The sequence below is a fragment of the Trematomus bernacchii genome, unplaced genomic scaffold, assembly GCF_902827165.1.
Source record: "Trematomus bernacchii unplaced genomic scaffold, fTreBer1.1, whole genome shotgun sequence".
Taxonomy (NCBI): Eukaryota; Metazoa; Chordata; class Actinopteri; order Perciformes; family Nototheniidae; genus Trematomus; species Trematomus bernacchii.
This window is the reverse complement of record NW_022987714.1, coordinates 11042930-11144242: the sequence shown is the minus strand read 5'-3', so window position 1 is coordinate 11144242 and position 101313 is coordinate 11042930. Positions and strand designations below refer to the sequence as shown.

Below are 101313 nucleotides of genomic sequence, written 5' to 3'. Positions count from 1 at the left end.
ACATGAAAGTTTCCATTTTTTATGTTTTTATTTCCAAAATGAAACCATAAAAAAACTAGGGTTGTGAATGCTAGGTTAGTATCATCATAGGGCAAAATAAAGACTGATGCACCAAATGAAACTAGGGGTAGATGGTGACTTAGTTTGAATACAGTCACGTCACGTTCAAAATGGCCCATGTAAAAAGTAAAGTGCTCAAAAGCAGCTAGTTTACTATGAATTCAAGTTTACATTAAAAAGCAGAACAATTATCAATACATTTCTGAAGTGATTTACCGATTTCTACATTCCCCTCGTCTCCGTTTTCAAGATTTGTTGACAGCAGAGCCGTATAATAGAAGAGTTACGACATAAAAATTGTTCTATTTCATGTTATGTCTTGAGAGTGCAATAAAGAAAACCGACATGGCGATTAAACAGATCCTTATTTTATATTGTTATTACTGTTATTATATAGTACAACTGACACTTTATTTGATATTGACAATGTTTAGTGACATGTACAACTGACACTTTAGTTACTAACATGTATGTTAGTTTTGGCTACTATTACACTATTGTAATGTTGCCTGTCTTGACTGCAAAATGAAAGAGAGAAACAAAAGCACTGTAGAAATGATCAGCTTTATTGTCAATGTTTACATTTATTGTTTAGAATGTACAATTTACACGCTGTTCAGATGCCTCATAAGGGCTGTGCGTGTGTCTTGCCCCCCAGCCTTGGCAATGGCTGGCGCTGGCCCATCAAGCTGGGTCGCCGGTAAGGCAGTCCATTCGTCCCTGTACTCATCATCATTACTTTCACAAAGGTTATGTAACACGCAACATGCTGCCACCTGGATTTTTATCTTGTCCATCTTGCGGTCGTTTCTTTTCATCAAGCACCGCCACCTGCCCTTCAATCTGCCAAAAGCGTTCTCCACCACCACTCGTGCTCGGCTTGTTTTGTGATTGTACACAAGTTGCTCGGGTGTGAGCCTTCCTTGGAAAGGTTTCATCAGCCATCTTTGCAGGGTGTAGGCTGAGTCACCAAGGATATAGTAACCCACATCATGTCCACCAATATTCTTTGTTACATGAGGAAGTAGACCACCCTTATCCGCAAAACTACACAGTGATGACATGCCAAACACTCTGCTATCATGCATGCTACCTGGTAAGCCAACAAAAACATTCCAAAAGAGGCCTCTACCATCCACAACACCCTGCAGGACGAGCGAGTGCCAGCCTTTGCGGTTGAAATACTCGTTGTGGTATTCCTCTGGTCTCAGAATGGGGATGTGTGATCCATCTACTGCACCTACACACTGTGGCACACCCCATCTGCGCTCAAAAAATAACGCCATCTCCTCTAACTTCTCAGCGTTCGGCCATGGCATGAACTCACAAAGGAGTATGCTCACAACAGAGGAGCAGAACTCGTGCACACAGTAACACACTGTAGATCTGCCGACTCCAAACAAATGAGAGATGGTCCTGTACTCAGAGTTGGTCGCAAGTTTCCACAGTGCTATGGCGATTCTTTTAGCCACAGGGACACACTCCTGGAAGTTGGTGTCGCTTCTCCCCAACGTTGCTTCCAGGCGACTACAGAGGTATTGGAAAGAGTGCTTGGACATTCTGAAATCTTGGATCCACTGCACATCGGTGTACGTCGGCACCACGTTCTCCCACCAGGCAGAGGTTCTATTGTTCACCCAGAGAGAGCGCGGGACACGACGCGTCCCGTAGTATTTGCATATCTGGAACACATACAAAGGCGCAAATTAGCTCTACATAACTCCACAAATCCTACTTTAGATAGTATTAATAATTTACTGAACTTACCATTGCTGTTCTTAGGGCGTGAAAACGCTCATCGTCATCAGCCATCCTACGGTGAAACATGGCAGTCATGTGTGCTTTCCGTCGGCCAATCCTTTTCCTAAGGCTTTTAAACTGCCTTTGATGCTGAAGAAACTTTGCCATTATAGCATTCGACGTGTGGCGGCTCCGGATCCGAATAGGCTCAGGCCGCATTAACGAAGTTACAAAGATGTATAACATGAGCACAAACAGCACAACTTCAGTCGACTCCATCTCCATCATGTCTGAGGTCGGAAGGTAAACAACAGACAGTATACGCGGGAAGTTTTTCTTCTTCTTCTTGTCTTGTTTTGTAGCGGATTGCAAACAACTTTAAGGTGCTTACCGCCACCTACTGTACTCGCCGTGAAGTGGTTTGTGGCCTGCCAGTAAAGCCAACGCAGAAGAAGAAGAAGTGACGTCAGCGGCTCATTTGCGTAATCTTCCCTCAGGGAAAAGTACTCCGGTGTGAACGCGATCTGTACTAAGTGCCCTGGGGTTAAAAGCGCCGGGGCTCTTAGTGCCGGAACTAAGTACAGGAAAGTACTTGGTGTGAACGCGGCTAATGGAACATCGGCTGTACTGGGAAAAGTACCTTATTGACTCCAGTCGGCACGCGGGCTGTAGGGTCATCTTGACTAGTTTTATGGATGTGGTCTCCATTTGACCATACTCATACTGTAGAAACAAACTTGGCATTCCTGAGGCAATTCTCATTTTTCATGGCTCCACTTAAAATAAAAACAACAATAAGACATACGTGCTACTCTTGGCCCACAGAGGGACATGTCTTTCCCGCTCGAGTCTGTATCAGTGCGCTCATGGAGCCTCCTGCAACTTTTCCCCCTTTCTTCTTCACCCTCTTCTATCCCAGGTGTGAAAGCCTCATCTCTCTCATCATCTGAATCTCCCTTAACTATCTGGTACAGAAAATGTCTGCTTCAGTTCCGTCTCCTGCAACAATATTGAGTCATTAAGTCCATGAAGATGGTCCATTTATAAAAGAGCTGTTATTTCAAAACTTGAATTATTGAATTGCTTTCAGAACTAATTATATAGTTCCTCACATGTTAATAAACAAGAACATAATGATTTTCATGTTAAAAATAACTATTATTAAACAATATTTGACTTCTCCTGCTTCTATAAAATGTTGTTTTTGGCATGCCAGCCATTTTGGATGAAAAGAAAGAGGAACTTCCCAGCATGCAATTGTAACCAATGACATATCACTGGAAAGCCCAGGGTGTCCTCTGTACAGTACAGCAGAGATTGATAGAGTACCTCAAAAGAGTAAAAGGAGATGCATGTTAACAAAATGTCCACTACAGTGGACATTTGTCAATGGGCTGGGTCCCAGGAGGGTATGATACAGCACTCACAATGGCCATATGTCTGTATCATCAAGGCTACTTAATATTAAGTAGTATTATATGTTATTTAGTTGTGATAATCATCCTCTTTTACTGATTTGAATGTCACACACACACGCGCGCACACACACACACACACCACAGTTAAATCAGGAGACTGGTGCCGTGACTTAACAGTTTAATGTAAATCCAAGACAAAGTGTGATTACATTTCTACACATATACAATATGCATATGTGAGCATACAAATTCTCATTAATAACTCGATTCACCTCGGAGACCGAAAAAATGATCAAAAGTAACAGTGAATAACAAGCTATAACATAGTTCACCACAACGCGAGCCCCTTCTCACCCTACAGTTAGTAAAGAGGACAATTAAAATAACTATATTCTTCTATTTGACGAAGCGGTTTGTCTGTTAAAATCCTCCCGTAAAATGTACAATGCTATCATTAGTTTTTTCGAAGCCTAATATAAATTCACTCCATTTTTCTACAACGAAAATGATTAAGAGAAGCACACAACATCATAATGGTAACACAAGCGCTTAGTAGCAAGTACTCAACTTGTTAGGAGGTTTAATTAATCCTTCTTCTTATTGTCATTGTTATATTTATTTAAACATTCTATAAAGCCAGTAAAATATCCATTCTCATAACATACTTAATAATATTAGGCTAAGGAACAGGGTATACATAGAACGCTACATCAACAGATTGAAATAATCAGACATCACACCCCAATAAACAAAAGTAAATAAGCAAAGACAATTAACAGAGAAGTATACTAGGAAATACTGCAGCACACATTAGCTTTATCGACAAATAATGAGATTTTACACAATTGAGAAACCATACAGCAATGGACACAAAGGGGGTCAGGGTTTGATGCACTCTTAGGTCTTTAGAAAATGGAAATAACCAGTGTATGAGAAATGTAACTTATCTAATTTAGAGTTTTAAGAATGTATCAAAAGGGATTGTGACTTTGAAAAGCTAGGCTAGCTTCAGAATAATATTTTTATAGTGTAAACAGGCAAATCTGGCTTTGAATGTAGCTTTGGTCTACTGCTTCTAGATCCCATTTATTAACACCACAAAATAAATATCTTCAGCAAGAAATCCCTCTTAAAGGTAGGGTAGGTAAGTTTGAGAAACCGGCTCGAGATCGCTAGAATTTGAAAATACACAACCGGAGAAAATCTGCCACTTCCTTATAGAGCCCCTCCTCCAACACACACGAACGTGCACATGACCAATGAGGGCACGAGATAAGTTTGTGCACAGATGGAAGGCTGACAGGCAGGTAGGCCATCCAGTTATTTTAACCCGGGCCGGCTAAAATGATTGGTCGTACTTTTTACAGTACTACGGCTTCCACAGATGAAATTTTGTTATGGATTTTTTGTCAAAGCACTTAAGATATTCATTGCTATCGGGATGTTAAGAGCATTCCATGGAATATAACAAAAAGTGTATCTCGAGCCGGTTTCTCAAACTTACCTACCCCACCTTTAAAGTCATATGTGAAAAGCTACATTTTTCAGTTATTACAAGAAATACCAAAGATCTTAAAGGGCAGCACTTAAAGAGGATTTAAAGTGGGGCTTTACACAAATTAGAGTAGGAAAACAATCGCATTTTAATCAGATTTGGTTCTTAAATCCTTACATTGTAATCGCCTGACTCCCTCTATCAGTGATGGCATCAAACCTTGACCACCTCACCCTGAATTCCCCCAAAGGAATAGCCAGCAAAAGGAGCAGATCTCCTCAAATAAGAGAAAAAAAAACATACACTCTCATCCGAAAGGGCTTTAAGAATGCTTGTGTGGCTAGATTATGAATTTTCTGGTGACAGAGAGAACATCAGATCATGGTTAATCCCCCTGATCCTCACCACTTTGTACTTTGGGAGGCAGCTGCAACTATGCCAACGGTTTATATTAAACGAGAGCGTTGTCTGTTCAGTTCTTGTCACCTTAGAGGAGTTTGTGTGAAGAATATTGTAGCACTGTGAGCCATCATGCTCTCAGGAATGTTTCACCGTGAGCAAAGCTGGAAGTTTGAGTGTATTTTGTCAGAGAATGCCAGGCTTCATCCAGAGTGAGACACTGCCTTGTTTCTAATTGTATTGTCACCTTTGGAGGTATTGTTGGTTATTTGGAAGGCAGTACTCTAACAGTAAAGTCGCTAGCTGGGAAGGCTATGTTCACCTCAACAACACAAAAAACATTTTTTACACTCTACTTAAGCACATTTTGGTAATTGTAAGGTCACTCGATCTAAGTTATAGCTCACATTTCTGATTCCCCTTTTTTATAAAACACAAAACATTGGTTATGTGAAACAGAGTAATAGACAAACGTATCATACACATCAAGTCATTTTTCCACAACGTCGCGCATATAGGGACTCCTTTAAATTGGGTTTCATTTGAGAAAATAGCGATTATTTGATATCCCCCCCCAATAATGAGGATCGTGGTAATTTTACATTATTTCTCTCACATGGGATTTTGCTGGATGTATAATTATTGCATCATGCATGGCCACTAACGGTGTAGAAATGAAATGAATGGCCACCCACTGAGAAAGATCTAAAGCCATTTCAGATGCCGCAGGTCACATATTACATTCATTTTGTGCGGGTGACCATGGTTTTAAAGGTATAGTTGGTACATTTTTGATTAATTCATTTTCTTTTTTTACAGGTCATTCTATTCCATGGCACGCTAATTTAAAAACAAACCTTTTAGATTACAAATTCATTTTCATACAACACCAATAAAGCTACAACATCGACAATGCAAAAGAACAAAAACTGGCTTAACATTTTGGAGAGGTTAGATAATTATTAACAGGGCCAAGTGCGAGGAGAAATGAAGGTAGATTATAAAGAAATTCACTGTGCTGTATTAAGTATGTTAAATCCTCCTGTTGGGGGTAAAACGACATGCTGTCCAAATCATTTGTAAAAAAAAATTAGACCAGGAGTTATTGCCTGTCTGCTCTAGCAACGCTGTGGAGGATTGCTTGTACTCTACTGTGCTGCACATGATCGATCTGTAGAATTCTTTGGTGGGAAGAGCGAAAAATAAAAAAACAAAGTCCTAGGGTGACAATGCTATCCCTCTGCTGACAGGAGAGGGGACCGGACACAGCAGTGTAGCATGAGTAACGCCAAATTCCCTCAAACGTGGAATGTTTCAGTAGTCTGTTTCATAATAACAGAAAATATTTCAATGGAAAATCATCTCCCTTATGCGTGTGTGCTTGAGCTTGAGGAAATAAAGTAGATCAAATCAAAAGAAAAACAACAGAACAGAAAATAATGAAGTAACCAGCAACGTACTTAAATCACATCTTTGACAACACGGAAGTGAAGGGGAGTGTGGGGGTAAAAAGTACCAGGATGACACTCTGGGGCCCGTCAAAAGATTTGTTTGAAAGAGATTTAAGTATTTCGAACCTAGTTGTGGTAGTGTGGCAATCTATCTACAGTATAAGGGCCCCATTGGATTATCATCAACTCCACACTTACTATCACTAGCAGTGTTGCAACACTTTAACACAGGTGCACCCACCTCCACTTAATACTACATTTCACTGTACATCAACCCCCAGGTTACAAAATAGAAATGACATATAATAAAAACACACACACTCTTGATAAAACATCCACAAGAATTATTGCAACAATCTCTAAAAAATAAACACAACATGTACTACAGCCATGTCAAAAAAAGAGTTCAAGATAATGTTAAGTTAAAAAACAACAACAACAACAAAATAATCACTTCAAATGCAAGTACTATGGCATACCATGGAGGAAGGGGGAGGGGAAGGCTTTCACTAACCCACCAGCGGTACTGATGTGCCTATACGAGGACAAATGAACAAGGAGATTTTTGTATCATTGGCTACATGGGGGAACAAAATGAAATGAAGCAGCGAACACACAAAGCCCTATTGGTTCTCTAAGTGTTCCGGTATCCCGTTTCGGCTGGCGTGGTGATGTCTGCGGTGTACCTGGTTCGAAGACAAATGGACAGTGGCGACAAAATCGTCCACAAGGTGCCCTTCCAGGTGTATGCTGTGGCATTTCCCTTCTGTTCTGTTCCTGCATTTTTTTTTGTAGATGCTACCCAAACCTCAAGCGCGACAAATAACTTCCAATTATCTTTGAAGGATTCACGTCAGAAAGTGTGCATTCAGGTAAAGTAGTGCCCTCCCTTTTGGGCTCCTACCGACGACCCGGACTCAGTGTTTCTATCAACCTGCTCAGTGCCAACTTGCTACCATTTTAGTCCCATTTAAGATAGAGAGTTTCGCCCTGCCCTCCACAGTCCCTACCTAAACTGACCCTATGCTTTCAAACAGCCGCCTCACTCGTGCCTACACAGTATCTCTCTCGAACAACCCTCGATACTCTGCCTCTTCTCTGCAGACCCATCCCTTCCGCCTCACAGAACCCCCCTTCATGGCAACAATCACTTCCTGTCAGGCCCTTCTCTCGGACTAGCTTTTATCCTTAAAAAAAGCAACCTCTACTGTGTCTCAAACATTGTACTGTAACTCAATCCCTGTTCTTGAAAACTGAGCTAATAACTCACGCTGCATGAATTCCCTTAAAAAACAACAAATATATTCCAAACTAAAGCCACTTTTTGGGTGATAGAGGTTTACATCTACAGCTATACTGTACATTTTCATATTTACACTAATATCCAGAGCACAATGTAACAAGAATTTATCTATGACTTTGGTAAGTACCCCAGGCAAGTTATCTCATGCACACATAATAAAAATGTCAGCGTGATATCTGACGTTAATCTTCATCATCTAACAGTATGCTGTCATTTTAGGACGAGAAACAGCAAGGGCTAAGCCTACACCTGGAAGAGAGCTACAACTGCCCCGACTAGCATGTCAAACCAGGGAAACATGTCGTTCTAAGTATAGCTAGAGTCTCTTGTGGCTTTCAGGATCCAAGCCAAGTAAACTGTGTCGGTATATCTGTAAGGCACTACGAGGGAACAATGGTCAAAAACCTAAAGACTGAAGAGAGTTTTAAGGAGGTGGATTTACACACGCATGGCTGACAGTAGCACACACAGACAATCACGTTGTACATGCCTATGTTATTATAACCACTTTGTGCAATCACATTGAAAAAAGAGGAACAAATAAATCTATTGGTATCTGGAAAAAAAAGTCAACTGGTGCAGACTGCTACATTCTAAGAACGGGGCCCAGCTAAGACACCTAGCAAAAAAAACTAAGTATCGTCATAAAGGTGAAACATAAACGAAAGAAATATCTATAAATACACTAAAAAGTTTGTTGTCTTCTGTTGGTTATATTTCCAGAAACCTCCTCGGCTGGAGAAGGTGGTGGTGAAGGGGGGGGGGAGTTGCCTCTCTTTTCTCCCCACACCATGAATGATTTGGAAATATAAAGACAGTTCAAGGCCATCAATCTTGTTTTCTTTGTAGAGCAGCAGGTTTCCGTATTTCACCTTCTCCCAATTTTTCTTGGGATTCCGAACTTCCAGTCAGTAACCCCTGTTCAACAGTCACTCCCCGAATTAATGAGGGGGGGGGGGAAATAAAAAAACAGAAAACCTCCACTGTCCCAAAAGGCCTGTTTCTAAATTCCCTGTAAAACTAAAGAAACATTACTAGTAAAGTAAAAAGCGAATAATTGAAAAATAAATGCAAAAACTGGCCCTTTCAGGAGAACAAAAATTGATGAATGACCCCTCTGAAATTCATCCCCATCTTTCCCTTCTAGAGAGGCTGTGAATCTTTTTCTCTCTGTCGTTATATCTTCAAGTTATATGTGACAGTTTCATGAGGATTGCATGTTCCTCTGTCTCTGTTTTATGTCTGAGGTCGAGGAGAGGATGGGGCTCAGGGCGGGTGGGTTTCGTGGGGGGGGGGGGGGGCAGCAGCAGCAGCAGTGCTGGGTCAGGCTCTCCAGTGTCGGTCAGTGTGTTCTCTAGAGGTAAGGGTACTGGTTGACCTTGGTGGGGCTCAGCGGGTATCCAGTGTAGACAGTGGAGGCGGGCGAAGCGCTGATGTAGGCCTGGTGGGCGAACTGGGCCTGGTACTGGCTGTGGTGCAGGGTGGGGGAGGGCAGCACCCGGTGGCCCATGCTGACCGGGACCTGGTGGATGATGCTGGGGGGGTAGCTTCCGTGCTGGACCGCGTGGCGCACCGAGCCCTGCGACGCCACCAGGTGGGCCACGGTGCCGGTGGAGCCCAGAGTGGCGGGGGTGGTGTAGGCATAGAGGTGGGGCTGGTTGGGCAGGTGGGTGGCAGCCAGGTGCGGGTGGACATTGGCCACGTGGGAGGGGCTGTTGTGATGGAAGTACTGGGCCTGGGTGGAGATGGTGGGGGTGATGTAGGCCTGCTGCCGCCGATGGCCGTTTCGCTCGGCTACCATATGCTGCTGCGCCTGGAAGTGGGGGGACAGAAAGGCTGAATGTCAGTTTTATTGCTCCTGGAGTTTTTGTTATTCTCATAGTCCAAATGTGATTTCTTAAATGTTCCCTATTATACTGTTTTTCATTAATATATTATAGGTCTCAGATATATACAAAACATGTCTCCGAAGTGTTTGGCTCAAAATACCAAACAGATCATGCATTGTAGCATCCCATAATCCCCTCTGTTTCAGCCCTGTTTCAAAAATGCTGATTCTCTGTCTGTTACTTTAGATGAAAATAAGGAGCCACTCCCCACGCCCCTCTGCGAGATATTTGGTTAAAAATTGTGCTCTAGGAGGAGATTCAGGTGATAAGGTGGGCGGGGGTTACCTTAGTTGGTTATTGGCTAATGGTTAATGGCTAATGGTTAAGCCAAAAAATCGGTATGAAATCATAAAGTGGCCAAAATCTGATCAGCTCATTTTCAGACAGGTTTTTCATATAAAAGGATCAGGACAAAAAGAGAGATAATATTTTTTCCTGAAACTTTCAGAATATTTTTACACAGAGGGGACACATGGTTATGTATAACAGACATGAAAAAGTGGATTTTGCATAATAGGTCCCCTTTAAAGGAATAGTTGGGATGTGTTGAAGAGAGGTTGTATGAGGTACACCACCTGTTTGGAGTAAAAGATAACCCCTCATCATAACATCCAAACTTTGCCTTAAAACACTTCAAAAAATCGATTGGATAATGTCACAAATGACTTATGAACCTCAAGGAATATTTTGACATATTGATCAATTATCAATTTCATCTCTTTTTCTTGTTATCTATGGACAGAGCCAGGCTACCTGATTGCCCCAGTTTCCAGTCTTAATGCTAAGCTAAGCTATCTTTTGGTAGCCTAACGTACAGACATGAGGTTGGTATCGTTCTTTTCATCTAACAGAACATGAAATCACTAAGTAAGCTACATATTTTAACAATAAATGTTATTCTTCTAAAACATGATCCTAAAATATTTAAGGTTTTGTCCACACATATCAAAATGCAGACACTGATATGACATGTGTCACCATACCTGACTGAGATTGAGAGGCTGCTGCTGGAGGGGGTGTGGCCCTGAGCGTTGCTGCCGATAGGCCACGCCCCCTGGTATGCCCCCTGGTAGGTGATGATTGCCAGACAGCACTCCATTGGAGGATTTGAATTTATAAGCTGTATTCTGATGGTTCATTAAATCTGCAAGGGAGAGGATATGGTTATTTGGGAAGAAGTAACAATGTAATAATGTAATGTATTAAGCTGTATTTTAGGTCAGGAAGGAACCTGTCGTCACAGTCCTCTACCTGGCATCAGGCGCTCACACTCATTGGGGACCTCGCTGTTCTGCGTCTTGAGAGGAGGAATGATGATGGTGCGGGGGTTCCCGTTGTTGTAGTTGTCCAGGATGGTGCTCTTTGTGTCGTAGCTGTTGTTGTTGGGGTGTCTGGACTCCACAGTGTACGGGCTGTTGCTGGAACAGTCAGAGTCGGGCGAATCGTGGACCGTCACGCAACTGATGACATTCTTTCGCTGCTTTGTAGATGAACTGGAGGAAACACAAGTGGAAAGTTATTAAGACATTTCTTTCAGGGAATCAGATAAACTCAAGGGACATCAATATGATGATATCATATGTCCTGATCAGATTTGACATCCCCTCTGCAGTGCTGTGTACATACCCTGAACTACACAATTTGTGTCAAAACTTGTTTTTTATCTCCCTTTTGCTAGCTGGTTTTCTTGTACTTCCCTCTCTTTGCATTCTTATTTTGTGTTTCTCATTGCAGCGTATCACGGCATAAAGGAGTTGTCCTTTGCACATCTCTTCTTTCCTGTTATCAGATGACTGGATGGTTATAAAATTGATTTGACCATCGCTCGCAAAGTACCGCTGCCACAGAAATTACAACTGGCCTTGGATGGCCCTGTTAACATTTTACGACTCCAGATTAAATTACTTTTATAGGCGCACAGTGATCTGATACTAGAAACCAGAGATGTGTCATTGAAAATGTTTTATATCATACACAGCCTTAGAAATCATATATGACCCCCGGAACGATACAAGAAAAGAGGATAGAAAGTGGGCTTCTCAGTTTCACTGGTAATTGTGAAAGCAAAGTAAGTCAAAGCAGACACATTTTAAAAGGTCTCGTTTATCTATTTCTTGGCTGACAAACCTGTTCAATGGCATTTCACAGTAACCAGCATTAGTATTCCGAATGATATACGAACTCCTTCACATTTTCCAATAAGCAAAGACCAAGAACTGACCTTTTCTTTTGTTTGTGGTCATCTTCCTCATCTGTGTCGCTGCTGATGGTGATGATGCTGACTGCAGGGCTGGGCGTGTCGGGGATGATGATGGTCTGTCTGGGGACATGGTGCTGGTGCTGATGGTCGCGGGTGGTGCTGGAAGCCTGCTCTGCTTCGTTGGACCCCCACCCACCGCCCTGCGGGGGCGGGCAGTTGGAGGCCGAGCCGTTCTGTAGCACAGCGCAGCGTGGAGGGCGTGTTCTCCTTCACCCGCTTGGAGCGCTGCGGGGACAGCACCGCCTGAGAGGACGACACCTCGTAGGCCGACATGTTCCTACAAAAAGACAGATAATAGTGTTAATGTAAGAAATCAAAAGGTGTCAGACATTGTGTTGTGTTGCATGTTAATGGGGAACTAGCTGGGTGTACAGTGCACAGGGCCCAAAGTGTCAGGGGCCTCCACCCACATAATGATCCTCAAAGAGACAAGTACCAACCAGGAAGCAATAAAGAAACAGTACATGACTACAAAAAGACACAAATAGACTGCAAAATGACCAAAACAACAAAAAATAAGATGCAAAACGGGACTAAAAGCAACTAGAAACAACTTTTAAACAACTAGGAAAGACCCCATGCAACTACAAAGAGACTCAAAATAGCTTCATAGAATTTCAAAGCAACTACAAAGAGACTGAAACTGACTACAAAAGACCCAATGCCACTTGAATCACTTTAAAGAGACAAACTGCAACAACATAGAGTTTCAAAATAACTACAAATAGACTACAAAGATACACAGAGCAACAACAAAGATAACATAACTGCAAAGAAACAAACAATGACCAAAATGACCAAAAAAAGAGACTAAACAGCTATGAATTCTGTGTGTCCTGCTCTTATGTACAGTAGTAAAGGTGGAGGGGCCTTCTGTTTATCTAAGCCCAGAGGCCCATTGTCTCATAATCTGATCTGTGTATGATGGTTTACTATAACTCATCTGAGTGTGAGAGTACCTGGCAGACATCTGGTGCTGTTTGTTCTTTTTGGAAGAGGAGTTGTTATTGGTTGAGGGCTGCCTCATAACGTGTGCCACTCCCACATTGAGCGTCTGGTTGGATGGGAGCGTGACGTGGCCGGCCAACAACGCTGGCTGCTGCATGATGGGATTATAATGGCCGCCATGAGGATGGGGATTCCTGTAACATAACACAGTTTAATGTTAGCACAACAGTAGGACCTGCAAGTGCAGCAACACAGGATGAAATGCTGCAAAACACATTCATGTATGTAAAGGATAGCCAAACCCAACAGTGGTGAGGTAAAATGAATGAAGACATGGGAGAGTATTTCCCAGAGAAGCCAGCGGGTGGCAGCATCTAACTCTTCTAAGGAGGACTCAAAGGAAGAGAGGGAAGAAGTGAGGGAGAGAGGGAGGGCAGAGGAGCTGACACCAGCAGCTGTGGAGCGATAGCTCTGCAGAGGAAGTGCGACACTTTCCCGATCGTCTCTCTGAGGACAACAGAGCTGCCACTGGACAGGGAGGAGACGGGGGGAGACGGGGAGGTGGGTGTCTGGTCACAGATGGACAGCTCCCGAATGAATCTGTGCATACATGGCCCCAGCTGTCCTCCGCATACACATTATATACCTGCAGCCACCTTATCTCCCGGCAGATCGCCATCTATCCATCCATTTATCGAGTCATCGCAGTGACAGGCTCTCCTAGACATGATGTCTCGTGTACACATATCCCGTCTCCCTGAGGTAAATCTGCTCTTATGAAAGCGCCAGTATACGCGAAGGGGAATGTGATTCATAGAAGATAAAGGACAAGCTGTCAGGGAGTTACAGGCTCCTCGGTCAATCAGTCTTACGCCATACCATCTTCCTATAGCACATCCTGGCCTATAAAAGCCATAAAACTACTGCTGGCCTTTGAAATCAATTTATCTGAACTGACCTACAGACTTGCCCCTGATGTTATGTGTATAAACTTGATTTGGCAAAGTGCTTTCATTTTGAAGCTTTAGAGTGATACATGTCAACCTATTAGATTTATTTATCCATCTCAAGAGGAAAGGTGGATTTGGAAACTGTAGGCCACAATATTCAGACATCAATAGAGGCTGGCTGGGAGCGGTGGAAAGAAAGAAAGAAAAGACGTGAAATGAGTGCTGTTCACCTCCAGTTGGCGAGAGGCTGTGCGCTGCCCATGGAGTCGGGGATGACAGTGGCATGCTGGACTGAGGTGTGGGTGAGCTGCTGCCAGGCTGGGGGGAGCAGGATCTGCTGGGTGCCGCTGGGCCAGGCCTGCTTAGTGGGGAGGACACAGAGAGGGGGGGGGAGAAAAGAAATTCAAGTCAGAGAGGAAAAAAAAAACTGTCAACTGCTACAAAACAAAGCATCCAAAATATGAATTTGTTTTATGAAGTCTGTGAATGAAAATGGCTGAACAATTAATAATGGAAGGATTATAAGTGGACTGTGTGACACCCCAAAATAATATAATATGGCTTCTTTAAAATTAGGAAATGTTCTGGTATATGGATATTTTTCCTCAGTATATTGGACTATATTATTGTAATGTGTAGGATGACCTTATATATAACCCGTCTTTTATTTGATTTTTGTTATACCTGTGTTATTTACGTTCTCAGTGTTATTATTGATTTGATTTCTATACATTTTGAATTTTCGGGATTTGAGAGGTTATACATGTTGTGACCCCTTGTTAAAGAAACTGCTCGTCTAAATTGGAGTACTAATGGATGTAAAGGGGTATGTGAGAAAATAATTAATAAAGAATAAGTAAAAAATAAGTAAAAAATGGCTGAACAAAGGGACGTCTTTTCAGATTAGTTTGACGGTGTTGTGATACATAACAGTATCTTTTATCAAAGTGCATAACAGCTGGTCCTAACCGGCTACCTGGCATACAAAATGAACTCGGCCGGCTTCAAGGAGACATCCATTGACAAAAGAGATAAGACCAGGACTTAATAACGATGTGCTCCTTTCACTGTCTGCATGCATATGAGTGAGTGTACAGTATGTGTGTGTGTTAGCGTGATTATGTGTTTGACTTGAGTCAAATCAGCCTTTGTTCTAATTAAATTCCTGGGCCCATTCAAGCTGCTGTGAAAGAGGCTACTTTGTATTTCTGATGCAGAACAGGAGCAGAATAATATGGCCAGAGATGTGCCAAGACGAGTGTGTGTGCATGCATGCCCAAGCATGTTGGTGCGTCAATGTGTGTGTGTGTGTGTAACCCTAATAGTTTAATGCAGTTCTATTGATTAGCACTTTAATGTCAGGGCTAATGAATTGTTCCTTTAATACCGTTTGCACATCTATTAACAACGGCATCAGTATGTACTGCGGCACACACGTTTAAATAGAGGGAGAGGGAAACGAATAATCTGTGCATACGCTACGCTGACTTTGTATTTACCTTTATCTTTTAACTTTATCTTAACCTTCATCTCTGTATTCACATATTTGCTTTGCCCTGTCTGTTTTTATTATATTCAGACACAACGTAGCTGCTCTGTTCTGTATTCTGGCTGCAGGCTTGTGGAAGTTGGATTGTTTTTTGTTTGCGTGAGGCAGGTTGCAGAGCCCAAAGCAACCGTCCTGTGGTTAGAGTGCTTCAGGGGGCATCTGCCGGCCAGCAGCACCGCCTTGTCTTTGGGCTGATGACTGACATCTCTAATGGAACATTCTGGAGCTGGAGACGTTCTTTACATCTAAGACCACATCCAAGGCCTTTTATCAACATGCCATTAAGAGAGTGTAATACATCCATCCATCTCTCGCGTCTCCTCCTCCCGCCCGCTCTATCTCCATTCCCGGCACTCTACATGCCTCTCTCTCTCTGGGCGTCTGCGTTGTGTAACCAGCCTGTCTGCCCTGAAATGGTAACCCAGTTATGAGGCCGTTTTTCTTTCTTCTCAGAGTACACCATCACTATCAGCCGGCCCACCACCTCCCACCTCGACCTACACTCCCCGGGTGAAAAACCCTTTGTCACCTCGGGGTTTTGAAAGCCCCAGCTCTCACTCCCCAATTGTTTCCACATTTTCTGCATTCCTGTTCTAGATAAAGGTCCTGCTGGTCTCCCTGCCTGCATGCTTCACTTTGCCCCCTCTCTTTACACCCAGGAAGCTCGGGGGCTAACCATGCATGGGTCCGAGATGTGTGAAGGGTGTATGTGCGGCAGCCGGTGAGGAGAATAAACCCAAGACGAGTATTTGAGACCTCCCACCGTAAAGGAAAAAACACACACGGTGTTATTAGGTGTGCTGCTCGTTGGCCCATATAAACCATCTGCTTTTGTTCACTATTGCCTGTCTTTGTACTGAGGTGAAATCCTGCAGCAACGTGTGATCTGATGGATCCATCCCATCCATGGATCTGGTGGTGTTGTTGTTAATTATCTGGTCATGCAGAGCGTCATCCTGACCTCCCAGAATCCTCTGAGGCCTGTAATTTGGAGCGCCTGACTTGGAAGCAGCCCTGGAGCTAATCACCATTTGGTATCTGACAGATTAACCCACCATAGAAACACAGGCGTGCAACACACACACACACACGCACGCACGCACACACACCCACACCCACACGCACCCACCCACACACACACACACACACACACACACACACACACACACACACACACACACACACACACACACACACACACACACACACACACACACACACACACACACACACACACACACACACACACACACACACACACACACACACACAGAGATCTGTGCTGCCTGTCTGCCTGCCTACTGCATGATTAACTGGAGATAAGGGAGTGCTTGAAACTCCCTGGATTCACAGGGATATTTAAAGCCTTCATGGAAATTTCCATAGGGAGAGAGGTGCCGTGGTGATGGAAGTGGTCCTCAGTGTGTGTGTGTGTGTGTGCGTGTGTGTGTGTGTGTGTGTGTGTGTGTGTGTGTGTGTGTGTGTGTGCGTGTGTGCGTGCGTGCGTGCGTGCGTGCGTGCGTGCGTGCGTGCGTGCGTGCGTGCGTGCGTGCGTGCGTGCGTGCGTGCGTGCGTGTGCAGGGAGAGTGATGCACAGTCACTCTCTGTTACTTCCAACAACTGTACATTAGCAGCTAAAGCTCGGGCCCCACTGTGCAGGCTCCAGTGAAGGCCTTCTCTGTGTGAAATGCTCCTGCCTTTGTGTGCATCAGACCGTGGCAGCCTCAGCCTCAAGGAGAGCGGGACAGCAGAGAGAGAGAGAGAGAGAGAGAGAGAGAGAGAGAGAGAGAGAGAGAGAGAGAGAGAGAGAGAGAGAGAGAGAGAGAGAGAGAGGTAGGGAGCAATGCACAGGAGAGCTTGGCCTGAATGAGCTCAGGAAAAAAAAAACTGCTGCCAGCAAGTGCAGGGTCACGAACATTGAGTGATTTCCAGCCTCCATCGATATAACTATTCTTAGTGAGGGTTATGAAAAAAAGAAAAAAGGATGCAGGGAGCTTTGTTTGAATGTGGGCTCCAAATGGGACAGGCACTGTTATTGTTCAGCCAAAAAACTCTATTATTTCTCCCCTGTGATACTTTTCCTACCTGTGTCAGCAGGCCAGGTTGGATCTGCAGAGGCTGGGCACCAGGGGCCTGCGTCACTATGGGAACAGCATTCTCCATCCGCACAGAGTAACTGGTGTGCTTGGAAGGGGACGCCTGCAGCCCTGTGCGCAAATAAAGCACATGTACAGAGGATGTCAACAAATAGGTGCAGCACTGATAAACAACACTGCAAAATGAAGAGCGAGAGATCACTGTTTTATATGCACACGGATTTATGTGGATTCAACAGATGTCAAAACCCTCTACTGTGTACTTCGGATATAGCAACAGTACTTGGGGAAAATAAAAAACAGTAGTCATGGCAATAGGCAATAGTACAACAACAGTTCTAATAATGGATATTTTATAACCCATTCCACAAAAAGAATGAATAAACAAACAGAATAATGCCTCGGAGCTTTCCCGCCCTCCCAGTGCAAACACAGAGGAGACAAAAGCGTGGTGAGTAAGCCTTGCACAAAGATATTACATTTCCTTTCAAATGATTAATTGCCTCATCAAGTTATCATTGAATCATTGTTTGTATGCCACGATTGACTACCTGTGGGCTAAAGCTGCAAAACAAAACAGCAAAAATGCAAGAACAGGAGAACTGTCTGTGCATGGAGAATTTAAAAAGACTCCAGTGATGTAAATCTGGTACATTATTATAAAAAAAAATGCTGAATAGGTGAGTTCCATCTCTTATTAATCAATTTATTGAACATGTTAAAAACAAAACAAACGATAATAATAATTATAATTATAACAAAGAGAAGCAAAATAAAAAAACGTTCAAGGTATACAAATGTAAAAAATAAATTCTCAAATAGTTTCCGTCATGTTCAAAAGGGGCAAGAAGAAGCTTAAAAATGTTTCTGGTCCTACCCCCGTCTAGCGTACATTGTTCATGAAAATAAAAGTTTAGGTCATCGTCATCAGCAACCGTGATATTTGATTCATTGTTTTAAACAAATCATTTCTTTGTACAAAACAACCAAAAACAAATAACTTTTACAACGACAAGAAATAGCAAGCAGGAGTTCACAGGTCCTGCTCATAACCATTCAGGATTTGGTTTCTAAATAGTTGTTTTAGTTTAGATAAAGTTGCACAGTATTTCAGCTCATCATTACAGTTATTCCACAGATGAACACCTTTTGTTGTGATGCAATGAATTATCATGGTCTGTTCTATTACAACACACTTGCTGGTATCTTATATTTTGCACAGATGACCATTAATCCCACTCTTCACACTAATGCAGGGGTGTCCAAACTTTTTTCACCGAGGGCCACATACAGAAAAACATACGAAGGGCTGGGCCACTCACTCGAGGTATATTGCCACATAAGTGAAGTTATAAGTTAGGAAAATCAATCAAATGTAGGAAAATGATGCTTGTGAGTGTTATCCCTTAAAACAGAAGCCTCAGATTGATTATAATAAGGAGAAATAGGAAGGGTGTATTTCAAGCTTGCTATGTAAACAAGGGCTTTTTTCTTATCAACAAGATATGTTAGAAAATGTTTCCAACTTTAATTGACTGAATTTATTTGTAAAGTGGGCTTATTAACACATGAATACTACTGTGTAATATATGTTTACATTTATATTTAAGAAGTACAATATAAGACAAGCACAAGTTTCATTTGTGGGCCATATTCCATTATACCTTTTGAATTTGTTGAGGCCCGCGGGCCACATTTGGCCCCCGGGCCGTAGTTTGGACACCCCTGCTTTACACTAATGCGTACTGATTGGTCAGATCCTCTTACCTTGGAAGCCAGGTGGGCAGACGATGAGCGCCTGCTGGAAGGGGTCGGGCCGGGCGGTGCAGAGCTGAGGCCCCCCCGGCTGCAGGGGCATGCTCCTCTGGGCCACGGCCGCCATGGAGGCAGCGGAGGGCTGGTAGAGTGCAGATTGGTAGTTTAGTATGGAGACATCAGGACTTGCAAAGGAAAGGGTGGCATTGTTGGTGGAGGAGGGAACCAGGTTGGTGGCCTAAAGGAATGATGGGATCAAAATAAAAATCATGAGAGTGGAGGTACTGATGGGAAATACCAGGGAAGTGGGGGTTCGCCGGGGGGGGTGTTGAACAGCAGGCATGGTAAAGAACAGAAAGATAACAGTATTCTGAGAAAATAATGCAAATAAAGCATAAAGGTATCTGGGTGGGTTTTTGTTTGCATGTATGTATGTATGTATGAGTGGGGATGCAATATTATTTATTCTGTGTGGTTCTTTAATTATTGTATTTATATTTCATATATATACATTTGATGTATTTTCATTTTTTATTTGTATTAAAAAATAAAAAGTGGAGCAAGTGGAATGTTGTGTCATGTAGAAAATGTGTTTTCAAACCCCAACTCAAAATACAATTATACAATTATGCAAAAAACCCATAAAGACGCAATATTATTTGATGACAACCATTTTCTTCAACTTTGTAGTTCTTTAATTATTGTAATTATTATTAGCGTTTCATATATATAAATTTGATGTAAGTTAATATATTTTATAAACATTTTTTTGGAGCAAGTTAAATGTTGTGTCATGTAGAAAATGTGAATTGAAACCCCCACTCAAAATACAAATATACAAAAAAAGATAACACACATATAAAGATGCAGAACAAGCCTCGGATCAAGATCAGATGGGTGGAGGGGCATCCATCATTAATGGGAGCTAATGGAGGAATAAGGAAATTGGACTACTGATTTGAAAGCATCTTAAAATATGCACACTGTTGATTTGATTGATTAGAGGGAGGCAGAGAATGTGAGGAGAGATGCAATCAATGCTTAGAATAATCAACCGTCAATGAGGGAAATGCCAACGGAGCACATTTAGACTTAGATTCTGATCATCTTGTATCATTTATCAGCGTTTTTACTGGCAAACAAAACTTCTTATTTAGACTATAATGATGACACTATACTGAGTATTACTCAAAGGCACATCATTCATTCAACCACACAGCAGCAATCAGTGTGTAAAGTCATAAAGAGATCATATTATAAGACCATTTAAATGTTACAGATTCATAATGAACCAAGATAACGAGCTGCAGCGAAACTTGACATTTAATGCCACGGCTTCACTATCTAGCCTCCAAATCAATACGTCTGACTGAAGTTATATTTCCCCTTAACTGTCACTCTCTAATTATGTAAGCTTAGGTAACTGCCGCATGTCTTGACCAGTAATAAGACATACTCAGACAGCCTGGGAACATCCTGGAAACAAACAAATGCTTTTAAGAGAGACACCGTTTGCTCGTAAGTAGTATTTGCTCTACAAGACGCTGTCTAATTTTAGCCCTTTCATTAAGCGTACACAGGGGCGGAGGGAAACACAGAGACAGCGCTTCCATTTTTCATTTGCTCTCTTTAGCGTGTTCGATGAACACCAGGGGAGGGAACATAATCAATATGCCACTGTGGCATTCATCATAAACAAGCACGGAAGCAGCAAAACACACGGCAGAGATGCATTCCAGCCTTGCAAATGAATCGCGCTGAATAAATCACTAACTTAAGTCTGTCTATATGCCCTGAGAGCCGGGCGCGGAAAAATACAAGCAGAGGGAATGTTAATCCATTTAAATCACAGCAAGATGGGGGTTTTTGTCGCATGCTACACAGTGTGAGCCGGCTCGATATAGTTGGTGATAAAGAACTCTGTTTACTGAATAAGAGGGGCGGGAGGAGGGGAAGAGAGCGGGATTTGTAACTAAGCACAATCTGGAAAACCTTGCAACACGACGCTCCGTGATTCCGGCGTAAGCCAGCAGTCAGCAATTTCGATTCACAAGACCGTACGGGAAAGAAAACGGTAAAGCACCACAGGCTCAACCCGAGGAAACGGGAGGAAAGAGGAGAAGACAGAGGAGGACAGGAGTGAGAGGAGGGGAAAAGAGAGGAAGCCTGGAGAAGGGATTCTTAAGGCCTGAAAGCCCCAGAATGCAAGGCAAGCAGGAAGTGGGGCTTGTCATGTGTGTAATCAGCACTTTGTGACAATCCCACAGGACCTGGGGCACAGACAGAAATGCAGGCAGACAGATATCCATGCACCTAGGCAGAAAGGCAGGCGAGTAAGAATGGAAACGTGCAGACAGACAGGAAAAAACATCCACTAAAGAAAAAGAACAAAGAAACAAGCAGGCGCTCATGGGCTGCTGAGCTGGTAAACTACTGACAGTTGGGCGTTTAAAATACGATTATTTGGTTAAGACAGCATTTGACTGGGCGTGTAAGCAAGACGCATCTTTCCTATTGTTGCTCGAGGCTTTCAGCTTTAATTATCCATTGTGATACATATACACGATAAATATTCCACTTCTCATGTCTTTTTTTTCAATGGAAACGCCGTAAACCATAGTTAAATTAATTAGCATCTCGCAGCATAAAAGTTCTCCATCAGCATACTGATGAAGGAGGCGTTACCTGGCTGTGCACAGTGTTCAGCTGGTTGTTGAAGGTCATGGTGAGGTTGGTGGAGGTGCTGGGGGCCAGGTGGGTGATAAAGGGCGTCTTGCTCTGGTTGACCGGGTCGTACATGTTGACGCGACGCTTACAGATCTCCATGTTTTGGAAGCACGACTTCACACTGTACAGGGAGGGAGACAGAATGAGTGCTGCGACAGTGTCATAATCAGAGGTGGGAAGTAGTGGAGTACAAATACTTCGTTACTGTACTTAAGTACATTTTTCTGGTATCAGTACTTTACTCCACTACTTATTTTTCTGACGACTTTTTACTTTTACTTCTTACATTTTTAACACAAATACCTGTACTTTCTACTTCTTACATTTTCAAAACAGGTTTGTTAGTTTAGTTTTAATCAGTTTGGTGGCGTGATCATTATTATTTAGAGTCATTGCGTGCCTATTGATTTTAACACGATCCATCATTTCCTGGTCTACTCTAAAGAAGAGGGACCAATGAGAACTCGGCTTGAGTCTATTCCCATCATCCTCTGAACCAGAAGCAAAGTAGCCCACTTAGTTTGTCTTTGCTTGTGTTCTAAATGGTTGTTGTTCAGTGTTGAAACATTCATTAGCTAACAATGACATAATTACAATTTGAAATAGAAGATCTTTATTGTTCTATTAATATAAAGTGAGGTCAGTTACTCTATAAAACAGTAGGTAGTTATGGGTACTTTTTACTTAAGTACATTTCGAAGCCCATACTTCTTTACTTTTACTTTTATTTTTAAACACGAGTATCTGTACTTCTGGATGTGTGTACTTTTGCCATCTCTGGTCAAAATTCACTGTTCAAATGATTAATAAAGAAACAAGAGGCACGTACTGTGTGCTGTGGGGGAAATCGAGGAGGTGCGTCATGGTGACAAAGGGGTGGTTGAGCGTTTCGATAGGAGTGATCCTCTTGTCCGCGTCGATGGTCAGCATCTTGGTTAACAAGTCGATGAACTCCCTCCTGTCGGCCTTCTCCGCCAGCATTTCGCTCCCCTCAAGGTCCGACGTCATGTTCACCTGAAACAGACACAAGCATCTTAGCATAATGACCCATTCAAGGTCTCTAATAAATCTCATGTATAAATGTATTTGCCGGCTTAATGACTCTGATAATGAAATCCTCTTGGCCTTATCAAACATAAGGTACACGCTACCAATCACAGCTGTGGAGACATTGGTATAGTTGTCTCTTTGTAGGACACTGATTTAAATTATTCTTAAACTATGAATTGTTTTTATGCTGTGTATGTAATTTATTATATGTAATGCCTTGTCTTTTATCTGGACCCTGAGTCTGTAATAAAGTTTTCATTCATTCTAATGTTTTGAGAAAAAATTCCCCCACAGCTCATTCCCATAGAGAGGCATATTAATACTTCATCAGTTAGGGTGCCAGTGTGAGTGTCACAGTGATAACCTTGCACCTTAGTGACATTTTAAACATTTGCACTGGTATTTATAGAGCCACTTGAAATATCTCCTGGCGCCTTCGTCGAGATTTTAATCTATTCCTGAGATGCGAAAACAAACAAAAAACATGGACGCAATAAATGCTGCACTTGGCTAAGTTCACAAAGGACCATTTTGTGAGAGCCTCAGAGAAAAACTGACATGAGGCAACCTTAATATATTTTGAAGTAACATGTAACATGTAACATGTAATGAAGAGGTTCTGGGAAGCTGCCTTGGAACACATCTGTATTAGACATTGCCGCTAAGGATGTGGATAAATACTGGGCACAGCAGCAGATTTCTCTTATGAAAAGCTACAAAACTGTTGATTTTTTTATTTGAGCAGGGTTTACTTATACATGTGGAGTAAAGAATGAAGGGAGTGAGACAAGGTCGTGATATAGCTAGTATGAGTTTGAGCAAACAAGTAGATTGTCAGGCAGAGCCAGGGCAGAGACAGGGACAGTTGCAACAGAAAGGCAGCCTTGTTTATTGTGACTGCCATGCAGCGGGAGCAGGCCTGTTTTTAATAAAGACGCAGCGCTTATCTGTAGGCCTGCTCCAGGGGCTATCAGATGTGCTGCCAGTCAACACCGCACATCTGATTCAATTATCTTCCTCTATGCAGGTTATTCAGGCTCTGTAGCCATTCCTCTCTGCTTGCCACCTCCACTGGCTGTGATAAAGGAATAATGTGCCGAGTGAGGTGAGAAATAATCACATCGTCCTCTGCTAGTGGAAGAGATGACTTTGGGAAATGTACACAGTTTGGTTGGCACATGCATAGCATTTGGGAGGCGTGCCACAATAACCCAGGCTGAATAAGAAGTAGCCCCATCATTTTCCTATCATCCATTTAATTAAGATATGTGAATATACTAGATAGGAAATGCATGTCCCGTGCTTCATTTTCTCTCAATAACAGCAACATTTGACATTTTCTAATCTTGGCTTGAAATTAAAACGGTCACTAAGACAAGAGGCTTCGAATAACATGGTCAGCCTTGCGTGCTTTGCATGTCAACGGCTGTTTATGGAGCCACATCTGTGCCGTGGGGAGCGCTGACATGCCACTCTGGAGTAAGGGCAGGCATGGCAGATGTCGAGCAGTGAGACAGATCGGGCTACGCCTCGGGAGATGAGGGCTATGCAGGCAGGATGCAGGCCTGTCTCCTGCACAACAATATGACGTGTGCAATAAACTCGACTTTTCAGCAGGAAGAGAAGTAGAAGAGAGGAAAAGTGCATTTTTAAGTGCATGTAATAAAAGAAAGATAAGGTGCTGCTCCTCCTGCCGTGCCTTCACTCCTATCAACAGAGATATTGAAGGATTGCAGATCAAAGTGAATCCATTTTCCAAGTCGGCCGTCTACACCAGGCCTGCAGCGGGGTCCTGCATTTGCTCTAAGTTGGTCTCTGATTTACTCAAATTAGATATACTTGTGACTAAAGCCTCCCCACATTGCCTACGACTGAGAGGAGATTCATTATCTCTTCCTGGCACCCAGCCTCTGTGTCTTTTAGGGCCTTCAGCTACATCATCCATTATACACGCGGAGACAGATGTCCACAATGCTGACTTGTTTATATACGGTCGGGATGGTGAGATAGGGCAAAATAGGCAGTTTTCTCCCACATTCTTACAGCTCTGCTATGTGTTTTCGTATGGAGTCTGGATGCAGCAGCGAGAGGAAGATGGGACTCGGTGCTTGAAGCGTAGGAGACAGAGATGACCCAGGGGATATTATACCGGTGCAGGTTGGTTTCATTAAAGTCTGTGCTGCCTGTGTGTGTGTGCTAACTGTAAACGCAACAAGCCCAGGCAGCGATGCTATCTTGTCCCAGCCGACAGCATGTTATTCCAGACAGGCCTGACAACGGCCCTGGGCGCTACTGGACAACCATAATTGTCTCTGTCACTTAAGTCTCTCCGTCCACTGTGTATCCACATGGACAGGCCTGGTTGCATATGACCATATTCCAAAAGAAGTAATTAACCTGCTTAGCTCTGATCTCTTGGTGCGTCATTATCAGAGGTATGATCGAGGTGCACGATGACAAGAGAGTACTGTCACAGATTTCGAAAAAGGCCCTGGGAAAAAAACATTGTAATTTTCCATCACTGCCGCCATATCTGCCAGCAGGACCAGTATTTGGCTGAGTGAGGGTGGACAAAACAAGACTCGCTATCATCTCCCCTGTCAGCCGCGTCCTATCAAAATGTCATGGCTACCTGTGAACTTTCCCACCGTTGTGGAGGGATGAATTCAAACGGAGTCATAGAGGAAAGTGACATTACATGTAGCCGTGTTCGTGAGATATTTTCCATATAAAAGTGTGCTATATAGGGCACTCTGAGTGGTTCTCAAAGTGGGGTCAGGGGCACTCTGCCATGGACAAAATTCAGAAAAGGCTTCATTGCACAACTTTTTTTTTGTAAAGGTTTGAGTCTAAAAAACTTAACAGATCACATCCTTATCCTATAAATTGTATATTATTTCAAATACTTTAATGAGAAACTGTGTTAATGTATGCACTAAGACAAAAACACTTATTTTGACATTATTATAAATACATTTTAAATTAGTCTATATTTGTCTATTAAATGTTCTTTTGGTAAAGTGTTACTTGCAGCTATATTAATTAATGTAAGTGCATTGTTTTATGGGTATTCTGTGTTGAAATAGTTCACATATATTGACTACATCAGATCTAATATCTTTCTCTCACATTTCAATTGTGTTGTTCTTTCACATAAACAAGAATGTGCAAGAGTAAGGGGCCTTTGGCAATTAAAAAAACCCACTTCTAAACAAACAGATTCCCAGAGGTGACATGCAGGGCTGTAGGGAGAGAGTAGCTAAACAGCTGAGTCATGAAGACACAATATGGTGCTGGTCCCACTGAGCTGATCTAAGAAACTGGGGATGTGTGTGTTTCTGTTTTAAGAAAGGGTGGGGGGTAAATCATTTTGTACAGTTGCCCTCTTCATGTACTATAAACGTACAAACTGAAGACCTAGCCACAACACTCACTCCAGCATGAAAAAGAAAAGCAAACTTTACATCGACGTTAACCACCCTCACCACATGTTCGGCTCAAATGTCTGTCTGTAACTTATTAGACAGCAGTGGAGCAAAATGAAGAGAAGCCAGAGGCAGAGTTGAGGAGGAGTTTCAGTGAACAGCTGTTTTCATTTCACCCTGTAAAGTTCCATATAGGAGCCGAGCTACGACGCATCTGGAGATCAGGCCTTGGCAGGATAAATAGTTTAAAGAGTTTCAAATATTTGATAGATAATTCTCGGGATGTGATGGATCAAACCAGCCCTGAGAAGACCCAGCAGTGGAGCTTCAATTGCCAGAACAGGTGTATTTGATTCAAGCAAAAGACAAATATTGTACAAATGGTAGGGAAAAGAGAGTAATGCTCTCTGAATTAGCATACCTGCGCCATATCATCCAAGCAGTTGAAGATGTACTTGCGAGCCTCCTTGGACTTGATCCCCGTTTCACCCTCGTGGTCCTCTTGAATCTGCGGGAGACAAGAAGCAGATGTTCCTCTCAGATCCCATCACACTTCCCCTCTGGAAACACACTATTTACATTTGGCTCATTACAGCCTCTTGTTGGTGATATGCAGCAGGACTCCGCTTGCCCTCTGAGCAACCCTGGGGTAGCACACAAACACTCATCTAGCAGCCGGGGGGACGGCATGCAGAGGCACACACTACATCACTGAGACAATATACAACATATAAACTTCACTCCACACGCGTGTTTCAAACACCTGGACACGCGTTAAAGTAAACTGTGTGAAAGTGCACGGACCAGTATAAACACATGCGATCATTCTTTTTCAAAGGATTTTCAAATGTAAACAAAACTAATCTGTGTTGACTATAGAAACCTCCTGACTGAACACATGATATTTTTTAATTATAGTCAGCAAAGACATGCAGCTGCCATTACGTGGAAACATATGGCAAGGTCGAATTAAAGCTGAGCAATCACTCTTCAGAGTGGAAAAGAGTGGTCAGGATGGCTTCATGTTTAATTTTCCACATGCCAAAGACAGAGACGTTACAGCAGCGGTGTCAAGAAGAGCTAATAATCTGTCCCTGTGTCAGTTCTGCTGTCAGCTCATATCTTCTGTAACTCAGAAACCCCCTTATTAAAGAACAATGTGTTTTAAAAAGGACTTTCTATCCATAAGGTCATACTTTTTTCACAGAGAAATTCTTAAAGGGACAGTTCAATCAAAAATCAAAAATACATATTTTCCTTTTTACCTGTAGGGCTATATATCAATCATAATAGTTGTATTACCTTTTTGTAAGCAGTTTCACGTAGGGAATATTTTCCCTCTACTTAACTAAACCTGTATCAGCGCACATCAAGCTAGCTAGCTAAATAACTGTACAGCTCTGCCAAGGAGGATTGCATTCATATTTGAACCTCACGCTTTCATTAGCACAAGCCTCTAGGCATTGAGTTAATGTACGCTTCCTTCTTAATAGGTGATCAGTTGGCAGGTGTTGTAAGGCAGAAAGAAAATAGTTCCTACATGTAACTGCGCACAACAACGTCTGTGTTTTATCTTGAGTAACCGGGTCATGATTTCTGTAAAGAGATATTGCTTTTGCGTTTTTCAAATGTATTTTTTGAGCACCACAAGCTGAATGCCATCTAGTCTAATTATATTCTAAAGAAAGCAGACTTTTCATATATCCCCAGCACTCACACAAAACAAACTAGATTAGTAAGTAGCACTAAAATTAGGAGAAAGAAATGTATTTCGGATTAGGTGTGAACTGTCCCTTTAAATTTGCATGCAAAGGCTTCACAACATTTACTTGACAACTGCTAAAAGCCTATGTGCAGCTGACTTAAGGGCATGTACACTATGTACTCTATGTTGCTTTATGTCTTCATTTCAAGGCCCTTATCATCATCAGTGTTGTCAGTTTGGTATGTCACTGGGATTCATGAAAAAACTAAGGCACTCGTCTCTTCTCCTAGACACGATATAACATCACTCTAGAGCTGGATTAGTATTTTTGTGTAATTCAATCCAAAACTTAGTGAGTAACAAAAGTTGAACTTGAGTTAATGAGGGTAAAAAAAGTAAAAAAAGTGGACCTGCTTACCGAGTGGCCTACATGGAGGGACATTGGGAAGAGTTAGAGCAGACACACTGGGAGCTGGATTCATCCGGCAGGGCTTCCATTTGCCAAATCCTCAGATAAATGTTTCCTTCATTACCCTCTGACTTTGCTTATAACCAGGGTCATCACATCTCCTGCTCTTTAAAGGATGCTGTTGATGCTACCTGGAAGTAATTGCTTTGTTAGTGTCTATCATTCAAGCCGTACCTTAAGTCTCCAGAGAGGATAGGTGGAGTCGGGGTCTCTGTTGAAGAACCTGGTGGTCTTTGTCCCCGCACTCAACAGATACTCCGCAGGCAGACCCTGTGTCTGTGAGATGTATCGGATCTGCAAAACAGTAGATGAAACAATGTAATTTGGGACTTTTCCCCTCATATGCATGATTGAACCATCAGGAGCATTACATTAAGGAGCATAGTTATTCTTCCCAGTGACAAAAAGAGATACACTTTAGGATGGAGCTTTTTCTGGCAGATTGAAAATCCAGGCTGACATTAACTACTCCAGACTTATCCGGCTGCAATATGCGCAGCACCCAAACATGACCTCAGCTGAAGAGTTTAAGATTGATTTGAGACTTGTAAATGAGACACTTTTTGGGAAAAAATCAGGCGAGCTTGTTCAGTGATGGAGCACAACTTGCTCAAGGTTTTCCCACGGAGCCTCATCTGACTGATAGAGAAGGGGGAACGCGGCGATGTCTTGCTCTGGAGCACAGGGGCTGCGCTAATTGGACAAGTGGCTCTGTGGCATCTGTTCAGATAAATATGGAGGCTGCGCAAGAATCATCAGGGCCTGTCAGGGGGATTCAGAGAAGCATCCCACCCTCCCAAACACACTTGTGAGTGCACACTTGCGAGGAGAGAACACACACATGAACACAAGTGACCGTGAAGGAAGCGGTTTGGAGGAACAAGCTGCAATCGTATGTTACCTGATCGTACTCTGAGGCTCCGGGGTAGAGGGGCCATCCCAGGAAGAGCTCCGCTATCACACAGCCCAGGGACCACATGTCTATGGCCTCAAAGAACGGCAGGCCCAGGATGATCTCTGGAGCCCTGAGGATACACAAAACGCACAAAATGGTTAGAAATCTCACATAAACTGATGTGGCGGTGGAATGTAACAAAGTGCATTTACTCAAGAATTGTACTTTCAATATATTTGTACTTAATTTTTTATTTATTCTCCTACGTTTAAAAAGGGGAATAATGTACTTTTCACGACATCTATTTGACACTTCTCATACAAACAACACTTAACGAACAACGATATATATTAACCAGGTGTTTTGGCTCACATTTTTACCTGTTCAAATAAAAATAAACATTTCCAAAATTCTCAAAACTTGTATTCACAAATGTGTTTAATTATTTGCTTAGTGTGTCAAATGTGACTGACAAAGACATACAAAAATGAGACATACTTTTATAACTGCCATAACATTTCCAATTTCAATATAAGTCCCATGCTCAAAGGCCTGGAGCTTTTTTTCATACTTTCTATAAGATCAAAAGCCCAAATAATCTTGTTGTATATGTAGGAGTGAGCTGGAAAATGTAGACAAGTTTTAAGCAACATTCCTGAACCCAAAGCGATACAATTAGACAACATACACAAGAAAGTACACATAGTGCTTTAACACACTTTTCTAGTTTCACTCCAAGACAGACAATCACTCAATCCATTCATCTCCAATGTCTGAAGGCTGTTGTGTTATCTTAACATTGATCTCTCAGGGTAGCCTTGTGGGTTCTTCCATTTTCACATCACTTGTTCAGGCAGTTTTCAAGGTGTCACACTGCAGATGAGTGATTGATAAGCACGCAGGAGCACCAATCAGTGAGACCCATCTCTGGTATTTAGACAAGGGGACTGTGGGGAGGCAGAGGGGTATGTTTACCGAGTTTCACGACCCAGGGCCACAAAGCAATGTGGGAGCAATTAAGCCATGAAAATAAAACCAACGTAAATATTCTGTAGAGCATGCAATGAGCTCCATCCTGCCTTTGAGTTCATAATATCTTTGCCTAATTCCCAGGCTTTTCCCAGTCAAACACACACATACTGTACGTGCAGGGCAGTGAGACATGGAGAGACCATTTCAATGGAAAATGACATAAATATCTATAATTTGAGAAAAAAAAGATGAAATATTGCTTCAGTTATTTGAGCAGCACTGCAGTCCAAGACAATTGCAGACACTCATTCAACATGTTTTATATCCTGTCAGAAAGACTAATACGCTTCTGGTGAGCTCACATCTCTGATGGGGCTTAAAATAAACGAGAACACAGTGACTTTGCTCTCCAACGATGCAAAGCACTTTCAAGAGGTTTTCTGGCTGTCGTCACAATTTGGTTGGCGTTAATTTGAAATGTACCTATAGCTGCAAATAATTGGTATATCCCTCTATCTATAACTTTCATCTAGATTGAACCATTGCAACTGAGGTCATTCTCTTTCTGTTAATAACACGTCTACAGCACACAGGATCTTAAAGCTGATCTTGGGAAAGTTTCTCATTCATGGCCGAGTTCACTATGATTGGCGTGACCATGGTAACGAGGCTAGCGCTCCCCCTTAAGCCTGGACGGGCTCTGGCAGGGTTTCGGGTCACAGCGAGAGAAACGAAGGGGCCTGGCGTGGATCCCGCTGGAACTGTAGGTACCAGGGAAACAGAGAATGTGGAAAACAGCATGAGGGGACGCTATAGGACTTTATATGCCTGTAGGGGGGGCCATGGGTGAGCGCTCTGAGGGCTTGGAGGAGAATGAATGAACATACTTCGCATACTTAAAAGCTAATTTCCAACTGTAGCTCCCTGCCCTCTATTCACTGCTCCCTGACAAAAAAAGAAAAGCGAAAGAGGGCACATTCACCGTACACCGAGTATTATAGAAAAGCAGAAAACGATAGAGGATGATATTCTGCGTAAAAAAGTGGAAGAGAGTTCAAGAGCTCAGTGAAGAGCTCCTGTCACAGAAGGTGGTTATTGGGGTCTCGAGGGCAGCAGGGAACAGACACCAAGACAACACCCTAGCAACAGTATCGTAGGGCACCATTACACACCGATACAAAGACACCTTCACACACAATGAGCCGAGACGTCTATCAAGAGCCTGCCAAAGAGGGATAAAGGAGTCTGCTAGGAGGTGATAACAGCGGGAACAGTGAGGTCTGATGAAGGTAGGAGAGACAAGAGATGGACACCAAGACTGAGGTCAGCATGATCCCCTCTAACAGCCTGTTAGAATGGCTGGAGATTCACTGCAGATGTCACATGTGACACAGTGAGGCAAGAACACTGGGAATATTTTAAGTTAAAACTTCCAGAAGGTTGTGTGCCCCTTTTAATTTCAGCAAGAGACTCGCTCAATCAAACTTTTGGTAGCCAGCACATGTTCATTAACACACTTAGCTTTCCTGTAATCCAGCATTGCTTATTAGACAAAAGTCAATTTAAATGGGCCCTATTATGCGTTTCACTTTCCTGTATTGTGTTATATAGGATTCTGTGCATGTTAATTGGTCTGCAAAGGCTACAATTCCAAAGTTCCCTCCAGAGGGAATTTCTCTCCCACTGCCTGAAACACTTCGATTAGACTCCTTTGTTTACTTCTGTAACATAGTGACATGACCACATCACCCTCAAGCTTCTATTGGCTAGAAAAGAGGTGCTGCAGAACAGGCAGTATGAGAAAAATAAAGAGCTTTTTGAACATTAAAGCATGTAAAAATGTCACAGTACAGGAACAAAATACATTTACTAAACCTGAACATTTGCGTAATAGGGCCCCTTTAAAGTTCTTAGCAACTGGAGTCAAATCACTCTAACACAACAAAAGAAAAAATCATATTGACAAAATCTCCTTTATATCGACTGAACGATAGACAGAGGTTTGTGTTCTATTTATATATTCAAATATCAGTGTTTGTACTTTCAACTCTTTGCATTTGCCGTCTGTGCTTACGTTGAAAATAGAAACAAGCAGCACTCAATCACCCTGTAACAGATATTGTGTTTTCTACCTCTGCAATTCTTTTTAAAGTATAATGAAACCAATACAGTGCGGCAGCGCAGCAGTTCTGTGTTCCATTTGTCAACTAAATAGGATTCATTCCGACACAAAACACTTAACATATACAGTATATCCCCTTTTTTTTGTGAGGGTGAGTTCTCCAAAAACATCCTTTGACTTTGAGAAAGGCACATTATATATAAGGGAATTGCAAGTTGCAAAAAGCGAAGGGTGTTCTAACAACATGAGGTTTTTTCTTTTTGATTGGGTTGCATGGAAATTCCTCCCATCAGAACGCATTGTGGAGATGAAAGCCACAGGAAACCCTTTCATGAGATGTTCCTCCAGATCACTGTGACTCCAACGAACACATGCGGACCCAAAGACCTTCAACCTTCCCTCTTTCCTTTTTTCCTTTTACCAAGACACTGAACTAAGTCACTTCAAACATCAGTCCCCATCATGGCATGTACTGTAACTCATACTCACCGACAGGCAACAAACTGAATAACTGTGCCTCATTTGATGCCAAAGAAAGGTGGCTTTCATAACAGCCAACTTCAACAAAATGTGCCTTCATTCGAGACAAATGAGTGCATGGCCTTCAGCTTTAGAGCCATATTTCTATGCATGTGTATAGCTCTGTGCCACTTTGCCCTTGAGTGTGATGGAGAGATTTGCTCGTGTTGATGTTATGCTTGGATCCGTTTCAGCCTGAACTTTCCTGGGTTATGCTCCAGTGCTCTACTTAGGCTGTCCTCATGGCTCCTCTGCCTCTCACAGAAAGATCCTCCCGTTCAGCGAAAGACAGAGAGAGAGCAAGAGAAAAGGGAAGGTAAGGGAGGAAGAAAGGGAGAGGTGGTGCTCATGATATGAAACCACAAATGCAAATCTGGCCCTACCAACGCACCGCTGCCATCGCATGCAAAGCACCTCACAGCTGCTGCTGATGCAGACCTTTCACTGGCAGTGATAAACAGCACACACATCTGCGCAGCTCACAGACCTCGCTCCTTTTCCCGCCCTTTTCCCTCTCTAAAGTAGCAGATGATATGAGATTGGCAATTTATGCAGATCGGACCATTTCAATTTTGTATATGCTAAACTGGATGCAACAGTTTGTTTCTATGAAAGGTTAAGGACTGTGAATGAGCAGCCAGGTGTTTAGTGGTTGGCTTTTTGGTTAACAGATTTCTGGGGTGTTTATAAAGCACTTCGAAACAAAAAAGGATACCAGAAAAATATTGTCTTACTCTAAGCCAATAGGAAATTGTGTTTTTAACATGTCTAAGAATCTTGCCAGTGGCTTTGGCACAGCGGTTCTTTTGGGTTCTTTTAACTTTCAATAAATGATTGTCCGTACCAAATTTCATGGTTATCCAACTGATTGTTTACACAGCACACAGGTAGATTCCCATCATATCAAAATATAAAGAGCAAAACACGCACTGAAGGATTTTCTCTATGGAAAATGTGTTTTTTACACTTTTGTCCTGACTGGCTTAGGCAATAGTTCAAAGTGGTTCATCCAATTACCTGCCAAGCATTTTTTGAAAGTGCTTGCCCTTCAACCAACAGTCTCCAATGGCAGCTTCTTAGATGGCTCTGTGTAACAAACCATCCGGCAGTGTCAGGTAATCAAATATCAACAGTTACCATAAATATGAACCACATGGTGGAGCTGGAGGAAAGATCATGAGCAATCCACACTTCTAAACTACTTTTCGGCCACCTGGTAATCTCTACAATTTGAGGTGCATGGACACACCATCTGAGAGTGCTGCATTCAGCGGAGAGTGCCAATGTATTACCCTTTAAGCTGCACCCCCCACCTAGCTCATCTCCAGTTGGCATGGCTACCACATGAGTACCTCTCGGAGGGTGGTGGTGAGCTTCTCGCTGCAGACCACCGATGTCAAATACAGTACAGACGGTGTGCAAACCACTGGCTAGCCAGAGGCTCAATGGGGACCCAACTGCATGAGAGGCCTCAGTGTTCGGGCTAGTGGCTCTGACAGCACTGGCCCTTGACAAAAGAAAGAGGGAGGGTGAGATGGGGAGAGAGATGAGGGAGAGAGGGAGGGAGGGAGAGTCTGCATGCTGACATCCTCCCAGCTGGCCTGGTCATTGATGAGCCCCAGTCCCATTGGGAGCCAGAGATGGCACGACTCATGAATGGAGCCTTTCTTCTGCCACCCTAGCCCACCCCATCACCTCAGCCCCTTCACCCCGCTGCCAGCGCGGCCAACCCCAACACCTCACCCAGCCTCGCCATCCACCCCCTCTGCCAGTAAAACCTCCTTCATACCCTTCAAACTGGGGCGCCGAGTCCAGGCTAGCGCTCCCTCCTCGCCCTCTGCTCTGTTGAACCGTGCCGTGCCACACACACACACACACACACACACACACACACACACACACACACACACACACACACACACACACACACACACACACACACACACACACACACACCACACACACACACACACACACACACACACACACACACACACACACACACACACACACACACACACACACACACACACACACACACAGCTGACATCACAGGCTGTGTGTGTGTCAGGATGTATCCATCAGGCTGACCTTCCCTTAGCTTGGCTCCAGACGGGAGACTGATAGATCCCTGGAACCCTGCAGCATTTACACAGATATAAATACACAACACACACACACACACACACACACACACACACAACACACACACACACACACACACACACACACACACACACACACACACACACACACACACACACACACACACACACACACACACACACACACACACACACACACACACACACACACACACACACACACACACACACGGGTCGGCCAATCAATAGCAACGGGTCACTTTTTCTGTGTCTTCATCATTAGCCATATGCAACTATCTTTTATTCAATAACCAGGCAGGCTTTTAAACAAAGACCAGCATGTATACTGGAGGTAAGTACAATCCTGTTGAGGGCCCTGTTATGACAGCTAGTTGGTTGGGGAGTGAGATAACTGTACAGTGCTAAAAGGAAAAAGCACTTCATGAGAAAAAGAGCCCACCATTAACATTTCTCCACTCTATCTCCTTCCATCTTCCATTCCTTTCCTCACTTTTCTTTGCCTCTTCCCCTCTCTCCATACCAGTCTTTGCCCCTGCCTAATGTAAAAGGCTCTGGCTGGTGCTGGTGAATGACTCCCGTCCTCCCCGGGGAAAGTCATCTACATATTCATGCCCTCAAAAGTTCCTCCGCAGCCTCTTTGAAGACGAACCATAAAGAAACACTTTTCGAGATATATTGCATGGTGGTCGCTGACTGTGAAATCAATGTGCATAGCTTCATCCCCTACCGCGCACCTGTGGCTCTCAGGAGCCCGCCCCAGCCCAAAACACACTCACACACACACATACATGTACAGTTTACCTTTCCACAGCTCCACCCTCATTATATCCAAAATTGACGCACAGCGCACAAGGCAGGCATGGCAGTTCTCATGTAAATGCATATTTATGTAGGCTGTAGATGCATTTACATTTAGAGACTGGGAGTTTCAGGTGGTTGAGGGCCGGAAAGGAGGAGGGAGATATCTGGACAAGGTACACTTTTTCACAGAGTCCTTGAGAAATGTTGTCTCACTCCCTTAGGGGCAACATTCCTGGAGTTCATGGTCGTGAAAACAGTCCTCCCTCTCTCTCTTTTTCCTTCGCTCTCAGAGAAAGGCACATTGAAAGCGCTGACGGGGCTGTCACTGTTTTACCTGTTAAAGTATTAGCATTCCCTGTGGTTCCAGTAATGCATTAAAACAAGGCAAGTGAAAGCCTATGGAAAGAAAGGAGGGAGAATGTTTTATGCAGAGGAAGAAATAATTGGTCACTGGGACTCTTAGAATAATGCACAAAGCAACTGGGAAACTTGCAGACACTTTATTAGCAACTCATCCTCAACAAAATGCAGCAGCTGATATGCATCACGTCCAATGTGGGTGACAGCTGCTTGTGCTGATTCAACACAACAGGAAGTACAGTTCAGTTCAGGAGAGGGAATAAAACTGTAACTGAGAGCTAACAAAGATGGAATGTGAACACTTAAGGATGTCCTTGTTCCCTCTCCCAGTCTCACCATATCACATTTAGTTCCTCCCTTGTCAGTGGGCAAAGGGCCTCTCCTATCAGCGCTGCACACATGGCACATGGAGCCCTGTCATCGAAGCGTGGCACGGTTAATATTAGCACATGGGATATGCCCCGTTCTCTCACATGGCATTGCCCTATGTCGTTACACATAAGCTGTTTTTCAAATGGGGCTGTGTTCATAGCAGCGTTAGATAACATATCAGATTCACTGTTAGATAACATCAAACATACTTTTTATTGGCCTGGCTATTCATTCGCATCTATGGGAATTTATCTAAGAGAAGCACCCTTCTCCACCCGCCCTCTTTCTCTCGTCTCACTCTGCTCGCAAAAGCTCCCATTAGCAATGCTAACAACTACAAAATCCAAACAAAGAGCCGAGATACAGCGCAGCTCAGTTGTTCCTTTAGACATCTGTGCGGCGCTTCATCGTTCCCACTCGGTAATTACCTCTTTCCTGTGGTTATTATTATTCTCCAGCATGCGGCTGATCCTATAAGTAATACATCTCATTTTCCACCTGCAGCCAGCCAGCACCCTCTTTACCCCCATTCCCCCCCCCATCGCCTTGTGCGAGGGTCAAACTGACAAACCTCTGTAAATGGGTGGAGGTGGAGGAAGTGGGAGGGAGGAGATGAGGCAGGAAAAGACAGAGGGGATGGGGTGGGCACAACAATGGAAGATGGATGCCCTCTCGATCCACACCCCCACACACACACACATTCCATCCCTTCTGCCTCTCTTGTCGGAGCGAGTGCCGGTAAGGATTTGCGATGGGTAATTGATGGGTATCTGTCATACAGTGATGCTCTCTGTGCAGGCAGTCTGGGGAGAAGATGTAGGGGACGCATAGAGGGAGCCTCAAATCTCTCAAGCCCTATTAGGGTGGTAGAAAGACAGTATTAGGCCAGTCTACCAGCCACTGGCCAGACACTGACCCAACCCTCAGGCACGTGCAGATCTGCTCCATACAAATCTAACTTTAGTGGAATATCTAACACTTCAAAATGGGTTCATACTTGCAAGACTGCATAACAAAAGAAACAAAGGACAAGATTCTTGTACATTTCCGGTGCTGATCCTTCAGAATGATGTCATTGCACCTTCATTCCTTCTCCCCACTGTAAACAAGCCCAGAGGAAATATTTGGGTCACACAGAGAGCTGAAGCCACACTAAAGGCACACATGTAGACAGACGATAACACTTTCTAACATGCAGACGCTCAGTCAACCAGCTTAACCAGCTGGCAAGCCCATCACCGCGGCTGAGACGTTCACCAAAACAGACAGGGGAGCATCATAGCGGGCGGCGAGCGCAGGCGGTCAGTCAGGCAGATGAGATTGTGTCCGCTCGTGGCAGAGGGACGCTTAAACCAAAAGCCTTGATCACTTCAGCAGATTAGAGTCTGCGAGGGATTCTGTGAGATAGACTTAAACCTTTTTTCGCTCGGCTCCAATCCGTCCAGCACAGTGCAGCCCACAGCAGGGCCCAGGCCTCAACTGCAAAACAGACTGAATATCTATGGTAATATTCCACCGCAGCCTCTCAGTCTAAAAGCCCAGCATGACAGTTATGTATACGACTGGCCAAACCAATCACAATCTCATCTCCTTGCCTGACGGTCTGTCTGTCCGTCCCCGTCTCTCGCAGTTTGTCTGTGTTTCCTGCTGTCTGGTTGATGGGCATTATTGTCGTTTTATTGACTAGTTTCCTCCAGCGGTTTGCTTTAGTCCAATAAAGTCCAGAGCAAGACATCGCAAGGCTCTGCATTGATATGCCCCCCTCTGGTGATTTAGGGTGACTGAGACATAGATCAAGTGATAGGGGGGGAGACAGGGAGGGGGCACAATCAATGTGGCGGGCTGGCGGAGCCGAACGTACTGGATATGTGGTAAAACTACAGACGCCGAAAATCCATTTGAAATGTGGCGCCCGAAAACATATAGCTAGGAGCCACGGTGGCGCCGTCCTATACCGTTGTAATGAGTACATCTCCCGGCCATCCGATACACACACACACACACACACACACACACACACACACACACACACACACACACACACACACACACACACACACACACACACACACACACACACACACACACACACACACACACACACACACACACACACACACACGCACATACACAGTTTCAATCATAAATGCTGCTGTGGTTGACTAGTTCCTTATTTCTGGGGCAACGGAAAGAGCACATGGGGGAGACATTTGCGAGGCACAATTCTACCTCACCCCCACCCCGGTACACAGTACAGCGCTTACATTTCTCTACCTCCAACCATCCCCCCCTACCCTCCCCTCTTTCTATCACTGTCCCTTGTTTGACTACCGTCTTCCTTCCTCCCACCCAGGCGGGCAGTAATACCATCTCCTGCCTAATCAAATTCTGCTGTGTGTGACATGAATCCTCGGTGCCCAAGGCTGCGCTGCCTCACAGCGAGCTACAGGGCCGAGGAGAGCAGTAACTAAACCTCACACAGGTCCTATAGAGCAGATCCCCCTCCTACTCTACATTGAAATCGGGGAGAGTCTTCCTGTATGCCATACTCCTTTCTATCTGCATGTTTCTGTCCTATGTGTACATTACTGCCCAGTGAGTCCCTGGAGAGCAGCAGCCTCATGGTTAATTACAGTGTTGATAGGACAGAGGTGGATCCAGATTGTCACCCAGATGTGGTGAGATCGTAATGACTGACCCTCACGTCCTTTTGATGCAATTAACGTCAAACAAGCATGGCAGCGATGAAATAAAGAATATACAAAGATCACTAAACACCCTCCAGAGCGTCCTTTCAAGAAGGGGATGCCTCTACTAACCCCCCCCCCCCCCCCCCTCAGACTCATGTCCCTCTCTCTGCCCCAGCATGCCGCCTGCCCGCTGTGCCTTCAGACACTCTTAACGCCGTTTGTCACGCTGCATTCTTCGCTGACAAGAATTAGAAATGTCGTCACGTAGAGAAACAACAGCAGGATTAATAAAGCTTCAGGCAGGAATTTGGACGAATAGGCCATTCCCTCATAGCCTCATCAGGAGACAGTCTGCTTTATAAGACAAACAAAAAGGTCTTAAAGGGGACAGGTGTGTTCCTTTTCGTGTTTGTGCTTCAGAACCCCAGAAACGTCTACTAATGTAAGGTTTCTACCCCCATTTAAGGATATACATCGATTAGTCATATGAGGTTTCTTATGTGTATTACAAATGATGTGCAATATATATATATATGCCGTTTATATCTGTGCAAGATACCTGGCTGCTATATCTTCAAAACTGTTACAGATGTGTATTTTGTAAATTGGGTAATTACATTTTCTTTTCATATCTTTAATTGTTTGTATATGCATGGTTCTAGTTAATATTAAGCTGTATTTGGCTCTTTTCCTGCTGTAACAAATGTCCCCTCTGTGGGACGAATAAAGGTATTCTGATTTAATATACTTTACTTTCTTTAAGAAAAAGGCAATGCAGGATTGAAAATACCTCTCTATATGAGCCACATATGAATCAGACGCAGGCGCACAATATGTTATTTACAGTGTGAAAGCAGGCAATAATAATAAGAGATGTCTTCAAAAACAATCAGTCACAATGACAGGTAATTAATTTGGCCAAGCAACAGTGGCCTGCAGTCATTTGTAAGTTTAGTCACACTTAATCACCTCTCAATGACAATACTGCTGTATTGTTTTTCCTTCCCTCTGTCATATATAGTCATCATTTTCTCCCATCCCCTATACAGTCTACCATGACAAACAATGAAGGTATGCTCTGCATTTAATATGCCATACATTGTTTATTGAGAGAAAACAATTACTGTACAGCGACAATCAATACGGCATTATCCTTTCATGTAGCCATACTTGAAGATTCAATTATTATGGACAAAATGACATTGTTATTGCCCTGGCCTCACTCAAGTAGAAAGCACACCGCTTTGATTCCATCCACAAAGTAATTTTCTCAGATTCTATTCTGGCTATCACATTGCCATGTGACCATCATGTAGGCACAGAAGGGTGTCTGATTAAGGAAGCTAGTGACATAAATGTATTATCTTAATTAGGTTTTGCCTTGTGAGAATCAATGTGGTGGACCCACCGAGAGGGGAAATCAATGTGCGATGGTAAAGAGGACAGTGAGGTTTAATAAGCCAGTGGATATAAATATTACATCCGGTTTCTTGCTGGTCATGGGTAAAGATGGCTCTTAATTTGAGTTAAAATAACAATGTGTTGATTATTTGTCAAATGTAAATCATCAGGTGTTGAGTTTATAATATTCCAAGATAAAAACATGACGAAAAAAATCAAGGGACAACCTCAGGGCCTGAAAAGGGAAGTCAATACACAAGTGCCATACACATGCATTCTGTCTAATGGCCAGCAGGGGGCCACTCTTCTGGTGTTGAAAAACAAGTCAGATTGTATATAGACTATATGGAAATTACCCTACTTCTCACTTGATGTATGATCTTTGTAGTAAGTAAATATTTGTTTAAAGAGTAAGTGGTCTCAATCATGTATGTCAAGTATCTTTCAATAAATAAATATTGTCTCGTTTGTGGTAACAAAGATGATAAAGAAGGGAATGTTTTAGAGTGTGACTACCTTGTGACTGGGAGGGAGCTATCATAGTGTTGCCGGTTAATAAAAATGCTGCGCGTGAGACATAATGAACGGAGAGCACCTTGTGTTTTTCTAGAGGCTAGGAAAGTCAAATTGCCCTTAAACATGACAGCCTGCTGCTTCTATTTTTCCCTCAAGTTAAAAACCTATAAACAATGGACGTGGGGAAAGGTCATGTTTACGAGCCAAACAATAAAGTGTAATGAGAAGTGAAGTGATAGCACCCCCTGAGATTGGAGACTGTTGATCTTGGAGGACTAATGACAGACAAGATTGTTCAGCTCTTTCATAGACCCAGAGACATTAATCCTTTACAAGACATACCAGTGTGGAAAGGATGACAAATATGCTTTCATTGTGTTCAATGAGGATATGCATGTCCTGTGACAGCTCTAACTGATGGTTGTCTTCCTTAACCAGGTGTTTTTCCAGTCTTAGCTTACCTTGCCCAGAGGGAAGACTGTCCACACACACACACACACACACACACACACACACACACACACACACACACACACACACACACACACACACACACACACACACACACACACACACACACACACACACACACACACACACACACACACACACACACACACACACACACACACACACACACACACACACACACACACACACACACACACACACACACACACACTCTCTGGCTCTGAACATTTCTTTTTGTTGTCGAGTCGCTGGCAAAAGACCGTTTCTCAGTGTGAGCAAAGACTGTGGAGTAGCAGCATTGAAGGTGCCTGCTGGAGTCTATGTGAATTTTAACCAGTGCTAAACATGACACATTTACGATTTCTCGGGCAAGAAATCATATCGCACTGAAGGCTGTGTACAGAGGAATTCTCTCCCTCTTTTCTCTTTTTCCCTTCCCTCGCTCCACTTTTCTTCTTCTGCTGTCTGTGCGAGCGCTCTAAGGGTGCTGCTGGAGGGAGTCCAAAAGGACACAGTGTGAAATGAACACAGCTCTGACCTCCCAGACACCCCCGACACAGCCAATCAGATCACTTCTCCCAGACACAGAGGGCACTATAATTGGTCGGTGGGTGGGAAATATGACCGGTGGGGATTCAAGTGGCGGGAAAAAAGGGAGGAGAGAGGGGGGGGAGCAAGGGGAGTGGTGCTACGTCTCCTCACTGCACTTTAACCGACCCATTGCCCAGGACAGGACAGGAAATCTCCGGAACAAAAGCTAGCTGTCATCTCCGCCTGACGGGCCCGCTCTGAACAAAGCTGCACTCAGCTGACTAGCAAACCGACCAATCCTTTAGGGAGGTAGCTTGTTGTAATCTGGGTCTGTCTCACATTCCAGACGTCTCCGCTGAGCGAGGACGAAAGAGCGTGCCCTGAACCCTCAAACAGGAAATGAGTGTGAATGCTGTTCCTCTCCCTGAGTCGGGGGGGCCTCAGCTGTGGTCAATAATGGGTTGAAAACAACATCGCACGTATGAATACAAACATCACATAAAGGCAACAACACATAAAAGCACCCATAAATTGTCTCTGTGTTTCGTCTTTAACTCGTAGGTATGGATGTGCGCACGTCCTTCTCCCAGACATCACTGCTCACAGCTGCATGCCTCGGGCCTTTGCTATCTTCAGACCAAACCCAGACTCACATCAGCCACATTCCACAACCTCCCAAAGCCCCAGGGGCAGCTTCACAGCTGGGCACCGAGCTGGGCCGTTCCCTGCCTCCCTGGCTCCACTTTCACCATCACAATCACCCTCGCCCCCCCCCTTTGCTCAGCATCTTACACACCCTTAAACAGAAAGATGGCTCCTTCTTTCAACCCTACAACAGTGTTTGTTCTCCATCGGCTCATACCAAGTTTACACGATGAGGTGAGACCAAAAGTGCCACAAAAACATAGGATGACAACGAGCAGCCGGAATGTTAACAAGGACTTTGGAATTCCGCTGCTATTGAAGATCATTTCAATCTCTTGTAGCAGAGGCTTCTTTTTAAGGTGTGTCATGTTGACGGTGTAAAAAGACATGTCAGCAAACAGACTACATAATCTAATAGCTTCATCTTTGACTGTGAGGCTATCTTGTTGCCAGAGAACATCAGTCGATATGTGAAACTGACCTCGTAATGCAATAAATAAGGGTAGGAGACAAGATGCGACGCCCCGCAGAAACGGGAACCTGGTGAGAAAGGACACTTCTCTCTCTATCAGTACCTCCTCAGACCTGCTCAGCAGTGGGGGGGTGCTATCCTTTACCAAACTATCAATTAAACGCGTGTTGACAGCCAGGTCTGCTGACATATCAGTATATACTTTGATACTCCGAAAGTTTCCACAGCAACGTTAAGATCCAGTTGTACAGGGAATAAAAAAGCACCTTTCCAACTGCTTTAAAAAAAGGAATGTGCAGAAATTCATATCAGTAAAAAAGCTCATGAAAAAGCCTCAGTGTCCATGAGGTTCTCATCGGCTACGAAAATAATAGACAAAAATCCTATGCAGCAGGCCTATTGGACAAAAAAAGGCTGAATCCACACACCTGACAATCATAGCGCAGTACATTTACATGTTTCTGAAGGTGGGTTTGGAAATATGGATGTATCAATGTGCATGGATGTGTGTGTGTGTGTGTGTGTGTGTGTGTGTGTGTGTGTGTGTGTGTGTGTGTGTGTGTGTGTGTGTGTGTGTGTGTGTGTGTGTGTGTGTGTGTGTGTGTGTGTGTGTGTGTGTCTGTAAATAGTTAAGGGCCGGGGTCTGTTTCATCATTTCAGTAAATGCCACGCAGTAAATCAGTCTAACTGCATCTCGGGCCATTTCCATATCTGTAATAGAGAAAGCCCATCTCCCATCTGATGAGCTGACACAGAAAGCTAGATTTATAAAGGGGAGGGAAAGAAGGAGAGATGGGGAATGTGTGTGTGGGTGTGATTTCAGCGATAGACACAGGTTGTTGTATACAAAAAACACACACAAAAAAACACACCCCCCCTCAAAACAATCATAAAGTGCACCACTCCCCTCCAAGAGACCTGTTCATTTCAGACCTGTGACACAAAAGCCAGAGCGGCATGCAGGCTTATCTCTCTGCATCCCTTGAAACGCGGCGCAGCCCCCAAAGAGCTCCCCTGCGCTACACATGCCACTTTCAATTAGTTCCACAAAGAGAGTCTTCCTCCACCAAAAGGAAGATGGGAGCTCATTACTGAATTCCTCTCTACTCTTGGCTTTGAAACATAGATCAGGAGGCTGTGTCTGACTGCCGGGGCCCACAATGAGCCACAATCGCCGACCATGCCACACCAGTCCAGAGCAGACGAGCACAGAGTCCCGTCTCATGGATTAGCCACTACAGCTTACTCCCCTATCTCGCCATTAGCTCTCTGCCTACCCCTATTTTTCTCATTTCCTTTCTACCTCTTTATATATCTCTCCCCCCCTCCCACCAAACAGGCTCCCTGAAGCCACAGCTCTCAGCACTAAAATCCACAAATGGGAATATACCAGTTCGAGCAATCAGATGAGTGTGAGAGAGAAGCAGCGGAGCAAATGTGGATATCATATCGCACAGTGGTACTATTATAGTTAGCATAGACACAGAGACATGTGCTGATAAGGCGATGCAAATTCATTCAGGAATTCCAATGAAGCTAAATTGTAAAAAAATATGCAAAGGTGGACTGTGTGCTGGAGTTCATTAGGGTGAGGTTTGACACATTAAAAGCCACCGAGTCAAAAGTACTCAGTGATAATAAATATGAAAGGACTGCTAATAAAATAAAGTACGCACATGGGTAGATATTTGAAATGGTGACAAATGGTTTCAATGCTGTAATAAAAACATTCACCCTGAGATTAAACAGTCTGCGGGTATATATTTCTTATCCGGCCAGAGCAGAGAACACACAAAAGCTGCAGTGATAATTGTTGTCCCTCAGGATCCAAAACACCAACATCTAGCTGTTTACTTTTCTGACTGATGATCTCATTAACTTCACATGCTGCTGCGCCACATTCAAAACACTGCATGCACGTGTGTGTCCAGAAGCCGGCGTGTCATCTTTATTTCCACGCAGTATGTTTATACCTTCAATTAACAACTTCCATTAGCAGCATCCTCGGTAGAGGGCCAGCAGCAAGTTTTACGAACGGGCGGTTAATGAGAAGCTGTCGACCGAAAACAGACAATGACCATTAGGGACGAGACGCGTGATCCTCTGACACTCTCGTCTTGGAAGAAAAATATATAATTCATTGTGTTGTGCCCTCCAGTTAGTCATTTTCCCTCTTGTCAATCTGCCACGATGTACGGAGGTATCACACACAGGGGTTGAAGTTTCGGTTGCTAGGCCACTGATGAAGATTCAGTCTAGCAAAGGGGGGGAACGAGGAGGTGAAAGAGGTAGGAAAGGAGGAGTGGGCGGGTGTAATGGCAGCGAGAGAAGAAGAGGTATAGGGTCTTGATACTCTCTCTGATTCGCTCTCTATGCAAATCACAACAATCACAGGAAATGCCTGGGCCTTGGCTGCAGCTAATTGCCACGGCAATAACAAAGGAGGGCTTCCTTTGAGCGGAGAGGCAAATTAAACATTAGTTTAGAGTTTTCTAGGAGACCGAGGGATGTTATAATTACCCAGAAACCAAAACATCAGCACTTTGCACGTCACGCGTCCCACTCTCGTAGCCAGGCGGAGGAAAACAAATGCATCTCATATTCTGGGAGAGAGGTGTTTGGGGTAGGGGAGGAGTACCAGGAGGGAGATGGAGCCGGGGTGGGGGGGGGAATGGTGAAGAGAGAAGATAGTGAAGGGCATGGAGAGAGATGAGAGCAGAAAGCAGGGGATGGGGGAGGACAGAGATGGAGAGAGATGCGGGGGGATAATGAGGGTAAAGGAGGTGGAGAATGATAGCCTGTCTCTCCATAGCACACCATGCTGCTAGTGAGGCATCAAAATGTACACCCACTCTTAGCATATTGACCCCACCCCTCTCTTCTGGCCTTCTCCCCCCCCCCCCCCCCCCCCTCATTATCATCAGACACGGTGCATGGGACACAGGAAACACAAACCCAAGCTCATTTCCCATCACATGCTAGCCTAAATGTCACGGCAGCGATGAAACGAGAACAATTGGAGCGTGTGCCGTGCAAATGTGTGCTAGTTTCGGCCGGCCACCCTAGGGTTAAGTCTGCGAGCACTTCATTAATGTGGGTCGGTGCAGCAGAGCATGTTGAAACAAACAAGACTGGATCGGGCCGAGATATGCAACCATGGAAACTTCAGGAGACGTCCTTGGATCTCCTTCCCTGGAGGGGCGGGAGGCAGAGTCCCTGCCCCAGTGAGGAGGGCCGACACTGGGCCTTGAGCGGTGCGATGTGTCCTGGATGGCTGGTTCCATGTTTGATCTATGTCTGAGGGCAGCAGCAGAGCCTGACACATTCACCCTGTCTGTCTAACCTAAATGTTCATTCAGAGGGTCTCTCCCCGCAGCCAGACCCTGCCCTCTATCTGTCTGTAGCTCTGTTTCTTACAAATCCGTTAGATTTCCAGCCTGTCTCTCTGTATGTCTGTGTTTCTATCTGCCTGTGTAGCATCTGTCTATATGTCTGTGTGACTGTTTGTAGGTCAGGTCTGAACGTCTGCCTTCCCTCGCAGACTGTATAGATGAGCTCATACGAGCCACTGACCATGCCCTGGAAATCTAATCACCCAGCACAGTTGGATGTTTGTTTGTGCTTGTACACACAGATGTGCATACAGGAGTGCAAACAGCAAGCCATGTACACACAAAAAAAAGGTCACACCCAGCTATCATAGGTGTTTTTTTTGTAAAGCAGACAGCCTGGCTGTTATGTGCTCTTGTTAGTATTTGTGTTCTAAAAGCACATGTTGTGTGTTGTATTAGTCACACAACGCTAACCCTCCCACACAGACACACAAACACAAATCCCGCTACGTCAGCAAGCCAAACTCATAAAACACTCTAATTGGCATGCAGTCATTTCGCTAGTTCTTACAATGAAAGAAACTTTTTTCCTCCCCAATTACTTCTCCTGTTTATGTAATGGGGCTTGTTATTTTCTTCCTTTTAATATCCCCTCGTAAGCTATGTGAATAACAGCATTAATAGACCACAGGCCCCTTAAGGATTTAATACTTTTAGGGAAATCGGGGCTGCAGTGATACTGTGTTTGCAAGCAATCCAGAGCAGTGACATCAGTTAATTACATAAATTGTAGCAGGCCAGGCATGAGAGATATTATGACACAAGGGCAGACTAAATGGCTAGAGGGACACAGCGCAGTGTGTCTGACACCAGCATTCAGGGGGAGAAGAAATTACATCACTGTGCTTGGGTTATGTAAAACACTAGACATGCTGTAACACTAAAAGAAGGAAATAACCCCTTAAGCGAGACGGAGCGACTGTTTAGCTTCACCAGAATGTTCCTCTTTGTGTTCATATCCATGGAACAACAATCGCAGAGGGAGTGAACTTTTGACAATTGCAAAGTACTTCCCGGAAAGTATATCACACTGACAACCTAAAGAGATGCTCCGTGTGGTGAAAAGGAAAAAGAGATCTGCTGGCGAGTCGGCACTAGAGGGGGTGTGAGATCTCCACCTCCTCATCAGCACACTCTAAAAAGTCATTCAGGGGACCTTTCACCACCACTTAATGAAATGCATGGTTGCAAGATACAGTACACATTTGAATTAATTGATTTAGATAAACATTTGAAGTTGCAAACATTAATTTATAAGTTGTGTTGACGTAATAATGTTGGTAATTACATCAATTTAATATTGTGTGTAATTTTTTTGTTTTTACTGCGTTAAATTTGTTCATACTGTTTAAAATAATGACTGTCGGCAGTGTAAACATCTTTGTTACATCTTTTGTAAAATTGATGTGTGTGATCTGCAGATTGGTGGCCATTGAAAGTTTGTTACTGTAGTTTTACAAAAACGTTACAGATTTTACATATTTGGCACTGGTTTTAAATATGCAAAGGCCTCTAACTTCGATGTGATGGCAGCATTTATTTGCTGTGTCCCCATTTCTCATGGTAATATGGCTAATGTGTTTATTTATTATTTGTGGGGCAATTTAAATTTGTGTTATTTATCTTTTTTTTCTCAAGATTTAAATGAAGCTCAGCGCAAGTTCTTTCAGGAAGACTGGTATACATTCACTCCGCAGCTGCATATAATCAGCTCATCACAGGCGTTCTCTTTAACCTATTACATTTCACCTCATTCTCCAGCAGCCAATCACTGTGCTGCAGCCAAACTTTAAAATGGTTATCCTCTCTCCTGCAGTCAGCTGTGATTTGAGGTTTTCATGCTGCCGCCCGCCTCCTCCCCATCCACCTCCTTTCATCATATCCAGTGCCAGGAGAGCTAATCCAGTTAAGACCTCATCACACCTCCTCTTTATCCCATCTCCTCATCAAATCCAGATCTTCAGCATCATCACCAGTGTCTAGACCCTGGGGGGGTTCCCTATATGCTCACGGCTGCATTTCCCCGTTTAGATATACGATTTCAGGGTCGGGGTCTAATCGCCAAAGACTTAACATTTATCTTATGACATGTGTCTATAAATGTTCAGACAAAATGAAGTCTCTCCAGATTGAAATATCATGTGTTGAAATAAACAACTGCAGTTCAAAATAAAAAAGTGAATTGCCTAACATTTTTGTTGTGGAATTAATTAATTTCTTTCTTTAAAGGTAGGGTAGGTAAGTTTGAGAAACCGGCTCGAGATCGCTAGAATTTGAAAATACACAACCGGAGAAAATCTGCCACTTCCTTATAGAGCCCCTCCTCCAACACACACGAACGCGCACATGACCAATGAGGGCACGAGATAAGTTTGTGCACACGATGGAAGGCTGACAGGCAGGTAGGCCATCCAGTTATTTTAGCCGGGCCGGCTAAAATGATTGGTCGTGCTTTTTACAGTACCACGGCTTCCACAGATGATATTTTTGTATGGATTTTTTGTCAAAGCACTTAAGATATTTATTGCTATCGGGATGTTAAGAACATTCCATGGAATATAACAAAAAGTGTATCTCGAGCCGGTTTCTCAAACTTACCTACCCTACCTTTAAAGGCAAAAACATGAAAAAGCTAAAAAAACAACAACTATTGAATACAATATATTTGGAGCAACTTAATTTATAAATGGTTGTCAACTTAAAAACGTGTGTTCACAATGATGGTAATTAAGTACATACAACTTAAAATTCCCTTTAAATAATGTGGTAAAACTAGTTGGAACAACTTGATCTTTGGAGTAGTCAACTTAAAAACTTGTGTTTATGCTACCAATTATTAAGTAAGTGGTAATTAAAAACACATCTGATTGTAGAAGAAAAGCCTTCTCCCCTAACTCAAATAAGTTTGTTGGTTTAACACAATTTCATTAGAAGTTGTCATAACTCAATAAACATTGATGCAAACTGTTGCGTTGATTTTCTTTGTTGAGCCAAAGCATTTGTTTTTAGAGTGCAGGCCTAAAGTCTATCAAGGAGACGCTAAGGAACCCAGAGGGGAGATCAAAGCCTGAGTGATCTCCCCCTCCCCCCCCCCACCCTGCTCTTCCACTGCGGGGCCTCCTCAGGAATACTGATCTCATCCCGACTATGCATGCAACCTTCCAGGATCTTTAGCAAGGATTAAATCTGCAAATCGGTCCCTTGTTTTTGCTAACATGAATAGTCATGAGGCACCCAAAACAAAAAGACATGCAGCCTCGAGAACAAAATATATTTTCTCATTGTTAACACTTGGGATACATTATTTTTAACCCTGATTGAATTTTCTATTTAAATTCAACATTTATTCGTCAATTCAAATTCAAAAGATTCAAGATTCAAAGGTTTTATTGTAATATGCACATAAGCTACAGTGTAGAAATGGCAATGAAATTCTTCTGACCCGAGCTCGTCCAACAATGCAACATAAATAATAGAATACAAAAATACTTTTATACAATTATGAGAAAAATGGCGTCCTGCTGTCCCCACTCCCTTGTTCACCTTGTTACAAACTCTGATTTGAAATCCCTCCGCCCCTTCCTCCAACTTTCCTTCCACTTCAGGACGAAGCGAGGAGACAGGCATGATTGGACGCTGTTCTCTTCCCTCAGTGGAAAGGCATCTCAACAGGCCTGCTATTGACCACATCCACCAGGGGAGGGAGTGGGTCAATGTAACAGAGAGCAGGGGACCATTCTGGACCACTTAACTATAATCAGTAAATGCACCCCAGTTGCAATTAGCGCAGGGCCACCCTGAGAGCGTTCGTTTTGCTCACAGCTCTGTCTGTGTTTCATTCTGCTCCACAGGAACCTTGTAATGCAAATAACACTCCTCACTCCTGGGTTAACAACAGGAAAGGAGGCGGGAGGAGCATCGGAGCATACTTGGAGGGTGTTTCTACCAGAACAGTTGCTTTACTATAAATCCTCATATATTCGTTGTTTATAATAAAGCTTTCAAAAACTGGGCTCATGTGGTGAGAGCATACTGCGGGTCATCATCTGTTGGAGGCTCAACATTCAGGAGTGATGATTTGCTCTGGTCTGGAGTCTGCCCTGCTTCAGCTGTCTGCAGTATATCTAAATATGCCGTTATGATCTCAGACACTTCAGCAGCGGGCTTTGTGCAATTAGCCCGACAAAATGGCTTCTTTTCATAAATCAAGACTCGGTAGAGCCTGAGGATTTTAAAGAAAGTGGAGACAGAAATGTGACAGGTAGCTGGTGGTATCACACTGAGCCTCTCCACTGCACCGCAACACTCTCCTTGCTTTTATGATTCACTGCACTTAGTCATCCATTCTCCTCCCCCCCCCCCCCCCCTGCTCCCGTGAAGAAAAGGCAAACAAAAAGCCGGCCCAATAAACAAACATGGGGCCTATTTTTTTTAACTGATGATGGCATCTCTGTAGAACAGACGCTGTAGTTATGATTAATTTAAGCTGCAGTGTGCACTGAAAGAGAGCAGAGCGATGAGTTCAAGGAGTCTGTTAAACTCGCTCCTCCTAACGCTCGCCTTCGACTGATTCAAGAGCGGCAGAGTAAACTCCGTCACAGCACGGGTGCCTGTGATGCTTGCGGGTACAGATATTCCACTGTCCACCTGTTAGCACTCACACACTCGCACGAAGGAAGGCACATTAAAGTACCTGACCTCCTTTTCCCTCAAACACCTGTTTACAGTGCTAAGAGGAAAGAGCAGAACTCATTTACAATTCTCCGCAATTCCTCTGTGCCACAAAACAGGCACATATTCTGAACATGAGTGCGTGAAAGGAAACGTTTATTTTTCTGTCCTGTATTTCCAACATATCTCACCAGGATCTGTTGAATGTTCTGAAACAGTCCTGTGCATAGTTCAAGCTCCGAAATCAATCAATAAATCCAATCGACAGAAAATAAATCACTCGCTATTTCGAAAGTAGTACATTTTGGTGCAGAAAATGCTGCACTGAAATGGATTTTTTCCCCCATTATGTATGATATCAAACTGAACTGAATAAAAGAATACCTTGGACTTTGAGAGACTTGGGTGGATGTTTTCTAAAACACCAGAATGTTTAATCTAATGAAATTGGCAGCGTAATCAATAATTAAAATAATGGTTAGTGTCAGTCTTACATTACAGGCACATACATTTAAAGCCTTCTGCCCTTATGACCAGCTCAGAGGGATGAGCCTCTGTGATCCTATATGTCCTCTGGATGCGATGATTGAAATGCCAGGCAGATTTGCGTGAGGAACAGAGGTCAGGATAAAGGAAATGGAGAGAGGAAGAAAGGGATGGACAGTCACAGGAGGGTATCAGGGGAAAGGGAGGGAGAGGGAGAGGGATGACGACGCACGCAAAGATGTAAAGAAAGGAGTGATGAGGGGAAAGAGGGACAAGGAGCAGGGATCACTAATGAAAGTTCCCCGCTGTTTTCTCAGCTGTTCTTCTGGGTGCCCTGAACAGAGTGAGCTGTGTTCAAGACCAGGAACTCCAGGAAGGCCTGCTAAAAGAGCCATCTCTACTCCTGACCCTCAAACATACACTCAGGAAGAATGGTGAATAAACAGACTCAAAAACCTGAATGACATTAGCCATATTGGTACCATAGTCAACAACAGACCTGGTAATGTAATTCAGCTTTTAAAACCAGGAAAAGACAACACTAATACCATATTATGCCATATTCAAAATCTAAGACGATATCTACTGTAGTCTCATATCAGAATATTTGTGTCAAATGATTGCCCAGCACTACTTGGCTGATACATTGACTGGGATAGAAGTGGAGGATGGGCTTCTGGGGGCCTCCAAACATCCTCCTTGCTGTTCATTTACAACCTGTTTCACAACCAGAGAGCATATTTAACAGCACTGCTAACGGCAAAGTCACGGCAAAGACTTCTTTAACAAGAAATGATATCTTCTCTGGAGTTGTGAAGAGAAGAAAGTCTTTCTGCAAGGAGAGCTACGAGTCAAAGCCAATAATAATAATAACATTGTCATGGGTAAAATCTATACTTTTTTTCTGCGCCGAGCGGGAGCACAAACGCACAATGCACACAGCTGGTAACAGGCTGCAGATGAAAGCCAATTTGGTTTTCTTTGTGTAACCGAGAGCTTCAGTTGGACCACAGGTCCCTGCGGAACAAAGACAGAGAGAAGCGAGGGAGAAATAAGAAGAGATCGAGAGCGAGAGAGGGGATGAGATAGTGAAAGGAGACGAAGGAGAGCCGGGGGGGGGGGGCAGTGGGGGAAGACGGGGCGTCCTGGCCCACCTGGGCAAACAATAGCAGCGAGATGAGAGTGTGGCTCAAGGGCCCTGCCTGTCCCTAAAGCACACAGCTGTTGGTCGGGCAGGCAGGCACATCAAAAACAGCCCCAGTCTAATTCAGGTGTTGCACCTTCAGAAGCACATGGGCAATTTTGGAACAAGAGCCTGGGTTGCTATGGCGAAGGCTGCAACAGAGAAACTATTTTTAAAGAACCCATGTGAAATGATGCGCGTTAATGTTGTTTATTTTATACCGACAAAAACATAAAGAGCAGATTTGTACACACTTTTAAAAGGCGCAAGGACGTTTTACTCAAGAGTCATTGATGTTAAATACATCTCCTGCTTAAAAAGAAAAGAAAGACAGTACTATGCTGCAGTTTATTCACACGCTGAAAGCAGCTTGAGCAGGATCCAGGCGCTGCGTGTAAATGGATTTGTCTTTACTGAGCCTTGATTTCTGCTTACGGTATTCAAGACTTCAATTGAATACATACAGGGAACATACTGTATGCACTTTGAATGTGAGCCTCCTGATTAGTGTCAGAGAGTAGTGATGGTGGAAACCTGTGTGTAATCCTGCATCCAAGATGATCTGTATGTTAATGGGAAATTAAGTGTGCTTGAAGCTAGTGTGTATATGTAAATGCTATCATAAAAAGAGCCACAGAGGGAGGGGACTGCATATAACTCATATCTGCTGGGTACAAAGACAACACTGTTGCAGGCTGGGAAAGAGGAGACTTGTAGTAAGGCTGGGTGATATGAAGTATATCAAATATCACAATATTATTGACCAAATACCTTGGTTACAGTATTGTGACAGTATTGCGATAACTGTTGGTGCCTTATGTTATATTTGCAAAATGCGATTTTTGATAAATAATCATCAGTAATGTGGGTATAAGACAAAGACAAATAATACTAATTTAAAGAGGCCCTTTTATGCTTTTTGGGGTTTTCCCTTTCCTGTAGTGTGCTATATGATTTTTGTGTGCATGTTAAGGGTCTGCAAAGGCTTCAATCCCAAAGAAAAGAGGTGCTGCAGCACATTTAAATTTAAAGCATGGAAACAGTTGAGGCACCAAAAAATATGAACCTAAACAGGAGCATAATAGGGCCCCTTTAAAAACGACATCACTGTACTGTAATGCAAGATTTAAAACCAGGAAAAGACTTATGCCATATTAAAATATCCAAAATTTGATATCTATTTAACGACCAGCCCTACTTGGCTAGAACGAAACCTAGTGTCACCTCACACAGCTTATTATTAATAATATGATAGATGAATAATTGTATATTGCCCAGCCACAATAACTTTTAATAAGATAAACATCTTTCCTGATCCTGCATCAGTTCTCCTGTTACAAGGCATTGGTGTGAGCTTGAGCTGATGAGCTTCAGATAACAACACTGTCCTTGTTTAAAGAGAAGCCATCTGTTTGATGATATATAGATTCGGGATGTAATGAAAGAGTGCGTGGCGATGTTGCTGCCTCCCTGACATCGCTGCTGTGTTTAAAGGGGTGATGTGAGCTATGTCCAGATCTTGTTGATAACAAGCCGTGTTCTCTCAGCTCAGTGATAGACGGTCGGGGGAAAAGCTGGTGCTTATGTTGACTGTGTACCAAAAATCTTCCATGCTGTGAATGACTCAATCTTGCGGGAGGATGTGAACAGGTTGTGTGTAGCAGGACAGGACATAACCTTCTTGTTTAATCAGACAGTCACACACACACACCTCAAATTGCCTGGCGCGGTTGAACAGCTACTGTTCACATTTAGAGTGATTAATTTGCCTATTGTTCTTTTGTTTCCCTTTCTCTTTTTTTCGTTCCATTGTAGCTTTTTCTTCTTCTTTTGTTATCTGCAATCTCACTGGAGCTTGTTTTTTTTTGGGTTTCCTCTGTGGGCTGATATATAGCGTCTTAATGCTCTTTGGTGCCTCCCAGCTTGTGCACTCAATAACCAGCTGAACCCAACAGACAATCCGACGCTCCACGCTCATAAAACACTGGGATTAGTCTTCAAAGCTCGGTGGCAAAGCACACAGGAGAAGTTCATTAGTTTGCCTTGCTCTTTCTCCGTGAAATTTAGAAATGTAGCGGTTTGAATATTAAAACAAATATAGCAGTTGTTCCTCCCTTTGAGGCAGCTTGTCTGCAGCAGTGATGTCTAGAGCAACGGGTTTGCACAGAAGTAGATTAAAACACCCTTGGATCCTGCCCCATTCCTAATGCTAACCCTTTAAATATTTAACCAGGATCCAATACAGGAGTAATTATTTTTCCAAACAAATTACGCCTAGGGCCCAAACCGCCGCAATCTGATACACCACAGCGATACATTCTCTGTCACAAGGCGCTATTAGTCATTTTAAATTATTTATCAAGCTTGGGTGAAATAGGATTTGCTTCAGAACTGTTTTATGACTAGCATGCTGCTCGAACAGAATCTTGAGTGGCCTTTATATCCCCCCCAAAAAAAAGCCATTTCTGTGAAAAGCTCCTCTGCCTCATTCTCAGAAAACCCTGGAGACGTTCATATGTGAGGAGTTCAGTGAGACACAAGGTCAATAAAAGAATGACAATGCTGACGTGGGATCTGTGGAAACAGCTTTTTCTTAAGACATTGGAACAAGAATGCTATGATAGACTTCACCCCAGACAACTGTGCAATGATGACAGACAGCCACATCAGATCCTTTGTCATTAACTTCTCTAATCTTTTGTGACCCAAACAATTCTTAAATCTTCAGAAAAACTGTTAGTTAGAAATGTATCATATATTCAAACATGAGATTTTATTTAGCCGTTTCAAAGCCTTTCACTTTAGTTTCATTTTATTCCTCTTTTTGTCATATTCCCCTCTTAACTAAAGAGAAATATCTTTAATAAAACATTCATGATCCTATCTGAAATTGACTACCATGAATGCGAACAAAGTGAGGCGTTAATAATTGGAATCTAAAAGTCACATGGCGTCGTCTCTTTACGACGTTATGAGCGCTGCTGAAAATAGCCTGTGTGGTAAGAACAGAGCCTCGTTTAATTCTGCCATCTGCAATGAAAAATAGCAACATTTTTATAGAGCGACAACTGTCACCATGAATATGAGCTATGTTTAACCGGGCTGTCGAACATCTTCTATCCAACACAATGAACACATTTTTCAAAAAGAGTGAGCAACATAAAAGCACGCGGTTAAAACCGTTAAAAATGGCAGTTAGAGGAAAATCAAGTTAGTGTGTTGAGCCAGGGATGATACTAAATGAAGAGAGAGATGAGAGGAGAGGGGGGGTCATCAAAGCCTCTTTTTCTCTCTACACGGGGGCCCCAGCTGGCTGGATGAGCGACGCGGAGCTCTGCCCACTTGCCTGCCTCAAATTAGCCAAACTATTTACCCTTGTATATGCACATTAGCAAATTCCTCCAATTGAGAAAACAAATGCATCTGTTTTGTTCTGTTGAAAACTTCATGGGAGCCTGCATGGGCCTCTGCACACCAGGCATCCTCTGTTAAAGTGGCAGTCTGTCCGAACACACACACACACACACACACACACACACACACACACACACACACACACACACACACACACACACACACACACACACACACACACACACACACACACACACACACACACACACACACACACACACACACACACACACACACACACACACACACACACACACACACACACACACACACACACACAGCCAGCATGGAGCGCCAAATGCAGGTCCCTGCCGGGCCTCCCCAATCCCCCCCGGACCTCTCCCCAGCTGGACAGCTATAGCTTGGATCAGCGTCTCTCAGCCCGGTCTGTCCCTCTCTGCATTTCTGTTTTAATCTGTCTTTATAAATCTCTCCCTCTGTAATTGGACTACTCATCGATACCCCTAAAAAAAGACATTCAGAGTCCCGAAATGAACATTTCTCTTTTTCCTCTTTCCCAAGTCTCCATTGCCCTTGCTGCATATTTTCCATCCTGGTGCTAGCTTTTAAATATTCATGCAAGTGGATGGAAGAGGTGAGGGGGGCTGAAGGGAAGGTGAGAAAGGGAAGGCGGGCGGGAAGGAGCCGAGGCAGCGCGCAGAGGTGGGGGCTGCCCCCCTTTCTGGAGCTCCCTGCGGAGGGATGGCGGGCATACAGGAATGGTGGAAGGGGGGGATCAGCAGGAGGCCTCATGATTTATTTAGACCCGGGGACACCTGTGCCAGTCAGACGCTGATGGCAGTCATCACCCTGCCGACCCACATGTGCTTGACTCTCAGAAAAGAAAGACCAATCTGTGGCAAGTGGGAAAATTAATATGCGACCACTGCTGAGACAAACTTTACCTGTCCAGTTAATGATCAACCTTAAGCCAGAGGAAAAAAAACTCCATTGTTTCGTGGTGGTAACCCTTATAGTTGAGTCTGGACATTTTAATGACCTTGCACTTTATTATTTTCCCCGTTAGCCTGCGGTGTTATGCAGCAAACACCTGTAAGGCTGAACAGGTTTCTGCTTGTGAGCTGCCAACATTTGCTAACGACCCCAAAAGCTTAGGTGAGGAAAGAATCCTATGTTTTAAATAAGCCAATCAATATAGAGCAGACAGATTGCAGCCTCAGTGAGCTTAAGTGGGCGTCTCGCTGCGTTTTATCAAGGCAGCTTAATTTCCGTCAGCTTAATATCCTGGGAAATGCATGGAAATTGGACTGCGAGGGAGAACAAAGACAAGTATGTGGGGTAACTCAGAGAGCTCCTTCTCGTCGTACAGCACACACTCCAGCCCTAGCAGTGTCGCACAAACACACGTGTCACACACACACCAGGGGCAGCCTGTCAGAGTGTATAGATATGTGTATCCGTCAGCTAGGTGGCCAGGTTCACATTATCCCTAAGAGTTAAATAATTCTCATTCATTATTTACCCAATGACTTAGAGCGGTTGACTCCGTTGAATATGTTACGATGCATATGCTCGACTACCTGTGGTTAATTAGCTTAGCTGCTACATGTCTCCTGCTCTGCGGAGACACATGCAAAAGCTGCCCAGAGGCAAATTATAAATGAGAAACAGGTTATTAGGATCCTGTCATGCATACTAAGATGTTATGACTGTCATAAAAAGCACAGTAGCGAATACAGGGAGCGGTAATTATCATTTTAGGGGGCTCTCTTTTACTACCGGCTCCTGATAATAGCATCTACTGTCAACAACAAGAGGAGTGGTCACAAGCTGGAGAATAAATAATGAAAGCAACCAGAAAGTCTCATTGTGTCACAGCACACACCCAGTCAGGTAGAACCTAATGAAATCTCATCTGCATTAGTAATAATCTGTCAGGGCTTGGCGGAAAAAGAGCGCTGTTCCAGGTGCTGGTTAGGAATGCAAAACAAGGGCCTTCTTCACAAATCCCCCACCTCCTCCCTACCTCCCAATCTCTTTCCTGATACTTTTTCGAGGATCTTCACATAAACAACACCTGCACTATTAACACCGCCGCTGCCACAAAGCGAACCTGCCTTTCTGTCCTGTTCTAATCCATCTTTCCTCTGTGGCAACCTGATCCTGCCGTTTACCCACCTTTCTCTTCCTCTGTAGCACGCACACACTCACTGTTTAACACACGCTTCACAGAACAGTAACTAATAGCAACCTCATTCATTAAAACACCCCTTGATGTTTCGCACGGAGGCAGGGTAAATGTGCTGGAACGCCTGCCCTGTCTGTATGCTTGTGCAACGCTAACAACAGATAGAGAGACAGATAGACAGGTGGGGTGGGGGGGGGGGGGTTCGTCTTACACTCAGCCCGAGCTGTGACTGCACCACCCCTGATGGAGGCAGATACATATTTCATCAGTTATTACTTTCGACATACAGGCTGGCAGTGCTAGAGATCCTACCGCAGCATTGGCTGCACCCATCTTCACCCATCTTCACTGCTAACATGTATCAAAAGGTACTAAAAGTAGAAAGTGCAGTGAGTTCCATAATGTGAGCCTTTTTTTAAGTTTCCATCCGGATGCATTAAGATCTGTTCTGCCAGAGGCCTTTTGCTTCACACTGATAAGCACTGCGAGTACTGGCCACTTCAGATCACTGGTGACATCAACAAGCCCTTTCCCTCCCTCTCAGACACTCATTTTCCTTTCAACCACAATGACTAGTAGGCTATATTCTCCTGCTCTACAACTGTATGTAACATGAAGGTTTCTCCAGCAGTATGAAGTCTGTGATGTGTGCAGGTACAAGCTGGCAGGCGCTGACATGTGAGCAATACAGCTTCAGGCTTCTGAGTTGTTAATATTAAGATGTTTAATTACTAGAGGAAATTGCTCTGTCTCTATCTCTTTCCCTCTGTCTTGTGGCCATTAAGCAAGCCTCTGTAAAACTGCCACGACGAGGAAGCCTTTCTGATGGGTACGGAAAAGAAAAAGCAAGAAAAGAACCATGGAAATAGAGGCTAAAACAGTTTACAGCCGTTTGGACGGACAAACTCAAAGGTGGGGTACAAAGAGAGGGGCTAGACGCAAACGATATTTGCTCTAAATACTGGGATAAAGGCTTTCAGATAGTCACTCCAGAAAGCTGTTCATAGTGTTGCACTTATTCGTGCACACAAAAAGTAAGAATGAAAAGAGAGCTTGAGAACGAAACACTGCATTCATTCTCACCTTCGTCAGTCGCTGCACGTAGTGGGTGTGATTGGCAGATTTACGGTTTCCTAAAGTTACAGAAACCAGATGTAAAACCCCTACATTTCAAGATTTTAAGTTGAGGAATACTGACCCCTTAAATGTAATTTGAGTGTCTGTTATGAAGAGTTTGAGTTATTTTCATTGAGTATACCGGCTTGGGTTTGAAATGTGGGAATCCCAGTTGGCATTTGTGCTTAAGAAGCAGCAATGAACCAGCTTCAGATCCATGCAAACCTCCACTGGATATACTTGAAGGCATGAAAACAGAGCAGCCTTTGGCAACACCACAATCTCAACACCTAAATAACAAGGCCTTTGGACAATCAAACAAACTATCACTTAGGGGGGAAAAGTGTCTTCCTCTTAACATCCTTCCACCACAAGGCCAGCTCCTGCCAGCTGCATTGCCTCAGGAAAATCTAGACAAACTTAAAAATTATTGCTGCATTCCCCCCATCCCATGGTCTTTCGATGATGAGATAAATAGGACAAACACGCCCAATTGGGACAAGACAATAATCCCTTTATCTGGCAAAGGGTAAGCTTGACTAGCTGGCTTACCTGTTACGTCAGAGGCTAAAGGCTAGAGGGAGGAAGGGTAGTAGGAGAGGAAAGGAGGATACATGCAGGAGGACCAGGTGAAGGTCACAATTGACTGAGATGAGGAAGTACAATCTACACAATAATTAAGAACACAGAGTTTATGGTTATAATATATGTTAACGATAGTAGACTGTATTGAAGTACAGTGGCACTGAGTGAATAAGTGCCACAGACAGGCCTGTTTGACAATGATAGATGAGCTCAGATACATGAGCCTGTATTCACTAAGCACTGAAGCGAACAAAGTTGAAACTCTAAGCACCCTGAGAGCTGTTCTTGCAAATTGCACATCACTTGTTTACCTTGAACACTAGTGTTTTATTTGCATGAGTCAACCTTGTGGAAAATCCATAAGTCATTTACAAGGCTCTTACAGCACATGCAATGCTTTCTTTGGCATATAAAAGCCAAACAGCCATGTGTGAGGCAAACGCAAGCGTTAATGGCTCTGTTTGTATAATGTCTGAAATGGACTCGAAATACTCTTCACTCATATATTTGAAAAAAGTGGGACAGATTTCTCTGAGGATTCCTCCTTATATCTTATCTTATTTCTTCCTCATCAACAAAAAAAAACGGTATATCAAAGAAGACGACAGGGGGATGTTTTTGCTTTTGTAAAGGATATAGAGTAACACAGAGCCAGCAAGTTGGAGCTGGCAAATCCCACCTGTATGTAATCTCTACCCTATACAGGTAATGTCTGCACAACAGAAAGAGAAACTATCACGCAATCATCTCCTCTGAAGTCATCAAAGATGGTTTGATGTTCTCCTCTAAGCCTTTGAACTCACCATGAACTCTGCCAGCAGTTGGAGTTTGTTTGCTGCCCAAACGGCATGCAATGCTAGGACACCCGTAGTGCTCATCTCCCATGAGCTAACTCTTTAAATTGTAAGACTTGCCTCATTCCTTACAATGAGACAACACACACTACAAACCATGTGACACACAAACACCACTCCCATTGCCTCAAACTAGGTTCACCAAGGCGCTGGTTTTGGTTTTGGTAGCTGATGGGTAATTTTTCTGGTCAATCTCAGCCTTCTTTCCCCTCTTCTGCTGCCAAGAGGAAATGAAGGGATGATCTCTCCACTCTCCTCCACTCGTCACTCCCCGAGAAAACAAACAGGAACATTTTATGGCCTGCTTGTTGACCCAAAGCCCACGGGCACCAACAACCGGCTACTAGAGGTGTTTACTTCAGGATGAGCTACTTAAACTGATATAACAGCAGTGCCCTGTTGACGATCAAATTCCCATACAGGGATCCTAATATATTGTGGATTTAAGAGACAGTCTGGGAGAAGTGTTTATAAAGTCCAGTTCAATAAACACTATAGCTCATATAAAGTAATACACCTGTCAGATATGATAAAAGTCTATCCACAAAGATAACAAACTCTGAATCCACTGTGTGGTACCACGGCTCACACACACCTGTTCTTCTCTTTGCCTCGACCCCCAGCACCGGGCCTGAGCCCCAAACAAAGCTCCTCTCTGTACGGATATGGACACTGTTTGATTCCTCGCACAGTTCCCCTGACGCTGCCTCCGCTGAAACCTAAACACACTGTTTGCTATGGGCGAAAAAATACTGTTTAAGAAGTACTGTGAAGAAGAAAGGAAAGGGCCTACCCAGGAAGACTCATCTGGTTCTAATGCAGGGCCCGCTGGTGTGGATTACAGGCACATATTACCGGAGAACTCAGGCTGACCCCTCATCTCTATCCCTGGGGAAATGGGAGCCCGCAATGGTGATGGGGGGCTGAGGGTACGGGGGCCTGGGGAGCAGAGGGGTGAATAGATGCCTGTGGGCAGGCTGCCACCCCACGATTGGTACCGTTCTTCAATGAGGGAGTTTCTCTGAAATCTTTTCAAACACCTTCCAAAAATAGAGAAAACTTTTTCCCATGAACCTCTCAAAGAGACAAAAAAAGTAATTTCTTCAAATATTTCTAACGGTCTGTCTCGTCTTGACCAGTTTCACCAAGTTTTGGAAGAACTTAAGAGGTTTTTAACTTTTTGTAACACTGCAATATGTTTTCACATTAAACGCAAAAAGCAGCTGTTTACTCAGCAAGCCTCTGAGTTTTACTATGTTATCCCACACTGGAAGGGGAGTTAACAACGAGAGTAACAAGCAAAGAGTGAGAGAGAACTTCAGCGGCAGCTCATAAGGTTGGCAAAATATCACATGGGTGTTTGGCCAAATAATCATCTCAGCTAGGAAAACATTCCTATTAAAGCTGGGATAAATCAAACAAGATGCAGAAAGCACAATAATTATCCAAAAAGAACGGACAGGAACAGGAACAAACAACAGGACATGTCTTTCTTCAAGCCATTTCCTCTTTGCATCTGCAATGTTACATAAATGCCTAATTTCTTTCAAATCCATTTCATAACAAAAATAATTAAAATGCCAAAGTTCTAGCTCTTACCTGTAGTATCTGGACTGTAGATAAGTGGAGCAGACTGCTTTTGACACATGGCTGGCGGAGCCAAAGTCAATGACTTTGACCCGATAGGGCTGTCGAGACGGGTCCACCAGCATGATGTTCTCTGGCTTCAGGTCAGCGTGGATCAGGCCCAGGCTCTTTAGTTTCATTAGCGCTGTGGCCACCTGCTGTAGCACGGGTCTGATGTATTTGAGCGGCAGAGGGCTGAACTTGTTCTGCTTGAGGAAGTCGTACAGGTTCTGCTCCAGCATCTCGAATACCAGGCACGTGTGGTTCTTGTGCTGGAAGCACTCGTAGGCCCTAACAAAGTTGTAGTCATCCGCATTCTCCGTGCTGAGACGCGCCAGGATGCTGACCTCGATCTGACCCTGCCGTGCATACGACGGGTGATTTTTCAAGATCTTGATCGCCACAATCTCGTTGGTGCCCCTCTTCCAGCACTTAACCACCTGTCCAAAGGTTCCTCGCCCCAAGAACTCCAGCACTTCGTAGGTGTTGGTCATGGAGCAGAGAACCTCATGCTGCACCAGCTGGTAGTCCCCCTCGCTGTTGGAGCCGCTGTTCTTGGACGTTGCAGTGGAGGTGGCGGTGGCCACTGTGGCCACCGTGGCTCCACTGGCTGCTCCGTTCTGGATCATCGATGGGCCGTGCTCCTCAATGATCTGCACACTGCTGTTGTTGTCAAGCTCCTCACTTTTGCGTTTAAGCCCGCATCGCTGGTAGGTGTCAAGAAGGGTGACCGTGCTCCGGCGCGTCAGGTTGTGAAAAGCAACCCCGCCACCAACGCCACTGCCGGCGCCGCCACCTCCACCACCACTGCTGCTGCTGTTGCTACCTCCACCCCCGCTGCTCAGCAGAGACCCCAAGGCCCCCGAAGTGCTGCTTGCTGAGGCGACCACAATGTGGCCCACGCTGGCTGGGAAGATGAGTGCCTGCTCGTAGGGCAGGGTGGAGCTGGCGACCTGCAGGGAGCTGTTGATGCCAAGGGGGCCACTGGCTGCCGACAAGTTCTTGCTGCTGTTGTGGCTGTAGACTTTGCTGTGTGTGCCGTACCCTGTCATATCCCAGTTACAACTCTGCTCCACCTTCAGTTTCTTCACGCTAAAGAAGGCACTTGATTGGAGAGTGTGAGGGGAGAACACTTGCACTTGCGAGGCCATACCTGTAACAAGAGGGGGGCAGAGGGGAGGGGCAGAGAGGGGAGGGGGGGATGAAAGGGAGAGGTTAGGAAATTGAGAGTGTCTGAAACACGAGTGGTAGCCAGGAGCTTTAAATAAAGACAGCTTGGGTCAGAGCAGGTTATTAAAACACCAAGCATAAACGCTGAATCTGATGCGTCAGCATATTAACCTTTTGAGCTCTTTACCATCACAGTAAAGTAATAAGCATTAAATAACCTCCAAAATATCCCAAAGCATTCATTGCTTTGGCATTAAATTGTTTTATGTTTCATGAAGCATTTTTTTAATCAGATACTGCGTCATCAAAACTCTTGGTAAATTGATTTGTTTTTAAATAAACTGACAAACATAAATAAAAGCTAGAATGCTTAGCAGAAAGATAAGCTGGTTTAGATGTGCTTATGCAAACCACTGGTTCATGTTGAGGAAATGCCATCTCCCCACTGTTCCCATCTGCAGGAAAGCAAATAGGCTGAGGGAATACTAAAAGAATACCCTTTCATGGGACACTCCAGAGAGGGCAGAGCAACCAAAAACCGTACACAAAAACAGTCCCACAAAATAGTCTCAAGGAATGATTGCAATTTCCTTTCCCACTACTCTACCCAGCCGTTGCATTTATTACTACACAATTACTCACTTTAGAAAAGGTGGAGGAAGAAATGTGGTTAAAGAAACTATGAGAACAGGAGAGGGGCACGGGACTCCCTCTCAGCTACAGATGCAGAAGACAAAACAAAACTGTAGCGAGGCTGTGCTCTGAACTCCTGGGAACAAGCTGCCTCAGAATAAGCAAACGCTTCTCCAAGCAAACAACTGGCCAAAAATAGTCAATTTCTTTATCTCTTGCTTTGCAAACAGGCTTGTTTGTATCATTGAAATGATTATTACAGCACAAGGAAGATTATAAGAGACTTCTAGCAATGCTATGTTTAAACAGTTTCCAGTAAACCCAAAATGAGTTCAATGCTAACAAACTAAGAGCTTCCACCTGTCTTAGCCAACGCCGATGCAATTAGAACTCGCTGTTGATCAACTGATGCAGGAATCAAAGAACGCTTCAGTCGCAGCTCGCACACAAACGTATAAAACACATAAACTTTGTTTGCTGCTTTTGTGTGTTTAATAGACGTCTTGAGAACTGGAAAAGTTTTGTTCTGCTCAAAGATAATTGGAGGAGCGTTCACCTCCAAGATGGAAGGACTTCCAAAATGGTAGGCTCTCTACTGCGGACAGAAAGCGAAGAGGAGGGGACATGCCTGGTCACTTTGTCATCATTAGCCCTTTGAGTAGTGATGATGATTAATTCAGTAGGAAGTTGGCAGCCCTCCACTTTACTTTGCCTCATTTGTTTTTTTGAATCTCTCCTAACCTCTTTTCCTCTTCCTTTTTTAAGAATTTTTTTTGGCCCTCTGTAGCCTAACTTGGACTTATTAGTTATTGGCGCGGTCATCAGGTCTTAACCCTAATGAAGCAGGATTGAAGCTGCACATAAGAGAGCCAACTGTAAGCTTGGTAGGGTGTTGTACATTAGCTATAGCAGCTCCTCCATGCTTACAAATGTTTTTAAGCCTCAACTATGATAATTGCACATATGTAAACAATTAACTTAAAAAAAAAATAGTTTTGAGTGCCTACGGCCTTTGAGTGCCTACATGATGACCAGTCGTGTAGTCCAGGGAGGTAAGGAAGATCGTCCACTAGGCTATTAGGGGCAAGGCTCTCTGCTAATCACATAAACCCTGGAGGCCAGATGTCACTCCTTGGATTACCAATTCCTGTGCCTGGACTTTACGCTAAAAATAATTTGAATGATCGGATGGCGTCACAGAGCAGCGTCAGCAGTGTGTGACTGAGAGTCTGACAGGATAATCACAGACTGATGGACACAAAGATGGATGGACAGACACAGAGCTGGCTTGTTCCTCTTATGGAAAATCCCGGCATTACATATCTGCCAACATTATTATGGATAGCTCAGGTTTTACAAGGCCAGATCGAGGCTAGCTGCTCTTTGCATTAGCATCACATGAATTCCTCTTCAACCCTGATCTTAGTCATTCATTGACTCTGTCAGTTTTAACACTGTGGTCAAAGAGTTCATTTGACATTGACAACATGGTGCAATGAACTGAAGGCCACACATGTTTCCCTAAAATGGGAAAGCTGACAAAAATATTTAGAAATGAAGAGGACATTCTTGAAATTCTGCACAGCTGGTTTTTGCCACAAAACTGAAATGTGTACAAACAGCACCTCAGTTTAAAGCCCTGTGCGGAACACAGATAAGACATGAAATGGACCAAAAGTAAGAGGTCAAAAGCCTGGAATGTTATCTCATGACAACATACACAGGCAACAATGTGACCAATTATACTTGATTGGGAAAGCAGCTCCAGTCTGCATTAATCATTCTTCATACACACTGAAGTTCAAACACATTTATGATCTAGAATCTGCCAAACCCACTATACTGTTGTCAGAAACAACACAAACCTTCCCATGGAAATGTCCTGTTGAAGTTTATTTGAATTTCTGAAGCCAATGCCAAGCGCAAAACTGTTAAGGTCCATTGTTGTGCATTTACAATGTTGGAATGCCTTCAGTAGCCAAGGCTTTCCATTTAGCATACCTAAAGGAACACTGTGTGTCCCACATACTGCAATTAAGCATACCAGAGCGGCATTTTCCACTGTTTAGAGGCAGCATGTTGAAATGGTAGGAGTCAATGTTTTCAGAGAGATTATTTCTCTGTCAGGGCTTTGTTAATCTTCTTTTTGGGAGGATCAGGGACGTTTTGCATGCCATGCGAGGGCGAGAGATGTACTGAAAGGGAGGGAAGGGGAGCGGGGCTGCGAGTGGCCCTCACACTCGCCTGTGACCTGCTTCTGTTTACTCTCTTTTATTAAACCCGCCATTTATACTGACAACATGACAGAGAGTATTGATGAGGACGCCTTTAGAAACCACCAAAACCTGCCAAGTAGTCCTTTGTAATTACAAATAGTATTTTAATATAAAACCTGCTTATCGTTCATCTCATCCATGCCTCTGCTCAAAGCTCTGGGCTTTATACAAATCATAATTTAAAATGATTTAAGTCTGAGATAAAGATAAATGTATTAAAATCCAGGGCAACTAATGATTATATTCATTATCTGTTAATCTGTTGATTTACTTTCGATTAATCCTTTGGTCTATAAAATGTCAGAAAATAGAGAAGAAGATTCACCCAAACCATGGTGATGTTTTGTCAGCGGTATATTTAATAAAATATCATATAAACTGAAAAAATAAGGAAATATTCATATTTATCTTCCTTTTTACATGGAAAATTACTTTATTTTCTTCTTGAAAAATATAAGTTTAAATAGATACCTCAGCAATTATCTGGGATACTTTTCAGAGACATCAGTCAGGTCTGTGTGGTCGGTGTTCCCTGGTCTAGATATATTTGGACTTTTTCCTTAGGACTAATGGCTACCGACAGCGACTGAGACGCTCTGATGACCCTGTCTCTTTACTGGACATCCCAGTGTCTTCAGGACTGAAGGGTGGGGAGGGGGTTGAATCACAGGCTAATGAAATGAATTCTGACTGTCTAGACAAAGCATTTTAACACCCTTCGCCGTAGTTTGCATGTACTTGTCAGAGCACTTCTCACTGCACCTCCATTCCTTTTTGAAACCCCTGACACAAACAGAGACAAACTAGAGGGAAAAATACTTAATGTCTCTTAATAAAATATAAGCAGAAGAGCTTCAGTTCACCATGTTATAAATTCTCCAAGGAGAAACTCTGGAGGAACATGATTGTTCCAAAAGACATTCCTTTATTTGGAACATGGGCGTAATTTCCACTGGGGACAGGGGGGACATGTCCCCCCCACTTTTCAAAATCCCATTTGTGTCCCCCCCCACTTTTTAAATGTGTAAGCGGTCATCGTCACGGAGGAGCGTCTGTGTGGCACGAGCGCATCTTGTGAGAGAGAGATAGAAAGAGAGAGAGACAGAGAGAGAGAGACATAGAGAGTTACGGGGGTTGTTGTTAGCATTGGTGCTAGCTCGGAGCTAACGGAGATTAGTAGCTGTTTCAACAATAAGGAGAGGGAGAGCTCTTTCCTGTCGGACTTTGAGAGACTGAGAGAGAGAGAAAGAGAGAGAGAGAAAGAGAGAGAGAGAGACTGAGAGAGAGACTGAGAGAGTTACAGGGGTTGTTGTTGTTAGCATCTGGTGCTAGCTCGGAGCTAACGGAGATTAGTTATCTCAGTGGGTCTCAAACGGTTTGGTCATCTATGTAAACAAATATTTCCATCTATGTAATATTGGTTGTATATAAAATAAGTTAAGAAATCCTTCCAATGTGTACTATAGGTCAGTACAAAAATAAAAAAACACAGTTTGAAAGGGGAGTGATTAGTAAAATATGCATAAACAAAAAGAAAGAATGCAGACTAGGCAAGATAAAGATAGGAGAGAGGAGTTTATCAATGATTTGTTATTGCTTGTGAGAATATTCTAATGGTTTTTTGATTATTGAAATATATACAGTTCTGTTTCATGAGTGTTGAGAACTGTATCCATAAATCTCTTAATGTTGCCCTCAAAGTGCACCAGATTGATGCATTCAACTTCAATTTAAAGAAACAAATCTTCCCGGGGTGCATGCCCCTGGACCCCCCGGCTAGAGGATGTGAGGTCATCACAAATAAAACGGGTTCACATGGATAGGATACTAGATAAGTGTGCACACTCATTATATACACTACACATTTTTCTTGGATTTGTTAACACTATAGTCCCTAATATATTTGTAGAAAGGCAGGAAATGAATTAAATTGAGAACATTTTTCATTGTGGAGGACCCCCTGTTTTGTGTCCCCCCCACTTCTCAAACCAAAGTTACACCCTTGATTTGGAGTGATAGTGTCTTACAGTCAGTCCAAACTTTCCCAAAGCGGTTCCATTGGGTTGACTTAAGGGATGAGACTATAAAAAGCACTCATATCATGGAGAATTTCCATTATTGTTTATTATTATAGTAGTGAATATCCTCATGAAAAAGCTGTCTAGCTCGCTATCCTGGTAGAGATAAAAAAAAATACATAAATTATCATAAAACAAAAAGATAAGACTCACAATGATGCCATTTTGTTTAGTTTTTTATCTAAGTCAGGTGACCTCATGAAATATAATGACCGTATATAAAATTGTTTTCCATTTTAAGATTTTGAAGCATATTTTGGTGGGACAATACGTTCATCAACATTTCTTTGGCATGTATAATCATGGCAATCCCATTCCTACCACTCAGTTATCAGTTTCAGTATAGAAGCATCTGCAATTGCTTAATTCATTCAAGTTTTCTTTTCATTTATCATCCATCTGCATTTAAATGTACATGGGCATGGGCATAATACCCAACAAAACCACTGGTGGAAAACCTGTAGCAGGGACAGTGACTTTCGGGTTAAACACAACAGTGAACGCACCACTGAAGAGGAACATATTGTCCACACAGAGCAGTCTATCCTGGAGTTCTGCCCTCAGTAGGGGAGCTGGAGCTTGACACGGCATGGTCTCTCTCTCTCCATCTCTCTGTCTCTCTTTCCCCCATCCACTATTGACCACCCTGTCTGCCTTTTTAGCTTTCTCATCTCTGCTTATTTATAGAATAATGCATCAGACAAGCTCATGGGGAGATACTGCCATGCAGGCTGCTGCTCCATCAGCCTGCATGCTCAACTGCCCACAGTATTTGACCAGTTGGAATTGGCTCGCCATGTCTCTAGCTGCTCTCTTACAAACGCACAAAAGAGGGGCAAATATCCATCGAGCATATTGACAGCGTAAAAGGAAAATGTAAATGTTGTTTGACAGACGCCACAGGACTCGTAAATCAGCAACATGCCGGCAGTAAATGTGACACTCCCTCAACTCTCCCTTTCCTGGAAGCAAACAGCCAAAGATACAACATGTTGTGTTAGCTGCAAGATAACAGGATGGGTCAGCACTCGTGCAAATGCTATGCATAGATACACAAGCAAGATCAGAACAATACTAACAAGCATTTCTCTCATAAACTAAGCAATAATTACTTGTCTAGTTAAAGTAAAAAAAAATTACACTTCTAACCTAAAGTAAAGCAGCTAAACCTGGCCCCTCTGGGTAACTGACACTAGATAAGGAGGGTGCCATTAATGCTGTAAGTATGGTCGTAAAATGGCTGGTGTGAGAAAAAAAACATTTGCCTTGTTTATACTGCCAGGTCAGCCTAACCAGGCGCTGAACCAAGGCACAGGGTGGAGGAGAGGAGCGGGAGGTGAGGAGGAGCGCGAGGGGGGAGGAGAACCGGGTCGGCAGAGAGGCTCTGCTTCAGCTGGATTTCTTATTAATCAAATCACGAGTGTAGCAAGTGTACAAAGCACAGCAACCAACTTCCTCCCCACCGCGAGAGAGAAAGAAAGAAAGAAAAAAAGGCCTTGTAGAAAAGGCCCTTGCTGCAGCAGAAGTAAAACGCTGAATGTAGAACAGAAAAACAGTTTGTTCTGTGTGTGCGAGGCCTCCTGTGTGGCAGCTTATAATGAGAGGAAAACGTGAGCAACCACAAACCGATGGCACCTGTTAACTCACGGCTCCACTGCACTACCATTGACATCCACTGCATGCATCACGCTGTGCTGACTACACTTGCAAACACAGTGCTGGGCCACGCAGGGACACACACCTGATAAGCAGCAGTTATCATGTACACACAGCGAGAAACGCCCCACTACACCGCACTTCCTCTTATGCCATTAGGATTAACAATGACAGCTGGACACAATGTTCAATAATGAGATCAACATATGAGAAGTGCAAGCAAGAAACACTAACCCAACACAGACAACAATGGGGGAGGACACACTGATGAGTACAATGTGGGAAGGAAACATTGTCCAACGGCAAATTGATTTGAGAGGAGGCCAGAGCGGTATGGATTTTGCAGCGTGCCGGCTGTGTTGCGCTGTAATCTACAGTGAACGGCGGCCTTGTTTTGCTGCCCTTGCAACGCAAAGCAACCTGAGGTTTTTTAAAGGATGGTGCTTCAGTAAGTGAAGGATAAAAGCCAGTGATATGCAAACACAAAATGAAACACAAAGAGGCACACACATGCATACATACACAAACACAAGGAGCCAGGCTCCTGTTGGCTACAGGAGGAGAATTAGGTTTGTAAAGGAAGAACCTTTAGAGACAGAGACCTTAATTGTATTAATTAAGGGACTAACCTCTTCCTGGACACGCAAATATAATTATATTCTCAGAGAAAAGTGACAGCAGAAAAACAATATCCATGTGATCCCTTTTATTTATGAGTGGGCTGCCTTATGTATTTCAAACAGGTATTCACGAGGTGAGGTTCAGATTTGTATTAACCCCACTAACATGATTATCAAATCCGAAGAATTTGATTAATAGTTGTTTTTTACAACAATTTTGGAGCACTGTTTGCAGTATGTAAACTATTGATTTAAAGTGCAAATTAAAATAAAATCGAACTGCTGCAGAGTAAAAACTGAAAGCAATCAATATAGAAAGTCGCATTGGAGGTATCACTACACAGCATCATCACCCCCACCCTGCCACCCTGCCCTGTCCCACGGAACAGACTACTAAGAATTGGTTTTGGGTGTGTTCTTGAACTCCGAGGTCAAAGTCTGCTTCTGCTTTGATATCCCACAGCTGCAATAATGCCCTTCTTGCTTGTTGGATGCACCCAACACTACACAAACAAGTCTCTCTGCATGTGAGCAGAATGTGTGTGTGTGCAGGTGTCAGTACAGGCGTGTACCCACAGACATGCATCCTTGCATTTCTGGGACTCCAACTGGTTATTGTTTCTAACTTACTCAACTATGTCAAAGCGCTAATGTCTTAGTTGTTTGGTAACAACACATGAGTCACTACCCCAACTCACACCCAGAGGGATTTATCTGAAGCTCCACCCCTTGGAAACCCTGCGATGAACCCCGACAACAGAGAAACCAGTCCAACCTGACCAGGCACCTGGGGACCAATCACACTCAGGCAGCGGCGCCACTTCCTGTATTTCCAAAACACAGCCGTACTTGTTTGTTTGATCCACATCTGGTAATGATAAACTACCACTGTCTGGCTGTTAGTGTCAGCTCTCAGTTAGTTGAAAAAGAGGAATCACTTTTTTTGGAAGATATCCTCAAGCCGTTGTATCAGGATGAGTCGCGTCAGTGCAATTGATAGTTATTACTGCTGATGCCTGTGAAAGAAAAGCCCACTTTTTAGTGCCCCAAATACGACAGAGTGAGGAAGAAACAGGCAACTTCTCTTCACACCAGAGCTCTTTATAACCCCCAAATGCGGTTGGCCTCCTGCTCCCCTGTCTCCCCAACTATACTCCACCTCCCAATGCTATCAAATACTAACAGGAGATGGTGCACATGCCTCCCCAGGCGACAAGAGTGTGTGGTATTTCAGCAGACTGTGTGAAGCTGCTGCTTTGTGCCTATTAAGGCCATAGATCAGACTAATTTAGACTACTGAGGCCTTTTTTCTCTCTCTTAAAATGCCTCAACATGCAACCCTGGCTTCATACTGCAGGTGACTCATCCATATACATGCTTGATAAACTGTTTGTAATCTCCTAATCTTTTTTCATCGTTATTCTTTTTAACCCTCCTTCTGTGGCTTCCTATCTTTGACAACGTAAGGAGGCCCACTATGCTATATATTCAAACAGCTTTCAACAGATTATAGCAGCACACACAAACACATGCTCACATACCAATTTAGCAAAGCATATGTGCCCTTAATCCAACTGACAGTGTGACGTGAACAGGGCTGTCTTGAGTGTTTTTGGCCACAGAGCTGAGGTAATAAAGATGGCTAGCCAACATAGCCTCTGTGTCTGATTTAGCGTGAAAAATCATGGCTTTAGCCGATTATATTTACAGTGTCCTCGCATTCGCAAATAGCAGCCAAAGCCAGGCAGGAAATGGCTATTCTGACCATCGGTTGAACGCCCACACACTGAGTATGCGGGATCACACATTTGAATTAGATGGCAGAAACACCTTCAAAAGAAGAAGAGTTGTTGGTTTAGTTACTGGTTTTAGTACTTCCTTAGTAAATTACATGAAACAAGATCCATTTACTGTAAGAATTTGCCCGTTTGGGTCTGTTCCTGTGTTCTGAGCTGTTTCTAAAGTCCCGGCTGAGTAGTAGTTGAGAGGGATTTCAACAGATGGAAAAGATGACCTGTGGGAAGCTAGTAAATAATGATTCATCATAGTGTGAGATGCTTCACTGTGAAAAAAGATGGGAATGCTATTAGTGAGTTAGCCTAGCTGATGTATTTGTTGTCCAGGCTATTGAAACGTTGAGGGGAACTGAAAGAGGTTAATGTTACTGAAACGGATGGCACTTAACTGAGCATTAAGTGATATCCATCTCAGCAACAACAACACGTCCGAATATTTTTTAGTCGAATGCTTATGAATGCAGAACACTCCTCATCACAAATAAAAAATGTTTTGCCTGGCCAGGATTGCTTTGGTTCAGTGAAGGAAAGAGAACAGGTTCACATGGCTAAAGGTCAACGGTTGGCCTTTCTCTGGGCTAGCCTCTCTAAAAGGATGGAGGGGTGGGAGCATATTTGAGTGTGTGTTAGCAGCTGCTGGGCCCCGTCAAGGGAGCGGAGGAGACCAGGCGCCTATCCTGGCGGTGCTGATCCCAGATGTAAGAAGGAGACAGGTTAAAGGAGACGAGGGGTGAGATCTAAGACCCCCAATACCGCCACTACCACGGAAATCCCTCTTAGACCACTGACCCCCATACCTCCTAACCAAGCTGCCAACCCCCCCCTAAACTCCTCTGACCTCTGGCAGTGCCCCTGAGGCCCATGGGCCCCCACAAGGGGGTATTCATCCCTCCACCCAAGCTGCCCTCCCTCTCTGTCAATCCCTGTCTCCCTGCCATTCTCCCTCACTCTCTGTCTCTCAGGCTGAAAGGGGGGTCAGTACAAAAGGCTGCCAGGCAGAGCTGCTGGCTGGCCATCATGGTGCCTGAAGCTTTGAAGTCAGGAGTGGCTCTAAAAGGTGTGCAGTCTGTTTTGATGCTGCAAAACACTTGGGCCCAGAAATATAATCAGGTATTGCTGTTCATGAATTCTGTTTAGTCGAGTTACCATGAAAGCATACTTAAACTAAGCCATACTTACACAGTGAGTGGATGAGTAACATTTTCAGCAATACATGTCCCCATTGTTTCTGTTTTGTGAGCATTAAAGTTCTTCAAAGCTTACCAAGGAGTGCAAGCTTGTACTCTAAAGCTACTAAAGTAAAATTGCTGGGAAAAAAGCTTTTTGAAACTTGCTGAATAAAGAATAGGAATGCAGAAAGCATAACGATTTCTATAAACCTTTATTATATTAAAACAATTTGAACTGCCATGTAACAACCATAATCATTCACTTGTATTGCAATTGAATGGAACAACATGTCTTGCTGTGAGGAGATACTTCTTAGTTAAGTTATTCTGCGCTTCTTCATGTCAGTACTGAATATAGAGGAGCCACAAAATGTTTTAAGTGAATCAATGACTTTTAACATCTCTTTTTCTCTCTATGTTATCCTTTTAAAGCTCATACAAATTCAGCAAGTAATGAAGAAATAATTTTGCTCCCGAAATGTTAATATTAAATAGATAGAGACCATTTCTCCAAACTTCAGGACTTTAAATTTGTATTTAAAACCTCTGAGAGATTTCCATCAGCACGTGTAGTCACTTCTACCTCCTGTTCCTTTAGATGTGTTACTTGTTAGTCGACTAAGTATTTTCACAGGGAATACAGGATTCCAAAGAGAAACCCCGGGCTGAACCAAAAAAAAAAAAAACATCTTTTGAGAGGGAGGGGCACATCTCTAGAGCAGTCACTTTTTTTTTTAAATGTCTAACTAGAATTGGGATGAACCATTAAAACGTATTTCCCAGTAATGGTAATAACACAGCATGTAAAGAGACAATATACATGACATAAGTATATGAGAACGAACAGAAGAGGACAGGAAAGGGGCTAAAGCTGCTCATTGCCATGCCTGTTGACTCTTTTGACTACCTCGTCCTACTCTATTGCCGTCTTCTTTTTCTGTTCTGTGCCTTTTGCCTCCTGGCTCTGGACAGAAATGGGCTTCAGCGTTCTTCTGAGCTTTGAAGTCCTTTGGTTTCCAGCCAAGCGTAGCGCTGTACCTGCAGCCATCTGTGAAGGGGCCGCCAGCAGCCACCCATCGCTCCACTTCCCTTCCATGACCGAGAGGGTCCGGAGCCAGGAGTGGTGATGGGGCTTGGCAGAGGCACTTAGTCCACATTGGCTGGTCATTGCAGAGCCCGTAGCTGTGTCTTTGTTAATGAATATGAACGCGTGTACCCTAACAACGCCAACCTCAGTGGCCCAATCGTCCTGCTCAACTCAATCCATAGCTGTTCATTTTATTATCTTATCAATCTCTATTCTCACCCTCCCACCCTGTCTCCTTCAGTCGGAAGAAAAGAAAGTGTGGGGGTTACGGGAGGCTTGATTAAAACCTGCGAAACCATTTCTCACTCCTCGCTTCATATAATATGGAGAGACACGGTTTGGGTCTTTTGTTTAAATGAAGTGGCTTTCAGCGCCAGAGTTTTCCTAACCATCCAGCTGTAGCACCTTACATCATTTGTCATCTTTGCACCACATTCAGAGCTTTGTTCAACTTTCTTTAACCAGCTTCACCATGTGCATGTGCGATGTGACTTGTCAAGTTGAAAGGCCAAATTAGCCAGCAGCGTCAGCTCTCTTCCAGAGGGTGCGATGTCAAATGGACTCGTAATGGGGGGGACGACGACATTATCACAAACAATAGGATTAAGACCAGGGACAACGGGCGCAACAAACAAGCTGGTGGTTTAGTGTGGGGGGTTAGTGATGGCAATAACACAAGCCAGGGGGGGAGTGAGGCGGGAAGCAAGTCTGAGGGGAGTCTGAGGGCTTTTTGGGTGGGGGTCATGATTAGGGAGAACAAAAAAGCTACAGTAGACCTCTCACACACACACATACATGCGGGCTTCCAATCTGGCCATCAGGCTGTTGTGAAGTGTCACATGGGCACCATGTGCACTGGCCAATGGCCTCTCGGCTTATCAACAAACAGAGCGGGATGGAAGGGCAGATAAGAGATAGATGTGGGGGCGGGGCGGGGAACGCGGGGGTGGGAATTGGATTGGTCATTGGCAAGTGATGATTGCAAAGTGAGCATGCGATACATGGCATACGACTAAAATGCAGATGCTTATTCTGCACTGTGCATTATAATCCACTTGAATATACTGTATATAAAAAAAACTATTTGACGCCTTGAGCATATAAAGTGCCCTTTATGCTCAAGGAATCCCTGTGCAATTATTGCTTAGCAGGCCCCAGTTAACAAAAGGCCTCATTCATCCTGTGCTGTGTTGAGAAGCAGTAACATGTGAACCTTTGTCTGAACCGTGGCTCTCATAGCAGATCAAACCATTGGATTTGTCATAAGGTGCAGAGACTCTCAGTGCTTTTTCAACAGATGCTGCTCTCATCCTCGCTGTAGAGCCGTTATTACTCTACTTTTAGCAAGAGGAGGTTATCTAGATTTAAGAGGGACATTCATTTATTTCTGTCTCCCACGCAGATCCTTAAAATACAAAAAGGTGGAACATTTTTTAAGTTAATGTGGCATCCTGCTGAGAGAAGTAAAATTGTTTCCAAAATGCTACTAATCCATTTAGGGAACAAATGACACATTCAGCAGTCAAAGAATTAGGGGTTGCTTGTTTTTACAGTGTTCATCCCAGGAATCCAGGCACTATCATGGTTTTTATAAATGCAGATATCAGATACTTGTAGAGCTGCAACTGTTGAATGGTTTATCAATTAGTGGATTGTCAAAAGAATAATAACCAGCGTTTCTGATCATTTAATTATTGTTTTGCTTTTTTAATGAGAAAATGGTAGAACACTGTATTGAGTCCCTCAAATATGAAGTCTTCATGCTTTTCTATGCGTTATATTCTATTGACTTAATATTGTTAGCTTTTTGACAGAACAAAGACATTTAAGGACATCCTTGGTCTTTAAAAAATCGGGATGCACATTTTTCTGACATTTTCTGAACAAATGATGTATTGATTGATCTTGAAAGGAATCTGCAGAATAATTGAGCGGTAAAAGTTATTGTTAGTTGCAGGCCTTAATATTTGCAACTCATACAATCTTATATATTACAGGCAAGCAACAAGACGCCTGCTACACTGGATCCTCCTTTAACAGAGCCTGGAGTCGTTACACAGCTACTCAGAGCCAGAGGCAGCTGTTCCACACAAGCTGACACCAAACACAGTGTGAAACAACAGTGCAGGGGGAAAAAAGGCCTTCACACATGCATGACAACCAACACGGAAATGCCTTGTGTAAGCAGTCGACAGAGTAGAGGCTCCATCTCAGCCAGCCTCCCCCTTACCCTCCGATAAAAAACAACTAATGTCAGCAATTGATGTGGTCTCCCGCTTCAAGGACCTCGGAGCCCAGCTTTCGGAGTCGTTTCCGAGAGAGGTCTGAAGCATATGGCAGAAGCACTAAAACAGGAGGCTTACTGACTGAAGAGAAAATGAGAATTGCAAAGTCCCCTCGCATCTCAATTGAATTTCCCTCAAGCTAAAAAAAAAGGAGAGAAAAAGAGCTCAAAGAATGATGTGCTGGAGTACTGGAGGCAGTTTCACTCCAGAGAAATGTGCTGAAAGGAGTATATGAAAAGTTTGGACTGTTGGAATAGCCAGGAAGTATCCTGCTCATATTCAAGGCTGGGCCTCCTGTGTCAGACTGGCCTCTACTAACCTGTCATTTCGGTTCAGTCTGACGTCCCCCCTTCCCACCCCTCATCTGTTTCCAAAACCCTCAGATCACACCTGTGAACTATTTCAGCACATCAGAGAGCTCACATATCCCCTCGTCTTCATCTGAGAGCTACACACACACCTTACCTTGCACAGAACTCACATTCTATCTCCCTCCAAAGCCTCTGCTTCTTCTACTAAATGCTTCAACAAATCAATAGAACAAAGAATCCCTGAACACTGGATTTCTCTTTCCTTTTCAGATAGGAAGCTTTGAATAATACAAAACCGATACTTGTAAAGACAGCTTATCCATTTTCATAATCCTGCGGAGGAACCGCCTTCAAAACAACAAGTCATGAGGTGATGTATAGGGTCAACAAACAGATCAAAACAGCTGCTGAGTGACAGTGAGAAACAAGAGGTCACAACATTCACAATGGTACAAGGATCTGAGTGATGACTGCTCTTTCCTGTGAGCCATTTAACTATCATCCTTCAAACTGTTTAACTATCCTCCCTCCGCAGGCTTTCCCTCTCTCCGTTGTGGACAGTGAAGAGCTAAACACACAACCCTGCTTGTCATAACAGTCAGGAAGAGAGACCCTCCTCGCTTCCCCTGACTCTGCCACGGGGCGCGGCCCCCCCCAAAGGCCCCCAGGGTTCTTCCTGCAATTCTAATCAAAGTTTAAAAAGCTGCAACCTTGGAGTCTAAGCCTGGGTCGCGGCCTGTGAGGAAGATATCAATCAAGCGGGTCCAAACAAGCGTGAGAGGGAAGCGGGAGGGAGACGGAGAGTTGAGGGCAGTTTCTGGGAAAGCCTTTCCTTCTGTCCTCAGAGGAGGAACTTCCTCTAAAACAAGGGCAGGGTGCACTCCCCATACCTGTAAATCATGGTAATTCAAAGTTGCATTAACTCATAATGGCCGTGTGGATGGATAACACATTAATCTGCCTGTGATGCTGCAGTGTCTGTCAACACTATCATCATCATCATCAGCCTCTGAGTCATACTCTGTCCGTTTTTCCAGGTGTGAATGAATGAATGAGTCCTCTCTGGAATATACCGGTTGACCTGCGAGAGGCAAATGAAGTTGCCTCCCTGCCTGGTGCCCAGCTCTGCAGCTGTCTAATCCTCTCGCAGGCCTGCCCTACAAATGGGTTGATGGCACATGTGTGCGGACGCAGATAGAGACAAATGCACACATGCAGGCAAGAGCACACTGCACAACCAATATCTAGCCAGGGAAGAGAGCAGGCGGGCAGGCAGGGTTTGGCGGTGTGTGAATATTAGCTTTTCCACAGCTGGGGGCTGCTGGACCTGCTCCGTTCATCCGACATCCATCAAGGTGTCAGTTTGGGTTATGAGAGCGGGCTCCCAGGGTGATCACACCGCCGCCTGATGGCCTTCTGTCTGGGCCGAGAGGACCAAAGGCAAACACCGTAAAAATGGAACAAAAAACACGAACATCGACACAACCGTGACTATCAGCTTCTAAACATTCCTGAAAGTCTCCACCGTGTTAAAACACATAATTCCTACTAATGTGAAATCAAGTTAAGCAAACAAATGTCTACTGTAAAGTGTTTTTCCTCAACAAGCTCAACTTTTTACCATCAAAGGAAGCAGTTCATCAAATAGATTTAAGTTATTAGCTGCCCTGTAGCCCAGGGTGAGTAATCACCATAATAGCCGGTCTAATTCTACTCTGTGCCTGGCCCCCCCCGAACCCATTTTCCATAGGAGACTTTGGTCATTTCCATGACTGCTCTACATAACAGGCCTCTCCAACACTGAGGAGGACAGGCAAGGTAATTAATTCCCCCTGCCGCCTCCTTCTCTTCCCTTCTCCTCCTCTGCGTGGCGAGGGGGGGAAGCCGGGGAATGTAATTTACACTAATTACCTTTTTGCATAGGAGTCTCATTTCAACTTTCCTTTTCATGTTGAAACGCCTGTCGTCTCGAGCCATGCCTGTAGGCTTCAACACCCATGATGAAAAATCACCACAATGTTCCTATAGTGACATGACATGACTGCAGTGAGGAGTCTGTATCAAACTCATAATACTGTATCTTCTATAGCAGCATATTTAATAACCTCAACATTCTATCTATATATTAGAGCATACTTCTGTGAGTGATATTTGTAATACCACTCTAAAATGTGTAGTATCACTTTTCAATAGTTCTTTTTTCTCAATAGTAGTTTTTAATAGAAGAGAAGGGCTCCCCTTTTACACCAGCAGAGGGACTACAGAGTAGACGAGAAGATATCAAACATTGGGTTGCTCTAAAATAAATATTAGAAATATATGGGGTCATCATTTGTTTTGTTTGCATAAGCTTGTGATCCTCATGTAAGCCATCTTGATAAATACTGTTACAGGTCATCTGTCTTATTGTATGTCAGAAAAGCATCTCTACGGGTTACAGGAGGTATATTTCTGAATGAAACATTACTACAGCGGAATTAAAGCAACATAACGTAACATCGCAATGTTATTATACTAAAAGTCGTCTTTGATCATACAGTTAATTATATTAGTGTAATTTGGGAAGTAGCATTTATCCTATCCACTGTGCACAAGATCATGCACGGAATATAGTGGCAATGTTTCACATGTACAGTATAACCAACCTTGCAACGAAGTAAACACATTGTTCGAATAGAAGAAACACAAAACCCGTATGACAGCAAACAATTTAGGGAAGCATGCAGGGTAGCATTTTTTCAATTGGATTAGTCACAGCTGCTGCAGCGATAGCGAATACACGCTTCTATTTAAGCTTGCCTCATGTTTCCCGGAAGAAAAAAATAAAAAAAACATTTTAATTCACAGATGCAATGAACGATCTAAAGTCAGTCTGTGTTAATAATGGTGTGGAATAATCGGAGATAGGAGAATGACATACTGTAGGCGAGACTCGCACTGATCGACCTTTAATTCTTTCTTTCAGCAGATCTTTAATTTTAACCACGAACAAACATGATCGACAAAACAACAATTACAGCATGTTCACTGCTTTATGTTAAAAACATGTTTGTTTTTGGAGCTGTTTTACTCTGCTTTATCAACGCTATTTTAACGGACACAGCTCAGTCTGGCAGCTCAATCTGAGTATTTACTCGTATTCTTTAACTAAGATTATCAGCAGTAATGCACCGATCTGCAGGCAACATGACAGCCTAGTTATGGAAGGTTTAGATAACATAATGTAAATATAGATGTAATGTTTTTACAGGAAGAGGACAGGGTCGCATCTCTCTCTCCGTATCAGCCGCAATTGTATCACAATTGATACAGTAGGCTCAGTGACAGAGCTCCGCACAGGGGGGGGGGGGACAGCACATTTTCAAAAGCATCTTACCTTCGTATACAGGGGCCATCGGTGCAAGGATTTCTGTTATTCATGGCAGAAAAATAAAGCGAGATTTCTGTTCAAAACTCAATGAAAATCTGCCATCTTGAAACAGTGATGAGAGAGTCGCCGCGGTCTCCTGCATTACTGGCCGAGTTCATTAGTGAGGAAAATGCTCATAATTCATATCCAGGCGTTTCCAAAAGGTACGGTCCGACGCGAGGGGAGCGACAGAGGACAGGCGGTGCAATGGAGAGCCGGCTGCGGTGTGTGTGTGAAGGCTCGGAGGATGAGCCGCGGACGGTGACAGCTTTACTTCAGCTATTGTGCGACATGTCTGTGGAGTGAGGAGTCTCTGCAAAAGTTGCAGTGGTCAGAGCGCAGCGAGTTTGGTGTACAGTCAGGTAGTCGAGTGTCGAGCGAGTCGATGGAGGCAACGAGCAGACGCATCAGTCTGGACTCCAAAACAAATAGGATAATAGTAATTATCATTATCATTATCATAATCATTATTTACAGAGAGATGGCATCACACAAATAGGAATAATGAGCTACAATGTGTAGCCTTTTATAAAGGGAAAAAAGGTTTCGGAAGATCGACCTTAACAGATTTTAATACGGAGGCAGTTAAGGATGATTTACAAAAGGCAAATTATATACAAACAAAATAATAATAAAAATACCTACAATTAAACTAAAAGAAGTTTTGAAAAAGTAAAATATCAACAACATTAAAAAAAAAAAAGGAAATGCATAGTGTAGCCTACTACTACTATTTATAAAGAAGTTTAGCTAGTGAGTAGTAGTATCAGCCATTTCGTTTTTGTATGTGGAAGATTTTCTTATTCTGGAAAGTGTGATTCTTTTTTTAAATATTATTGCAAATATTTTGAGTTGGACGTGTACAAACTGTAATAAAATGCTTAATACTACAGACAGCACTACAAACACTACTACTAGGCCTACTATTAAGTATTATTATTATTATTATTATTATTATTATTATTATTATTATTATTCATAAACATGTATATAACTAATACAAATAACATTCAACTTTATTTAAAAAGCATAATGTATAGCATACAATATAAAACAAAGCTTTTAACATAAAAGCAGATAATCATAACATTTGAGATAAAACATTAAAATCAAAAACCAGGATCGCGTGATCACGCTACTTATTGTTCCGTGCTGTAATTATTATTTGGACATTTAACAGCTGTCCATGTTATTCCCAGCCGTGCAAAGTGCATCCGTGTTGGATGATTCTGCGGCTGTTTCCTCATGCCTGCGAGGCTGAAGCGCTCCTACAGTAGGCTGCTACAGTATGACGACATGAGGTCTGCACAGATGAACTGGAGCGGAATCGGATTACATAGGCTCACACAAATGTGAGTAATCTGTCATTTACCAGCGACCCTAAAATGCACTCACAGCAAATATGTGCACCAAACCTCTAAATTAAACATGTCCATTTAGACATGTGGGCGGCTGTTAATATGGCAGTGCATTAGAGCAGCAGAGCTAGTTCACCCTATAGCCTACTAAAGTGCACTAAACTGAAAACAAATTTGAAAGCTATATGGGAGTGATCTGATGTCGCCCTTGTAGGATAAAATAATCACATGTTTTCATCATAAAGTCACATTGTCTCTGTGAAAAAGCAATCAGTAATGCTCTATCTTCAGCACATACTGCATATTCTAAGCCATGCAGCTTTACAACGAGTTCTGCAATTACTTATTTGGTTTAAGTATGTCACACACAGCCTGCACACGCACCATATACACAGTATGTATATATATACAGCTGACCACTGCACGTCTAAGTGGTGATGTAAATGCAGGACATAAACGGTGGTCTTACAGGCCCACAGGGTCTGCAGACCTGTGTTTGTTTGGCATTAAAACCCCCAAGTAATGCACGTCTCCCATCAGCAGTGCATTGTTTATTCATGTGACTTCCTTAACAAAAGCCACTATGTTCCTAAAGAGACTTACTGTGTACCATGCTGTGGTGAACCGCTCAATAGTGAAAGTATGCGGACAATGTAAGACACAATATTTAAAAAATGTAGCAGTATACTAAATATTTAGAATACCCTGAATATACAGTATAAATACACAACAATATGTTTGGATCCTAAATTATTCCTATACAGTCTTACAGTGTACTCTTTATTTCCTTCTAAATATTTTACAGGTTTATTATCATGAGTTTTATATGTTTAATTTGCCACACATGTTTCGTAGCTTCACTGAGGCCTAAGGATAAACCAACTAACAGGTTGTGCGGCGCCTTAGTGGGGATTTTGGTAATAAGAAAAATGCTTCTGCTTCTTAATTGCTGTTTTTACAGCAGGGAAAGAGCAGGTGCCAGTCTCTTATTCAAGGAGGTTTGTGTGGCATAAAGTGTGGCGCTCAAACACTACAGGGCCCCCCTCAGGACAAATGGCCAGTTGGAAAACCCTGAAATCGAGAAATTATACAAACTATTCTCCTGTTTCCTGCAAATCTGATGAGAAACATTTTATTTAATGTTTGTACGTGAATGACCAAATACATGTTGTAGTTATTGTGGATCCCTTAGGCTTTTTAGACCAATTATAAAACAGGCGCAATGGAGCAGTGAGGCGTATCCTTCCCCTATTCTCAAATGTACCTACAAATCTGAGCATCCATTGTCCAAGAACTATGATTTTTTTTGTTTATTTACCCTTCATTTTTATTCATATTCATTTACTAAAATGAAATAAACTGCCTGTATCTCACCAAAAAAAGTGAACTCCAAAATGTTTCACTTAAGGAATAAAACTATGATCATGCAACCGTTTATTAATCCATTGTTTACATCCCACTTTGGCCAATCAGTGTATTTTCCAAAAAGTCAGAACAAAGCAATCATGCCCTGAAGTTTCATTACGCCCAGTCAGGGGTGTTGAAGACATTGTGTGTGACAGACCAACAGATGATGACATGTTGAACAGACAGAAAGACAGACAGATGGGCCGGGGTAATTACGACGGATTAATGGATCTCCCTCCCCCCAAGTTCATCGTGTAGGACAAATGTGTCACAGGGTAGGACTACAAATCCCAGAGAGGGTCAATACCACACATGTTGGTGAATGTGGATATATCCTACTTAATTTAGAAAAAGGTTGAATAATAATTAATAAGGGATAAGTGGTTAAAAGGAAAAGATAGCTAGAGAATGGTAATGAAAATGTAAAGATTTTCTAATAATTATAGGTTAATAAAAGTTACTAGTGTTTATGTTTGCACGTTTTCATTCATATGTCTGTCTCACTGTCCATTCTGGTAAATGTATTTCACAACATCTACTTAGACTAAAGGATAACTGATTCGATTTTGGTGGTCAAAGGTTCACCTCACGAAACACATTTCGTCCATAACTCTAGAGTTCATATGCTGATTATGACATTTTCACGCAAAGGTCTAATATGATGCAATTATTGAAGTGATGACATGTGTTCACCTAAGGGTAAACTGAAAGCCGGTAATTCTGGTCTATAATATTTAGGAATAAAAACACAGTTATGATGCTCCCGGCAGTGCAGGATGTTCAATTATAATAATAGGGCCCCGGGCCTGTAGGGCCACCACTAGAACTAACTGGTTCTTTAGTCATAGTTTACACATCATACTATGAGACTTACATGTCTATCTCTTTCCTATGCCCCTTGTTTGTACCATTGATGGTTTAATAACTGCACAATTTACTTTATACTTCAATAACTACTGTTTTATTAGAGTAATTAAACATAAATCAATTTTATCAAATATAGCTTGATATACGTACGGCATGTAAAATATCAAAGCCAGAGGGCTAACAGAATGAAACTGTATTTTTTGTTTGTCTGCACCTGTACCTGTATCTGAATGTTTTTGGTTTACACATGTCATCCCAGTTCACCTGTTTGTTTACCGTCTCTGTTATATGATACCTTATTCTCTGGCTGACTATAAACTGTCATTTATTAAACACACAGCAGATAGAATTAAACCAACTGTAATTATACAGACTTACAGAGTGTATTTACTCACCACTGACTTCTGCTAAGTAGATGTTCCTGATTGTGTTGACACAGGACGGACTGCAGCCAGCAGAGTTAGAGGACACACACGTTCTAAGTTTAAACAGAAGTTAAGTCTGGTTAGAGTGTGGTTGCGTCAAGGGTACACAAAAGAAAATGCCTGAACTAACAAATATTTAAGAATGACTATCACACAGCAGTTCCCTGTACTTGTGCGTCTTATTATACCACTCTTTAATTATCTCCTCTGCCTCGTAATTGTTTAGGTCCATCTTATATCCAAAAGTGAGTTACGTAGGTGGTCCTTTATAAATAAATACCTCTTCCCATCTCTCATTATGCTCATTTAGGCTGCATGTGTACTCCTTTGAAAACTCACTTAAAGGGAAGTCAAGGAAAGCAAACATCTTGTGTTTTCCTTCTGCCCCCTCCTGTGTCAGTGGAAAACATGCTCAGTTGTTATTGACCTTATGACCTCTTGTATAGTGCTGAAATAGCCTCTGTGCCGATTCAGATCCTTAGCTGCTATACTCCACTGTTTAGTCCCGCTGGTCCAATTATTACCTCATACATGTTAGAATCAGGGGTGTTTCTTGGTACACTGACATGGATGACATCATTGACTTTTAAATTGACATTTCCATGGGAAAATCACTTTCTCCGAGCTGGTTTGAGGAAAAAAAGGAACATGCCTGGATAACAAGAATCCCTGTTTGGTTCATCGCCCAACCAATCTGCTTTCATGCGGGACATCAACAGATGACCAGCATGAGTAATTAAAGACTTTAAGAGATAATTACATTAGGTAGTAAAAGAGGCAGGAAATCTCTAAGCAGTTGAACAATCACAACAGAGCTGGCCAGCTACCCAATCACACCTTTTTGAACATTAAAGCATGGGAACATGTCACAGTAGAAGCACAAAATACAAATATGAACCTGACAATTAGCGTAATAGGGACCCTTTAAAAAGCAAAAGAAAATGTAATTACATTTTAAAAAGTACATACCAGGCAGCCAAATGGGCTCTGTAGTTTTCACTTTAATATTAGATTATTATCATTGACGGTAACATATAAGATGCATGTAAGATATTAATGTTGTTGTTGGCTGAAAAGTTCGCTGTTTTTTGAATAGTTGTTTTGCAGTGGTCATGAACATGTTTTCATAAGCCTATGGTACAAAACTTTATTACTTTGATGAATTTCCTCTCAATAACAATCAAGCTTCATAATGAACTCAGTATATACCAGAATATTCATTACACCATAATAAACACCTGATAGATGAGGAAATAAACCTGAAAAAGAGGAAATACAACAGCAACAAAAAAGAATAGTTGTTAAATGAATGAGAACTCTCCTGCTTTAAAGCTGTCTTTTCTGTTGTGCAAAATGAGTGTTTTGTGGTTTTTGTTGGTCTGTACGAGCGTGCTTTTTCCTGCCTGCGAGAACTGGTGGTTTACCAGGCATCTCGGCAGAGTAAACAGAATTTAGATTCTTCTGACAGTGATTCTGGCATTGACTACCTTTTTGACTGAGCTACTTTTTTTAACAACAAACAAGCCGCATGAATTACAACCCAAAGCTGTAAATGATTATGAGTATGCTTCACACGCACCAATGCATACAGTTCTGTTTCCAACCATCAAGCAGTTTGTCATGCCTTGTAAAATCTAGAGCACACTGAATAGCTTCTCTTTTTATTTTGTTATTTTTTGATCACTCAGCAGTATGTTTCTCGCAATTTATTTTATGTGTTGCAACGTCCTGTCCCGTGCCTCCTTGTGTATTAATGGTTCTGCTGCTCACCGGGTGAGGGTCTAGATGTTCCTGGGTGGTTTATCATTGACACAATGTTACAGAGGGTGGGACGTACACGGCCTCCTGGGGTCACAGTGAAGAGAAGGGTAAGGGCCCTTTCAGGCTTCAGACCAAAGTGCCGGGACAAATAATAGACATGTTGCCCTGGAAACCAACCAACTAATCTGCATGAGACGAAGCATTGTTGTAGTCCAAAAGAGATAAAAATCTGTAGAAGAAATGTGTTCATCTCAAGTAAGAGGTTTGATCCCTAGTTGTACACACTATGATAAAATACACTTCAAACATAATAGCTGAGTCATCATGTATTCATTATAGAGCCATCCTTCAACATGTTGGCAAGTATTAGGATTTCTTTTTTTCTTATATCTTTTTTTTATACCCTGATTTTCTTCTTTTTTCTTCTTTTATCTGCAGTTACATATAGTATAATTTCCATGTATGCAACAGCGTTTTAACAGTAATCATTTTGTCTGCTTCTGCCTTGATCAAGTGCTGCTTGTGGGATGTTTCCTCCATTATTGAGGCTGTAATTGATTTCTAAATGTAATTCCATGTTGGGGCCAGTGGGCCGTCCACGTCAATCAAACTCTCCCTACTCTTTCTGGCACTTTCTACCGGCAAATAAATAAGGTTGACCTTGAGATGGCGGACAAAAAAAAAAATAAAGCCAAGACCAGCTAAAGGTGGTTACTGCTCTTTCCATGGTGGGGAGTTGGATTTTAATGGGCACTGCTGGTCAGATGCTTTTTAACCCTTGTGTGGTGTTCATATTTTTGTTATTCAGCCAGTGTTCGTGGGTCTGGTGGACCCGCTGCCTTTTTGGGCTTCAATTCAACACAATCAAACTATTTTATGTTAAAATACTCAACAGATGTTTACTTCATCTCAATTACAAGCAATATAAACAGCATATATGGTTAATATTTAGTATTTAGTTGAGTTAGATCACATTAATGAATTAAAGTGCTACTGGTTTTTTGCCCACTGACCGGCTGATCCTGTGGCTTGTCTTTTTTTTAGTAACTAGCTGATGCTCAATCTCGTCCTTTTCTTCAAAGTCACTGTCAGACTCAGAATTCTCAGAAATGTGATCCTCACATTCTGAAACCTCTTCCTCTTCCTCTACATCATCATCAAATGGTTCTCTCTCTTCCAGAATCATTTGCAAGGCCCTCTGAGCAGAGAATCGTTTGGCCATCTTGATCAGTTGTGATAAGGACCCAAACTGGCAAAGCTTTAATTATTGTGTCTTGCCCCAAATTTGCAGCTGGGATAGAGTGTGAAAAAAATAAAGATTGGTTCCCGCAAAACATAATGCGGGAATGTGAGAGCAGACAGGAGTCCGTGCTTACATTTATCAACAATGTTGCAACCTTGTGCGGGAATGGCAGGGGCAAAAAAAAAAAACACACACACACACACACACACACACACACACACACACACACACACACACACACACACACACACACACACACACACACACACACACACACACACACACACGCAGACACACACACACACACACGACCTGCAATTTCCACACTTTTGTTAGCCCCGAACACCCAGTATGTAATGTAAATGTGTAGGGGGGGGGGGTACAGTGGGTGGTCATTGAAAATGTGTTCTGATATATGTTCTTCACAGAAAATGAGCCAAGGCCATTGAGTGTGAGTTTGAAAAATAATTTATCATATCATTTTTCTTTAGATGAATAATGAAAACGGGTCCCACAGACCCGAATACCATGCAAGGGTTAAATCACCTCGCTGATGCAGGTGAAGCCAGACAAAAACAGCTATAATGTTGTTAGCTTGTCAAAATGGTGCAGCTTTATGACAAGATGTGACTTCATGACAACATGAATGATGTATTGGACAAGAGTGGAAGTCTAACTCAATGAGGAAACACAAGCATCACAGTGGAATTCAACAGATACTCTCTGGGCTACAGGAGGAAAGTGTTAACAGACATTTCACTGTAAGTCAAAACGTATACAACATCTGACTGTGACTAGAGGTTAATGTCCACAGATAGAATGCAAAGTTGTTGGAGACATTGTAAGAAACTAGTGTGGTGAAATTAAAATGGGTATTCCACTTATAAAGGTCAGTTTGTGTATTATTGGCACTTCCAGTCAGAGCAGTTCTTTTACGTTTTCTGTGGTTCTGGCGCTTTCTGAATCATCAGGGTCACTAACTTCCGCTGAGTCAGTATAGGACTTGAGAGACAGAATTTGAAAGAGAAAAGGTATTAACTAGACAAGTAAGGCCTAACATGAGATGTTGTGTTGCATTATGGTAATATGGTAATCATAAGATCCCTCTAAAATCAGGAACTAAACAGACCAAACATTTGTAAGAAATGTTACCTTACAAAAGTTGGGATATGCTGGTGTACCAGGAGCTCGATTGGTTGTTATTTTGTGTAATTGTGCGAGTTTGATGATTTTATAGAGTTAGTTCGGATTCAGGTCAAGTAAATATTTATGAAGTTATATTTTAACATTAAAAACAAACCTTTTGAGGTGGCTAAAATATCCTCTGACTGTAGGTAATACAATGATAAGTATCTCATATCCTATCCCCTTAATCTGTCGCATGCAAGCCGTCGACTTAATGGACGAGCAAAAAGTACCAAATCGCTTGAGTACCCCATTAAGCTATTCATTATTCAAATTCATTACTCACTGTCCCATCACAGCCTCTGTCCAACATGTTTAACAAACAGAAACGTAAAGTGCAAACAACACATATCGCCCTTTGTTCGGCTCATGGACTTTTCTCCCACAGCACAATATGTATACACTATGAAAACACTGTGTGTGGGTTTAACACTATTTGACCTTTCTGGTTTTGACCACCGAAAATGAAAATGAAGACGCATGCCAGCAGGGGGTTTGAAATGTCAGACAAAGCCTTTAAAGGGAATTCAGGGCTTTAAGTCAGAGGGGTAATGAGTATGGACTGACCTAAGCATACACCACTGCATCTGAAATAAAGTCTTTACAGAGTTAAATAGGTTTCTAAACACATCAGGAAGAATTAGCATGTAACCTGGCCTTGCCTGATTGATCACACAAGTGAAAAAAGGGAAAGAGTGAGTGCAGCCCCTCCTTTTTATCTTTCTGTTATGTGCTACAACAAGCAGAGTGCCTGCCATGTATGGTGTACCTTAAAGAGACACACCAGGTTTCACCTCCTCTATTGTGGGATAAAATTCAACCACTTAAAGCGTAGCACTTTCCTTCAGTGCGAATGCTTTTGAAGCAGCTTACGCCACGGCTAAAGGTTTCTCCTTTTCCTTGAGAACTTTCATTATGTCTTCCATTCATTCCACATACACATCGGCACCAGTGGCGGCCGGTCCATAGGGGCGCTAGGGGCGCCGCCCCACCTCTTCCCATATTGAAAAAAAAAAAAAAAAATAATAATTAAAATAAAAAAAAAAAAAAAAAAATATGTTTAAAAAAATATATATGTTTTTATTTTTATTTTTAATGAACAAGGTAAATATTATATAATTGGTATCAGTAAAATGTATAATCTACAATAAAATCTCGTTTAAAAATTGTGTTACGATGTCTAAAGTTACTGATAAGTCACATGTTTCCTGCCTGGCCTTGCCCATGCACCTTCTCTCGTCTGGGCGCTAAGAGAGGAGCCTTCAACCAGTGCAGCAGCAGCCACCAGCAGCTGACTGTTGCTATCTGTAACGTGTAAACTATGCCGCGAAAATATAATTTCAGCCAATCAGCGTCGTCAAAGATGACGGTCACCGGGCGCCAATGTCAGCGCCCAGTGCAGTCTGTGAGTAGTTTGGACAGTGACTCGTATCCGGTTGACGCAGTAGTTGATGAGGATGGCTTCGTGTGCAGGTGGAGTCTCCGGACCTCGGTCCCCGCCTAATTCTGTTCAAGAGCTAATCTCCAATCCTTTCGAAAGGAGAAGTTTGGCAGATAAATTGTTGCTTAAAGACCTTGCACCGGACCAACCCGATTTGAATATATCGCAGCAATCTCGTGAAAAAGACAAAATTTATACACGAGGCTTCACAAGTAGCTGGTACACAAGAAAGGCTTGGCTAGCTGGATGCAAACAGGTAAATGCTGTCTTTTGTTTCCCATGCTTGGATATCACTTTATATGTAGAGAGGAGGTTTCCCATGGTTGTTAGAAGTTTATTAATAAGTGGGCATTTATCACAGAAGTGATTGTTCTGTCTCCACGTTTGTTGCATTGTCTGTGATGTATTTTCCAACGGTTATAGCTCCTGTCCCAGCAACACTACACGGTTTGCAGCTCCACCACATTTTTGGTTTATCTTCGGTGTCGCTTAAAATCTGCTTCCCATCGGACTAAAACCTCCACGTAATCTGAAGACAGATACTTGAAGTTATTTAAACCTTTTGCAAACTTTATGTTCTTTCTTGCTCTAGCCTTGCCAGTTACATTGTACATAACACATATATTATCATTATGCTAACTGGTTGTTCGTGTTAGACGATGTAGCTTTTTCATTTCTGAGTTATTGCTATATGTAAACAAGCCTGTTTGTAAATAATCCTCAGAGAAACAAAGAAAAAACACAATTTATGACATTTTGTGCTGTGGTTATTTTTTTTAAATTGCATTTATTCACAGTTCAGTTTGAAATGCTGTAGTGACTTGTATTGAACCACTTAAATATTTATAATTAATGCTACTGAAAAGATGCTATTAATTTTATATCTCACATGCAGTTCACTGTAAAGCTACTTGGTGAAGGTGTTGGTTCATAAAACATGAACAGTTTTAAGAAAGAAAAAAACAGACCAGTTCTGAGAACACAAATTCCTGGTAAAGTAGTAGATGTTCAGGTTGATAAATAATATTTTCCACACTGAAGATTATGGAGGTATTGATCAGTCTTCTCATATTTTTAAGCCTCGATTTCTCCTTTCCCCCCCCCTCTAACATCACCAGAAGTCATCATTTAAGGGGTCATTTCTCGAAAAAAAATTTCGGGGGGAAACCCCCCGGACCCCCCGGGTAGGTCACTTACGGTACGTCAAGAGCCCCACCAAAAAAAAAGACCACCGGCCGCCGCTGATCGGCACATGAAATGCATGCACAGGCACACATGCACAGATAGAGAAAGAGAAACTGTGTTCAGAACATGTAAATTCAGTGTTTGTGAGGCAGCAGCTGCTGTGGATGTTATGCAACCTGCTATCAATATACATGAAGATTTACATGCTATAAAACACTGAAGATGTGCATACACGCGTGCATTGCAGCTGTGCCCCCAAGATTAGAATTGACAGGGTTCAAGGAAGTTGAAGTCCAGAGACAAAGAGAGAATTACGCCCACACTTTCAACTTAACTCCTCAGCAAAATAAACGTATGGTTGTGTCCTTGAAACACAGTCCTGTCAGTGGTTGATCAAGTGCTGTAGGCCTATGCACGGCCGTTTCTTTCTTGGCTGGCATGCTGAGAAGCACAAGTCGTGCATGTCCTGGGAAATCAAAGACCCCCTCGTTAAACATGTCTCGCCTCTTCCATTTCCCCAAGATGAATGCTCTCACGGTCTCAAAGCCACCAAAAATGGTTAATGATCGTTATCTTGGAACGCCTTAACTGTGAGCTCAAGCAGTTTAGCACACAAACAGAAAGAGGTGTGTTTTTTAACAGCAAGTAAAAAACATTTCCTCCCCCCGGGGCTGTGGGTTCAGCAGAATGTGTGCCAGACAGAGTGTGGCAGGCAGACTGGGTTTCACACTGCTCTGCTGGGCAGGGGTGAACCTCGGGTGAACTCACCCATGGTGAAGGCAGAGCAATGACTGAATGACTGATTGACTGAGCCCTCCTCTTGCAGCCTCAGACAGTCTCTGTCAGATTTGGAGGGTGGTTGCAGCTCCTATGTCTGTATTGGAGATCACAGGTTAGAGTGACACCTGCTGGAGTCTGCGGAAAAATGAATGGGCAATCTTGCCAAAGCATAATGGTTTTATGATAAATTATTTTTGAAGCCTTCCCATATGTGTTGAATGGGACATAAAAAATATGGCTTACACAGGGATTTAAAAGATTTGATGACGCATTGGTCAATTTTGGGCTATCTACACTTTTCTGTCTATTTGCATCTGTAGATTTCTCCCCAAAAGTTAGCATTAGATAATTTGCAAATTAAAACATAACATTTCAGACTACTTCTAACACACAAGTTTTACTTGTAGTCAATATATTAAAATGTTTGTAGTGATACAAATATCCAAAATGTCATTCCGTAAATACATTTCACTTTAATATATCAACAAAATGAAACAAGAATTTGGAACCTGACTTTATCCCATGTTTAGAAATGTTGTTTTGTTTTGGAAATGTATGAAAATGACCACATATTTGATCAGACTTGCATATTTAAACATCCCATTAGAAAAATATTGTAATACAAAACAACATTGTCGTAGTGTTTTTTATAATCTGGGGAAGTTTCAGGGTGATATCTATTCATATTTATTTTTAACCCTATTCCCGTAGTGTTTTGTATCTCACCTGGGATGTAAAGAAAGCTGGCACAAAGCCCTCCCTGCAGTTCTGGATGTTCTTCATGCCCCAGATAACCTTCCATAAAAATACATATCCTGTTTTACTAAGAGGGGGAGGCATTTGTTGCTCTGAAAATAGAAAAGGGAGGTAAGCTTTTACAGCTGATGGCCACAGTGTATGGTTTGGCCAGCATGCCACATGTTCCCACACTGAGTCCTAATAATAAGGAAGCTGATAGCATGATGAATGTTGTCTGAAATACAATAACTCATGGCATAACTGCCATCGTAATCCTCCTCTCATCTCCTCTCATCTCCTCTCCTCTCCTCATGTTCTAATGGTAGCTAATCACTTAAACTCTGCAGTATGCTGTGAAACTAAAGCAAGTGTCGACCTCCGGGTCTGAAAAGTGAAGCCTATGCATAGTGCCTTAAACCTGCTATCTATACAATAGTCATCATGGGGCTGACAATTACTAAAGAGAATGCAAACATAAATTTGATTTTGAAGAAAATCCTCATACTTTTCAGCTGATTTATTACCTCAGTAAAAATATATCTTAATAAATGTTAACGTCCCAATCCTTAGTTTCAAGTCAATTCAGAATGAGGTTCATTTTTGTAATCACGGCCCCATTTAGAGTGAAATAGATGATACAAGAGGATATTCGTTGACCTTGTGTTTGACAGCACACTACCAGTGTTTTTTGCGTTGTTCCATCTTAGAACTTCGACCCAAAAACAGTGTGTTTTAACATCATGAAGGTTAATTGTTACCTTTTTGTTACCTACAAATGCCTTATTAAGCATCTTGGGTCACTCCATGTTCCAAAATACCAAGATGGCGACGGGCAAAATGCCAACCTATAGGCTTAAAACTTTAGTCCACAAAGCAATTGTTGACGTCACAGTGACTACATCCACTTTTATACAGTCTATTAACTGAACCAGGTCCATTCAGGCTCCTATGGTTCCAAGTGGAACTGATGGCATATTCTCTGATGATCTCACATGTGAGCTTTAAACTGTTTTACTGATCCAAATGACTCCTTTTGCTCATGGACAAAGTGAGTCACGGGTCGGAAAACAAAAGTGATGCTGACCTTTTTTTGCCGGAATGCAGGAATGAGTTATCATCAGAGTTATTAAAGAGTGGCAAGTAGATTCAGTGCAGTCACAATGTTGTGTTTTCTGGCAGAAACAAAACACCAGAGTTGAAATTAGATAGTATAATCCTCTTCAGACTTTATGAGAAAGAGTGTCCAGCTCAAATTAAGATACAGTTACAAAACGTGACGTCACAGTAGCAATGCGCAAGAGGTATTTTCCTGTTTTTCCAGAGGATGCTTCTCCCGCTGGGCCCAGGCAGCTGGATGCATCCGTAGGGCAACTGCTAAATCCTTGGTGGTGATAAAATGCTCAATGTCCTGTCCAGATTGTTCAGGAATGTTGTAGGGGAGCTCAATGATCCATATGTTCTTTACCACATGGTGCAGCTATCTTGACCCTTCAGATCACATCCAAACCAATGTGTTTCAATGTGTTTCATTAGAGCTCGCTGTACACGCTGTCTGTGGGGGATTAAGTCTATAAATCACGGCCGAGTTACTTATTGAAATCAGCAGCCGCTCTGTGCAGAGATATTCCCCCGCAAGTCTTAATCGACTGATTGTCGACGTAAGCACAGTTTGGTGGGGGGGATGCAAAACATGACCATAAGAAACAGCTAAAGTTATTCATTAAATGGGATTATTTTAAGATTGCTTCTATAGTTAGCTTGGTTAATATTAAGCTTGTCTCCAGTATATGTTTAGTTTTAATATCTTAAGGGACATTTAGCTTTTACCCATTCAGAATTCTTATTTTTCCTTTTATTTATTTTCCAGCCCAATGGGTGAAGCAGCTGCGAGAAACATGTCTTACAGCCAGTAAGCTAACGTATAAAATTAAACTGAATCCTGTTTGATATTTACAACATAATGACCTGTGAAATGTGCAATTTCAATTGTTCTCTCCTCACAGAATCAAACTTCACTTATTTGTCTACTGCGAATAGAACAACGCTGGGATTATCCAATTCTATCCACTTTGAATTATTTATAACATAATCAAATGTGTTTTTGGAATACCGATTCTGTCCAAATAAAGATGTCTTCCAGTGTGTCAGAGGGAACATTCAAACCACAAACATCTCCATACATTGCATGAATACTGTAGTTTCCTTTACAAATTTCACAATTTTGTATTATTCCTTTAGTAAGGTTTCCCTTATTGACAACAAAACATGGTTATTATACTTCATATAGAGTTCATGGTTAAAAAATGAAAAATGATACCGGATTTGCTTGAATTGCCAAAGGACAGCAACCTGCGTAAAAGTTTCTGCACTGGCACTGAAAATAGCCTGTGAACATACATCACGATTCAGAACAGTAACTCAAGGAGACAGGGTTGCTATAGCACTGACAAATATTCTGTGGTCTGTTTACACGCAGGCTTCATACAATCAGCAGGCTGATAATCAAGGAATTGTTTCAGAATAATAAGGAAACCTTGAGTACTTCCTCTAATTATTCAATTCACGTTAGATTTGCAATATTGTTTTCTGGCGCTTCGAGAAGGAGACAGGAAGAGACCTACTTATATGTTATTCATTGAAAGCGTATGGCATAATAACATCTATTCTTATCTTGTTTCAAGGCATATTTGAAAATCTATTTCAACAAGATAATCTTGTAATATGCTTTGCACCAAGTCTGCCCTCTTCATGTATATAATAATACCTTTGCTCCTGCATTCACATTAGTGAGCCTGTGTTTGTTCAGAGAATGTGCAAGAGGAGGACTTGCTAGCCTTTATAGTCTCTCGTATAATCACAATTTCTTTTTCTCACAAAGGGTGAAGCCCTGACAGGGGAGTCAGCAGCGTCTGTTAAGGTGTCAAAAGACTGTGTATCTAAAAGGCAACCCACCCTTCACACACACAACACACACACACACACACACACACACACACACACACACACACACACACACACACACACACACACACACACACACACACACACACACACACACACACACACACACACACACACGAAAATGAACATTAGACAGGTCTGCTGACTGGGCAGACACACTGACCTCCACCCTTTGCCTGCAGAAAACTACCCTTCATAATTTGCTATTCCTACCAGAAAACCAGGCCAACTGTGTTGAGGATATTGAGAATCGGTCATTAAACAAGTAAAATGTTTTATCTTAAAAGGTAGAAACACATCCACTACTCTCTTTTTGACATTTTTAGTTTTGTCCCCTGAGAAATTCACAGACATGCCGATACCACTCAAACTGATCACATTGATGCTACAGTGGGACTTCTGAGCTTTGTGGAGTTTAATAGACAATATTTCACTCAACGACTGCAGGTACACCACTGAAAATAAAGGGGTAACACTTTGGAATTCAGCTGGGCGGCTCTGACTCATGAAGACACAATTATTCACCACTTGAAGATTGTTTTTTCTTTCCCAGGCCCTGTGATCAACATGTACAGTAAAAGTCTCCTTGGACAAGATCCTGAACACCCAAATTGCTTCTGGTAAAGTTTGTACGAATGTTTATCAATCCTGATGAGCAAGTGGCCCTCTGTATGACTGCATCTGTATACATGGGTGCATGCTGACCATAGACTAGTGTTGTAAAAAACTCTTTGACTGGTTGCAAAACCTAGAAAAGCACTATGAATGCAGTACTTTTGACATAATGGTCTGCAACATGCAGCAACAATGACCTGGTACAGATACATAAACAAGGAACAAGAAATACACATTTGGAAACTTATAACAGTGTACAGAGTAGGCAGGGCCGTCCCTGGCCAACTTGGGGCCCCAAGCGACATTGTGAGATGAGGCCCCCCCCCCCCCCCCCCCAACCGACAGGAGTGAAAAATATTTTGCAAGTACTTTGCAAATATAATTCCTGTTTATTATTATTATTATCAGCACAGTTACTTTTTTATACAGTGAGGTAAATGGTAAATGTGCATGTATGTCGTTCAGTATGCGTTTACAGGTGAATACGTCTGCATTTCCTGCCAAATACTAGCCTCAAAAAAATTAAAATATAATTAATGCAAATATACTACTTCTACTAATAATAATAATCATAATCATAATCAATTCAATAATATAAATACTATATTATTTTATTATAATATAGTTGTGATATAGTCAAGACAAAACATGCTTATTACATGCTCAAAAACTGATATTTCTTAAATCTGTATTCAAATGTAGTTCCCTGTGTCAGCAATGTATCAACAACTACACACACATTTCTATCAGTATTTCTCTGTGTTGTGGTTGACATGGTGATGACTGTTAGGAGTTAAAGGGAGAGGCTGAGCATCACCATGAAATGTGCAAATTGATATAAAAATGAATAAAAGGGGAAAAAATGCTCCATGTTTTTTAGGCTGTAAACTTTAACTGTTATGTAAGCCAACTAGACAGACCGTTTATCACTCTTCTTCCTGTACATTAGCAGATAAAAGGCATAAAATACTTGAATGAATGGTAAATAAAGAACGCTGGAAATAACTGAATCTCGGACTGAAACTGTCTTTTCGCCGACATCTCTTCACCTGCACTAGTGGCCGTATCAAAGCCGCGATTGGTCAGATGTCGATTCAGTGTGCGCGGAGAACTGTCCTGAGAACTGCGCACAAGCCGAGCTCATAAGCCGAGGCCCCCTGCGCGAGGCCTCCTGCGCGAGGCCCCATGCAGCCTGCATGATCGGCCTGTAGGGAGGGACGGCCCTGAGAGTAGGCTTGTTTGAGATGAGCGAGATAGATGCAGACCTGCGCAATTGCGATCGCCGTCTTGCTAGTGCGTTGCATGATGGTTAGTCATTTTGTCCGACTTGCTCTGGAGGCTCGCTTACCGTTTTCATACTTTATATATCTTATACTGTTCATACTGCTCATAGGCTATGTGTATTATATGGCTATTCATACCCCTCACTGTTTATTCATCATTCAATTCATTCTATATTTTATTCTGTAGATTGTGTACATTACTTTTCACTTTACTGCTTTTTGCACTCCTGGTTAGAAGCTAAACTGCATTTCGTTGTCTCAGTACCTGTAATCTGTGCAATAACAATAAAGTTTAATCTAATCTTGAGCAGGAACAAATGTATTTACTTAGTACATATCTGACATTAACGATTAAACACATTTGTGCATTCTTTATAAATGCAAACCGAGTCAAGCCGACTCCGGAGGTGGCGGTATGCACCTTAAAGTTGTTTCCAATCCGCCAAAAAACCGAGAGAAGAAGAAGAAGAAGAAGAAGAAGAAGAAGAAGAAGAAGAAGAAGAAGAAGAAGAAGAAGAAGAAGAAGAAGAAGAAGAAGAAGAAGAAGAAGAAGAAGAAGACTCCGAGCTTCAGGCGAGCTTTTTGAGACCTCCCCCGGCTTCAATCGGCTATTCCCGTCTACTTTCCAGGCAAGCCGCGGCTCATCTCAAACAAGCCTATTGACTTACTGAGTAACAATATGGCATATGGGAGGAAATGAAAGGTTAACCTAGGTTCAGGAGCAGGGCCACGCCCTAACCACGCCTCCAATAACCTGTCAAGCCTATTTATACCCGGTGCATTACGCTAAACGCACAGTATTCAAAACATTGACAAATACGCTGAAATTCGTATAGTAAAAGTATCTACAAACCACGGATCCCGAATGGTAAATTAACCCATCGGATTCAGCCGGGCGACCCAGAACACCAAAACGATCTCTCCAACTCCAGGTAGATCTCGGGAATCATGAGCAGCTTCCCTCACACCAACACCCCAGTCCTCGGACGTTTATCGCTGCGCATTTTCGGCGCGACTCAGTCTTCAAGTCCACAAACTTAGTCCGACTTCTGAGACGCTGCCCGCCTCCAACCTTTTTTGTGAGGGAAATGAATTCCCTTCCTTTGCTGCGACAGTAAAGCAAAATGTCTTCATCTTTGCTGATCCACCAACATATTCCGGCAGTACGAAACTGCAAGCTGCTCCCGCGCTTCCCGGTTACTCGGTTTCTCTCGGGGACCAACCACTGCCAGTGTCGTCAGAACGTGGCGTCACTGCCCCCACCTCCTCTACGGTCACAGCCTGCACCTTCAGCACCCCCTGGCAATAGTATGTTCCTGCAATAGAGAGCCGAAGTCCCTCCCTCTCCGGTGGAACTCCATGGGACCTTATTTCGGAAAAATTATGTATTGAAGTCAATGGCGAGAGAAAAGTTATCTTTCGATCCCGTTTGAATTGTGCCATGAGTTACACATATGATGTTTGTCAATCTTAAAAAATAATTTCCAAGTAAAAAAAGTCACAGTTTGTCGTAAAACTGTGAAGTTACACTTATTTGTGTGTGAATACTGAGTGTATTGTGAAGCGGGGTCAACAGAGAATGCACCTTCTTCGCAAACTGAACTCTTTCTCTGTCAGGCCTTTCATTCTTTGTCGTTTTTACCAAGCATTCATTGAGAGCCTTATTTGTTTTTCTTTTATCTGCTGGTTCCATAGCCTTACACTGAAAGACAGGAACAGCCTGAACAACATTGTTAAAACCTGCTCTAAGGTCATCGGAGTGAAACAGAGAGACTTAAACTCCTTCTGTAACCAACAGATTCTGCGGAAAGCAGAGAACATTCTGAACTCTCCAGGTCATGTTCTTTCACATGAATTTAATCTGTTGCCATCAGGGCGAAGATATGCTCTACCTGATCAAAGGACTAATCGCTTTTCAAAATCATTCATCCCTTCTGCACTCAAACTTTTAAATTCTTGAAAGGCTTTTAACTTGATTATTTATTTATTTATTTATTATTGTGATGCTCTGAACTATTTATAGTGTAAATTGGAATGATCCACATCTGTGCTCCCGGGTGTATCTGTGTGTTTTCTTCCTGTATGTTCCTGCCTGTGTACATGGCATAAGCTGCTGCTCATAACCAATTGCCCCTTGCGGGATTAATAAAGGTGTTGGTGACGTGTATTGTGCGAGACCAGAGATGTAGTTCATTGAGCGGTTTCAATCAATCAATCAACAACTTTATTGTTCTTTTGCGGTTATTTTGGTGAAAGCAACTCAAAAGTAATATAAAAGTAGTGTAACTCATTACATTTCAGAGACAGCAATATTGTAATGTAACTTATTACTTAAAAAAGACAGTAATAAGTCATATGTACTGTATTACATTTTGGAAGTAACTTGCTCAACACTGGTTATTAATGATCTAAAAATTAATGAAAATATGTTTTTCTTACAGAAATTAAATTATTATTATTAACAACAATTTGTTGTTATTATGTTTTTGTTTTTTAATAACAAATGTATTTTGTAT

The 101313-nt window shown here is 42.8% G+C and overlaps 1 protein-coding gene across 1 annotated transcript; it reads right to left on the bottom strand.

Annotated features, from left to right (window-relative positions):
- Positions 1-8894: 8894 nt before the first annotated feature.
- hipk2 (homeodomain interacting protein kinase 2) lies at positions 8895-81852 on the bottom strand. The gene is given in 16 exon segments (XM_034141206.1): positions 8895-9679; positions 10739-10899; positions 11007-11248; positions 11977-12212; positions 12214-12292; positions 12975-13157; positions 14144-14271; positions 17548-17669; positions 19326-19551; positions 21999-22161; positions 22870-23054; positions 26937-27023; positions 28864-28983; positions 29591-29714; positions 63032-64211; positions 81516-81852. Coding segments are annotated over 16 exon segments (3714 nt in total). The 5' UTR covers positions 81535-81852; the 3' UTR covers positions 8895-9220.
- Positions 81853-101313: the final 19461 nt, after the last annotated feature.